Raw genomic sequence first — 119,642 nt, 5'->3', positions numbered from 1 at the left:
TCGGATACGGCGGGGGCGCAAATACATACTGTCCCGAGCTCGGCAACTGTGGATAAACGCCTCTAAAACATTCCGCCTTTTCTCCCTTATCAATCACTTCATCCTCTTTCTTCACTTCATCCTCCCTCTTTTCCTCTCTTATCGCTGCCAGCGCAGTCGCAATAGTCGCCAATTGGTGAATGCCCCGTCTATCATTCTCTACATCTTTAACTTCTTTTCCAAGTTTATGACGCTTTCGCCATCCGACTCGGCTCTGTTCCTCCTCCATATCTTGAATATTTGCCAACATTCTGCTCTCCTTTTCCTGTAACTGCCGCGCTAACTTCGACATATCCCATGTTCCAGGTTCTCCGCGAAACAATTCATCCTTCTTTAATTTCCGAAACAACTTCTGACACCGTTCTCTTTCCTTCTTAATTCTCTTACTTTCTATTCCACTAATCAACTGTGATTCCAGCTTAGCGTAATGACCATTAATCTCCGACCAGACTTCAGCGGACCCGAGACCCTTATCACACTTTCTCTTATCTGCCATCCTTAAATCCACTCGCGCGTGTCCTAATCACTTCTCTTGCAGTCCAATTTTAATTTTTACATTCACACCGCTTCCACACTGATACGTAAATCCCAGATTTTAAACCGTATCGATACGTAAATCCCAGATTTTAAACCGTATCTAACCACGAATAGTTCCAAACTATTCTAGTAGGTAAATCCCAGATTTTAAACCCTACTAACGTCCACACTGTTACACTTTTACGGCGTTCCGCTCCTCCTTCCTCTTATAATTTAGCGTTGCCAATGTGCAGAATTTGAAAAGGAATCTGCTTACCTTATTTGACTGTGGGCCCAAGAGAAAAGACGGTCGGAGGTATGGCTTCTTTATCAGGTCGTCACCTGGTGTGGACGTGGATCCCAGATCCCCGAGTCCCAGACTCTTGTGTTTTTTCTCGAAGTCCCGGACTTCTTTTTTACCTCTCTTGCATCACGTCGGGGTCACCATAAATTGTTGGAATTTATTTCTATATTAATATAAACTTAAGTTAATAATCTGACTCCAATTTGTGACCTTACCAAACTATCACCCATCCAACAATAGCATGCTCGTTCTGCAATAGAAAGGTATCAGGAAGCCGGCATTTTCACACACGAGTGGATTTATTCCTAACACTCAAATCTAATACAAAACAGCTGGGGTCCCGGGTCCCTATCAATACAATTCTATACGTCTCTGTCTCAAGCAGCCGACGTAGTCTCATCCGAGTTGCCCCAGTGAATAGTTATACTACACAGTATTTAAATGACACAGAAACAAAGGCATCCTGACATTATTCTATTGGCTACGTGTTTTCTGCAGTTTAACTTTAGCTTGCTTTTCATTTGCCGATCTTCATCCGCAGCATCACTGGATGGCTTCTCCTGTTTTGTACTTTTCCGCCCCGGTGTAAAACAAATGTGATTTACAACATACTTTGAGCTTATCGCGGCTTGCAATTAGCATCCTTTGTTCTGAAACAATCCATTCCTGCAACCCCCACTTGCACAAACTCTTAGATTCCTTTAGGACGCATGGTCGAATTTACTGGTTAAATGTAAAATTTTCCCCTCTTTCTAAACAAAAAGCAAGCAAAATTTATTTACTGTAAAACTTTATATATTAGTCTGAAAAATTCTCCAAAGCGATCTTTTTCAGATGGGGGAATTATTGGTCGGTCTGGGTATATCGTCGCGAAGGACACAAACAGTCCATGTTGAATTAAATAAATATAAAATTAAAAGTTAATCTTAATGTGATAATTATAGATAGTCTGTGAGAATGAATTTTACAGGAGGACAATTGGGGATTTCCTTGACCATGGAGAAGGAGTAAGTTTTGGCAGAGACGGCGAAAATAAGGTGAATATGTTCCATTTCTGTTTTCCCCTGGGGCCCTGGGGTTAGATGTTATTTTTGGATTTTATTTGTTGACGAAAGTTGCATTTATTTAATGGCCGGAAGCACATCCATGCTATATCTATAACAATAAATATTATAATAAAACATTCCAATAATTATTACATACTGTAAACAAAATTGGCCTCGTCAGATTTGAACTGGCTAAAGATTTTCATTTTTTGCATTTAAGAATGTGCTCAGGTCATTAAAGTCAGCCAAAGGCTGGATCCTAATTTAATGTCACAACAAACAGAATTTTTCCCACAGGACAGGCCTACAGAACTTTACTAATATTTACTAACCCCTAACTAATAACACTACCAAAATGCTCTTTCAAAAAGAAGGGATGTGAATAAATGTTTATTAGTGACTAAATGAAAATATTTTGCACCCAGATGAGGTGATGAAAAGGTCAATCTAGTCCAGTCCACGGGGCACCTGGTTCCACATCTTGCCTATTAGACCAGCCGGAGGTCCGCCTTCTACTCAACCCCCACCTTCAGGAGCCAGCCACCAGCGGGAGCCAACTGAGTGACCAGACGTGCCAGCTGAGAGGCCATTCAACTGCTTCCAGTTCCCACCAGACGACCTGAGGATTACCCAATGGAAAGAGGAGGAATGTGTCCCTTTTCCGGGGCGTTCCACAAAGAATGAGTCACACCTTGGGCCCGGTGATCATCTCTGGCAGTTGATGTGGGTTCTAAAAAAGCTGCAGGATCCATCCATACATCCATCCATTCCCTTGACCGCTTGCCCTCACAAGGATTGTGAGGGTACTGGAGCCTATCCCAACTGGCTTCGGGCAGTAGGCGGAGTGCAACCTGAACAGGTTGCCAGCCAATCGCAAAGCTGAAGGACTCGGTTTAAAAAACAAACAAACGCAAGAACGAAAACAGAACTGACAAACGTCAACAAAAACTTCCCTAGCCCAAACGACAACAAGTCTTCAATCGCGTCTCCAATTGCACGTACATAATGACACTCTTTCTCATACTGACTGTCATGCCAATTTGCTATTTCTGGGATCCCCCAACACAAATTTTGAACATAATCACAACACACTGTCTTCATATATGATATGCTTATTTTACTGAAAAAAACACAAAAAAACAAAAACAAAAAATCTTTTAATGAATCACATTGTTTTGACATATGACTGACCTCCTCTCCTGCTAAAAAGAATGTTTTTTATTTTTATTTTTTCCTTTTATTCTACTGTTGCACCTGCCATTGCGATGATGCAAATCCCGTTGGAATCTTTGTGTAAAAATGTTTAAATATTTAGTAGCAGATGGTGTTGATTTTGGTATAATATGACCTTAAACTGGGTCATATTATTTAGTCTAAAAAAAGTTCCTTCTCAGCGCTTTGTGCGAAAACACATTTCGGTCTTGAAAACAAAATTTGCTTTGAAATAACACACACACACTCTTTACTTTCTTCATCAGTCACGGACACTGTAAATTTGGTTCAACTTGTTTGTGAGATTTTGCTATGGGAAAATCCTTCAACTATATCACACATTCTGTCTCAAAAACATCCACCTGACCTTGTTTACGCCATCTGCTCACGGAAAAGTACCAGAGAGTATGTTTAGTCTATAAATGAAAAGGAGGAGGTCTTTTTAACTATAAGAAGCTATTGTACACGTAGAAGAGCACATTTGACGCTCTGAAATCCCACGTTCTTTAAGTGATGAAATCGGAAGCTGTTATCTGTCTCCAGAGATCTCTGATTGATTAAAAATCATTTTTGCAAAGGTGTATTTTTCTTGCATCAAACCTATCCTCATTTTGGAACACGCAAAGAGGACACAATTCCTTTAAATTCCTTCAGGACCGACTGTGGCCACTTTTTACAACTAAACACGTTCCTATCAGCTTCTTAACTCTTTTACTGCCAAAGACGTTAAATGACGTTCTGCAAAAACCTACGGAGGAGCACCAAAGACGTTAAAAGACGTCCTCCCATTTTTTTTTTTTTTTTGAAACGGGTGCTGGGAAGGCTTGCGGAGATCTCCTGAAAGTTTTAAGCAGGTCTCGTGAGCCTAATGACTATTTTTGGCCCCTAGAGGGCAGCGATGACTCTCTTTTGACAAGATCGGGTGGGCGTCAGTAGAGGCGGAGCTAGAGCGTTGAGCAGGAGATCAGAATGGAAAACAAAGGAAAAATGGCGGCCGGTCGCGAGGAACTAACGCCAGAGCCGTTTTTTTCAAAGACCAAAAGCATCGCTAAAAGAGCACATTGTTGATGACGATGATCATCATCGATGATGAAGATGATGGTGACTCCGTGGTTGGAAAGCATTGACGCAGCAGTAGAAGACGTTAGAGGGAGCTAGATGGAGGAGGGAACGGGCAATGGCGAGCGTTTGCAAGCAGCTCTACACTTACAAGACGAAAGGCATCGACCAACGCTAAAATAGTACATTGATGACGACGATGATCATCATCGATGATGATGAAGGTGAATCCGAGCTTGACGGCGAAATTGGAACCGCTGACGCGGCGGCTATGACGGTGTCGTAACGCGGAGCGCAACCGAGCACGCACAGGCGGACGTTCGATCGGACGACGGAGAGTGCCCCGAGTCCAATGCATATTCATCGGAGGAAGTGTGTACAGTCTGCTACTTGCTTTTTATTCCCCGGAAAAAAAGGCCGTCAAGAAAGTGTAACGTTTGCACGCAAAACGGACCAATGCGAAAGTGAAAGTAAACTGTGTGCGAGTCCTGGCATCTCCTTGTACGCAGGAGAGCGTTACAAAAAGAAAAACTGTATTTGAAACATCCACATACTGTAATTGTAAGTAGTACCACAGTTGCACACATTTGTAAATAGTTTGCGAAATTGTTTTGTCAAATTGTTACACTGTTGAATGGAAATAAACGCATTTTGCAATCAAAAAACACTTTTTCATTGTTGGTGAAAGCGTTTTACAGAAGTAAAGCACTATTTAGGTGTTTGTGGCATCAGAAGTGTACAATTCACTAGAGTGCATGAAATAACATCCGTCCGTCCGTCCGTCTTCTTCCGCTTATCCGGGGTCGGGTCGCGGGGGCAGCAGCTTTAGCAGGGAAGCCCAGACTTCCCTCTCCCCAGCCACTTCAGCCAGCTCATCCGACGGGACCCCAAGGCATTCCCAGGACAGCCGAGAGACATAGTCTTTCCAGCGTGTCCTGGGTCGTCCCCGGGGCCTCCTGCCGGTAGGACATGCCCGGAACACCTCCCCGGGGAGGCGTCCAGGAGGCATCCGAACCAGATGCCCGAGCCACCTCAACTGGTTCCTCTCAACGTGGAGGAGCAGCGACTCGACGCTGAGTCCCTCTAGGATGACCGAGCTTCTCACCCTATCTCTAAGGGAGAGCCCGGCTACCCTGCGGAGGAAACTCATTTCGGCCGCTTGTATCCGGGATCTTGTTCTTTCGGTCACGACCCACAGCTCGTGACCATAGGTGAGGGTAGGAACGTAGATCGACCGGTAAATCGAGAGCTTTGCCTTTCGGCTCAGCTCCTTCTTCACCACAACGGACCGATACAGCGTCCGCATCACTGCAGACGCTGCACCGATCCGCCTGTCGATCTCCCGCTCTAACCTACCCTCACTCGTGAACAAGACCCCAAGATACTTGAACTCCTCCACTTGGGGCAGGACCTCCTCCCCGACCCGGAGAGGGCACTCCACCCTTTTCCGACTGAGGACCATGGTCTCGGATTTGGAGGTGCTGATCCTCATCCCAACCGCTTCACACTCGGCTGCGAACCACTCCAGTGAGAGCTGGAGGTCACGGCTTGATGAAGCCAACAGCACCACATCATCTGCAAAAAGCAGAGATGCAATGCTGAGGCCACCAAACCGGACCCCCTCAACGCCTCGGCTACGCCTAGAAATTCTGTCCATAAAAGTTATGAACAGAATCGGTGACAAAGGGCAACCTTGGCGGAGTCCAACCCTCACCGGAAACAAATTTGACTTACTGCCAGCAACGCGGACCAGGCTCTGACATCGGTCGTACAGGGACCGAATAGCCCGTATCAGGGGGCTCGGTAACCCATACTCCCGAAGCACCCCCCACAGAACTCCCCGAGGGACACGGTCAAACGCCTTCTCCAATTCCACAAAGCACATGTGGACTGGTTGGGCGAATTCCCACGCACCCTCGAGGACCCTGCTGAGGGTGTAGAGCTGGTCCACTGTTCCACGGCCGGGACGAAAACCACACTGCTCCTCCTGGATCCGAGATTCGACCTCCCGACGGACCCTCCTCTCCAGCACCTCTGAATAGACCTTACCTGGGAGGCTGAGGAGTGTGATCCCTCTAAAGTTGGAACACACCCTCCGGTCCCCCTTCTTAAAAAGGGGAACCACCACCCCGGTCTGCCAATCCAGAGGCACCGTCCCCGATGTCCACGCGATGCTGCAGAGACGTGTCAACCACGACAGCCCCACAACATCCAGAGCTTTTAGGAACTCCGGGCGGATCTCATCCACCCCCGAGGCCCTGCCACCGAGAAGCTTTCCAACCACCTCGGCGACTTCGACCCCAGAGATAGGGGAGCCCACCTCAGAGTCCCCAGACCCTGCTTCCTCAAAGGAAGGCGTGTTGGTGGAATTGAGGAGGTCTTCGAAGTACTCTCCCCACCGGTTCACGACGTCCCGAGTCGAGGTCAACAGCACTCCGTCTCCACTATACACAGTGTTAACGGTGCACTGCTTTCCTCTCCTGAGACGCCGGATGGTGGACCAGAATTTCCTCGAAGCTGTCCGGAAGTCGTTTTCCATGGCCTCACCGAACTCCTCCCATGTCCGAGTTTTTGCCTCAGCGACCGCCAAAGCCGCATTCCGCTTGGCCAGCCGGTACCCGTCAGCAGCCTCCGGAGTCCCACAGGCCAAAAAGGCCCGATAGGACTCCTTCTTCAGCTTGACGGCATCCCTTACCGCTGGTGTCCACCAGCGGGTTCGAGGATTGCCGCCACGACAGGCACCAACCACCTTACGGCCACAGCTCCGATCGGCTGCCTCAACAATTGAAGCGCGGAACATGGTCCACTCAGACTCAATGTCCCCCGCCTCCCCCGGGACAATGGAGAAGCTCTGCCGGAGATGGGCGTTGAAACTCTTTCTGACAGGGGATTATGCCAGACGTTCCCAGCAGACCCTCACAGTACGTTTGGGCCTGCCTGGTCGGACCGGCATCTTACCCCGCCATCGGAGCCAACACACCACCAGGTGGTGATCAGTTGACAGCTCCGCCCCTCTCTTAACCCGAGTGTCCAACACATACGGCCGCAAGTCCGATGACACGACTACAAAGTCGATCATCGAACTACGGCCTAGGGTGTCCTGGTGCCAGGTGCACATCTGGACACTCTTGTGCTTGAACATGGTGTTCGTTATGGACAGTCCGTGGCGAGCACAGATGTCCAATAACAAAACACCACTCGGGTTTCGATCGGGGGGGCCATTCCTCCCAATCACGCCCCTCCAGGTCTCACTGTCATTACCCACGTGAGCGTTGAAGTCCCCCAGTAGAACGAGGGAGTCCCCAGGGGGTGCGCTCTCCAGCACACCCTCCAAGGACTCCAGAAAGGGTGGGTACTCTGAGCTGCTGTTCGGTGCATAAGCACAAACAACAGTCATGACCCGTCCCCCCACCCGAAAGCAGAGGGAGGCTACCCTCTCATTCACCGGGGTAAACCCCAACGTACAGGCGGCTAGCTGGGGGGCAATGAGTATGCCAACACCTGCTCTGCCCCTCTCACCGTGGGCAACTCCAGAGTGGAAGAGGGTCCAGCCCCTCTCGAGAGGATTGGTACCAGAACCCAAGCCGTGTGTGGAGGTGAGTCCGACTATATCTAGTCGGAACTTCTCAGCCTCGCACACCAGCTCGAGCTCCTTCCCTGTCAGAGAGGTGACATTCCATGTCCCCAGAGCTAGCTTCAGTAGCCGGGGGTCAGACCGCCAAGGCCCCCGCCTTTGGCTGCCACCCAACTCACTGCGCACCTGACCTCTTTGGCCCCTTCCACCGGTGGTGAGCCCATGGGAAGGGGGACCCATGTTGCCTTTTCGGGCTGTGCCCGGCCGGTCCCCATGGGTATAGGCCCGGCCACCAGACGCTCGCCTTCGAGCCCCACCTCCAGGCCTAGCTCCAGAGGGGGGCCCCGGTGACCCGCGTCCGGGCAAGGGAAACGAAGGTCCAAGGTTTGTGTTCGTCATTGGGGTCGTTTGAGCCATGCTTTGTCTGGTCCCTCACCTAGGACCTGTTTGCCTTGGGTGGCCCTACCAGGGGCATGAAGCCCCGGACAACATAGCTCCCAGGCTCATTGGGACACGTAAACCCCTCCACCACGATAAGGTGATGACTCACGGAGGGGTGAAATAACATCGTTTCACAAAAAGCTCTTTTTCTCCGTTTTTTTGTTTCAAAACAGAGAATTTCGGTGAAAGTAACCATTTTCTATTGTTGATTACTGAAGAACGGAATAAGGTAGAAACAAACTTTTTTTTCTGATGAAAGATGAGAGTCCAATCTTTCATTTGGTCGGATGTGTGTTTCCATAGTCCAAACACAACATTTTCTGTGGACCTTGAAAGATCACTCAAAATGCTTAAATCGGCTGGCACTGGCGACAACCCGTTTTTGAAAACGTCTGGCAGTCAAAGAGTTAAATGACTGCACTATGTCCCCGCCACTTAGCTACGTTACGTAAGAATGTAAATATTTTGAGTATGGGCGTTTCACACTGAAGCTTCAATAATACGTGCTTCGAAATAATGGGGTAGATGCCACGGACCCCCAACTTCCGGTTTTCAAACATCAGCGCCGTTTCCGGCCACTGCTGGCCGCGTTCCAACACTCGCACTCCCACCCCTGTGTCCCCCGAAAAGAGCGCGGCATCTCAACTCTCTGAAATGCTTTTGACAACTGAGACAGACACACTACACACTCGCACCGTTGACAGGAACGCGCAACTGAGGGGCACAAAGGCGTAAGTGCCGTGGCCAAACGTTGCAAACCGGAACCAGAAATAAAGCTGATGTGTAAAACCAGAAAGGCAGAAGTCCCGCCTCCGCCATGGCATATACTCCATAGCCGTCCTAGATTTCCATAGAATTGACGTGTCCAAGCTACGGCCCGGGGGGCATTTGCGGCCCAGCATTCATTGCTAAGCGGCCCGCGGCATATACGAAAAATGACATTTGACATGGCTCGGAGGAGGTGGACCTAGTGAGAAGGGAGGGTGTCGAAAATATAGGTGCCACTAATAAATTGATTCATATATTCATATTGTACAGCTTTTCTGTTCAGATATGCTAATATATGAACTATTTACAACTAAAATAATACTAACTTCAAAACAGTGGTGAATAAAGATTATTCAAAAAATATATATTTCACTTTTCTTCTATGTGTAAGGCTGAGTCCACCCCAAAACCTTGAAAATCCTTTATCACCTTTAACAGAAAGGTCTTATGTAGGAGGCTATGTAGTTTTAAAAAATACCAACAAAATATGAACAATATATAATTGCTTGCTTGATTATTTTCAGTATGTTTAATAAATTAAAGTCTGAATTTTCAAGCAGACCTTGCATCCTTCCATATTTCTGTATGCACGTGACATATGACGTATGAAGCAGCCACTGCTTAGTTGCCTGAATGAATCACCTGACTGGTTCGCAGTCCAATCGGATGATAATACCTGTAATTAGTAGTTAGTTACAGAGTTTGTCTTGTAGCTTGGATTTGATTTCCTTAATGTATGTTTGTTTGTTTTTGGGTTACTCATACTTATCTTTATTTATATTATAGGGTCAGTATAACCCTAAACCATCCATCCATTCTCTAAAACCACTTATCCGCACTACTCTCATAAATTCCAAAAAACAAACATTTTCATGCACACCAGCAATTACAATTTTTGTTAAGTCTGACTGTTTTTAATAAATATTTGGGTGCAGAATCCAAAATTGATCTCAGTTTTTCTCTATCACATTAAGTTTCTAAACTATAGTTCCCACATTTTCAAAAACATTTTGAAAACACTATACTTGACACTATGTGCTTTTTTTTTTTTTTATAAAAAAAAAATTGTATTGACATACAATGAAATTTGAAAGCAACAGGCATGACTGCAATGTTTATGGGGTATATGCCACAGAGTAGGCGCAACTTCCGACTTTCTGGTTTTCACACATCAGCTTTGTTTCCGTTTCCTGCGTGGGTCGCGTCCCAGTTCTTGCGCTTCCACCTTTGTGCCCCTCGGTTGCGTGTTCCTGTTGACGGGTGCGTGTTTGTAGTGTGTCTGTCTCAGTTGTCCAAAGCATTTCAGAGTTGAGACGCCCTGAGCGCTCCCGCCAATTGTCATTATCTGCCGCTTATCAAGGGTCGGGTCGCGGGTGCAGCAGCTTTTGCAGGGAAGCCAAGACTTCCCTTTCCCCAGCCACTTCAATCAGCTCCTCCGGCAGGATTCGAAGACATTCCCAGGAGAGCTGTGAGAGATCGAGAGTCGTCCCTGGGGCCTCCTGCCGGTGGGACATGCTCGGAACAACTCATGAAGGGGGTGTCCAGAAGGCATTCGAACCAGATACTCGAGCCACCTCTACTGGCTCCCTATCAACGTGGAGGAGCAGTGGCTCTCCTCTGAGGCCCCCCGGATGACCGAGCTTCGCACCTTATCTCTATGGGAGAGCCCGGAAACCCTGCGGAGGAAAATCTTTTCAGCCACTTGTATCCGGGATCTTGTTATTTCGGTTACGACCCACAGCTCGTGACCATAGGTGAGGGTAGGAACGTAGATCGACCGGTAAACCGCTTCAGTGAGAGGTGGACCCCAGACCCCACTCAATGCCTCAGCTGCCTAGAAATTCTGTCCATAAAAGTTATGAACAGAATCGGTGACAAAGAGCAACCTTGGCTGAGTCCAACCCTCACTGGAAACAAATCTGACTGCCAGCAATGCGGCCCAAACTCTGACACCGGTCATACAGGGACCGAACACTTTGGGGGCTTCGTAGCCTGTGCTCCCCAAGCACCCCCCACAGGACTCCCTGAGGGACACGGTCGAACGCCTTCTCCAAGTGCACAAAACACATGTAGACTGGTTGGGCAAACTCCCATGCACCCTCAGGGACCTTGCCGAGGGTGTAGAGCTGGTCTACTGTTTTACGGCTGGCCGGGACGAAAACCACACTGCTCTTCCTGAATCTGAGATTCGACTTCCTGATGGACCCTCCTTTCCAGCACTCTCTAGTTGGAACACACCCTCCGGTCTGCAATCCAAAAGCACTGTCCCCAATATCCATGCAATGTTGTAGAGACGTGTCAACCATCACACCCCAACAACATCTAGAGCCTTTAGGAACTCCGGGCGGATCTCTTCCGCCTTGCCACGAGGAGCTTTCCAACCACCTCAGTGACTTCGACCCCAGAGATAGGAGAGCCCACCTCAGAGTACCCAGACTTTGCTTCATCAAAGGAAAAAAGCGTGTCAGTGGAATTGAGGAGGACTTTGAAGTATTCTCCCCACCGACTTACGACGTCCCGAGTCGAAGTCAGCAGCCATGTCCATTATAGACAGTGTTAATGGTGCACTGCTTTCCTTTCCTTTCCTTTCCTGAGATGCCGGATGGTGGACCAGAATTTCCTTGAGACTGTTCGGGAGCCGTTTTTCATGGCCTCGATAAACTCCTCCCAAGCCAGACTTTTTGCCTCAGCAACCACCGAACCTGCATTCCGCTGGCGAAGCAAGCAGGCACATATTGTTATCCTACCTAGGACAGTGGTTTATTTTTTATTATGGGACTGCTTGCGAAGCAAGCAGGCACATATTAGTATTCTACCTAGGACAGTGGTTTATTTTTCTTGTCGTTATTATTATGGGACTGCTTGCGAAGCAAGCAGGCACATATTAGTATTCTACCTAGGACAGTGGTTTATTATGGGACTGCTTTGCGAAGCAAGCAGGCACATATTGTTATTCTACCTAGGACAGTGGTTTATTTTTCTTGTTGTTATTATGGGACTGCTTGCGAAGCAAGCAGGCACATATTGTAATTCTACCTAGGACAGTGGTTTATTTTTGTTGTGTTTTTCTAGTTATGGGACTGCTTGCGGAGCAGCAGCTGCGAAGCGGCTGCTTGCGAAGCAAGCAGGCACATATTGTTATTCTACCTAGGACAGTGGTTTATTTTTGTTGTTAATATTATTATTATATATTACATCGCACCGGCACAAATGAGGTATCAAACGATGCGGCTCGATCTGACTCGCTGCGCTATTATTTTTCTAAGAATTCCCAGTTACCTTGGCGACGCTATTCCCAAAAAACTCCCAAATTAACTCCCCATTGGGAATGAATGGGAAAAAATCACACTTCAAGCACCTTTTTCCAAGACACGCTGCGCGCGCATACGTTATCCGACCGATACGAATTTTAGCTCATTTTGTAGGAATTTGTCCCATCTTTAGCTCAGTGTCGAAATCTTTTTTAAGGAATGAAAGCCCCCCCCCCCTGTTCGGGTTCAAAGACAGTGGCTGAATTAGCTTTCTCACACACTCTGTTGGCTAATTAGCCATCCAGTGCCGGGAACCAAATAATGTATTAGAAAAAATTTCACTTCAACTCGTCACCACTGCCACAATCTTTTGTCACTAGACGTCAAATTCTCACATTTTGTAGTCACGAGTGTCTTCTTTCAGACAAACTAACTTTTATTTGGTTAAGGTGTCATTTAGTACCTTTATTTTCCCTTTAAGCGAGTAGAAGTTGGACTCTCTCGCCTATCTCTCCCATGTTAATTTGGGCGACTTCTTCCTCTTCATTTCGAATAAATCATAAGTTTTCAACCTGCTCTCATTTGGTCATTTTTCATCCGATTAAAAAAATGAGAACATGCTCGTGTTCCCCAAACCCTTGCCGTTCTAACGAGCCCTTTCTTGAATCTGTATCTTCAACCGTTAAGTCGCGAGAGGCTTTTGTTGAAGGGGTGCTTCTCTCATTCTATCTCAATGCAATGTGGGTGCGTGACGTCACTTCAACTCGTCACCATGGCAACGATCTTTTGTCACTAGACGTCAAATTCTCACATTTTGTAGTCACGAGTGTCTTCTTTCAGACAAACTAACTTTTATTTGACTAAGGTGTCATTTAGTACCTTTATTTTCACCTTAAGCAAGAGAAGTCGGACTAATTCGCCTGTCTTGTACATGTTAATTTCAGGCGCCTTCCTCTCTCCATTTCTGATAAATCATAAGTTTTCAACTTGCTCTCATTTGGTCATTTTTTTATCCGATTAAGAAAATGAGAACATGCTCGTGTTCCCCAAACCCTTGCCGTTCTAACGAGCCATTTCTTGAATCTGTATCTTCAACCGTTAAGTCGTGAGAGGCTTTTGTACAAGGGGTGCTTCTCTCATGCGATCTCAATGGAATGTGGGGCGCGTGACGTCTCCAAGTCAAAAATGTATGTGCTCTTAAAGTGACAGTGACATATTTTTAGATTATGGTTAACTTCCACATTTCTTGACCGATTCCAGTCATTTAAATTTTAAAATGTTCAGCTCATTTACATTTTTTAAAATACATTTTCAGGGACAGTGAGATACTTTTAGTTGATGTTGATTATGGTTAACTTCCACATTTCTTGAGCGATTCCAGTGGTTTAAATTTTAAACTGTTCAGCTCATTACCAAAGAGTCAGCAGTCCCATTCAAAATTTCCGCGGGAATTTTTCTAGTTATTATTATTATATATTATTCCAGCGATTTTTCCGCTAAAATGCGGCCCGTACCGTACATCGCACCGGCACAAATGAGGTATCAAACGATGCGGCTCGATCTGACTCGCTGCGCTATTATTTTTCTAAGAATTCCCAGTTACCTTGGCGACGCTATTCCCAAAAAACTCCCAAATTAACTCCCCATTGGGAATGAATGGGGAAAAATCACACTTCAAGCACCTTTTTCCAAGACACGCTGCGCGCGCATACGTTATCCGACCGATACGAATTTTAGCTCATTTTGTAGGAATTTTTCCCATCTTTAGCTCAGTGTCGAAATCTTTTTTAAGGAATGTAAGCTCTCCCCTCTGTGCGGGTAAAAAGACAGTGAGCAAACAGCAGACAAATAGCCTTCTCCCATTGTTGTGTATTGCAAGTGCCAGAGTGGAGCAATTAACTTTAGAGTGGCGGGAACAAATAAATGTACTTCCAAAAGTTTCACTTCAACTCATCACCATGGCCACAATCTTTGCTCACTAGACATCAAATTCTCACATTTTGTAGTCACGAGTGTCTTCTTTCAGACAAACTAACTTTTATTTGGCTAAGGTGTCATTTAGTACCTTTATTTTCACTTTATGCGAGGACAAGTCGGATGAACTCGCCTATCTCTTCCATGTTAAATTCAGGCGCCTTTCGCTCTTCATTTCTGATAAATCATAAGTTTTCAACCTGCTCTCATTTGGTCATTTTTCATCCGATTAAAAAAATGAGAACATGCTCGTGTTCCCCAAACCCTTGCCGTTCTAACGAGCCATTTCTTGAATCTGTATCTTCAACCGTTAAGTCGTGAGAGGCTCTTCTTTGAGGTGTGCGTCTCTCATTCAATCTCAATGCAATGTGGGTGCGTGACGTCACTTCAACTCGTCACCATGGCAACAATCTTTTGTCACTAGACGTCAAATTCTCACATTTTGTAGTCACGAGTGTCTTCTTTCAGACAAACTAACTTTTATTTGGCTAAGGTGTCATTTAGTACCTTTATTTTCACCTTAAGCAAGAGAAGTCGGACTAATTCGCCTGTCTTGTACATGTTAATTTCAGGCGCCTTCCTCTCTCCATTTCTGATAAATCATAAGTTTTCAACCTGCTCTCATTTGGTCATTTTTTATCCGATTAAGAAAATGAGAACATGCTCGTGTTCCCCAAACCCTTGCCGTTCTAACGAGCCATTTCTTGAATCTGTATCTTCAACCGTTAAGTCGTGAGAGGCTTTTGTTGAAGGGGTGCTTCTCTCATGCGATCTCAATGGAATGTGGGGCGCGTGACGGCTCCAAGTCAAATGTGCGTGCGTGAATGTGCATGTTTCTTAAAGAGACAGTAAGATACTTTTAGTTGATGTTGATTATAGTTAACTTCCACATTTCTTGAGCGATTCCAGTGGTTTAAATTTTAAACTGTTCAGCTCATTTACATTTTTTTATGGACAGTAAGATACTTTTAGTTGATGTTGATTATGGTTAACTTCCACATTTCTTGAGCGATTCCAGTGGTTTAAATTTTAAACTGTTCAGCTCATTACCAAAGAGTCAGCAGTCCCACTCAAAATTTCCGCGGGAATTTTTCTAGTTATGGGACTGCTTTGCGAAGCAAGCAGGCACATATTGTTATTCTACCTAGGACAGTGGTTTATTATGGGACTGCTTTGCGAAGCAAGCAGGCACATATTGTTATTCTACCTAGGACAGTGGTTTATTATGGGACTGCTTTGCGAAGCAAGCAGGCACATATTGTTATTCTACCTAGGACAGTGGTTTATTTTTCTTGTTGTTATTATTATATATTATTCCACGATTTTTCCGCTAAAATGCGGCCCGTACCGTACATCGCACCGGCACAAATGAGGTATCAAACGATGCGGCTCGATCTGACTCGCTGCGCTATTATTTTTCTAAGAATTCCCAGTTACCTTGGCGACGCTATTCCCAAAAAACTCCCAAATTAACTCCCCATTGGGAATGAATGGGAAAAAAATCACACTTCAAGCACCTTTTTCCAAGACACGCTGCGCGCGCATACGTTATCCGACCGATACGAATTTTAGCTCATTTTGTAGGAATTTGTCCCATCTTTAGCTCAGTGTCGAAATCTTTTTTAAGGAATGAAAGCCCCCCCCCCCTGTTCGGGTTCAAAGACAGTAGCTGAATTAGCTTTCTCACACACTCTGTTGGCTAATTAGCCATCCAGTGCCGGGAACCAAATAATGTATTAGAAAAAATTTCACTTCAACTCGTCACCACTGCCACAATCTTTTGTCACTAGACGTCAAATTCTCACATTTTGTAGTCACGAGTGTCTTCTTTCAGACAAACTAACTTTTATTTGGCTAAGGTGTCATTTAGTGCCTTTATTTTCCCTTTAAGCGAAGAGAAATTGGACTCTCTCGCCAATCTCTTCCATGTTAATTTGGGTGTTTTTTTCCTCTTCATTTCGGATAAATCATACATTTTCAACCTGCTCTCATTTGGTCATTTTTCATCCGATTAAAAAAATTACAACATGCTCGTGTTCCCCAAACCCTTGCCGTTCTAACAAGCCATTTCTTGAATCTGTATCTTGAAGAGTTAAGTCGTGAGAGGCTTTTGTTCCAGGGGTGCGTCTGTCATACAATCTCAATGGAATGCAACCAATCTTGATGATAGTTGGATCTAGTCTTCTCTCTTTTCCCTGATTGGTTCGTTTTCTGCTTGTCTGTGCTGTGGCCAATGAGAGACGCTTTAATGACACCAATTAGAAGTTTCTCGAGAACCTACTCCTCCCATTTCATCTCGTCTGAGGTAAGTTGCAAGGCAATTGTTTGTAGTCTGGTGAATAATGCTAAATAAGTGTGATTTTGCAAGTTTTCCCCATCCTAAACTACATCACGTTAATACTGGCGATGTATTGAAACGTATTTGATGTGTTTGAACGTTATGTTGCTGTTTTAACAAGATTGGAAAAGTTAAGTGCTAGAGATGGTAGCCTACATGCTAGCTGCACCTGCTAGCGCTAGCAAAGAGCTAGCAGATGTTACATTAAAGTTTTAATGTGCAGTAAAAAAAAACTAAGAAAAGTTTGAGTAGGCTCTAAATCTCAATTGTGTACATCTCTCGTTGCTACAATATACAGTAAGGCTTTTGTCTCGTCTGTCGTCGACGTGGGGGGGGGGGGGGGTTGAGTGGCGTGTCGACGGTGTAGCGAAGCGGCGCCAATGAGGGATTTCGGAGAACATGCTCGTGTTCCCCAAACCCTTGCCGTTCTAACGAGCCCTTTCTTGAATCTGTATCTTCAACCGTTAAGTCGTGAGAGGCTTTTGTACAAGGGGTGCTTCTCTCATGCGATCTCAATGCAATGTGGGTGCGTGACGTCACTTCAACTCGTCACCATGGCAACGATCTTTTGTCACTAGACGTCAAATTCTCACATTTTGTAGTCACGAGTGTCTTCTTTCAGACAAACTAACTTTTATTTGGCTAAGGTGTCATTTAGTACCTTTATTTTCACCTTAAGCAAGAGAAGTCGGACTAATTCGCCTGTCTTGTACATGTTAATTTCAGGCGCCTTCCTCTCTCCATTTCTGATAAATCATAAGTTTTCAACCTGCTCTCATTTGGTCATTTTTTATCCGATTAAGAAAATGAGAACATGCTCGTGTTCCCCAAACCCTTGCCGTTCTAACGAGCCATTTCTTGAATCTGTATCTTCAACCGTTAAGTCGTGAGAGGCTTTTGTACAAGGGGTGCTTCTCTCATGCGATCTCAATGCAATGTGGGGCGCGTGACGGCTCCAAGTCAAAAATGTATGTGCTCTTAAAGTGACAGTGACATATTTTTAGATTATGGTTAACTTCCACATTTCTTGACCGATTCCAGTCATTTAAATTTTAAACTGTTCAGCTCATTTACATTTTTTTAAATACATGTTCAGGGACAGTGAGATACTTTTAGTTGATGTTGATTATGGTTAACTTCCACATTTCTTGAGCGATTCCAGTGGTTTAAATTTTAAACTGTTCAGCTCATTACCAAAGAGTCAGCAGTCCCATTCAAAATTTCCGCGGGAATTTTTCTAGTTTTTCTTGTTGTTATTATTATATATTATTCCACGATTTTTCCGCTAAAATGCGGCCCGTACCGTACATCGCACCGGCACAAATGAGGTATCAAACGATGCGGCTCGATCTGACTCGCTGCGCTATTATTTTTCTAAGAATTCCCAGTTACCTTGGCGACGCTATTCCCAAAAAACTCCCAAATTAACTCCCCATTGGGAATGAATGGGAAAAAAATCACACTTCAAGCACCTTTTTCCAAGACACGCTGCGCGCGCATACGTTATCCGACCGATACGAATTTTAGCTCATTTTGTAGGAATTTGTCCCATCTTTAGCTCAGTGTCGAAATCTTTTTTAAGGAATGAAAGCCCCCCCCCCCTGTTCGGGTTCAAAGACAGTAGCTGAATTAGCTTTCTCACACACTCTGTTGGCTAATTAGCCATCCAGTGCCGGGAACCAAATAATGTATTAGAAAAAATTTCACTTCAACTCGTCACCACTGCCACAATCTTTTGTCACTAGACGTCAAATTCTCACATTTTGTAGTCACGAGTGTCTTCTTTCAGACAAACTAACTTTTATTTGGCTAAGGTGTCATTTAGTACCTTTATTTTCCCTTTAAGCGAAGAGAAATTGGACTCTCTCGCCAATCTCTTCCATGTTAATTTGGGTGTTTTTTTCCTCTTCATTTCGGATAAATCATACATTTTCAACCTGCTCTCATTTGGTCATTTTTCATCCGATTAAAAAAATTACAACATGCTCGTGTTCCCCAAACCCTTGCCGTTCTAACAAGCCATTTCTTGAATCTGTATCTTGAAGAGTTAAGTCGTGAGAGGCTTTTGTTCCAGGGGTGCGTCTGTCATACAATCTCAATGGAATGCAACCAATCTTGATGATAGTTGGATCTAGTCTTCTCTCTTTTCCCTGATTGGTTCGTTTTCTGCTTGTCTGTGCTGTGGCCAATGAGAGACGCTTTAATGACACCAATTAGAAGTTTCTCGAGAACCTACTCCTCCCATTTCATCTCGTCTGAGGTAAGTTGCAAGGCAATTGTTTGTAGTCTGGTGAATAATGCTAAATAAGTGTGATTTTGCAAGTTTTCCCCATCCTAAACTACATCACGTTAATACTGGCGATGTATTGAAACGTATTTGATGTGTTTGAACGTTATGTTGCTGTTTTAACAAGATTGGAAAAGTTAAGTGCTAGAGATGGTAGCCTACATGCTAGCTGCACCTGCTAGCGCTAGCAAAGAGCTAGCAGATGTTACATTAAAGTTTTAATGTGCAGTAAAAAAAAACTAAGAAAAGTTTGAGTAGGCTCTAAATCTCAATTGTGTACATCTCTCGTTGCTACAATATACAGTAAGGCTTTTGTCTCGTCTGTCGTCGACGTGGGGGGGGGGGGGGGTTGAGTGGCGTGTCGACGGTGTAGCGAAGCGGCGCCAATGAGGGATTTCGGAGAACATGCTCGTGTTCCCCAAACCCTTGCCGTTCTAACGAGCCCTTTCTTGAATCTGTATCTTCAACCGTTAAGTCGTGAGAGGCTTTTGTACAAGGGGTGCTTCTCTCATGCGATCTCAATGCAATGTGGGTGCGTGACGTCACTTCAACTCGTCACCATGGCAACGATCTTTTGTCACTAGACGTCAAATTCTCACATTTTGTAGTCACGAGTGTCTTCTTTCAGACAAACTAACTTTTATTTGGCTAAGGTGTCATTTAGTACCTTTATTTTCACCTTAAGCAAGAGAAGTCGGACTAATTCGCCTGTCTTGTACATGTTAATTTCAGGCGCCTTCCTCTCTCCATTTCTGATAAATCATAAGTTTTCAACCTGCTCTCATTTGGTCATTTTTTATCCGATTAAGAAAATGAGAACATGCTCGTGTTCCCCAAACCCTTGCCGTTCTAACGAGCCATTTCTTGAATCTGTATCTTCAACCGTTAAGTCGTGAGAGGCTTTTGTACAAGGGGTGCTTCTCTCATGCGATCTCAATGCAATGTGGGGCGCGTGACGGCTCCAAGTCAAAAATGTATGTGCTCTTAAAGTGACAGTGACATATTTTTAGATTATGGTTAACTTCCACATTTCTTGACCGATTCCAGTCATTTAAATTTTAAACTGTTCAGCTCATTTACATTTTTTTAAATACATGTTCAGGGACAGTGAGATACTTTTAGTTGATGTTGATTATGGTTAACTTCCACATTTCTTGAGCGATTCCAGTGGTTTAAATTTTAAACTGTTCAGCTCATTACCAAAGAGTCAGCAGTCCCATTCAAAATTTCCGCGGGAATTTTTCTAGTTTTTCTTGTTGTTATTATTATATATTATTCCACGATTTTTCCGCTAAAATGCGGCCCGTACCGTACATCGCACCGGCACAAATGAGGTATCAAACGATGCGGCTCGATCTGACTCGCTGCGCTATTATTTTTCTAAGAATTCCCAGTTACCTTGGCGACGCTATTCCCAAAAAACTCCCAAATTAACTCCCCTTTGGGAATGAATGGGAAAAAATCACACTTCAAGCACCTTTTTCCAAGACACGCTGCGCGCGCATACGTTATCCGACCGATACGAATTTTAGCTCATTTTGTAGGAATTTGTCCCATCTTTAGCTCAGTGTCGAAATCTTTTTTAAGGAATGAAAGCCCCCCCCCCCTGTTCGGGTTCAAAGACAGTAGCTGAATTAGCTTTCTCACACACTCTGTTGGCTAATTAGCCATCCAGTGCCGGGAACCAAATAATGTATTAGAAAAAATTTCACTTCAACTCGTCACCACTGCCACAATCTTTTGTCACTAGACGTCAAATTCTCACATTTTGTAGTCACGAGTGTCTTCTTTCAGACAAACTAACTTTTATTTGGCTAAGGTGTCATTTAGTACCTTTATTTTCCCTTTAAGCGAAGAGAAATTGGACTCTCTCGCCAATCTCTTCCATGTTAATTTGGGTGTTTTTTTCCTCTTCATTTCGGATAAATCATACATTTTCAACCTGCTCTCATTTGGTCATTTTTCATCCGATTAAAAAAATTACAACATGCTCGTGTTCCCCAAACCCTTGCCGTTCTAACAAGCCATTTCTTGAATCTGTATCTTGAAGAGTTAAGTCGTGAGAGGCTTTTGTTCCAGGGGTGCGTCTGTCATACAATCTCAATGGAATGCAACCAATCTTGATGATAGTTGGATCTAGTCTTCTCTCTTTTCCCTGATTGGTTCGTTTTCTGCTTGTCTGTGCTGTGGCCAATGAGAGACGCTTTAATGACACCAATTAGAAGTTTCTCGAGAACCTACTCCTCCCATTTCATCTCGTCTGAGGTAAGTTGCAAGGCAATTGTTTGTAGTCTGGTGAATAATGCTAAATAAGTGTGATTTTGCAAGTTTTCCCCATCCTAAACTACATCACGTTAATACTGGCGATGTATTGAAACGTATTTGATGTGTTTGAACGTTATGTTGCTGTTTTAACAAGATTGGAAAAGTTAAGTGCTAGAGATGGTAGCCTACATGCTAGCTGCACCTGCTAGCGCTAGCAAAGAGCTAGCAGATGTTACATTAAAGTTTTAATGTGCAGTAAAAAAAAACTAAGAAAAGTTTGAGTAGGCTCTAAATCTCAATTGTGTACATCTCTCGTTGCTACAATATACAGTAAGGCTTTTGTCTCGTCTGTCGTCGACGTGGGGGGGGGGGGGGGGTTGAGTGGCGTGTCGACGGTGTAGCGAAGCGGCGCCAATGAGGGATTTCGGAGAACATGCTCGTGTTCCCCAAACCCTTGCCGTTCTAACGAGCCCTTTCTTGAATCTGTATCTTCAACCGTTAAGTCGTGAGAGGCTTTTGTACAAGGGGTGCTTCTCTCATGCGATCTCAATGCAATGTGGGTGCGTGACGTCACTTCAACTCGTCACCATGGCAACGATCTTTTGTCACTAGACGTCAAATTCTCACATTTTGTAGTCACGAGTGTCTTCTTTCAGACAAACTAACTTTTATTTGGCTAAGGTGTCATTTAGTACCTTTATTTTCACCTTAAGCAAGAGAAGTCGGACTAATTCGCCTGTCTTGTACATGTTAATTTCAGGCGCCTTCCTCTCTCCATTTCTGATAAATCATAAGTTTTCAACCTGCTCTCATTTGGTCATTTTTTATCCGATTAAGAAAATGAGAACATGCTCGTGTTCCCCAAACCCTTGCCGTTCTAACGAGCCATTTCTTGAATCTGTATCTTCAACCGTTAAGTCGTGAGAGGCTTTTGTACAAGGGGTGCTTCTCTCATGCGATCTCAATGCAATGTGGGGCGCGTGACGGCTCCAAGTCAAAAATGTATGTGCTCTTAAAGTGACAGTGACATATTTTTAGATTATGGTTAACTTCCACATTTCTTGACCGATTCCAGTCATTTAAATTTTAAACTGTTCAGCTCATTTACATTTTTTTAAATACATGTTCAGGGACAGTGAGATACTTTTAGTTGATGTTGATTATGGTTAACTTCCACATTTCTTGAGCGATTCCAGTGGTTTAAATTTTAAACTGTTCAGCTCATTACCAAAGAGTCAGCAGTCCCATTCAAAATTTCCGCGGGAATTTTTTCTAGTTATTATATATTATTCCACGATTTTTCCGCTAAAATGCGGCCCGTACCGTACATCGCACCGGCACAAATGAGGTATCAAACGATGCGGCTCGATCTGACTCGCTGCGCTATTATTTTTCTAAGAATTCCCAGTTACCTTGGCGACGCTATTCCCAAAAAACTCCAAAATTAACTCCCCATTGGGAATGAATGGGAAAAAATCACACTTCAAGCACCTTTTTCCAAGACACGCTGCGCGCGCATACGTTATCCGACCGATACGAATTTTAGCTCATTTTGTAGGAATTTTTCCCATCTTTAGCTCAGTGTCGAAATCTTTTTTAAGGAATGAAAGCCCCCCCCCCCCTGTTCGGGTTCAAAGAAAGTGGCTGAATTAGCTTTCTCACACACTCTGTTGGCTAATTAGCCATCCAGTGCCGGGAACCAAATAATGTATTTGAAAAAATTTCACTTCAACTCGTCACCATGGCCACAATCTTTTGTCACTAGACGTCAAATTCTCACATTTTGTAGTCACGAGTGTCTTCTTTCAGACAAACTAACTTTTATTTGGCTAAGGTGTCATTTAGTACCTTTATTTTCACTTTATGCGAGGACAAGTCGAATGAACTCGCCTATCTCTTCCATGTTAAATTCAGGCGCCTTTCGCTCTTCATTTCTGATAAATCATAAGTTTTCAACCTGCTCTCATTTGGTCATTTTTCATCCGATTAAAAAAATGAGAACATGCTCGTGTTCCCCAAACCCTTGCCGTTCTAACGAGCCATTTCTTGAATCTGTATCTTCAACCGTTAAGTCGTGAGAGGCTCTTCTTTGAGGTGTGCGTCTCTCATTCAATCTCAATGCAATGTGGGTGCGTGACGTCACTTCAACTCGTCACCATGGCAACAATCTTTTGTCACTAGACGTCAAATTCTCACATTTTGTAGTCACGAGTGTCTTCTTTCAGACAAACTAACTTTTATTTGGCTAAGGTGTCATTTAGTACCTTTATTTTCCCTTTAAGCTCGGACAAGTCGGACCAACTCGCCTATCTCTGCCATGTTAATTTCAGGCGCCTTCCTCTCTCCATTTCTGATAAATCATAAGTTTTCAACCTGCTCTCATTTGGTCATTTTTTATCCGATTAAGAAAATGAGAACATGCTCGTGTTCCCCAAACCCTTGCCGTTCTAACGAGCCATTTCTTGAATCTGTATCTTCAACCGTTAAGTCGTGAGAGGCTTTTGTTGAAGGGGTGCTTCTCTCATGCAATCTCAATGGAATGTGGGGCGCGTGACGGCTCCAAGTCAAATGTGCGTGCGTGAATGTGCATGTTTCTTAAAGGGACAGTAAGATACTTTTAGTTGATGTTGATTATAGTTAACTTCCACATTTCTTGAGCGATTCCAGTGGTTTAAATTTTAAACTGTTCAGCTCATTTACATTTTTTTATGGACAGTAAGATACTTTTAGTTGATGTTGATTATGGTTAACTTCCACATTTCTTGAGCGATTCCAGTGGTTTAAATTTTAAACTGTTCAGCTCATTACCAAAGAGTCAGCAGTCCCATTCAAAATTTCCGCGGGAATTTTTCTAGTCGTTATTATTATTATATATTATTCCACGATTTTTCCGCTAAAATGCGGCCCGTACCGTACATCGCACCGGCACAAATGAGGTATCAAACGATGCGGCTCGATCTGACTCTCTGCGCTATTATTTTTCTAAGAATTCCCAGTTACCATGGCGACGCTATTCCCAAAAAACTCCCAAATGAACTCCCCATTGGGAATGAATGGGAAAAAAATCACACTTCAAGCACCTTTTTCCAAGACACGCTGCGCGCGCATACGTTATCCGACCGATACGAATTTTAGCTCATTTTGTAGGAATTTTTCCCATCTTTAGCTCAGTGTCGAATTTTTTTTTAAGGAATGAAAGCTCCCACCCCTGTGCGGGTTCAAAGACAGTGACTGAATTAGCTTTCTCACACACTCTGTTGGCTAATTAGCCATCCAGTGCCGGGAACCAAATAATGTATTTGAAAAAATTTCACTTCAACTCGTCACCATGGCCACAATCTTTTGTCACTAGACGTCAAATTCTCACATTTTGTAGTCACGAGTGTCTTCTTTCAGACAAACTAACTTTTATTTGGCTAAGGTGTCATTTAGTACCTTTATTTTCCCTTTAAGCTCGGACAAGTCGGACCAACTCGCCTATCTCTGCCATGTTAATTTCAGGCGCCTTCCTCTCTCCATTTCTGATAAATCCTAAGTTTTCAACCTGCTCTCATTTGGTCATTTTTTATCCGATTAAGAAAAGGAGAACATGCTCGTGTTCCCCAAACCCTTGCCGTTCTAACGAGCCATTTCTTGAATCTGGATCTTCAACCGTTGAGTCGTGAGAGGCTCTTCTTTGAGGTGTGCGTCTCTCATTCAATCTCAATGTAATGTGGGTGCGTGACGTCACTTCAACTCGTCACCATGGCCACAATCTTTGCTCACTAGACATCAAATTCTCATATTTTGTAGTCACGAGTGTCTTCTTTCAGACAAACTAACTTTTATTTGGCTAAGGTGTCATTTAGTACCTTTATTTTCACCTTAAGCAAGAGAAGTCGGACTAATTCGCCTGTCTTTTACATGTTAATTTCAGGCGCCTTCCTCTCTCCATTTCTGATAAATCATAAGTTTTCAACCTGCTCTCATTTGGTCATTTTTTATCCCATAGAAAATGAGAACATGCTCGTGTTCCCCAAACCCATGCCGTTCTAACGAGTCATTTCTTGAATCTGTATCTTCAACCGTTAAGTCGTGAGAGGCTTTTGTTGAAGGGGTCCTTCTCTCATGCAATCTCAATGGAATGTGGGGCGCGTGACGGCTCCAAGTCAAAAATGTATGTGCTCTTAAAGTGACAGTGACATATTTTTAGATTATGGTTAACTTACACATTTCTTGACCGATTCCAGTCATTTAAATTTTAAACTGTTCAGCTCATTTACATTTTTTTAAATACATTTTCAGGGACAGTGAGATACTTTTAGTTGATGTTGATTATAGTTAACTTCCACATTTCTTGACCGATTCCAGTCGTTTAAATTTTAAACTGTTCAGCTCATTTACATTTTTTATGGACAGCAAGATACTTTTAGTTGATGTTGATTATGGTTAACTTCCACATTTCTTGAGCGATTCCAGTCTTTTAAGTTTTAAACTGTTCAGCTCATTTACAAGAGTCAGCAGTCCCATTCAAAATTTCCGCGGGAATTTTTCTAGTTATTTATCATATTGACTCCACAAATCCTTTGGGTAATTAGTTTGTTCACAGTTTAAGCTGTTAAATAATAAAATGGTGACAATATTGAAGACAGAACTATGTTTTAAATTAAAGAAAATTTATTTACAGAATAAAAGAAAGATTTAGAGATCTAAACTGAATATCAAAAATATTTATAGCATAATTGCATTTCTCCTTGGTAATAAAATGTACCTCACCCCAGTCAAAAAAGTCTTCTAGCTTCTTAAGAAGACTGAAAAGATATTCGCTTGGAATAGAAAATACAACATTAAAGCTGACCTATACAGCAATTTGCCCAAAAATATCTTTACAATAATTTATTTGACCATTTATAACTCAAACATCTTCTAATTAGCAGATTAACACCTTAGCTGTTCACAATGGGTACATCTGCAAGCCTCTGGCCAATAGTTTTCAGACTGGATTCGGGTTTGGATTTCCCGCCCTCTATCTGGGGATGTGATATCATGCGTACATTGAGAAGGGAGTGTACAGTTTAATTTTTTACACGTGACAGTAGCGACTCAAAATAAAATTTTCTGCATTGGCAGCTTTAAACACATTTATACTGAGTATCATTGTTATTTGTATCTGTATTTTGCTCAAATTCTTTTCATATCTGATCTTTTTGTCCTTCTAAATCACAGTCATTATATTCAATAACCTTTGGGATTTCTTTAATTAAACCTAAATACCAGTAGAAATTTCAAACACCAATCAAGATTCATAATTAACGGTTTCAGCTCTTGTCTTTTTGCCTATAGACATGAAAACCATTCAGCGTTTGGAGTCTTCTATCGCCACAGTGCCAGCAGGGTTCCTAATAAAGCCATCCAGCAGGGCCACTGGCTTGTGGGCAAGTGCAGACTAGCAGAACTGTTGAGGAGATTCTCAACCTGAGACCAGGACCCATTATTTGGCAATGGTTCCACTCCCAGTGTATGACACAATACGTTATAGACGTCCACAGCTCGGATAGGAGCAGCACGGAGATTCTGCTTGAAGTCTACATGAAAAGAAGAGGACAATATTAGATTTTTATAAGCAGTTAACTCGTTTTTACACTTGTATGACATTCAAGAATGTTTCAATGATACCTTTAAAACACCCTGCAAAGTTAAGGCTGAACGGTAAATATACTCTTATTTTTATGATGTCTAGAACCGGTAATTCATTGTAAAAGGTCTTAAGTCAATATTCACATTATACTAAATGATAGGGCTGGGTATCGATTCTAATTTCCTCAATTGATTCGATTTTGATTCACAAGAGTTCAGTTCGATTCAATTTTAATTGCATTCAATTTGATTCAGTTCAGTTCAATTCAGTCCAATATTTATTAAGAATGGAACATCAATTCTTCTTAAATATCAAGGCGAAAATTAAATTTTGCGGAAGCAGTAATGGGTTAAATGATTTAGTTTATTCATAAAAGTAATGTGTTATAATCACTTATGTGTTACACAAACATTGACATCAGCAATATGAAAATATTTTCATAATTCTAATTCAATAATTGTAAATATAAATAAATAAGATTCTGAATTGTCTTAAAGTGCAATAAGTCAGGTCTTTCATAAATGTAAGAAAATACTTAAATTCATGTGAACTGTAAATTTCAAAAAAACAGATACAGAAAAAAATTGGGCCTTTAAAATTATATTTACTTATAAATTTATAGGAAAAAGCGATAGTAAAATAATCAATTCATGGTTTTATGAATTGACATCAGGCTCAAAATGGAAAATCTATTTGATATTGCTTATTCAATTTTTCTTTAACTCAGCCCTACTAAATAAAACCAGTTAACTTTAAGTTGATCACAAATGTTCTATTATTCATTGCTGCTTGCCTGACTTATACAATAGATAATTAAATTCCAAGGGAATTTTTTTCCACTATCACACACTAAACTACACGCATCAATTTATGAGTTCAGTTTAGTAGTTCACTTTTGTCAAACTTTGTTCTGACTGCAATTATACTCTTAAACTCCATTCATTTATCACCTTCTGCTTATGTGGAGGCGGATTGCACGGGCCAGCAGCCTTATCAGAGAGGCCTTGTTGCATAGTATTATAGAAAATGTACTTCTCATTTCTTGGATAAATATTTGGTTCTCTGCCCACCAACCAAGAAAATCTTTTGTCAGTTATTTCCAAAAGTGTATCGCACAGCCATTTTGATTTTTGCTTGATTGTGATGTAGCAGTGGAGCTAATTTGCATAATATCACCACCACGTCGTGTTTATCCACCCAAGACTGGGCAGTGAGACTGTGTAAAGATCCACAATGGTCAAGTTATGGCCGGAGCCTGTTAGCCTGACTGGTTGGGAGGCAACATGACAACAACATGACAACATTGTAAAGCTTAAAAGACAGTACAGTCCTAGTATTGTGATTGATAGCTAACGCTAGCTAACTTGCGTGAGCTTTAATTGTTTTGATTTTTCCTCATCAAAAAAATGTTTTTTAAAGGGATGTGTGAAACAACTTTTACTACATCCTCATTCCTGTTTAAAGTTTAAAGAGGCAGTGTTTATTATTTAGCGCCATCTAGTGGTGAACTAATAATTCATTCATTTAAAAGAACACTATCAATTCCAAAAATTTCTTCAAACATTTCTTCTTCTTTTCCTTTCGGATTTTCTCCGCAGGGGTCGCCACAGCGAATCAGTTGCCTCCATCTAACCCTGTCCCCTGCATCCTCTGCTCTCACACCAACTACCTTGATGTCCACTTTAAATACATCCATAAACCTCCTTTTTGGTCTTCCTCTAGACCGCTTGCCTGGCATTTGGAAACTCGGCAGCCTTCTGCCAATTGCTCTGGACTGTTGCACTAACTCCTCCACATTCTTGGTCTCTTCTCCCTGTAACCTCACTCTTCCACTTGGGTCCCTCCCATTCACACACAGATACTATGTCTTGCTACGGCTAACCTTCATTCCCCTCCTTTCCAGGGCAAACCTCCACGCCTCTAGCTTCTCCTCCACATGTTCACTGCACTCACTACAGATCACAATGTCGTCTGCAAACATCATAGTCCATGGAGATTCCTATCTAACCTCATCTGTCATCCTGTCCATTACCATAGCGAACAAGAAGGGGCTCAGAGCTGATCCTTGATGTAGTCCCACTTGCACTTTGAACTCCTCCGTCACACCTACAGCACACCTCACCACTGTCTTACAGTCCTCATACATGTCCTGCACCACTTGAACATACTTCTCTGCCACTCCAGACTTCCTCATACAAAACCACAGTTCCTCTCTAGGTTGTTATAAGCTTTCTCCAGATCTACAAAGACACAATGCAGCTCTTTCTGACCTTCTCTGTACTTCTCTATCAACATCCTCGAAGCAAATACTTCATCTGTTGTACTCTTTTTTGGCATGAAACCATGCTGCTTCTCTTTCTCCCTACAAACACGCCTTCCTCCTTTCTTTCTTTGACCAACAGTAGTCCAGTTTCCACCGGCACCCAGTACGTCAACAGCACAGATGGCGGGCTTCGACCGATCCGGTATGGGAGTCATACATTTGATTTGCATGTTTGATTTGGCCAAAGTTTTATGTTTATCCGGGCTTTGGACCGGCACAAGAAGACACTCACATCAACATACAGTCTTTTACATAATCATAGGTCTAGTAATCACTAACTATATTAGATATGTCGCACCACGCCTTACAGGTGGCTGCCATGTTTCACCGTAATCTTTCTGCTACGGATACCTTAACGAGAAGAACTTTGCTATAATAGTTAGCCTCTGCCGCTTTTGCATGAATACAGTATTAGGATGCTTGTCCTGGCCGGGGTCGACGGCTCCCCTCTTTGGTGGAGGTTTTCATGCATGCCAGATCCACCACACCAGCATCTATCGAAATTCAAACACAATCTCCTTCTTCCTCTGGTCGTTGAATCGGTGGAGGCTGATGTCTGTGGATCTCACTCTGCTTCATCTATCCTTTCTTTCCTTTGGTCTCTTGATGTCTCCCTAATTTGTTGGAATTTAGATGTTTCCGGGGTTGGTGAAAGACTCTGGTTGGTAACCCGGTGGGTAGTAGGTAATGTCTGGTCGGTGCTGAATTTCACTTTCCTTTTTCTTTGATCCTTCCTCGGGTCTCCTGACAACCTCACGACTCAAGCTGGATTCTGAAGTATTCGGTTTAGGTGAACGGTATGGGATTTTTAATAGGTTTTAGGTGAACTAATGAGTACACACTCACACGCACGCACACATGCACACACACACACGCACTTGCACATACTCACGCACATACAAAATTTAAAAAAATAATAATAAAAAAAAAACTGACACTAACACAAGAGTGAGGTCATAATTCCAGAAAATATTTGCATGAATTTAACATAAAACCAATGGAAAACAGTCAGTAGCTATAATAGGAGCTTTGTACCCGAGTTCAAACATTCATTGGAAAATACTAATCACAACACTTTCCTAAATTATTATCACTCTATCTATAAATACACATTTTAGACAATATAAAATTTAGAGATTTTTTTGGGGCAATAAACAGACCACTGGCCGTCTCAAGACTTAACATCATGGAAAACAGGAGAAGGGAATTTTGCCTTAAGGCTTTTAGAACATTTCCTTTCCTTATCAGTTTCATAGTCTCAGGTTGTGCTGCACTTCAACCACACCAGGGCCAGATTTGCTTTAAATTAGATCATGTTTAACTCAGATTAAATCGACTCTGTTTCTCAACTAGGTGCAGCTGTGTGTCCATCTACATTTCGCTTTTGCTTTCTGAAGTCTCTTTAATGAGGACAGTGGCGCGAATCCCGAATCTGTAATCCTTGCTATATTTCACAGACATGAGTTTCCATCGATCTTGGAAGCTTTGCCAGATTTGGAATGCGTGCCTTTTGGGTGGTGTGCATGAGAGATGCTTCAAAGAATGGTCATTCTGAAAAGATTTGAATTGAGTGTGTTTGCTTCTCGCAGTCACTCTTGCAATTGGCCTTCTGTGGTCAAGGTTAGCGCACACATGCCACTCAAGAAGCTTTAACAGATGCTGATCACCAGTGTTTGACCCATGTGTGATCGTCCCTGTACGACCGATGTCAGAGTTTGGTCCGCATTGCCGGCAGTAAGTCGAATTTGTTTCCTGTGAGGGTTGGACTCCACCAAGGTTGCCCTTTGTCACCGATTCTGTTCATAACTATTATGGACAGAGTTTCTAGGCGTAGCCGAAGCGTTGAGGGGGTCCGGTTTGGTAGCCTCAACATTGCATCTCTGCTTTTTGCAGATTATGTGGTGCTGTTGGCTTCTTCAAGCCGTGATCTCCAGCTCTCACTGGAGCGGTTCGCAGCTGAGTGTGAAGCGGCTGGGATGAGGATCAGCACCTCCAAATCCGAGACCATGGTCCTCAGTCGGAAAAGGGTGGAGTGCCCTCTCCGGGTCGGGGATGAGATCCTGCCTCAAGTGGAGGAGTTCAAGTATATTGGGGTCTTGTTCACGAGTGAGGGTAGGTTAGAGCGGGAGATCGACAGGCGGATCGGTGCAGCGTCTGCAGTGATGCGGACGCTGTATCGGTCCGTTGTAGTGAAGAAGGAGCTGAGCCGAAAGGCAAAGCTTTCGATTTACCGGTCGATCTATGTTCCTGCCCTCACCTATGGTCACGAGCTGTGGGTCGTGACCGAAAGAACAAGATCCCGGATACAAGCGGCCGAAATGAGTTTCCTCCGCAGGGTAGCCGGGCTCTCCCTTAGAGATAGGGTGAGAAGCTCGGTCATCCGGGAGGGACTCAGCGTTGAGCCGCTACTCCTCCACGTTGAGAGGAACCAGTTGAGGTGGCTCGGGCATCTGGTTCGGATGCCTCCCTGGGGAGGTGTTCCGGGCATGTCCTACCGGCGGGAGGCCCCGGGGACAACCCAGGACACGCTGGAGAGACTATGTCTCTCGGCTAGCCTGGGAACGCCTTGGGATCCCGCCGGAGGAGCTGGGTGTAGTGGCTGGGGAGAGGGAAGCCTGGGCTTCCCTGCTAAAGCTGCTGCCCCCGCGACCCGACCCCGGATAAGTGGAATTGAAGACGGACGGACATTAGAATACTTTGAAATCCTTCCTTCTATTCATGCATTTCAGTATTCTCAACACAAAACTGTGAACGTCTACTAAATTCTTCATCTGTTGTCATTTCAGAATGCATTTATTACAGCTTGTAAAATGAGATGCTCCTGGCTTTTATTTGCTATATAATTTTTTATTTATTTTTGGACCACACAACACATACATATCGCGTATTAGGGCTAATTTGCGACTTTAAAAAGAGAAAAGAAGAGAGAAAAAAGAAAAAAAAAGAAGGGAAAAAAAAGAAAAAAAAGGAGGATGCTTGTCTCACTCTGCTTTGCTCTCGCTAGCTTTTGCTAGATTCTCCTGCTAGCTGCTTTTGTTAGCCGCTCCAGATAGCTTGTGCTAGCCGCTCTTGTTAGCTTATCCAGTGAGTTCTTGCTCGCCGCTCCCGTTCACCGGGCAGTCTCTCAGAGGCACCGCAGTGCGTATGTTTCAAAATCACTGCATTCTATTAGTTCACCACTAGATGGCACTAAATATACACGCTGTCTCTTTAAAGAGTTACATTATTTTTTACATTTGCTAGGTAATCATGTTACTTATAACATTGCCCATGCAATACATTTTCCTGCAGCAAATCAATTAAATTGAAATTATTTGCTGTGCTATGCCGCGTTCCACCTTAAGGGTTCAACTGTAAATGTCAAGCCGTTACTTTTGTCAAGTTGTTCTTTGAAATTTGAAACAAAACGAGGCTTAAACGGTCAAAATAAAACATATTGTTTGTACCAGGTCCTGCTGCCAAGAAAAAGCCGCCCATGTCTGGAAAATTATTGTCGTAACCATGCCAGCCATTTTGCCATGCCAAGGGCGGCCCACTGGAGTCATTTTTCCAGTATGGGAGATCAGCCTTATTCTGGATTAAACACATTCACAAGCATATCAGAACAAAATGAAGTCATGGTTTATTTTACATATATAGTAGATAACATTTCAACGGATATACTTTATGTTTATCTAGTTTGACTATCATAAATCAGACTTAATGATGATGTACCTGAGCAATGAACCAGCCTGGCTCAGCCACCAGTGTGAGAGGGGCAACAAACTTTCCTCCTTTATAATGGAAGCGTTCAGGAATCTCCTCTTTGGCATAAGCATGCATGTTGGGGACCTTGGACAAAGAGGCATGCACCTACAAAACAAAAAAAACTCACACATTGAGCAAACATTTGTTGTGTGTCCACATCTGCTTTGTACCAAATTCTGCTCTCACCTGTTGAAAGTTCTCTGCTTTGACCCACAAACTGACAACTGGGCCTCTGTCCATCATCTTGACAATGTCTGCCATGTTGATATACTTGTCCAGCTCTATTACCTTGTCCATCCATTCAATTTTTGTCATACCATGGTCTGAAAATAGCACAATGTTGACCTGATTCAACATGTTCTTCTCCTGCAAAAAGTATTACAGAAGATGCAAATGACAACTAATTATGGGAAAAGAAAGGTAAAGCTGTATTTGCAACAAACTCCAGTTTACTAACTTGAATTTTGCTGTTCAGCATCTGCATTGCTGTGTCCAGTTGTTGCACTGCTGTTTTGATCTGAGGGGAGTCTGGACCAAAGTGGTGTCCCTCTACATCTATTTTCTCATAATATATCGCTGCCATGTTTGCATCGCCTGACCTACACATTCACACAGACACACACAAATAAGCATGTACATACAAACTAACGTTGGGTGGTATCATGGTATCCCTTGGGCCTAAAAATAGAAACAGTGTCACTTTCAACAGTGTCATAAAATAAACTGCAGCGCATAATGACATAATATTATATTAAATATATTTTTTGTTACAGTAGCACATATAAATGTCTATTTGTGTTGTGTTTCATCCTAATTTTACTCTATTTCAAACTAATCTTAGGCTATAATATTTTTGTAACTGAAAGACGTTTTGTTAGTCATGTGACAGTCCATAAGATGGAACAAAACAAGATGGCCAGTCGCTCTGCTCGCAACTCAAGCGCATTGGTCTTAAAAAAAATGAAACTGCTGCAATTTGCAATTTTAATTGAACTTCCATCTTTGCTACACGTCCCTATTTAACATTACAAACTGTTCCTAATTCCTTCATGACAATTTTATTATTGTGCGTAATTACAAATGACAGCTTTTTCCTCACGTCACCGTTTCTAAAACAAGGCGTTTTTCTAGAAGCAAAAAAAAATGTAAGTAAAATTTAGAGTATACGTACTTCTACAGGGGTCACTACAACACTGGATAAACAATACAAAAATTATTAATAATTCACCTGTAGTTTTTTACAACTGAATTATACCCACACTTTTGTGCTAAAATATTCGCTGTAAATGTACCTCATTTGTCCTAAACTGTCTGCTTTTATAGACATGATGTTCTTACCTGAGCATGTTGAGAGATCGTTCAATTGAATCAGTTAGGTTTGCTATTGATGGATTGTAGACGTACTCTTCACAAAAGGTTGGGCGAACTCCCAGAATCTCTACCTCACAGCCTACACAGACACACATGGACAAATGTGAGATGCCATTGATGTTTACAGCATTGATTGTTAAGTTAGACGATGCAGATTCTGCTGCCCCCTGGTTTGTATTTGGATTCTGAATCTGATTTTAACACAGCACTGAACTGCGTGATGTTGACAATAATCCCACCACATTATCCATCCCTCCATTCATTCACTCACTAGTCCTCATTATCTCAGAAGGTGATGGATGAAAGGCTGGGCAAAACCCTGGACTGGGCAAATACAGGTAGACAAACTACCATCCACATTCACACCTATGGAGAATTTGGAGTCTTTAATTAAAATGACATTCGCGCTTATGGAGTGTGGGAGGAATGCAGAAAAAAATCAACACAAACAGGGAGAACATGCAAACTTTACCTGCTTTAGAAATTGTCATGAGGGACGCGAGTGGATGAGGGATGGTGGTCCCAAAAGCAGGGAAGCAAGGCAGTGAGACAGGAATGAAGTGCAATATGTGGAACTTTAATGAATTGCAGGAAAAAAAGGTGACGTGGATGGGCGTGGACAAGACGTAACGGGACTGGGGCCTGACATAGCGTAGTTCGACTGGACTGGTCGCCGTGACAGGACAGGACTGGACGTCGTGACTGGACTGGTCATCGTGACAGGACGTGACTAGGCTGGTCAACGATACTGGACAGGACGTGACCATACTGGTCGTCAGGACAGGACTGGACGTTGCAACTAGACAGGATGTGACTGGACTGGTAGTGACGACTGGACAGGACGGCGTGACTTATAGTGACAGGACGTGACTAGACTGGAACAAACTTGCCTGACTTGCCTTGACTTGACTAGCTGTGGAGTGGATATGACTTGGCTGCGGCTGGGGCTATAGCTTGACTGTGGCTGTGACGGAGACTTGGCTGTAACACAGACTTGGCTGTGACGAAGGCTTGGCTGTGACGAAAACTTTGACTGTGATGAAAGCTTGGCTGTGACAGAGACTTTGCTGTGACAGAGCCATGGCTGTGATGAGACTTGGCTGTGACCAAGACTTGGCTGTGACAAAGACTTGACTGACGAAGATTTGGCTTTGACGGGACGAGACACTAACTTCCACACATAACGTCGACAATGCACCCACACTGACTGAACAGAACCCACAGAAGCATTTCAAGACTTGCGTGTGTCCAAAAGAAGACGCTGAGGATGTGTAACGGCTGTAATATATATATGCCAAGTCATGAGTGGCGCTGTACGCAGCCACAGGGAGTTAACAGAAAGCATAGAAGAAGAATCAGCGAAGAAGACGACCACTTTTTTTCTAACTTTATTGCAATCTACTTTGCATGTATCGAAACAACATGAAAAAGACGAACACAGGAGAAGTGACAATGGTGGGTGATTCAAGTACAACACCGCTTGTTGAACGTGGGAATAAATAAGCAAAATATCAAGCCAAGACTGGATTCTGAACCTCAGAACTCTGAGTTAGGCGTGCCTTTTACAACCCAGTGTGCTGCTGCATTCACATTATTTGAGTAAAAATAGAAACACCATCTTCCCTGCGTTTCCCTGGCTGGCGACCATCTCAGGCCTGTCTTTATTACTCACAAATTACAATTCATTAACGCACCAGAACTTTTTTTAAACGGGAGCGTTGCCCAAAAAAATATCCTTTTGCCATTAAGGCCACCGTACTACTCGCTTTTCTTCAGAAAAATGAGACAAACAATGTGATGTAGAAGCAGAATAAAGCGGTAAAAAAGAGCCAGTGTTTCGCTCTGCGCCCACACCAGGAAGACGCCAGATGGTTCCTTCTTTACTCCACTCCTTCCTCATTAAATGACTACCGCTACTTTACCATAGTCCTCACATTTTATCTCAAAGTTTTTGTCTTGACCATTTCTGTTACGTTTTAATGTTTTACATTTTTACAGACTCCTTACTTGTTACTGTTGCTTTTTGTTCCTGTTACAGTGAGCCCTAATTTATCGCTGAGGATATGGTCCGAAACCTGCACTATACAGACACTATATTAGATTTTTCATATATAAAAACATGGGAACTCCCTGCACTTACTGTTTTTGTTTGAACTTAAAACAAAGCTAATTAAAATATTTAAAAAATTTAACAGTTATATTCAAATTTGGGAAAACAGACATGTTTACTTTAGAAAAACTTTAGCGAACTATTTATTTGTCTAAGTTTTAATTACACTTTCTAAGACATGTTGCGGTCCCTGGGAGCTCTTTGCCTTTTTGTTAGTATTTTAAGATGTCAATTGCCTAAGATGAAAAGAAAACTAGAAAAATTCCCGCGGAAATTTTGAATGGGACTGCTGACTCTTTGGTAATGAGCTGAACAGTTTAAAATTTAAACCACTGGAATCGGTCAAGAAATGTGGAAGTTAACCATTATGAACATCAACTAAAAGTATCTCACTGTCCCTGAAAATGTATTTCAAAAAATGTAAATAAGCTGAATAGTTTAAAATTTAAATGACTGGAATCGGTCAATAAATGTGGAAGTTAACCATAATCTAAAAATATGTCACTGTCACTTTAAGCGCGCACACACATTTTTGACTTGGAGCCGTCACGCGCCCCACATTCCATTGAGATTGCATGAGAGAAGCACCCCTTCAACAAAAGCCTCTCACGACTTAACGGTTGAAGATACAGATTCAAGAAATGACTCGTTAGAACGGCAAGGGTTTGGGGAACACGAGCATGTTCTCATTTTCTTAATGGGATAAAAAATGACCAAATGAGAGCAGGTTGAAAACTTATGATTTATCAGAAATGGAGAGAGGAAGGCGCCTGAAATTAACATGTAAAAGACAGGCGAATTAGTCCGACTTCTCTTGCTTAAGGTGAAAATAAAGGTACTAAATGACACCTTAGCCAAATAAAAGTTAGTTTGTCTGAAAGAAGACACTTGTGACTACAAAATGTGAGAATTTGATGTCTAGTGAGCAAAGATTGTGGCCATGGTGACGAGTTGAAGTGACGTCACGCACCCACATTGCATTGAGATTGAATGAGAGACGCACACCTCAAAGAAGAGCCTCTCACGACTTAACGGTTGAAGATCCAGATTCAAGAAATGGCTCGTTAGAACGGCAAGGGTTTGGGGAACACGAGCATGTTCTCCTTTTCTTAATCGGATAAAAAATGACCAAATGAGAGCAGGTTGAAAACTTATGATTTATCAGAAATGGAGAGAGGAAGGCGCCTGAAATTAACATGGCAGAGATAGGCGAGTTGGTCCGACTTGTCCGAGCTTAAAGGGAAAATAAAGGTACTAAATGACACCTTAGCCAAATAAAAGTTAGTTTGTCTGAAAGAAGACACTCGTGACTACAAAATGTGAGAATTTGACGTCTAGTGACAAAAGATTGTGGCCATGGTGACGAGTTGAAGTGAAATTTTTTCAAATACATTATTTGGTTCCCGGCACTGGATGGCTAATTAGCCAACAGAGTGTGTGAGAAAGCTAATTCAGTCACTGTCTTTGAACCCGCACAGGGGTGGGAGCTTTCATTCCTTAAAAAAAATTTCGACACTGAGCTAAAGATGGGAAAAATTCCTACAAAATGAGCTAAAATTCATATCGGTCGGATAACGTATGCGCGCGCAGCGTGTCTTGGAAAAAGGTGCTTTAGGTGTGTGATGGCACTTTTTGGGGTATTGCGTCGCCATGGTAAGTGGTAATTCCTAGAAAAATAATGCCGCACCGAGTCCGATCGAGCCGCATCGTTTGATACCTCATTTGTCCCGGTGCGATCTACGGTACGGGCCGCATTCTTGCGGAAAAATCGGTGGAAGATAATATAAGAATATTTGCTATAACTAGAAAAATTCCCGCGGAAATTTTGAATGGGACTGCTGACTCTTTGGTAATGAGCTGAACAGTTTAAAATTTAAACCATTGGAATCGCTCAAGAAATGTGGAATTGCTGACTCTTGCAAGGTGGAAACACGCATGTATGTAGTACTTGTAGACATAGTAGTAGTAGTATAGTAGTAAGTAGTAAGCAAGTACAAACAGAAGTAGTAGTATTAGTAGTACTTGTAGTAATTTTAGTAGTAGTCAATTGGCTAAGATGGCCGCCGACCCGGGTGGGCGAGGGGGAGAGAGTCCTTGCCGTACCTAATTAATTGGCCAAGATGGCCGCCGCCCTGGGTGGGCAGAAAGGTGGTAATCCAGGGTGTACCTAATTAATTGGCTAAAATGGCCGCCGCCCTGGGCGAGCGGAGTGGCGAGAATCCTGGGCGTACCTAATAAATTGGCCAAGATGGCCGCCGACCCGGGTGGGCAAGGGGGAGAGAGTCCTTGCCGTACCTAATTAATTGGCCAAGATGGCCGCCGCCCTGGGTGGGCAGAAAGGCGGTAATCCAGGGCGTACCTAATTAATTGGCTAAAATGGCCACCGCCCTGGGCGAGCGGAGTGGCGAGAATCCTGGGCGTACCTAATAAATTGGCCAAGATGGCCGCCGACCCGGGTGGGCAAGGGGGAGAGAGTCCTTGCCCTACCTAATTAATTGGCCAAGATGGCCACCGCCCTGGGTGGGCAGAGTGGGGATTAATTAGGTACACACCTAATTAATTGGCTAAAATGGCCGCCGCCCTGGGCGAGCGGAGTGGCGGGAATCCTGGGCGTACCTAATAAATTGGCCAAGATGGCCGCCGCCCTGAGCGAGCGTAGTGGCAAGAATCCTGGGTGTACCTAAATAACTGGCCAAGATGGCCGCCGCCCTGGGCGAGCGTAGTGGCGAGAATCCTGGGTGTACCTAATTAATTGGCCAAGATGGCCGCTGCCCTGGGCGAGCGTAGTGGCGAGAATCCTGGGTGTACCTAATTAATTGGCCAAGATGGCCGCCGCCCAGGGCGAGCGGATTGGCAAGAATCCTGGGTGTACCTAATCAATTGGCCAAGATGGCCTCCGCCCTGGGTGGGCGGAGGGGAGCGAATCCTTGGTGTACCTAATTAATTGGCCAAGATGGCCGCCCCCCTGGGTGGGCAAAGTGGCGATAATCCAGGGTGTACCTAATCAATTGCCAATCCGTTACATTTAATAGAAAAAATAAAAATAATAATAATAATGTGTTATTTTTGAAAATGTATTTTAAAAAATGGAAATGAGCTGAACAGTTTAAAATTCAAACGATTGAAATCGGTCAAGAAATGTGGAAGTTAGGCATAATCACCATAAAGTAAAAGTATCTTACTGTCCCTTTAAGAAACATGCACATTGACGCACACGCATTGGACTAACACGTTGGAGAGACGTCACGCACCAAGCCTCTCACGATTTAACGGTTCAAGATGCTTAAGGTGAAAATAAAGGTACTAAATGACACCTTAGCCAAATAAAAGTTAGTTTGTCTGAAAGAAGACACTCGTGACTACAAAATGTGAGAATTTGACGTCTAGTGAGCAAAGATTGTGGCCATGGTGACGAGTTGAAGTGACGTCACGCACCCACATTGCATTGAGATTGAATGAGAGAAGCACCCCTTCAACAAAAGCCTCTCACGACTTAACGGTTGAAGATACAGATTCAAGAAATGGCTCGTTAGGACGGCAAGGGTTTGGGGAACACGAGCATGTTCTCATTTTCTTAATCAGATAAAAAATGACCAAATGAGAGCAGGTTGAAAATTTATGATTTATCAGAAATGGAGAGAGGAAGGCGCCTGAAATTAACATGGCAGAGATAGGCGAGTTGGTCCGACTTGTCCGAGCTTAAAGGGAAAATAAAGGTACTAAATGACACCTTAGCCAAATAAAAGTTAGTTTGTCTGAAAGAAGACACTCGTGACTACAAAATGTGAGAATTTGACGTCTAGTGACAAAAGATTGTGGCCATGGTGACGAGTTGAAGTGAATTTTTTTCAAATACATTATTTGGTTCCCGGCAGAGTGTGTGAGAAAGCTAATTCAGCCACTGTCTTTGAACCCGCACGGGGGGGGGGGGGGAGCTTTCATTCCTTAAAAAAGATTTCGACACTGAGCTAAAGATGGGAAAAATTCCTACAAAATGAGCTAAAATTCGTATCGGTCGGATAACGTATGCGCGCGCAGCGTGTCTTGGAAAAAGGTGCTTGATGTGTGATCTTCTCTTCCCTTTTCCCATTCATTCCCAATGGGGAGTTAATTTGGGAGTTTTTTGGGAATAACGTCGCCGTGGTAACTGGGAATTCTTAGAAAAATAATAGCGCAGGGAATCAGATCGAGCCGCATCGTTTGATACCTCATTTGTGCCGGTGCGATGTACGGTACGGGCCGCATTTTAGTGGAAAAATCGTGGAAGATGATATAATAACTAGAAAAATTCCCGCGGAAATTTTAAATGGGACTGCTGACTCTTGTAAATGAGCTGAACAGTTTAAAATTTAAACCACTGGAATCGCTCAAGAAATGTGGAAGTTAACCATAATCAACATCAACTAAAAATATCTCACTGTCCCTTTAAGAAAAATGCACTTTCACGCACACACATTTGACTTTGTAAATGAGCTAAACAGTTTAAAATTTAAACGACTGGAATCGCTCAAGAAATGTGGAAGTTAACCATAATCAACATCAACTAAAAGTATTTCACTGTCCCTGAAAATGTATTTAAAAAAATGTAAATGAGCTGAAGAGTTTAAAATTTAAACGACAAAAATCGGTCAAGAAATGTGGAAGTTAACCATAATCAACAGAAACTAAAAATATCTCACTGTCACTTTAAGAGCGCACACACATTTTTGACTTGGAGCCGTCACGCGCCCCACATTCCATTGAGATTGTATAAGAGACGCACCCCTTGAACAAAAGCCTCTCACGACTTAACGGTTCAAGATACACATTCAAGAAATGGCTCGTTAGAACGGCAAGGGTTTGAGGAACACGAGCATGTTCTCATTTTTTTAATCGGATGAAAAATGACCAAATGAGAGCAGGTTGAAAACTTATGATTTATCAGAAATGAAGAGCGAAAGGCGCCTGAATTTAACATGGAAGAGATAGGCGAGTTCGTCCGACTTGTCCTCGCATAAAGTGAAAATAAAGGTACTAAATGACACCTTAGCCAAATAAAAGTTAGTTTGTCTGAAAGAAGACACTCGTGACTACAAAATGTGAGAATTTGATGTCTAGTGAGCAAAGATTGTGGCCATGGTGATGAGTTGAAGTGAAACTTTTGGAAGTACATTTATTTGTTCCCGCCACTCTAAAGTTAATTGCTCCACTCTGGCACTTGCAATACACAACAATGGGAGAAGGCTATTTGTCTGCTGTTTGCTCACTGTCTTTGACCCCGCACAGAGGGGAGAGCTTACATTCCTTAAAAAAGATTTCGACACTGAGCTAGAGATGGGAAAAATTCCTACAAAATGAGCTAAAATTCGTATCGGTCGGATAACGTATGCGCGCGCAGCGTGTCTTGGAAAAAGGTGCTTGAAGTGTGATTTTTTTCCCATTCATTCCCAATGGGGAGTTAATTTGGGAGTTTTTTGGGAATAGCGTCGCCAAGGTAACTGGGAATTCTTAGAAAAATAATAGCGCAGCGAGTCAGATTGAGCCGCATCGTTTGATACCTCATTTGTGCCGGTGCGATGTACGGTACGGGCCGCATTTTAGCGGAAAAATCGCTGGAATAATATATAATAATAATAACTAGAAAAATTCCCGCGGAAATTTTGAATGGGACTGCTGACTCTTTGGTAATGAGCTGAACAGTTTAAAATTGAAACCACTGGAATCGGTCAAGAAATGTGGAATTGCTGACTCTTGCAAGGTGGAAACACGCATGTATGTAGTAGTTGTAGACATAGTAGTAGTAGTATAGTAGTAAGTAGTAAGCAAGTACAAACAGAAGTAGTAGTATTAGTAGTACTTGTAGTAATTTTAGTAGTAGTCAATTGGCTAAGATGGCCGCCGACCCGGGTGGGCGAGGGGGAGAGAGTCCACAGCGTGTCTTGGAAAAAGGTGCTTGATGTGTGATCTTCTCTTCCCTTTTCCCATTCATTCCCAATGGGGAGTTAATTTGGGAGTTTTTTGGGAATAGCGTCGCCATGGTAACTGGGAATTCTTAGAAAAATAATAGCGCAGCGAGTCAGATCGAGCCGCATCGTTTGATACCTCATTTGTGCCGGTGCGATGTACGGTACGGGCCGCATTTTAGCGGAAAAATCGCTGGAATAATAAAAAATAAAAACTAGAAAAATTCCCGCGGAAATTTTGAATGGGACTGCTGACTCTTTGGTAATGAGCTGAACAGTTTAAAATTTAAACCACTGGAATCGCTCAAGAAATGTGGAAGTTAACCATAATCAACATCAACTAAAAGTATCTCACTGTCCCTGAACATGTATTTAAAAAAATGTAAATGAGCTGAACAGTTTAAAATTTAAATGACTGGAATCGGTCAAGAAATGTGGAAGTTAACCATAATCTAAAAATATGTCACTGTCACTTTAAGAGCACATACATTTTTGACTTGGAGCCGTCACGCGCCCCACATTGCATTGAGATCGCATGAGAGAAGCACCCCTTGTACAAAAGCCTCTCACGACTTAACGGTTGAAGATACAGATTCAAGAAATGGCTCGTTAGAACGGCAAGGGTTTGGGGAACACGAGCATGTTCTCATTTTCTTAATCGGATAAAAAATGACCAAATGAGAGCAGGTTGAAAACTTATGATTTATCAGAAATGGAGAGAGGAAGGCGCCTGAAATTAACATGTACAAGACAGGCGAATTAGTCCGACTTCTCTTGCTTAAGGTGAAAATAAAGGTACTAAATGACACCTTAGCCAAATAAAAGTTAGTTTGTCTGAAAGAAGACACTCGTGACTACAAAATGTGAGAATTTGACGTCTAGTGACAAAAGATCGTTGCCATGGTGACGAGTTGAAGTGACGTCACGCACCCACATTGCATTGAGATCGCATGAGAGAAGCACCCCTTGTACAAAAGCCTCTCACGACTTAACGGTTGAAGATACAGATTCAAGAAAGGGCTCGTTAGAACGGCAAGGGTTTGGGGAACACGAGCATGTTCTCCGAAATCCCTCATTGGCGCCGCTTCGCTACACCGTCGACACGCCACTCAACCCCCCCCCCCCCCCACGTCGACGACAGACGAGACAAAAGCCTTACTGTATATTGTAGCAACGAGAGATGTACACAATTGAGATTTAGAGCCTACTCAAACTTTTCTTAGTTTTTTTTTACTGCACATTAAAACTTTAATGTAACATCTGCTAGCTCTTTGCTAGCGCTAGCAGGTGCAGCTAGCATGTAGGCTACCATCTCTAGCACTTAACTTTTCCAATCTTGTTAAAACAGCAACATAACGTTCAAACACATCAAATACGTTTCAATACATCGCCAGTATTAACGTGATGTAGTTTAGGATGGGGAAAACTTGCAAAATCACACTTATTTAGCATTATTCACCAGACTACAAACAATTGCCTTGCAACTTACCTCAGACGAGATGAAATGGGAGGAGTAGGTTCTCGAGAAACTTCTAATTGGTGTCATTAAAGCGTCTCTCATTGGCCACAGCACAGACAAGCAGAAAACGAACCAATCAGGGAAAAGAGAGAAGACTAGATCCAACTATCATCAAGATTGGTTGCATTCCATTGAGATTGTATGACAGACGCACCCCTGGAACAAAAGCCTCTCACGACTTAACTCTTCAAGATACAGATTCAAGAAATGGCTTGTTAGAACGGCAAGGGTTTGGGGAACACGAGCATGTTGTAATTTTTTTAATCGGATGAAAAATGACCAAATGAGAGCAGGTTGAAAATGTATGATTTATCCGAAATGAAGAGGAAAAAAACACCCAAATTAACATGGAAGAGATTGGCGAGAGAGTCCAATTTCTCTTCGCTTAAAGGGAAAATAAAGGCACTAAATGACACCTTAGCCAAATAAAAGTTAGTTTGTCTGAAAGAAGACACTCGTGACTACAAAATGTGAGAATTTGACGTCTAGTGACAAAAGATTGTGGCAGTGGTGACGAGTTGAAGTGAAATTTTTTCTAATACATTATTTGGTTCCCGGCACTGGATGGCTAATTAGCCAACAGAGTGTGTGAGAAAGCTAATTCAGCTACTGTCTTTGAACCCGAACAGGGGGGGGGGGCTTTCATTCCTTAAAAAAGATTTCGACACTGAGCTAAAGATGGGACAAATTCCTACAAAATGAGCTAAAATTCGTATCGGTCGGATAACGTATGCGCGCGCAGCGTGTCTTGGAAAAAGGTGCTTGAAGTGTGATTTTTTTCCCATTCATTCCCAATGGGGAGTTAATTTGGGAGTTTTTTGGGAATAGCGTCGCCAAGGTAACTGGGAATTCTTAGAAAAATAATAGCGCAGCGAGTCAGATCGAGCCGCATCGTTTGATACCTCATTTGTGCCGGTGCGATGTACGGTACGGGCCGCATTTTAGCGGAAAAATCGTGGAATAATATATAATAATAACAACAAGAAAAATAAACCACTGTCCTAGGTAGAATAACAATATGTGCCTGCTTGCTTCGCAAAGCAGTCCCATAACTAGAAAAATTCCCGCGGAAATTTTGAATGGGACTGCTGACTCTTTGGTAATGAGCTGAACAGTTTAAAATTTAAGCCACTGGAATCGCTCAAGAAATGTGGAAGTTAACCATAATCAACATCAACTAAAAGTATCTCACTGTCCCTGAAAATGTATTTTAAAAAATGTAAATGAGCTGAACATTTTAAAATTTAAATGACTGGAATCGGTCAAGAAATGTGGAAGTTAACCATAATCTAAAAATATGTCACTGTCACTTTAAGAGCACATACATTTTTGACTTGGAGACGTCACGCGCCCCACATTCCATTGAGATCGCATGAGAGAAGCACCCCTTGTACAAAAGCCTCTCACGACTTAACGGTTGAAGATACAGATTCAAGAAATGGCTCGTTAGAACGGCAAGGGTTTGGGGAACACGAGCATGTTCTCATTTTCTTAATCGGATAAAAAATGACCAAATGAGAGCAGGTTGAAAACTTATGATTTATCAGAAATGGAGAGAGGAAGGCGCCTGAAATTAACATGTACAAGACAGGCGAATTAGTCCGACTTCTCTTGCTTAAGGTGAAAATAAAGGTACTAAATGACACCTTAGCCAAATAAAAGTTAGTTTGTCTGAAAGAAGACACTCGTGACTACAAAATGTGAGAATTTGACGTCTAGTGACAAAAGATCGTTGCCATGGTGACGAGTTGAAGTGACGTCACGCACCCACATTGCATTGAGATTGAATGAGAGAAGCACCCCTTCAACAAAAGCCTCTCGCGACTTAACGGTTGAAGATACAGATTCAAGAAAGGGCTCGTTAGAACGGCAAGGGTTTGGGGAACACGAGCATGTTCTCATTTTCTTAATCGGATAAAAAATGACCAAATGAGAGCAGGTTGAAAACTTATGATTTATCAGAAATGGAGAGAGGAAGGCGCCTGAAATTAACATGTACAAGACAGGCGAATTAGTCCGACTTCTCTTGCTTAAGGTGAAAATAAAGGTACTAAATGACACCTTAGCCAAATAAAAGTTAGTTTGTCTGAAAGAAGACACTCGTGACTACAAAATGTGAGAATTTGACGTCTAGTGACAAAAGATCGTTGCCATGGTGACGAGTTGAAGTGACGTCACGCACCCACATTGCATTGAGATTGAATGAGAGAAGCACCCCTTCAACAAAAGCCTCTCGCGACTTAACGGTTGAAGATACAGATTCAAGAAAGGGCTCGTTAGAACGGCAAGGGTTTGGGGAACACGAGCATGTTCTCATTTTCTTAATCGGATAAAAAATGACCAAATGAGAGCAGGTTGAAAACTTATGATTTATCAGAAATGGAGAGAGGAAGGCGCCTGAAATTAACATGGCAGAGATAGGCGAGTTGGTCCGACTTGTCCGAGCTTAAAGGGAAAATAAAGGTACTAAATGACACCTTAACCAAATAAAAGTTAGTTTGTCTGAAAGAAGACACTCGTGACTACAAAATGTGAGAATTTGACGTCTAGTGACAAAAGATTGTGGCAGTGGTGACGAGTTGAAGTGAAATTTTTTCTAATACATTATTTGGTTCCCGGCACTGGATGGCTAATTAGCCAACAGAGTGTGTGAGAAAGCTAATTCAGCCACTGTCTTTGAACCCGAACAGGGGGGGGGCTTTCATTCCTTAAAAAAGATTTCGACACTGAGCTAAAGATGGGAAAAATTCCTACAAAATGAGCTAAAATTCGTATCGGTCGGATAACGTATGCGCGCGCAGCGTGTCTTGGAAAAAGGTGCTTAAAGTGTGTTTTTTTCCCATTCATTCCCAATGGGGAGTTAATTTGGGAGTTTTTTGGGAATAGCGTCGCCAAGGTAACTGGGAATTCTTAGAAAAATAATAGCGCAGCGAGTCAGATCGAGCCGCATCGTTTGATACCTCATTTGTGCCGGTGCGATGTACGGTACGGGCCGCATTTTAGCGGAAAAATCGTGGAATAATATATAATAACTAGAAAAATTCCCGCGGAAATTTTGAATGGGACTGCTGACTCTTTGGTAATGAGCTGAACAGTTTAAAATTTAAACCACTGGAATCGCTCAAGAAATGTGGAAGTTAACCATAATCAACATCAACTAAAAGTATCTCACTGTCCCTGAACATGTATTTAAAAAAATGTAAATGAGCTGAACAGTTTAAAATTTAAATGACTGGAATCGGTCAAGAAATGTGGAAGTTAACCATAATCTAAAAATATGTCACTGTCACTTTAAGAGCACATACATTTTTGACTTGGAGCCGTCACGCGCCCCACATTGCATTGAGATCGCATGAGAGAAGCACCCCTTGTACAAAAGCCTCTCACGACTTAACGGTTGAAGATACAGATTCAAGAAATGGCTCGTTAGAACGGCAAGGGTTTGGGGAACACGAGCATGTTCTCATTTTCTTAATCGGATAAAAAATGACCAAATGAGAGCAGGTTGAAAACTTATGATTTATCAGAAATGGAGAGAGGAAGGCGCCTGAAATTAACATGTACAAGACAGGCGAATTAGTCCGACTTCTCTTGCTTAAGGTGAAAATAAAGGTACTAAATGACACCTTAGCCAAATAAAAGTTAGTTTGTCTGAAAGAAGACACTCGTGACTACAAAATGTGAGAATTTGACGTCTAGTGACAAAAGATCGTTGCCATGGTGACGAGTTGAAGTGACGTCACGCACCCACATTGCATTGAGATCGCATGAGAGAAGCACCCCTTGTACAAAAGCCTCTCACGACTTAACGGTTGAAGATACAGATTCAAGAAAGGGCTCGTTAGAACGGCAAGGGTTTGGGGAACACGAGCATGTTCTCCGAAATCCCTCATTGGCGCCGCTTCGCTACACCGTCGACACGCCACTCAACCCCCCCCCCCCCCCACGTCGACGACAGACGAGACAAAAGCCTTACTGTATATTGTAGCAACGAGAGATGTACACAATTGAGATTTAGAGCCTACTCAAACTTTTCTTAGTTTTTTTTTACTGCACATTAAAACTTTAATGTAACATCTGCTAGCTCTTTGCTAGCGCTAGCAGGTGCAGCTAGCATGTAGGCTACCATCTCTAGCACTTAACTTTTCCAATCTTGTTAAAACAGCAACATAACGTTCAAACACATCAAATACGTTTCAATACATCGCCAGTATTAACGTGATGTAGTTTAGGATGGGGAAAACTTGCAAAATCACACTTATTTAGCATTATTCACCAGACTACAAACAATTGCCTTGCAACTTACCTCAGACGAGATGAAATGGGAGGAGTAGGTTCTCGAGAAACTTCTAATTGGTGTCATTAAAGCGTCTCTCATTGGCCACAGCACAGACAAGCAGAAAACGAACCAATCAGGGAAAAGAGAGAAGACTAGATCCAACTATCATCAAGATTGGTTGCATTCCATTGAGATTGTATGACAGACGCACCCCTGGAACAAAAGCCTCTCACGACTTAACTCTTCAAGATACAGATTCAAGAAATGGCTTGTTAGAACGGCAAGGGTTTGGGGAACACGAGCATGTTGTAATTTTTTTAATCGGATGAAAAATGACCAAATGAGAGCAGGTTGAAAATGTATGATTTATCCGAAATGAAGAGGAAAAAAACACCCAAATTAACATGGAAGAGATTGGCGAGAGAGTCCAATTTCTCTTCGCTTAAAGGGAAAATAAAGGTACTAAATGACACCTTAGCCAAATAAAAGTTAGTTTGTCTGAAAGAAGACACTCGTGACTACAAAATGTGAGAATTTGACGTCTAGTGACAAAAGATTGTGGCAGTGGTGACGAGTTGAAGTGAAATTTTTTCTAATACATTATTTGGTTCCCGGCACTGGATGGCTAATTAGCCAACAGAGTGTGTGAGAAAGCTAATTCAGCTACTGTCTTTGAACCCGAACAGGGGGGGGGGGCTTTCATTCCTTAAAAAAGATTTCGACACTGAGCTAAAGATGGGACAAATTCCTACAAAATGAGCTAAAATTCGTATCGGTCGGATAACGTATGCGCGCGCAGCGTGTCTTGGAAAAAGGTGCTTGAAGTGTGATTTTTTCCCATTCATTCCCAAAGGGGAGTTAATTTGGGAGTTTTTTGGGAATAGCGTCGCCAAGGTAACTGGGAATTCTTAGAAAAATAATAGCGCAGCGAGTCAGATCGAGCCGCATCGTTTGATACCTCATTTGTGCCGGTGCGATGTACGGTACGGGCCGCATTTTAGCGGAAAAATCGTGGAATAATATATAATAATAACAACAAGAAAAATAAACCACTGTCCTAGGTAGAATAACAATATGTGCCTGCTTGCTTCGCAAAGCAGTCCCATAATAACTAGAAAAATTCCCGCGGAAATTTTGAATGGGACTGCTGACTCTTTGGTAATGAGCTGAACAGTTTAAAATTTAAACCACTGGAATCGCTCAAGAAATGTGGAAGTTAACCATAATCAACATCAACTAAAAGTATCTTACTGTCCATAAAAAAATGTAAATGAGCTGAACAGTTTAAAATTTAAACGACTGGAATCGGTCAAGAAATGTGGAAGTTAACTATAATCAACATCAACTAAAAGTATCTTACTGTCCCTTTAAGAAACGTGCACATTCACGCACGCACATTTGACTTGGAGACGTCACGCGCCCCACATTCCATTGAGATCGCATGAGAGAAGCACCCCTTGTACAAAAGCCTCTCACGACTTAACGGTTGAAGATACAGATTCAAGAAATGGCTCGTTAGAACGGCAAGGGTTTGGGGAACACGAGCATGTTCTCATTTTCTTAATCGGATAAAAAATGACCAAATGAGAGTAGGTTGAAAACTTATGATTTATCAGAAATGGAGAGAGGAAGGCGCCTGAAATTAACATGTACAAGACAGGCGAATTAGTCCGACTTCTCTTGCTTAAGGTGAAAATAAAGGTACTAAATGACACCTTAGCCAAATAAAAGTTAGTTTGTCTGAAAGAAGACACTCGTGACTACAAAATGTGAGAATTTGACGTCTAGTGACAAAAGATCGTTGCCATGGTGACGAGTTGAAGTGACGTCACGCACCCACATTGCATTGAGATTGAATGAGAGAAGCACCCCTTCAACAAAAGCCTCTCGCGACTTAACGGTTGAAGATACAGATTCAAGAAAGGGCTCGTTAGAACGGCAAGGGTTTGGGGAACACGAGCATGTTCTCATTTTCTTAATCGGATAAAAAATGACCAAATGAGAGCAGGTTGAAAACTTATGATTTATCAGAAATGGAGAGAGGAAGGCGCCTGAAATTAACATGTACAAGACAGGCGAATTAGTCCGACTTCTCTTGCTTAAGGTGAAAATAAAGGTACTAAATGACACCTTAGCCAAATAAAAGTTAGTTTGTCTGAAAGAAGACACTCGTGACTACAAAATGTGAGAATTTGACGTCTAGTGACAAAAGATCGTTGCCATGGTGACGAGTTGAAGTGACGTCACGCACCCACATTGCATTGAGATTGAATGAGAGAAGCACCCCTTCAACAAAAGCCTCTCGCGACTTAACGGTTGAAGATACAGATTCAAGAAAGGGCTCGTTAGAACGGCAAGGGTTTGGGGAACACGAGCATGTTCTCATTTTCTTAATCGGATAAAAAATGACCAAATGAGAGCAGGTTGAAAACTTATGATTTATCAGAAATGGAGAGAGGAAGGCGCCTGAAATTAACATGTACAAGACAGGCGAATTAGTCCGACTTCTCTTGCTTAAGGTGAAAATAAAGGTACTAAATGACACCTTAGCCAAATAAAAGTTAGTTTGTCTGAAAGAAGACACTCGTGACTACAAAATGTGAGAATTTGACGTCTAGTGACAAAAGATCGTTGCCATGGTGACGAGTTGAAGTGACGTCACGCACCCACATTGCATTGAGATTGAATGAGAGAAGCACCCCTTCAACAAAAGCCTCTCGCGACTTAACGGTTGAAGATACAGATTCAAGAAAGGGCTCGTTAGAACGGCAAGGGTTTGGGGAACACGAGCATGTTCTCATTTTCTTAATCGGATAAAAAATGACCAAATGAGAGCAGGTTGAAAACTTATGATTTATCAGAAATGGAGAGAGGAAGGCGCCTGAAATTAACATGGCAGAGATAGGCGAGTTGGTCCGACTTGTCCGAGCTTAAAGGGAAAATAAAGGTACTAAATGACACCTTAACCAAATAAAAGTTAGTTTGTCTGAAAGAAGACACTCGTGACTACAAAATGTGAGAATTTGACGTCTAGTGACAAAAGATTGTGGCAGTGGTGACGAGTTGAAGTGAAATTTTTTCTAATACATTATTTGGTTCCCGGCACTGGATGGCTAATTAGCCAACAGAGTGTGTGAGAAAGCTAATTCAGCCACTGTCTTTGAACCCGAACAGGGGGGGGGGCTTTCATTCCTTAAAAAAGATTTCGACACTGAGCTAAAGATGGGAAAAATTCCTACAAAATGAGCTAAAATTCGTATCGGTCGGATAACGTATGCGCGCGCAGCGTGTCTTGGAAAAAGGTGCTTGAAGTGTGTTTTTTTCCCATTCATTCCCAATGGGGAGTTAATTTGGGAGTTTTTTGGGAATAGCGTCGCCAAGGTAACTGGGAATTCTTAGAAAAATAATAGCGCAGCGAGTCAGATCGAGCCGCATCGTTTGATACCTCATTTGTGCCGGTGCGATGTACGGTACGGGCCGCATTTTAGCGGAAAAATCGTGGAATAATATATAATAACTAGAAAAATTCCCGCGGAAATTTTGAATGGGACTGCTGACTCTTTGGTAATGAGCTGAACAGTTTAAAATTTAAACCACTGGAATCGCTCAAGAAATGTGGAAGTTAACCATAATCAACATCAACTAAAAGTATCTCACTGTCCCTGAACATGTATTTAAAAAAATGTAAATGAGCTGAACAGTTTAAAATTTAAATGACTGGAATCGGTCAAGAAATGTGGAAGTTAACCATAATCTAAAAATATGTCACTGTCACTTTAAGAGCACATACATTTTTGACTTGGAGCCGTCACGCGCCCCACATTGCATTGAGATCGCATGAGAGAAGCACCCCTTGTACAAAAGCCTCTCACGACTTAACGGTTGAAGATACAGATTCAAGAAATGGCTCGTTAGAACGGCAAGGGTTTGGGGAACACGAGCATGTTCTCATTTTCTTAATCGGATAAAAAATGACCAAATGAGAGCAGGTTGAAAACTTATGATTTATCAGAAATGGAGAGAGGAAGGCGCCTGAAATTAACATGTACAAGACAGGCGAATTAGTCCGACTTCTCTTGCTTAAGGTGAAAATAAAGGTACTAAATGACACCTTAGCCAAATAAAAGTTAGTTTGTCTGAAAGAAGACACTCGTGACTACAAAATGTGAGAATTTGACGTCTAGTGACAAAAGATCGTTGCCATGGTGACGAGTTGAAGTGACGTCACGCACCCACATTGCATTGAGATCGCATGAGAGAAGCACCCCTTGTACAAAAGCCTCTCACGACTTAACGGTTGAAGATACAGATTCAAGAAAGGGCTCGTTAGAACGGCAAGGGTTTGGGGAACACGAGCATGTTCTCCGAAATCCCTCATTGGCGCCGCTTCGCTACACCGTCGACACGCCACTCAACCCCCCCCCCCCCCCACGTCGACGACAGACGAGACAAAAGCCTTACTGTATATTGTAGCAACGAGAGATGTACACAATTGAGATTTAGAGCCTACTCAAACTTTTCTTAGTTTTTTTTTACTGCACATTAAAACTTTAATGTAACATCTGCTAGCTCTTTGCTAGCGCTAGCAGGTGCAGCTAGCATGTAGGCTACCATCTCTAGCACTTAACTTTTCCAATCTTGTTAAAACAGCAACATAACGTTCAAACACATCAAATACGTTTCAATACATCGCCAGTATTAACGTGATGTAGTTTAGGATGGGGAAAACTTGCAAAATCACACTTATTTAGCATTATTCACCAGACTACAAACAATTGCCTTGCAACTTACCTCAGACGAGATGAAATGGGAGGAGTAGGTTCTCGAGAAACTTCTAATTGGTGTCATTAAAGCGTCTCTCATTGGCCACAGCACAGACAAGCAGAAAACGAACCAATCAGGGAAAAGAGAGAAGACTAGATCCAACTATCATCAAGATTGGTTGCATTCCATTGAGATTGTATGACAGACGCACCCCTGGAACAAAAGCCTCTCACGACTTAACTCTTCAAGATACAGATTCAAGAAATGGCTTGTTAGAACGGCAAGGGTTTGGGGAACACGAGCATGTTGTAATTTTTTTAATCGGATGAAAAATGACCAAATGAGAGCAGGTTGAAAATGTATGATTTATCCGAAATGAAGAGGAAAAAAACACCCAAATTAACATGGAAGAGATTGGCGAGAGAGTCCAATTTCTCTTCGCTTAAAGGGAAAATAAAGGTACTAAATGACACCTTAGCCAAATAAAAGTTAGTTTGTCTGAAAGAAGACACTCGTGACTACAAAATGTGAGAATTTGACGTCTAGTGACAAAAGATTGTGGCAGTGGTGACGAGTTGAAGTGAAATTTTTTCTAATACATTATTTGGTTCCCGGCACTGGATGGCTAATTAGCCAACAGAGTGTGTGAGAAAGCTAATTCAGCTACTGTCTTTGAACCCGAACAGGGGGGGGGGGCTTTCATTCCTTAAAAAAGATTTCGACACTGAGCTAAAGATGGGACAAATTCCTACAAAATGAGCTAAAATTCGTATCGGTCGGATAACGTATGCGCGCGCAGCGTGTCTTGGAAAAAGGTGCTTGAAGTGTGATTTTTTTCCCATTCATTCCCAATGGGGAGTTAATTTGGGAGTTTTTTGGGAATAGCGTCGCCAAGGTAACTGGGAATTCTTAGAAAAATAATAGCGCAGCGAGTCAGATCGAGCCGCATCGTTTGATACCTCATTTGTGCCGGTGCGATGTACGGTACGGGCCGCATTTTAGCGGAAAAATCGTGGAATAATATATAATAATAACAACTAGAAAAATTCCCGCGGAAATTTTGAATGGGACTGCTGACTCTTTGGTAATGAGCTGAACAGTTTAAAATTTAAACCACTGGAATCGCTCAAGAAATGTGGAAGTTAACCATAATCAACATCAACTAAAAGTATCTCACTGTCCCTGAACATGTATTTAAAAAAATGTAAATGAGCTGAACAGTTTAAAATTTAAATGACTGGAATCGGTCAAGAAATGTGGAAGTTAACCATAATCTAAAAATATGTCACTGTCACTTTAAGAGCACATACATTTTTGACTTGGAGCCGTCACGCGCCCCACATTGCATTGAGATCGCATGAGAGAAGCACCCCTTGTACAAAAGCCTCTCACGACTTAACGGTTGAAGATACAGATTCAAGAAATGGCTCGTTAGAACGGCAAGGGTTTGGGGAACACGAGCATGTTCTCATTTTCTTAATCGGATAAAAAATGACCAAATGAGAGCAGGTTGAAAACTTATGATTTATCAGAAATGGAGAGAGGAAGGCGCCTGAAATTAACATGTACAAGACAGGCGAATTAGTCCGACTTCTCTTGCTTAAGGTGAAAATAAAGGTACTAAATGACACCTTAGCCAAATAAAAGTTAGTTTGTCTGAAAGAAGACACTCGTGACTACAAAATGTGAGAATTTGACGTCTAGTGACAAAAGATCGTTGCCATGGTGACGAGTTGAAGTGACGTCACGCACCCACATTGCATTGAGATCGCATGAGAGAAGCACCCCTTGTACAAAAGCCTCTCACGACTTAACGGTTGAAGATACAGATTCAAGAAAGGGCTCGTTAGAACGGCAAGGGTTTGGGGAACACGAGCATGTTCTCCGAAATCCCTCATTGGCGCCGCTTCGCTACACCGTCGACACGCCACTCAACCCCCCCCCCCCCCCACGTCGACGACAGACGAGACAAAAGCCTTACTGTATATTGTAGCAACGAGAGATGTACACAATTGAGATTTAGAGCCTACTCAAACTTTTCTTAGTTTTTTTTTACTGCACATTAAAACTTTAATGTAACATCTGCTAGCTCTTTGCTAGCGCTAGCAGGTGCAGCTAGCATGTAGGCTACCATCTCTAGCACTTAACTTTTCCAATCTTGTTAAAACAGCAACATAACGTTCAAACACATCAAATACGTTTCAATACATCGCCAGTATTAACGTGATGTAGTTTAGGATGGGGAAAACTTGCAAAATCACACTTATTTAGCATTATTCACCAGACTACAAACAATTGCCTTGCAACTTACCTCAGACGAGATGAAATGGGAGGAGTAGGTTCTCGAGAAACTTCTAATTGGTGTCATTAAAGCGTCTCTCATTGGCCACAGCACAGACAAGCAGAAAACGAACCAATCAGGGAAAAGAGAGAAGACTAGATCCAACTATCATCAAGATTGGTTGCATTCCATTGAGATTGTATGACAGACGCACCCCTGGAACAAAAGCCTCTCACGACTTAACTCTTCAAGATACAGATTCAAGAAATGGCTTGTTAGAACGGCAAGGGTTTGGGGAACACGAGCATGTTGTAATTTTTTTAATCGGATGAAAAATGACCAAATGAGAGCAGGTTGAAAATGTATGATTTATCCGAAATGAAGAGGAAAAAAACACCCAAATTAACATGGAAGAGATTGGCGAGAGAGTCCAATTTCTCTTCGCTTAAAGGGAAAATAAAGGTACTAAATGACACCTTAGCCAAATAAAAGTTAGTTTGTCTGAAAGAAGACACTCGTGACTACAAAATGTGAGAATTTGACGTCTAGTGACAAAAGATTGTGGCAGTGGTGACGAGTTGAAGTGAAATTTTTTCTAATACATTATTTGGTTCCCGGCACTGGATGGCTAATTAGCCAACAGAGTGTGTGAGAAAGCTAATTCAGCTACTGTCTTTGAACCCGAACAGGGGGGGGGGGCTTTCATTCCTTAAAAAAGATTTCGACACTGAGCTAAAGATGGGACAAATTCCTACAAAATGAGCTAAAATTCGTATCGGTCGGATAACGTATGCGCGCGCAGCGTGTCTTGGAAAAAGGTGCTTGAAGTGTGATTTTTTTCCCATTCATTCCCAATGGGGAGTTAATTTGGGAGTTTTTTGGGAATAGCGTCGCCAAGGTAACTGGGAATTCTTAGAAAAATAATAGCGCAGCGAGTCAGATCGAGCCGCATCGTTTGATACCTCATTTGTGCCGGTGCGATGTACGGTACGGGCCGCATTTTAGCGGAAAAATCGTGGAATAATATATAATAATAACAACAAGAAAAATAAACCACTGTCCTAGGTAGAATAACAATATGTGCCTGCTTGCTTCGCAAAGCAGTCCCATAACTAGAAAAATTCCCGCGGAAATTTTGAATGGGACTGCTGACTCTTTGGTAATGAGCTGAACAGTTTAAAATTTAAACCACTGGAATCGCTCAAGAAATGTGGAAGTTAACCATAATCAACATCAACTAAAAGTATCTCACTGTCCCTGAACATGTATTTAAAAAAATGTAAATGAGCTGAACAGTTTAAAATTTAAATGACTGGAATCGGTCAAGAAATGTGGAAGTTAACCATAATCTAAAAATATGTCACTGTCACTTTAAGAGCACATACATTTTTGACTTGGAGCCGTCACGCGCCCCACATTGCATTGAGATCGCATGAGAGAAGCACCCCTTGTACAAAAGCCTCTCACGACTTAACGGTTGAAGATACAGATTCAAGAAATGGCTCGTTAGAACGGCAAGGGTTTGGGGAACACGAGCATGTTCTCATTTTCTTAATCGGATAAAAAATGACCAAATGAGAGCAGGTTGAAAACTTATGATTTATCAGAAATGGAGAGAGGAAGGCGCCTGAAATTAACATGTACAAGACAGGCGAATTAGTCCGACTTCTCTTGCTTAAGGTGAAAATAAAGGTACTAAATGACACCTTAGCCAAATAAAAGTTAGTTTGTCTGAAAGAAGACACTCGTGACTACAAAATGTGAGAATTTGACGTCTAGTGACAAAAGATCGTTGCCATGGTGACGAGTTGAAGTGACGTCACGCACCCACATTGCATTGAGATCGCATGAGAGAAGCACCCCTTGTACAAAAGCCTCTCACGACTTAACGGTTGAAGATACAGATTCAAGAAAGGGCTCGTTAGAACGGCAAGGGTTTGGGGAACACGAGCATGTTCTCCGAAATCCCTCATTGGCGCCGCTTCGCTACACCGTCGACACGCCACTCAACCCCCCCCCCCCCCCACGTCGACGACAGACGAGACAAAAGCCTTACTGTATATTGTAGCAACGAGAGATGTACACAATTGAGATTTAGAGCCTACTCAAACTTTTCTTAGTTTTTTTTTACTGCACATTAAAACTTTAATGTAACATCTGCTAGCTCTTTGCTAGCGCTAGCAGGTGCAGCTAGCATGTAGGCTACCATCTCTAGCACTTAACTTTTCCAATCTTGTTAAAACAGCAACATAACGTTCAAACACATCAAATACGTTTCAATACATCGCCAGTATTAACGTGATGTAGTTTAGGATGGGGAAAACTTGCAAAATCACACTTATTTAGCATTATTCACCAGACTACAAACAATTGCCTTGCAACTTACCTCAGACGAGATGAAATGGGAGGAGTAGGTTCTCGAGAAACTTCTAATTGGTGTCATTAAAGCGTCTCTCATTGGCCACAGCACAGACAAGCAGAAAACGAACCAATCAGGGAAAAGAGAGAAGACTAGATCCAACTATCATCAAGATTGGTTGCATTCCATTGAGATTGTATGACAGACGCACCCCTGGAACAAAAGCCTCTCACGACTTAACTCTTCAAGATACAGATTCAAGAAATGGCTTGTTAGAACGGCAAGGGTTTGGGGAACACGAGCATGTTGTAATTTTTTTAATCGGATGAAAAATGACCAAATGAGAGCAGGTTGAAAATGTATGATTTATCCGAAATGAAGAGGAAAAAAACACCCAAATTAACATGGAAGAGATTGGCGAGAGAGTCCAATTTCTCTTCGCTTAAAGGGAAAATAAAGGTACTAAATGACACCTTAGCCAAATAAAAGTTAGTTTGTCTGAAAGAAGACACTCGTGACTACAAAATGTGAGAATTTGACGTCTAGTGACAAAAGATTGTGGCAGTGGTGACGAGTTGAAGTGAAATTTTTTCTAATACATTATTTGGTTCCCGGCACTGGATGGCTAATTAGCCAACAGAGTGTGTGAGAAAGCTAATTCAGCTACTGTCTTTGAACCCGAACAGGGGGGGGGGGGCTTTCATTCCTTAAAAAAGATTTCGACACTGAGCTAAAGATGGGACAAATTCCTACAAAATGAGCTAAAATTCGTATCGGTCGGATAACGTATGCGCGCGCAGCGTGTCTTGGAAAAAGGTGCTTGAAGTGTGATTTTTTCCCATTCATTCCCAAAGGGGAGTTAATTTGGGAGTTTTTTGGGAATAGCGTCGCCAAGGTAACTGGGAATTCTTAGAAAAATAATAGCGCAGCGAGTCAGATCGAGCCGCATCGTTTGATACCTCATTTGTGCCGGTGCGATGTACGGTACGGGCCGCATTTTAGCGGAAAAATCGTGGAATAATATATAATAATAACAACAAGAAAAACTAGAAAAATTCCCGCGGAAATTTTGAATGGGACTGCTGACTCTTTGGTAATGAGCTGAACAGTTTAAAATTTAAACCACTGGAATCGCTCAAGAAATGTGGAAGTTAACCATAATCAACATCAACTAAAAGTATCTCACTGTCCCTGAACATGTATTTAAAAAAATGTAAATGAGCTGAACAGTTTAAAATTTAAATGACTGGAATCGGTCAAGAAATGTGGAAGTTAACCATAATCTAAAAATATGTCACTGTCACTTTAAGAGCACATACATTTTTGACTTGGAGCCGTCACGCGCCCCACATTGCATTGAGATCGCATGAGAGAAGCACCCCTTGTACAAAAGCCTCTCACGACTTAACGGTTGAAGATACAGATTCAAGAAATGGCTCGTTAGAACGGCAAGGGTTTGGGGAACACGAGCATGTTCTCATTTTCTTAATCGGATAAAAAATGACCAAATGAGAGCAGGTTGAAAACTTATGATTTATCAGAAATGGAGAGAGGAAGGCGCCTGAAATTAACATGTACAAGACAGGCGAATTAGTCCGACTTCTCTTGCTTAAGGTGAAAATAAAGGTACTAAATGACACCTTAGCCAAATAAAAGTTAGTTTGTCTGAAAGAAGACACTCGTGACTACAAAATGTGAGAATTTGACGTCTAGTGACAAAAGATCGTTGCCATGGTGACGAGTTGAAGTGACGTCACGCACCCACATTGCATTGAGATCGCATGAGAGAAGCACCCCTTGTACAAAAGCCTCTCACGACTTAACGGTTGAAGATACAGATTCAAGAAAGGGCTCGTTAGAACGGCAAGGGTTTGGGGAACACGAGCATGTTCTCCGAAATCCCTCATTGGCGCCGCTTCGCTACACCGTCGACACGCCACTCAACCCCCCCCCCCCCCACGTCGACGACAGACGAGACAAAAGCCTTACTGTATATTGTAGCAACGAGAGATGTACACAATTGAGATTTAGAGCCTACTCAAACTTTTCTTAGTTTTTTTTTACTGCACATTAAAACTTTAATGTAACATCTGCTAGCTCTTTGCTAGCGCTAGCAGGTGCAGCTAGCATGTAGGCTACCATCTCTAGCACTTAACTTTTCCAATCTTGTTAAAACAGCAACATAACGTTCAAACACATCAAATACGTTTCAATACATCGCCAGTATTAACGTGATGTAGTTTAGGATGGGGAAAACTTGCAAAATCACACTTATTTAGCATTATTCACCAGACTACAAACAATTGCCTTGCAACTTACCTCAGACGAGATGAAATGGGAGGAGTAGGTTCTCGAGAAACTTCTAATTGGTGTCATTAAAGCGTCTCTCATTGGCCACAGCACAGACAAGCAGAAAACGAACCAATCAGGGAAAAGAGAGAAGACTAGATCCAACTATCATCAAGATTGGTTGCATTCCATTGAGATTGTATGACAGACGCACCCCTGGAACAAAAGCCTCTCACGACTTAACTCTTCAAGATACAGATTCAAGAAATGGCTTGTTAGAACGGCAAGGGTTTGGGGAACACGAGCATGTTGTAATTTTTTTAATCGGATGAAAAATGACCAAATGAGAGCAGGTTGAAAATGTATGATTTATCCGAAATGAAGAGGAAAAAAACACCCAAATTAACATGGAAGAGATTGGCGAGAGAGTCCAATTTCTCTTCGCTTAAAGGGAAAATAAAGGTACTAAATGACACCTTAGCCAAATAAAAGTTAGTTTGTCTGAAAGAAGACACTCGTGACTACAAAATGTGAGAATTTGACGTCTAGTGACAAAAGATTGTGGCAGTGGTGACGAGTTGAAGTGAAATTTTTTCTAATACATTATTTGGTTCCCGGCACTGGATGGCTAATTAGCCAACAGAGTGTGTGAGAAAGCTAATTCAGCTACTGTCTTTGAACCCGAACAGGGGGGGGGGGCTTTCATTCCTTAAAAAAGATTTCGACACTGAGCTAAAGATGGGACAAATTCCTACAAAATGAGCTAAAATTCGTATCGGTCGGATAACGTATGCGCGCGCAGCGTGTCTTGGAAAAAGGTGCTTGAAGTGTGATTTTTTTCCCATTCATTCCCAATGGGGAGTTAATTTGGGAGTTTTTTGGGAATAGCGTCGCCAAGGTAACTGGGAATTCTTAGAAAAATAATAGCGCAGCGAGTCAGATCGAGCCGCATCGTTTGATACCTCATTTGTGCCGGTGCGATGTACGGTACGGGCCGCATTTTAGCGGAAAAATCGTGGAATAATATATAATAATAACAACAAGAAAAACTAGAAAAATTCCCGCGGAAATTTTGAATGGGACTGCTGACTCTTTGGTAATGAGCTGAACAGTTTAAAATTTAAACCACTGGAATCGCTCAAGAAATGTGGAAGTTAACCATAATCAACATCAACTAAAAGTATCTCACTGTCCCTGAACATGTATTTAAAAAAATGTAAATGAGCTGAACAGTTTAAAATTTAAATGACTGGAATCGGTCAAGAAATGTGGAAGTTAACCATAATCTAAAAATATGTCACTGTCACTTTAAGAGCACATACATTTTTGACTTGGAGCCGTCACGCGCCCCACATTGCATTGAGATCGCATGAGAGAAGCACCCCTTGTACAAAAGCCTCTCACGACTTAACGGTTGAAGATACAGATTCAAGAAATGGCTCGTTAGAACGGCAAGGGTTTGGGGAACACGAGCATGTTCTCATTTTCTTAATCGGATAAAAAATGACCAAATGAGAGCAGGTTGAAAACTTATGATTTATCAGAAATGGAGAGAGGAAGGCGCCTGAAATTAACATGTACAAGACAGGCGAATTAGTCCGACTTCTCTTGCTTAAGGTGAAAATAAAGGTACTAAATGACACCTTAGCCAAATAAAAGTTAGTTTGTCTGAAAGAAGACACTCGTGACTACAAAATGTGAGAATTTGACGTCTAGTGACAAAAGATCGTTGCCATGGTGACGAGTTGAAGTGACGTCACGCACCCACATTGCATTGAGATCGCATGAGAGAAGCACCCCTTGTACAAAAGCCTCTCACGACTTAACGGTTGAAGATACAGATTCAAGAAAGGGCTCGTTAGAACGGCAAGGGTTTGGGGAACACGAGCATGTTCTCCGAAATCCCTCATTGGCGCCGCTTCGCTACACCGTCGACACGCCACTCAACCCCCCCCCCCCCCCACGTCGACGACAGACGAGACAAAAGCCTTACTGTATATTGTAGCAACGAGAGATGTACACAATTGAGATTTAGAGCCTACTCAAACTTTTCTTAGTTTTTTTTTACTGCACATTAAAACTTTAATGTAACATCTGCTAGCTCTTTGCTAGCGCTAGCAGGTGCAGCTAGCATGTAGGCTACCATCTCTAGCACTTAACTTTTCCAATCTTGTTAAAACAGCAACATAACGTTCAAACACATCAAATACGTTTCAATACATCGCCAGTATTAACGTGATGTAGTTTAGGATGGGGAAAACTTGCAAAATCACACTTATTTAGCATTATTCACCAGACTACAAACAATTGCCTTGCAACTTACCTCAGACGAGATGAAATGGGAGGAGTAGGTTCTCGAGAAACTTCTAATTGGTGTCATTAAAGCGTCTCTCATTGGCCACAGCACAGACAAGCAGAAAACGAACCAATCAGGGAAAAGAGAGAAGACTAGATCCAACTATCATCAAGATTGGTTGCATTCCATTGAGATTGTATGACAGACGCACCCCTGGAACAAAAGCCTCTCACGACTTAACTCTTCAAGATACAGATTCAAGAAATGGCTTGTTAGAACGGCAAGGGTTTGGGGAACACGAGCATGTTGTAATTTTTTTAATCGGATGAAAAATGACCAAATGAGAGCAGGTTGAAAATGTATGATTTATCCGAAATGAAGAGGAAAAAAACACCCAAATTAACATGGAAGAGATTGGCGAGAGAGTCCAATTTCTCTTCGCTTAAAGGGAAAATAAAGGCACTAAATGACACCTTAGCCAAATAAAAGTTAGTTTGTCTGAAAGAAGACACTCGTGACTACAAAATGTGAGAATTTGACGTCTAGTGACAAAAGATTGTGGCAGTGGTGACGAGTTGAAGTGAAATTTTTTCTAATACATTATTTGGTTCCCGGCACTGGATGGCTAATTAGCCAACAGAGTGTGTGAGAAAGCTAATTCAGCTACTGTCTTTGAACCCGAACAGGGGGGGGGGGCTTTCATTCCTTAAAAAAGATTTCGACACTGAGCTAAAGATGGGACAAATTCCTACAAAATGAGCTAAAATTCGTATCGGTCGGATAACGTATGCGCGCGCAGCGTGTCTTGGAAAAAGGTGCTTGAAGTGTGATTTTTTTCCCATTCATTCCCAATGGGGAGTTAATTTGGGAGTTTTTTGGGAATAGCGTCGCCAAGGTAACTGGGAATTCTTAGAAAAATAATAGCGCAGCGAGTCAGATCGAGCCGCATCGTTTGATACCTCATTTGTGCCGGTGCGATGTACGGTACGGGCCGCATTTTAGCGGAAAAATCGTGGAATAATATATAATAATAACAACTAGAAAAATTCCCGCGGAAATTTTGAATGGGACTGCTGACTCTTTGGTAATGAGCTGAACAGTTTAAAATTTAAACCACTGGAATCGCTCAAGAAATGTGGAAGTTAACCATAATCAACATCAACTAAAAGTATCTCACTGTCCCTGAACATGTATTTAAAAAAATGTAAATGAGCTGAACAGTTTAAAATTTAAATGACTGGAATCGGTCAAGAAATGTGGAAGTTAACCATAATCTAAAAATATGTCACTGTCACTTTAAGAGCACATACATTTTTGACTTGGAGCCGTCACGCGCCCCACATTGCATTGAGATCGCATGAGAGAAGCACCCCTTGTACAAAAGCCTCTCACGACTTAACGGTTGAAGATACAGATTCAAGAAATGGCTCGTTAGAACGGCAAGGGTTTGGGGAACACGAGCATGTTCTCATTTTCTTAATCGGATAAAAAATGACCAAATGAGAGCAGGTTGAAAACTTATGATTTATCAGAAATGGAGAGAGGAAGGCGCCTGAAATTAACATGTACAAGACAGGCGAATTAGTCCGACTTCTCTTGCTTAAGGTGAAAATAAAGGTACTAAATGACACCTTAGCCAAATAAAAGTTAGTTTGTCTGAAAGAAGACACTCGTGACTACAAAATGTGAGAATTTGACGTCTAGTGACAAAAGATCGTTGCCATGGTGACGAGTTGAAGTGACGTCACGCACCCACATTGCATTGAGATCGCATGAGAGAAGCACCCCTTGTACAAAAGCCTCTCACGACTTAACGGTTGAAGATACAGATTCAAGAAAGGGCTCGTTAGAACGGCAAGGGTTTGGGGAACACGAGCATGTTCTCCGAAATCCCTCATTGGCGCCGCTTCGCTACACCGTCGACACGCCACTCAACCCCCCCCCCCCCCCACGTCGACGACAGACGAGACAAAAGCCTTACTGTATATTGTAGCAACGAGAGATGTACACAATTGAGATTTAGAGCCTACTCAAACTTTTCTTAGTTTTTTTTTACTGCACATTAAAACTTTAATGTAACATCTGCTAGCTCTTTGCTAGCGCTAGCAGGTGCAGCTAGCATGTAGGCTACCATCTCTAGCACTTAACTTTTCCAATCTTGTTAAAACAGCAACATAACGTTCAAACACATCAAATACGTTTCAATACATCGCCAGTATTAACGTGATGTAGTTTAGGATGGGGAAAACTTGCAAAATCACACTTATTTAGCATTATTCACCAGACTACAAACAATTGCCTTGCAACTTACCTCAGACGAGATGAAATGGGAGGAGTAGGTTCTCGAGAAACTTCTAATTGGTGTCATTAAAGCGTCTCTCATTGGCCACAGCACAGACAAGCAGAAAACGAACCAATCAGGGAAAAGAGAGAAGACTAGATCCAACTATCATCAAGATTGGTTGCATTCCATTGAGATTGTATGACAGACGCACCCCTGGAACAAAAGCCTCTCACGACTTAACTCTTCAAGATACAGATTCAAGAAATGGCTTGTTAGAACGGCAAGGGTTTGGGGAACACGAGCATGTTGTAATTTTTTTAATCGGATGAAAAATGACCAAATGAGAGCAGGTTGAAAATGTATGATTTATCCGAAATGAAGAGGAAAAAAACACCCAAATTAACATGGAAGAGATTGGCGAGAGAGTCCAATTTCTCTTCGCTTAAAGGGAAAATAAAGGTACTAAATGACACCTTAGCCAAATAAAAGTTAGTTTGTCTGAAAGAAGACACTCGTGACTACAAAATGTGAGAATTTGACGTCTAGTGACAAAAGATTGTGGCAGTGGTGACGAGTTGAAGTGAAATTTTTTCTAATACATTATTTGGTTCCCGGCACTGGATGGCTAATTAGCCAACAGAGTGTGTGAGAAAGCTAATTCAGCTACTGTCTTTGAACCCGAACAGGGGGGGGGGGCTTTCATTCCTTAAAAAAGATTTCGACACTGAGCTAAAGATGGGACAAATTCCTACAAAATGAGCTAAAATTCGTATCGGTCGGATAACGTATGCGCGCGCAGCGTGTCTTGGAAAAAGGTGCTTGAAGTGTGATTTTTTCCCATTCATTCCCAAAGGGGAGTTAATTTGGGAGTTTTTTGGGAATAGCGTCGCCAAGGTAACTGGGAATTCTTAGAAAAATAATAGCGCAGCGAGTCAGATCGAGCCGCATCGTTTGATACCTCATTTGTGCCGGTGCGATGTACGGTACGGGCCGCATTTTAGCGGAAAAATCGTGGAATAATATATAATAATAACAACAAGAAAAATAAACCACTGTCCTAGGTAGAATAACAATATGTGCCTGCTTGCTTCGCAAAGCAGTCCCATAACAAGAAAAATAAACCACTGTCCTAGGTAGAATAACAATATGTGCCTGCTTGCTTCGCAAAGCAGTCCCATAACAAGAAAAATAAACCACTGTCCTAGGTAGAATAACAATATGTGCCTGCTTGCTTCGCAAAGCAGTCCCATAATAACTAGAAAAATTCCCGCGGAAATTTTGAATGGGACTGCTGACTCTTTGGTAATGAGCTGAACAGTTTAAAATTTAAACCACTGGAATCGCTCAAGAAATGTGGAAGTTAACCATAATCAACATCAACTAAAAGTATCTTACTGTCCATAAAAAAATGTAAATGAGCTGAACAGTTTAAAATTTAAACGACTGGAATCGGTCAAGAAATGTGGAAGTTAACTATAATCAACATCAACTAAAAGTATCTTACTGTCCCTTTAAGAAACGTGCACATTCACGCACGCACATTTGACTTGGAGACGTCACGCGCCCCACATTCCATTGAGATCGCATGAGAGAAGCACCCCTTGTACAAAAGCCTCTCACGACTTAACGGTTGAAGATACAGATTCAAGAAATGGCTCGTTAGAACGGCAAGGGTTTGGGGAACACGAGCATGTTCTCATTTTCTTAATCGGATAAAAAATGACCAAATGAGAGCAGGTTGAAAACTTATGATTTATCAGAAATGGAGAGAGGAAGGCGCCTGAAATTAACATGTACAAGACAGGCGAATTAGTCCGACTTCTCTTGCTTAAGGTGAAAATAAAGGTACTAAATGACACCTTAGCCAAATAAAAGTTAGTTTGTCTGAAAGAAGACACTCGTGACTACAAAATGTGAGAATTTGACGTCTAGTGACAAAAGATCGTTGCCATGGTGACGAGTTGAAGTGACGTCACGCACCCACATTGCATTGAGATTGAATGAGAGAAGCACCCCTTCAACAAAAGCCTCTCGCGACTTAACGGTTGAAGATACAGATTCAAGAAAGGGCTCGTTAGAACGGCAAGGGTTTGGGGAACACGAGCATGTTCTCATTTTCTTAATCGGATAAAAAATGACCAAATGAGAGCAGGTTGAAAACTTATGACTTATCAGAAATGGAGAGAGGAAGGCGCCTGAAATTAACATGTACAAGACAGGCGAATTAGTCCGACTTCTCTTGCTTAAGGTGAAAATAAAGGTACTAAATGACACCTTAGCCAAATAAAAGTTAGTTTGTCTGAAAGAAGACACTCGTGACTACAAAATGTGAGAATTTGACGTCTAGTGACAAAAGATCGTTGCCATGGTGACGAGTTGAAGTGACGTCACGCACCCACATTGCATTGAGATTGAATGAGAGAAGCACCCCTTCAACAAAAGCCTCTCGCGACTTAACGGTTGAAGATACAGATTCAAGAAAGGGCTCGTTAGAACGACAAGGGTTTGGGGAACACGAGCATGTTCTCATTTTCTTAATCGGATAAAAAATGACCAAATGAGAGCAGGTTGAAAACTTATGATTTATCAGAAATGGAGAGAGGAAGGCGCCTGAAATTAACATGTACAAGACAGGCGAATTAGTCCGACTTCTCTTGCTTAAGGTGAAAATAAAGGTACTAAATGACACCTTAACCAAAAAAAAGTTAGTTTGTCTGAAAGAAGACACTCGTGACTACAAAATGTGAGAATTTGACGTCTAGTGACAAAAGATTGTGGCAGTGGTGACGAGTTGAAGTGAATTTTTTTCTAATACATTATTTGGTTCCCGGCACTGGATGGCTAATTAGCCAACAGAGTGTGTGAGAAAGCTAATTCAGCCACTGTCTTTGAACCCGAACAGGGGGGGGGGCTTTCATTCCTTAAAAAAGATTTCGACACTGAGCTAAAGATGGGAAAAATTCCTACAAAATGAGCTAAAATTCGTATCGGTCGGATAACGTATGCGCGCGCAGCGTGTCTTGGAAAAAGGTGCTTGAAGTGTGATTTTTTTCCCATTCATTCCCAATGGAAAGTTAATTTGGGAGTTTTTTGGGAATAGCGTCGCCATGGTAACTGGGAATTCTTAGAAAAATAATAGCGCAGCGAGTCAGATCGAGCCGCATCGTTTGATACCTCATTTGTGCCGGTGCGATGTACGGTACGGGCCGCATTTTAGCGGAAAAATCGTGGAATAATATATAATAACTAGAAAAATTCCCGCGGAAATTTTGAATGGGACTGCTGACTCTTTGGTAATGAGCTGAACAGTTTAAAATTTAAGCCACTGGAATCGCTCAAGAAATGTGGAAGTTAACCATAATCAACATCAACTAAAAGTATCTCACTGTCCCTGAAAATGTATTTTAAAAAATGTAAATGAGCTGAACATTTTAAAATTTAAATGACTGGAATCGGTCAAGAAATGTGGAAGTTAACCATAATCTAAAAATATGTCACTGTCACTTTAAGAGCACATACATTTTTGACTTGGAGACGTCACGCGCCCCACATTCCATTGAGATCGCATGAGAGAAGCACCCCTTGTACAAAAGCCTCTCACGACTTAACGGTTGAAGATACAGATTCAAGAAATGGCTCGTTAGAACGGCAAGGGTTTGGGGAACACGAGCATGTTCTCATTTTCTTAATCGGATAAAAAATGACCAAATGAGAGCAGGTTGAAAACTTATGATTTATCAGAAATGGAGAGAGGAAGGCGCCTGAAATTAACATGTACAAGACAGGCGAATTAGTCCGACTTCTCTTGCTTAAGGTGAAAATAAAGGTACTAAATGACACCTTAGCCAAATAAAAGTTAGTTTGTCTGAAAGAAGACACTCGTGACTACAAAATGTGAGAATTTGACGTCTAGTGACAAAAGATCGTTGCCATGGTGACGAGTTGAAGTGACGTCACGCACCCACATTGCATTGAGATTGAATGAGAGAAGCACCCCTTCAACAAAAGCCTCTCGCGACTTAACGGTTGAAGATACAGATTCAAGAAAGGGCTCGTTAGAACGGCAAGGGTTTGGGGAACACGAGCATGTTCTCATTTTCTTAATCGGATAAAAAATGACCAAATGAGAGCAGGTTGAAAACTTATGATTTATCAGAAATGGAGAGAGGAAGGCGCCTGAAATTAACATGTACAAGACAGGCGAATTAGTCCGACTTCTCTTGCTTAAGGTGAAAATAAAGGTACTAAATGACACCTTAGCCAAATAAAAGTTAGTTTGTCTGAAAGAAGACACTCGTGACTACAAAATGTGAGAATTTGACGTCTAGTGACAAAAGATCGTTGCCATGGTGACGAGTTGAAGTGACGTCACGCACCCACATTGCATTGAGATTGAATGAGAGAAGCACCCCTTCAACAAAAGCCTCTCGCGACTTAACGGTTGAAGATACAGATTCAAGAAAGGGCTCGTTAGAACGGCAAGGGTTTGGGGAACACGAGCATGTTCTCATTTTCTTAATCGGATAAAAAATGACCAAATGAGAGCAGGTTGAAAACTTATGATTTATCAGAAATGGAGAGAGGAAGGCGCCTGAAATTAACATGGCAGAGATAGGCGAGTTGGTCCGACTTGTCCGAGCTTAAAGGGAAAATAAAGGTACTAAATGACACCTTAACCAAATAAAAGTTAGTTTGTCTGAAAGAAGACACTCGTGACTACAAAATGTGAGAATTTGACGTCTAGTGACAAAAGATTGTGGCAGTGGTGACGAGTTGAAGTGAAATTTTTTCTAATACATTATTTGGTTCCCGGCACTGGATGGCTAATTAGCCAACAGAGTGTGTGAGAAAGCTAATTCAGCCACTGTCTTTGAACCCGAACAGGGGGGGGGCTTTCATTCCTTAAAAAAGATTTCGACACTGAGCTAAAGATGGGAAAAATTCCTACAAAATGAGCTAAAATTCGTATCGGTCGGATAACGTATGCGCGCGCAGCGTGTCTTGGAAAAAGGTGCTTAAAGTGTGTTTTTTTCCCATTCATTCCCAATGGGGAGTTAATTTGGGAGTTTTTTGGGAATAGCGTCGCCAAGGTAACTGGGAATTCTTAGAAAAATAATAGCGCAGCGAGTCAGATCGAGCCGCATCGTTTGATACCTCATTTGTGCCGGTGCGATGTACGGTACGGGCCGCATTTTAGCGGAAAAATCGTGGAATAATATATAATAATAACAACAAGAAAAATAAACCACTGTCCTAGGTAGAACTAGAAAAATTCCCGCGGAAATTTTGAATGGGACTGCTGACTCTTTGGTAATGAGCTGAACAGTTTAAAATTTAAACCACTGGAATCGCTCAAGAAATGTGGAAGTTAACCATAATCAACATCAACTAAAAGTATCTCACTGTCCCTGAACATGTATTTAAAAAAATGTAAATGAGCTGAACAGTTTAAAATTTAAATGACTGGAATCGGTCAAGAAATGTGGAAGTTAACCATAATCTAAAAATATGTCACTGTCACTTTAAGAGCACATACATTTTTGACTTGGAGCCGTCACGCGCCCCACATTGCATTGAGATCGCATGAGAGAAGCACCCCTTGTACAAAAGCCTCTCACGACTTAACGGTTGAAGATACAGATTCAAGAAATGGCTCGTTAGAACGGCAAGGGTTTGGGGAACACGAGCATGTTCTCATTTTCTTAATCGGATAAAAAATGACCAAATGAGAGCAGGTTGAAAACTTATGATTTATCAGAAATGGAGAGAGGAAGGCGCCTGAAATTAACATGTACAAGACAGGCGAATTAGTCCGACTTCTCTTGCTTAAGGTGAAAATAAAGGTACTAAATGACACCTTAGCCAAATAAAAGTTAGTTTGTCTGAAAGAAGACACTCGTGACTACAAAATGTGAGAATTTGACGTCTAGTGACAAAAGATCGTTGCCATGGTGACGAGTTGAAGTGACGTCACGCACCCACATTGCATTGAGATCGCATGAGAGAAGCACCCCTTGTACAAAAGCCTCTCACGACTTAACGGTTGAAGATACAGATTCAAGAAAGGGCTCGTTAGAACGGCAAGGGTTTGGGGAACACGAGCATGTTCTCCGAAATCCCTCATTGGCGCCGCTTCGCTACACCGTCGACACGCCACTCAACCCCCCCCCCCCCCCACGTCGACGACAGACGAGACAAAAGCCTTACTGTATATTGTAGCAACGAGAGATGTACACAATTGAGATTTAGAGCCTACTCAAACTTTTCTTAGTTTTTTTTTACTGCACATTAAAACTTTAATGTAACATCTGCTAGCTCTTTGCTAGCGCTAGCAGGTGCAGCTAGCATGTAGGCTACCATCTCTAGCACTTAACTTTTCCAATCTTGTTAAAACAGCAACATAACGTTCAAACACATCAAATACGTTTCAATACATCGCCAGTATTAACGTGATGTAGTTTAGGATGGGGAAAACTTGCAAAATCACACTTATTTAGCATTATTCACCAGACTACAAACAATTGCCTTGCAACTTACCTCAGACGAGATGAAATGGGAGGAGTAGGTTCTCGAGAAACTTCTAATTGGTGTCATTAAAGCGTCTCTCATTGGCCACAGCACAGACAAGCAGAAAACGAACCAATCAGGGAAAAGAGAGAAGACTAGATCCAACTATCATCAAGATTGGTTGCATTCCATTGAGATTGTATGACAGACGCACCCCTGGAACAAAAGCCTCTCACGACTTAACTCTTCAAGATACAGATTCAAGAAATGGCTTGTTAGAACGGCAAGGGTTTGGGGAACACGAGCATGTTGTAATTTTTTTAATCGGATGAAAAATGACCAAATGAGAGCAGGTTGAAAATGTATGATTTATCCGAAATGAAGAGGAAAAAAAACACCCAAATTAACATGGAAGAGATTGGCGAGAGAGTCCAATTTCTCTTCGCTTAAAGGGAAAATAAAGGTACTAAATGACACCTTAGCCAAATAAAAGTTAGTTTGTCTGAAAGAAGACACTCGTGACTACAAAATGTGAGAATTTGACGTCTAGTGACAAAAGATTGTGGCAGTGGTGACGAGTTGAAGTGAAATTTTTTCTAATACATTATTTGGTTCCCGGCACTGGATGGCTAATTAGCCAACAGAGTGTGTGAGAAAGCTAATTCAGCTACTGTCTTTGAACCCGAACAGGGGGGGGGGGCTTTCATTCCTTAAAAAAGATTTCGACACTGAGCTAAAGATGGGACAAATTCCTACAAAATGAGCTAAAATTCGTATCGGTCGGATAACGTATGCGCGCGCAGCGTGTCTTGGAAAAAGGTGCTTGAAGTGTGATTTTTTCCCATTCATTCCCAAAGGGGAGTTAATTTGGGAGTTTTTTGGGAATAGCGTCGCCAAGGTAACTGGGAATTCTTAGAAAAATAATAGCGCAGCGAGTCAGATCGAGCCGCATCGTTTGATACCTCATTTGTGCCGGTGCGATGTACGGTACGGGCCGCATTTTAGCGGAAAAATCGTGGAATAATATATAATAATAACAACAAGAAAAACTAGAAAAATTCCCGCGGAAATTTTGAATGGGACTGCTGACTCTTTGGTAATGAGCTGAACAGTTTAAAATTTAAACCACTGGAATCGCTCAAGAAATGTGGAAGTTAACCATAATCAACATCAACTAAAAGTATCTCACTGTCCCTGAACATGTATTTAAAAAAATGTAAATGAGCTGAACAGTTTAAAATTTAAATGACTGGAATCGGTCAAGAAATGTGGAAGTTAACCATAATCTAAAAATATGTCACTGTCACTTTAAGAGCACATACATTTTTGACTTGGAGCCGTCACGCGCCCCACATTGCATTGAGATCGCATGAGAGAAGCACCCCTTGTACAAAAGCCTCTCACGACTTAACGGTTGAAGATACAGATTCAAGAAATGGCTCGTTAGAACGGCAAGGGTTTGGGGAACACGAGCATGTTCTCATTTTCTTAATCGGATAAAAAATGACCAAATGAGAGCAGGTTGAAAACTTATGATTTATCAGAAATGGAGAGAGGAAGGCGCCTGAAATTAACATGTACAAGACAGGCGAATTAGTCCGACTTCTCTTGCTTAAGGTGAAAATAAAGGTACTAAATGACACCTTAGCCAAATAAAAGTTAGTTTGTCTGAAAGAAGACACTCGTGACTACAAAATGTGAGAATTTGACGTCTAGTGACAAAAGATCGTTGCCATGGTGACGAGTTGAAGTGACGTCACGCACCCACATTGCATTGAGATCGCATGAGAGAAGCACCCCTTGTACAAAAGCCTCTCACGACTTAACGGTTGAAGATACAGATTCAAGAAAGGGCTCGTTAGAACGGCAAGGGTTTGGGGAACACGAGCATGTTCTCCGAAATCCCTCATTGGCGCCGCTTCGCTACACCGTCGACACGCCACTCAACCCCCCCCCCCCCCCCACGTCGACGACAGACGAGACAAAAGCCTTACTGTATATTGTAGCAACGAGAGATGTACACAATTGAGATTTAGAGCCTACTCAAACTTTTCTTAGTTTTTTTTTACTGCACATTAAAACTTTAATGTAACATCTGCTAGCTCTTTGCTAGCGCTAGCAGGTGCAGCTAGCATGTAGGCTACCATCTCTAGCACTTAACTTTTCCAATCTTGTTAAAACAGCAACATAACGTTCAAACACATCAAATACGTTTCAATACATCGCCAGTATTAACGTGATGTAGTTTAGGATGGGGAAAACTTGCAAAATCACACTTATTTAGCATTATTCACCAGACTACAAACAATTGCCTTGCAACTTACCTCAGACGAGATGAAATGGGAGGAGTAGGTTCTCGAGAAACTTCTAATTGGTGTCATTAAAGCGTCTCTCATTGGCCACAGCACAGACAAGCAGAAAACGAACCAATCAGGGAAAAGAGAGAAGACTAGATCCAACTATCATCAAGATTGGTTGCATTCCATTGAGATTGTATGACAGACGCACCCCTGGAACAAAAGCCTCTCACGACTTAACTCTTCAAGATACAGATTCAAGAAATGGCTTGTTAGAACGGCAAGGGTTTGGGGAACACGAGCATGTTGTAATTTTTTTAATCGGATGAAAAATGACCAAATGAGAGCAGGTTGAAAATGTATGATTTATCCGAAATGAAGAGGAAAAAAACACCCAAATTAACATGGAAGAGATTGGCGAGAGAGTCCAATTTCTCTTCGCTTAAAGGGAAAATAAAGGTACTAAATGACACCTTAGCCAAATAAAAGTTAGTTTGTCTGAAAGAAGACACTCGTGACTACAAAATGTGAGAATTTGACGTCTAGTGACAAAAGATTGTGGCAGTGGTGACGAGTTGAAGTGAAATTTTTTCTAATACATTATTTGGTTCCCGGCACTGGATGGCTAATTAGCCAACAGAGTGTGTGAGAAAGCTAATTCAGCTACTGTCTTTGAACCCGAACAGGGGGGGGGGGCTTTCATTCCTTAAAAAAGATTTCGACACTGAGCTAAAGATGGGACAAATTCCTACAAAATGAGCTAAAATTCGTATCGGTCGGATAACGTATGCGCGCGCAGCGTGTCTTGGAAAAAGGTGCTTGAAGTGTGATTTTTTTCCCATTCATTCCCAATGGGGAGTTAATTTGGGAGTTTTTTGGGAATAGCGTCGCCAAGGTAACTGGGAATTCTTAGAAAAATAATAGCGCAGCGAGTCAGATCGAGCCGCATCGTTTGATACCTCATTTGTGCCGGTGCGATGTACGGTACGGGCCGCATTTTAGCGGAAAAATCGTGGAATAATATATAATAATAACAACAAGAAAAACTAGAAAAATTCCCGCGGAAATTTTGAATGGGACTGCTGACTCTTTGGTAATGAGCTGAACAGTTTAAAATTTAAACCACTGGAATCGCTCAAGAAATGTGGAAGTTAACCATAATCAACATCAACTAAAAGTATCTCACTGTCCCTGAACATGTATTTAAAAAAATGTAAATGAGCTGAACAGTTTAAAATTTAAATGACTGGAATCGGTCAAGAAATGTGGAAGTTAACCATAATCTAAAAATATGTCACTGTCACTTTAAGAGCACATACATTTTTGACTTGGAGCCGTCACGCGCCCCACATTGCATTGAGATCGCATGAGAGAAGCACCCCTTGTACAAAAGCCTCTCACGACTTAACGGTTGAAGATACAGATTCAAGAAATGGCTCGTTAGAACGGCAAGGGTTTGGGGAACACGAGCATGTTCTCATTTTCTTAATCGGATAAAAAATGACCAAATGAGAGCAGGTTGAAAACTTATGATTTATCAGAAATGGAGAGAGGAAGGCGCCTGAAATTAACATGTACAAGACAGGCGAATTAGTCCGACTTCTCTTGCTTAAGGTGAAAATAAAGGTACTAAATGACACCTTAGCCAAATAAAAGTTAGTTTGTCTGAAAGAAGACACTCGTGACTACAAAATGTGAGAATTTGACGTCTAGTGACAAAAGATCGTTGCCATGGTGACGAGTTGAAGTGACGTCACGCACCCACATTGCATTGAGATCGCATGAGAGAAGCACCCCTTGTACAAAAGCCTCTCACGACTTAACGGTTGAAGATACAGATTCAAGAAAGGGCTCGTTAGAACGGCAAGGGTTTGGGGAACACGAGCATGTTCTCCGAAATCCCTCATTGGCGCCGCTTCGCTACACCGTCGACACGCCACTCAACCCCCCCCCCCCCCCACGTCGACGACAGACGAGACAAAAGCCTTACTGTATATTGTAGCAACGAGAGATGTACACAATTGAGATTTAGAGCCTACTCAAACTTTTCTTAGTTTTTTTTTACTGCACATTAAAACTTTAATGTAACATCTGCTAGCTCTTTGCTAGCGCTAGCAGGTGCAGCTAGCATGTAGGCTACCATCTCTAGCACTTAACTTTTCCAATCTTGTTAAAACAGCAACATAACGTTCAAACACATCAAATACGTTTCAATACATCGCCAGTATTAACGTGATGTAGTTTAGGATGGGGAAAACTTGCAAAATCACACTTATTTAGCATTATTCACCAGACTACAAACAATTGCCTTGCAACTTACCTCAGACGAGATGAAATGGGAGGAGTAGGTTCTCGAGAAACTTCTAATTGGTGTCATTAAAGCGTCTCTCATTGGCCACAGCACAGACAAGCAGAAAACGAACCAATCAGGGAAAAGAGAGAAGACTAGATCCAACTATCATCAAGATTGGTTGCATTCCATTGAGATTGTATGACAGACGCACCCCTGGAACAAAAGCCTCTCACGACTTAACTCTTCAAGATACAGATTCAAGAAATGGCTTGTTAGAACGGCAAGGGTTTGGGGAACACGAGCATGTTGTAATTTTTTTAATCGGATGAAAAATGACCAAATGAGAGCAGGTTGAAAATGTATGATTTATCCGAAATGAAGAGGAAAAAAACACCCAAATTAACATGGAAGAGATTGGCGAGAGAGTCCAATTTCTCTTCGCTTAAAGGGAAAATAAAGGTACTAAATGACACCTTAGCCAAATAAAAGTTAGTTTGTCTGAAAGAAGACACTCGTGACTACAAAATGTGAGAATTTGACGTCTAGTGACAAAAGATTGTGGCAGTGGTGACGAGTTGAAGTGAAATTTTTTCTAATACATTATTTGGTTCCCGGCACTGGATGGCTAATTAGCCAACAGAGTGTGTGAGAAAGCTAATTCAGCTACTGTCTTTGAACCCGAACAGGGGGGGGGGGGCTTTCATTCCTTAAAAAAGATTTCGACACTGAGCTAAAGATGGGACAAATTCCTACAAAATGAGCTAAAATTCGTATCGGTCGGATAACGTATGCGCGCGCAGCGTGTCTTGGAAAAAGGTGCTTGAAGTGTGATTTTTTCCCATTCATTCCCAAAGGGGAGTTAATTTGGGAGTTTTTTGGGAATAGCGTCGCCAAGGTAACTGGGAATTCTTAGAAAAATAATAGCGCAGCGAGTCAGATCGAGCCGCATCGTTTGATACCTCATTTGTGCCGGTGCGATGTACGGTACGGGCCGCATTTTAGCGGAAAAATCGTGGAATAATATATAATAATAACAACAAGAAAAATAAACCACTGTCCTAGGTAGAATAACAATATGTGCCTGCTTGCTTCGCAAAGCAGTCCCATAATAACTAGAAAAATTCCCGCGGAAATTTTGAATGGGACTGCTGACTCTTTGGTAATGAGCTGAACAGTTTAAAATTTAAACCACTGGAATCGCTCAAGAAATGTGGAAGTTAACCATAATCAACATCAACTAAAAGTATCTTACTGTCCATAAAAAAATGTAAATGAGCTGAACAGTTTAAAATTTAAACGACTGGAATCGGTCAAGAAATGTGGAAGTTAACTATAATCAACATCAACTAAAAGTATCTTACTGTCCCTTTAAGAAACGTGCACATTCACGCACGCACATTTGACTTGGAGACGTCACGCGCCCCACATTCCATTGAGATCGCATGAGAGAAGCACCCCTTGTACAAAAGCCTCTCACGACTTAACGGTTGAAGATACAGATTCAAGAAATGGCTCGTTAGAACGGCAAGGGTTTGGGGAACACGAGCATGTTCTCATTTTCTTAATCGGATAAAAAATGACCAAATGAGAGTAGGTTGAAAACTTATGATTTATCAGAAATGGAGAGAGGAAGGCGCCTGAAATTAACATGTACAAGACAGGCGAATTAGTCCGACTTCTCTTGCTTAAGGTGAAAATAAAGGTACTAAATGACACCTTAGCCAAATAAAAGTTAGTTTGTCTGAAAGAAGACACTCGTGACTACAAAATGTGAGAATTTGACGTCTAGTGACAAAAGATCGTTGCCATGGTGACGAGTTGAAGTGACGTCACGCACCCACATTGCATTGAGATTGAATGAGAGAAGCACCCCTTCAACAAAAGCCTCTCGCGACTTAACGGTTGAAGATACAGATTCAAGAAAGGGCTCGTTAGAACGGCAAGGGTTTGGGGAACACGAGCATGTTCTCATTTTCTTAATCGGATAAAAAATGACCAAATGAGAGCAGGTTGAAAACTTATGATTTATCAGAAATGGAGAGAGGAAGGCGCCTGAAATTAACATGTACAAGACAGGCGAATTAGTCCGACTTCTCTTGCTTAAGGTGAAAATAAAGGTACTAAATGACACCTTAGCCAAATAAAAGTTAGTTTGTCTGAAAGAAGACACTCGTGACTACAAAATGTGAGAATTTGACGTCTAGTGACAAAAGATCGTTGCCATGGTGACGAGTTGAAGTGACGTCACGCACCCACATTGCATTGAGATTGAATGAGAGAAGCACCCCTTCAACAAAAGCCTCTCGCGACTTAACGGTTGAAGATACAGATTCAAGAAAGGGCTCGTTAGAACGGCAAGGGTTTGGGGAACACGAGCATGTTCTCATTTTCTTAATCGGATAAAAAATGACCAAATGAGAGCAGGTTGAAAACTTATGATTTATCAGAAATGGAGAGAGGAAGGCGCCTGAAATTAACATGTACAAGACAGGCGAATTAGTCCGACTTCTCTTGCTTAAGGTGAAAATAAAGGTACTAAATGACACCTTAGCCAAATAAAAGTTAGTTTGTCTGAAAGAAGACACTCGTGACTACAAAATGTGAGAATTTGACGTCTAGTGACAAAAGATCGTTGCCATGGTGACGAGTTGAAGTGACGTCACGCACCCACATTGCATTGAGATTGAATGAGAGAAGCACCCCTTCAACAAAAGCCTCTCGCGACTTAACGGTTGAAGATACAGATTCAAGAAAGGGCTCGTTAGAACGGCAAGGGTTTGGGGAACACGAGCATGTTCTCATTTTCTTAATCGGATAAAAAATGACCAAATGAGAGCAGGTTGAAAACTTATGATTTATCAGAAATGGAGAGAGGAAGGCGCCTGAAATTAACATGGCAGAGATAGGCGAGTTGGTCCGACTTGTCCGAGCTTAAAGGGAAAATAAAGGTACTAAATGACACCTTAACCAAATAAAAGTTAGTTTGTCTGAAAGAAGACACTCGTGACTACAAAATGTGAGAATTTGACGTCTAGTGACAAAAGATTGTGGCAGTGGTGACGAGTTGAAGTGAAATTTTTTCTAATACATTATTTGGTTCCCGGCACTGGATGGCTAATTAGCCAACAGAGTGTGTGAGAAAGCTAATTCAGCCACTGTCTTTGAACCCGAACAGGGGGGGGGGCTTTCATTCCTTAAAAAAGATTTCGACACTGAGCTAAAGATGGGAAAAATTCCTACAAAATGAGCTAAAATTCGTATCGGTCGGATAACGTATGCGCGCGCAGCGTGTCTTGGAAAAAGGTGCTTGAAGTGTGTTTTTTTCCCATTCATTCCCAATGGGGAGTTAATTTGGGAGTTTTTTGGGAATAGCGTCGCCAAGGTAACTGGGAATTCTTAGAAAAATAATAGCGCAGCGAGTCAGATCGAGCCGCATCGTTTGATACCTCATTTGTGCCGGTGCGATGTACGGTACGGGCCGCATTTTAGCGGAAAAATCGTGGAATAATATATAATAACTAGAAAAATTCCCGCGGAAATTTTGAATGGGACTGCTGACTCTTTGGTAATGAGCTGAACAGTTTAAAATTTAAACCACTGGAATCGCTCAAGAAATGTGGAAGTTAACCATAATCAACATCAACTAAAAGTATCTCACTGTCCCTGAACATGTATTTAAAAAAATGTAAATGAGCTGAACAGTTTAAAATTTAAATGACTGGAATCGGTCAAGAAATGTGGAAGTTAACCATAATCTAAAAATATGTCACTGTCACTTTAAGAGCACATACATTTTTGACTTGGAGCCGTCACGCGCCCCACATTGCATTGAGATCGCATGAGAGAAGCACCCCTTGTACAAAAGCCTCTCACGACTTAACGGTTGAAGATACAGATTCAAGAAATGGCTCGTTAGAACGGCAAGGGTTTGGGGAACACGAGCATGTTCTCATTTTCTTAATCGGATAAAAAATGACCAAATGAGAGCAGGTTGAAAACTTATGATTTATCAGAAATGGAGAGAGGAAGGCGCCTGAAATTAACATGTACAAGACAGGCGAATTAGTCCGACTTCTCTTGCTTAAGGTGAAAATAAAGGTACTAAATGACACCTTAGCCAAATAAAAGTTAGTTTGTCTGAAAGAAGACACTCGTGACTACAAAATGTGAGAATTTGACGTCTAGTGACAAAAGATCGTTGCCATGGTGACGAGTTGAAGTGACGTCACGCACCCACATTGCATTGAGATCGCATGAGAGAAGCACCCCTTGTACAAAAGCCTCTCACGACTTAACGGTTGAAGATACAGATTCAAGAAAGGGCTCGTTAGAACGGCAAGGGTTTGGGGAACACGAGCATGTTCTCCGAAATCCCTCATTGGCGCCGCTTCGCTACACCGTCGACACGCCACTCAACCCCCCCCCCCCCCCACGTCGACGACAGACGAGACAAAAGCCTTACTGTATATTGTAGCAACGAGAGATGTACACAATTGAGATTTAGAGCCTACTCAAACTTTTCTTAGTTTTTTTTTACTGCACATTAAAACTTTAATGTAACATCTGCTAGCTCTTTGCTAGCGCTAGCAGGTGCAGCTAGCATGTAGGCTACCATCTCTAGCACTTAACTTTTCCAATCTTGTTAAAACAGCAACATAACGTTCAAACACATCAAATACGTTTCAATACATCGCCAGTATTAACGTGATGTAGTTTAGGATGGGGAAAACTTGCAAAATCACACTTATTTAGCATTATTCACCAGACTACAAACAATTGCCTTGCAACTTACCTCAGACGAGATGAAATGGGAGGAGTAGGTTCTCGAGAAACTTCTAATTGGTGTCATTAAAGCGTCTCTCATTGGCCACAGCACAGACAAGCAGAAAACGAACCAATCAGGGAAAAGAGAGAAGACTAGATCCAACTATCATCAAGATTGGTTGCATTCCATTGAGATTGTATGACAGACGCACCCCTGGAACAAAAGCCTCTCACGACTTAACTCTTCAAGATACAGATTCAAGAAATGGCTTGTTAGAACGGCAAGGGTTTGGGGAACACGAGCATGTTGTAATTTTTTTAATCGGATGAAAAATGACCAAATGAGAGCAGGTTGAAAATGTATGATTTATCCGAAATGAAGAGGAAAAAAACACCCAAATTAACATGGAAGAGATTGGCGAGAGAGTCCAATTTCTCTTCGCTTAAAGGGAAAATAAAGGCACTAAATGACACCTTAGCCAAATAAAAGTTAGTTTGTCTGAAAGAAGACACTCGTGACTACAAAATGTGAGAATTTGACGTCTAGTGACAAAAGATTGTGGCAGTGGTGACGAGTTGAAGTGAAATTTTTTCTAATACATTATTTGGTTCCCGGCACTGGATGGCTAATTAGCCAACAGAGTGTGTGAGAAAGCTAATTCAGCTACTGTCTTTGAACCCGAACAGGGGGGGGGGGCTTTCATTCCTTAAAAAAGATTTCGACACTGAGCTAAAGATGGGACAAATTCCTACAAAATGAGCTAAAATTCGTATCGGTCGGATAACGTATGCGCGCGCAGCGTGTCTTGGAAAAAGGTGCTTGAAGTGTGATTTTTTTCCCATTCATTCCCAATGGGGAGTTAATTTGGGAGTTTTTTGGGAATAGCGTCGCCAAGGTAACTGGGAATTCTTAGAAAAATAATAGCGCAGCGAGTCAGATCGAGCCGCATCGTTTGATACCTCATTTGTGCCGGTGCGATGTACGGTACGGGCCGCATTTTAGCGGAAAAATCGTGGAATAATATATAATAATAACAACAAGAAAAATAAACCACTGTCCTAGGTAGAATAACAATATGTGCCTGCTTGCTTCGCAAAGCAGTCCCATAATAACAACAAGAAAAATAAACCACTGTCCTAGGTAGAATAACAATATGTGCCTGCTTGCTTCGCAAAGCAGTCCCATAATAACTAGAAAAATTCCCGCGGAAATTTTGAATGGGACTGCTGACTCTTTGGTAATGAGCTGAACAGTTTAAAATTTAAACCACTGGAATCGCTCAAGAAATGTGGAAGTTAACCATAATCAACATCAACTAAAAGTATCTTACTGTCCATAAAAAAATGTAAATGAGCTGAACAGTTTAAAATTTAAACGACTGGAATCGGTCAAGAAATGTGGAAGTTAACTATAATCAACATCAACTAAAAGTATCTTACTGTCCCTTTAAGAAACGTGCACATTCACGCACGCACATTTGACTTGGAGACGTCACGCGCCCCACATTCCATTGAGATCGCATGAGAGAAGCACCCCTTGTACAAAAGCCTCTCACGACTTAACGGTTGAAGATACAGATTCAAGAAATGGCTCGTTAGAACGGCAAGGGTTTGGGGAACACGAGCATGTTCTCATTTTCTTAATCGGATAAAAAATGACCAAATGAGAGCAGGTTGAAAACTTATGATTTATCAGAAATGGAGAGAGGAAGGCGCCTGAAATTAACATGTACAAGACAGGCGAATTAGTCCGACTTCTCTTGCTTAAGGTGAAAATAAAGGTACTAAATGACACCTTAGCCAAATAAAAGTTAGTTTGTCTGAAAGAAGACACTCGTGACTACAAAATGTGAGAATTTGACGTCTAGTGACAAAAGATCGTTGCCATGGTGACGAGTTGAAGTGACGTCACGCACCCACATTGCATTGAGATTGAATGAGAGAAGCACCCCTTCAACAAAAGCCTCTCGCGACTTAACGGTTGAAGATACAGATTCAAGAAAGGGCTCGTTAGAACGGCAAGGGTTTGGGGAACACGAGCATGTTCTCATTTTCTTAATCGGATAAAAAATGACCAAATGAGAGCAGGTTGAAAACTTATGATTTATCAGAAATGGAGAGAGGAAGGCGCCTGAAATTAACATGTACAAGACAGGCGAATTAGTCCGACTTCTCTTGCTTAAGGTGAAAATAAAGGTACTAAATGACACCTTAGCCAAATAAAAGTTAGTTTGTCTGAAAGAAGACACTCGTGACTACAAAATGTGAGAATTTGACGTCTAGTGACAAAAGATCGTTGCCATGGTGACGAGTTGAAGTGACGTCACGCACCCACATTGCATTGAGATTGAATGAGAGAAGCACCCCTTCAACAAAAGCCTCTCGCGACTTAACGGTTGAAGATACAGATTCAAGAAAGGGCTCGTTAGAACGGCAAGGGTTTGGGGAACACGAGCATGTTCTCATTTTCTTAATCGGATAAAAAATGACCAAATGAGAGCAGGTTGAAAACTTATGATTTATCAGAAATGGAGAGAGGAAGGCGCCTGAAATTAACATGTACAAGACAGGCGAATTAGTCCGACTTCTCTTGCTTAAGGTGAAAATAAAGGTACTAAATGACACCTTAGCCAAATAAAAGTTAGTTTGTCTGAAAGAAGACACTCGTGACTACAAAATGTGAGAATTTGACGTCTAGTGACAAAAGATCGTTGCCATGGTGACGAGTTGAAGTGACGTCACGCACCCACATTGCATTGAGATTGAATGAGAGAAGCACCCCTTCAACAAAAGCCTCTCGCGACTTAACGGTTGAAGATACAGATTCAAGAAAGGGCTCGTTAGAACGGCAAGGGTTTGGGGAACACGAGCATGTTCTCATTTTCTTAATCGGATAAAAAATGACCAAATGAGAGCAGGTTGAAAACTTATGATTTATCAGAAATGGAGAGAGGAAGGCGCCTGAAATTAACATGGCAGAGATAGGCGAGTTGGTCCGACTTGTCCGAGCTTAAAGGGAAAATAAAGGTACTAAATGACACCTTAACCAAATAAAAGTTAGTTTGTCTGAAAGAAGACACTCGTGACTACAAAATGTGAGAATTTGACGTCTAGTGACAAAAGATTGTGGCAGTGGTGACGAGTTGAAGTGAAATTTTTTCTAATACATTATTTGGTTCCCGGCACTGGATGGCTAATTAGCCAACAGAGTGTGTGAGAAAGCTAATTCAGCCACTGTCTTTGAACCCGAACAGGGGGGGGGGCTTTCATTCCTTAAAAAAGATTTCGACACTGAGCTAAAGATGGGAAAAATTCCTACAAAATGAGCTAAAATTCGTATCGGTCGGATAACGTATGCGCGCGCAGCGTGTCTTGGAAAAAGGTGCTTGAAGTGTGTTTTTTTCCCATTCATTCCCAATGGGGAGTTAATTTGGGAGTTTTTTGGGAATAGCGTCGCCAAGGTAACTGGGAATTCTTAGAAAAATAATAGCGCAGCGAGTCAGATCGAGCCGCATCGTTTGATACCTCATTTGTGCCGGTGCGATGTACGGTACGGGCCGCATTTTAGCGGAAAAATCGTGGAATAATATATAATAACTAGAAAAATTCCCGCGGAAATTTTGAATGGGACTGCTGACTCTTTGGTAATGAGCTGAACAGTTTAAAATTTAAACCACTGGAATCGCTCAAGAAATGTGGAAGTTAACCATAATCAACATCAACTAAAAGTATCTCACTGTCCCTGAACATGTATTTAAAAAAATGTAAATGAGCTGAACAGTTTAAAATTTAAATGACTGGAATCGGTCAAGAAATGTGGAAGTTAACCATAATCTAAAAATATGTCACTGTCACTTTAAGAGCACATACATTTTTGACTTGGAGCCGTCACGCGCCCCACATTGCATTGAGATCGCATGAGAGAAGCACCCCTTGTACAAAAGCCTCTCACGACTTAACGGTTGAAGATACAGATTCAAGAAATGGCTCGTTAGAACGGCAAGGGTTTGGGGAACACGAGCATGTTCTCATTTTCTTAATCGGATAAAAAATGACCAAATGAGAGCAGGTTGAAAACTTATGATTTATCAGAAATGGAGAGAGGAAGGCGCCTGAAATTAACATGTACAAGACAGGCGAATTAGTCCGACTTCTCTTGCTTAAGGTGAAAATAAAGGTACTAAATGACACCTTAGCCAAATAAAAGTTAGTTTGTCTGAAAGAAGACACTCGTGACTACAAAATGTGAGAATTTGACGTCTAGTGACAAAAGATCGTTGCCATGGTGACGAGTTGAAGTGACGTCACGCACCCACATTGCATTGAGATCGCATGAGAGAAGCACCCCTTGTACAAAAGCCTCTCACGACTTAACGGTTGAAGATACAGATTCAAGAAAGGGCTCGTTAGAACGGCAAGGGTTTGGGGAACACGAGCATGTTCTCCGAAATCCCTCATTGGCGCCGCTTCGCTACACCGTCGACACGCCACTCAACCCCCCCCCCCCCCCCACGTCGACGACAGACGAGACAAAAGCCTTACTGTATATTGTAGCAACGAGAGATGTACACAATTGAGATTTAGAGCCTACTCAAACTTTTCTTAGTTTTTTTTTACTGCACATTAAAACTTTAATGTAACATCTGCTAGCTCTTTGCTAGCGCTAGCAGGTGCAGCTAGCATGTAGGCTACCATCTCTAGCACTTAACTTTTCCAATCTTGTTAAAACAGCAACATAACGTTCAAACACATCAAATACGTTTCAATACATCGCCAGTATTAACGTGATGTAGTTTAGGATGGGGAAAACTTGCAAAATCACACTTATTTAGCATTATTCACCAGACTACAAACAATTGCCTTGCAACTTACCTCAGACGAGATGAAATGGGAGGAGTAGGTTCTCGAGAAACTTCTAATTGGTGTCATTAAAGCGTCTCTCATTGGCCACAGCACAGACAAGCAGAAAACGAACCAATCAGGGAAAAGAGAGAAGACTAGATCCAACTATCATCAAGATTGGTTGCATTCCATTGAGATTGTATGACAGACGCACCCCTGGAACAAAAGCCTCTCACGACTTAACTCTTCAAGATACAGATTCAAGAAATGGCTTGTTAGAACGGCAAGGGTTTGGGGAACACGAGCATGTTGTAATTTTTTTAATCGGATGAAAAATGACCAAATGAGAGCAGGTTGAAAATGTATGATTTATCCGAAATGAAGAGGAAAAAAACACCCAAATTAACATGGAAGAGATTGGCGAGAGAGTCCAATTTCTCTTCGCTTAAAGGGAAAATAAAGGTACTAAATGACACCTTAGCCAAATAAAAGTTAGTTTGTCTGAAAGAAGACACTCGTGACTACAAAATGTGAGAATTTGACGTCTAGTGACAAAAGATTGTGGCAGTGGTGACGAGTTGAAGTGAAATTTTTTCTAATACATTATTTGGTTCCCGGCACTGGATGGCTAATTAGCCAACAGAGTGTGTGAGAAAGCTAATTCAGCTACTGTCTTTGAACCCGAACAGGGGGGGGGGGCTTTCATTCCTTAAAAAAGATTTCGACACTGAGCTAAAGATGGGACAAATTCCTACAAAATGAGCTAAAATTCGTATCGGTCGGATAACGTATGCGCGCGCAGCGTGTCTTGGAAAAAGGTGCTTGAAGTGTGATTTTTTTCCCATTCATTCCCAATGGGGAGTTAATTTGGGAGTTTTTTGGGAATAGCGTCGCCAAGGTAACTGGGAATTCTTAGAAAAATAATAGCGCAGCGAGTCAGATCGAGCCGCATCGTTTGATACCTCATTTGTGCCGGTGCGATGTACGGTACGGGCCGCATTTTAGCGGAAAAATCGTGGAATAATATATAATAATAACAACAAGAAAAATAAACCACTGTCCTAGGTAGAATAACAATATGTGCCTGCTTGCTTCGCAAAGCAGTCCCATAATAATAACGACAAGAAAAATAAACCACTGTCCTAGGTAGAATAACAATATGTGCCTGCTTGCTTCGCAAAGCAGTCCCATAATAACGACAAGAAAAATAAACCACTGTCCTAGGTAGAATAACAATATGTGCCTGCTTGCTTCGCAAAGCAGTCCCATAACTAGAAAAATTCCCGCGGAAATTTTGAATGGGACTGCTGACTCTTTGGTAATGAGCTGAACAGTTTAAAATTTAAACCACTGGAATCGCTCAAGAAATGTGGAAGTTAACCATAATCAACATCAACTAAAAGTATCTCACTGTCCCTGAAAATGTATTTTAAAAAATGTAAATGAGCTGAACATTTTAAAATTTAAATGACTGGAATCGGTCAAGAAATGTGGAAGTTAACCATAATCTAAAAATATGTCACTGTCACTTTAAGAGCACATACATTTTTGACTTGGAGACGTCACGCGCCCCACATTCCATTGAGATCGCATGAGAGAAGCACCCCTTGTACAAAAGCCTCTCACGACTTAACGGTTGAAGATACAGATTCAAGAAATGGCTCGTTAGAACGGCAAGGGTTTGGGGAACACGAGCATGTTCTCATTTTCTTAATCGGATAAAAAATGACCAAATGAGAGCAGGTTGAAAACTTATGATTTATCAGAAATGGAGAGAGGAAGGCGCCTGAAATTAACATGTACAAGACAGGCGAATTAGTCCGACTTCTCTTGCTTAAGGTGAAAATAAAGGTACTAAATGACACCTTAGCCAAATAAAAGTTAGTTTGTCTGAAAGAAGACACTCGTGACTACAAAATGTGAGAATTTGACGTCTAGTGACAAAAGATCGTTGCCATGGTGACGAGTTGAAGTGACGTCACGCACCCACATTGCATTGAGATTGAATGAGAGAAGCACCCCTTCAACAAAAGCCTCTCGCGACTTAACGGTTGAAGATACAGATTCAAGAAAGGGCTCGTTAGAACGGCAAGGGTTTGGGGAACACGAGCATGTTCTCATTTTCTTAATCGGATAAAAAATGACCAAATGAGAGCAGGTTGAAAACTTATGATTTATCAGAAATGGAGAGAGGAAGGCGCCTGAAATTAACATGTACAAGACAGGCGAATTAGTCCGACTTCTCTTGATTAAGGTGAAAATAAAGGTACTAAATGACACCTTAGCCAAATAAAAGTTAGTTTGTCTGAAAGAAGACACTCGTGACTACAAAATGTGAGAATTTGACGTCTAGTGACAAAAGATCGTTGCCATGGTGACGAGTTGAAGTGACGTCACGCACCCACATTGCATTGAGATTGAATGAGAGAAGCACCCCTTCAACAAAAGCCTCTCGCGACTTAACGGTTGAAGATACAGATTCAAGAAAGGGCTCGTTAGAACGGCAAGGGTTTGGGGAACACGAGCATGTTCTCATTTTCTTAATCGGATAAAAAATGACCAAATGAGAGCAGGTTGAAAACTTATGATTTATCAGAAATGGAGAGAGGAAGGCGCCTGAAATTAACATGTAAAAGACAGGCGAATTAGTCCGACTTCTCTTGCTTAAGGTGAAAATAAAGGTACTAAATGACACCTTAGCCAAATAAAAGTTAGTTTGTCTGAAAGAAGACACTCGTGACTACAAAATGTGAGAATTTGACGTCTAGTGACAAAAGATCGTTGCCATGGTGACGAGTTGAAGTGAAATTTTTTCAAATACATTATTTGGTTCCCGGCACTGGATGGCTAATTAGCCAACAGAGTGTGTGAGAAAGCTAATTCAGCCACTGTCTTTGAACCCGCACAGGGGGGGGAGCTTTCATTCCTTAAAAAAGATTTCGACACTGAGCTAAAGATGGGAAAAATTCCTACAAAATGAGCTAAAATTCGTATCGGTCGGATAACGTATGCGCGCGCAGCGTGTCTTGGAAAAAGGTGCTTGAAGTGTGATTTTTTTCCCATTCATTCCCAATGGGGAGTTAATTTGGGAGTTTTTTGTGAATAGCGTCGCCATGGTAACTGGGAATTCTTAGAAAAATAATAGCGCAGCGAGTCAGATCGAGCCGCATCGTTTGATACCTCATTTGTGCCGGTGCGATGTACGGTACGGGCCGCATTTTAGCGGAAAAATCGTGGAATAATATATAATAACTAGAAAAATTCCCGCGGAAATTTTGAATGGGACTGCTGACTCTTTGGTAATGAGCTGAACAGTTTAAAATTTAAACCACTGGAATCGCTCAAGAAATGTGGAAGTTAACCATAATCAACATCAACTAAAAGTATCTCACTGTCCCTGAACATGTATTTAAAAAAATGTAAATGAGCTGAACAGTTTAAAATTTAAATGACTGGAATCGGTCAAGAAATGTGGAAGTTAACCATAATCTAAAAATATGTCACTGTCACTTTAAGAGCACATACATTTTTGACTTGGAGCCGTCACGCGCCCCACATTGCATTGAGATCGCATGAGAGAAGCACCCCTTGTACAAAAGCCTCTCACGACTTAACGGTTGAAGATACAGATTCAAGAAATGGCTCGTTAGAACGGCAAGGGTTTGGGGAACACGAGCATGTTCTCATTTTCTTAATCGGATAAAAAATGACCAAATGAGAGCAGGTTGAAAACTTATGATTTATCAGAAATGGAGAGAGGAAGGCGCCTGAAATTAACATGTACAAGACAGGCGAATTAGTCCGACTTCTCTTGCTTAAGGTGAAAATAAAGGTACTAAATGACACCTTAGCCAAATAAAAGTTAGTTTGTCTGAAAGAAGACACTCGTGACTACAAAATGTGAGAATTTGACGTCTAGTGACAAAAGATCGTTGCCATGGTGACGAGTTGAAGTGACGTCACGCACCCACATTGCATTGAGATCGCATGAGAGAAGCACCCCTTCAACAAAAGCCTCTCGCGACTTAACGGTTGAAGATACAGATTCAAGAAAGGGCTCGTTAGAACGGCAAGGGTTTGGGGAACACGAGCATGTTCTCATTTTTTTAATCGGATGAAAAATGACCAAATGAGAGCAGGTTGAAAACTTATGATTTATTCGAAATGAAGAGGAAGAAGTCGCCCAAATTAACATGGGAGAGATAGGCGAGAGAGTCCAACTTCTACTCGCTTAAAGGGAAAATAAAGGTACTAAATGACACCTTAACCAAATAAAAGTTAGTTTGTCTGAAAGAAGACACTCGTGACTACAAAATGTGAGAATTTGACGTCTAGTGACAAAAGATTGTGGCAGTGGTGACGAGTTGAAGTGAAATTTTTTCTAATACATTATTTGGTTCCCGGCACTGGATGGCTAATTAGCCAACAGAGTGTGTGAGAAAGCTAATTCAGCTACTGTCTTTGAACCCGAACAGGGGGGGGGGGCTTTCATTCCTTAAAAAAGATTTCGACACTGAGCTAAAGATGGGACAAATTCCTACAAAATGAGCTAAAATTCGTATCGGTCGGATAACGTATGCGCGCGCAGCGTGTCTTGGAAAAAGGTGCTTGAAGTGTGATTTTTTTCCCATTCATTCCCAATGGGGAGTTAATTTGGGAGTTTTTGGGGAATAGCGTCGCCAAGGTAACTGGGAATTCTTAGAAAAATAATAGCGCAGCGAGTCAGATCGAGCCGCATCGTTTGATACCTCATTTGTGCCGGTGCGATGTACGGTACGGGCCGCATTTTAGCGGAAAAATCGTGGAATAATATATAATAATAACAACAAAAATAAACCACTGTCCTAGGTAGAATAACAATATGTGCCTGCTTGCTTCGCAAAGCAGTCCCATAACTAGAAAAATTCCCGCGGAAATTTTGAATGGGACTGCTGACTCTTTGGTAATGAGCTGAACAGTTTAAAATTTAAACCACTGGAATCGCTCAAGAAATGTGGAAGTTAACCATAATCAACATCAACTAAAAGTATCTCACTGTCCCTGAAAATGTATTTTAAAAAATGTAAATGAGCTGAACATTTTAAAATTTAAATGACTGGAATCGGTCAAGAAATGTGGAAGTTAACCATAATCTAAAAATATGTCACTGTCACTTTAAGAGCACATACATTTTTGACTTGGAGACGTCACGCGCCCCACATTCCATTGAGATCGCATGAGAGAAGCACCCCTTGTACAAAAGCCTCTCACGACTTAACGGTTGAAGATACAGATTCAAGAAATGGCTCGTTAGAACGGCAAGGGTTTGGGGAACACGAGCATGTTCTCATTTTCTTAATCGGATAAAAAATGACCAAATGAGAGCAGGTTGAAAACTTATGATTTATCAGAAATGGAGAGAGGAAGGCGCCTGAAATTAACATGTACAAGACAGGCGAATTAGTCCGACTTCTCTTGCTTAAGGTGAAAATAAAGGTACTAAATGACACCTTAGCCAAATAAAAGTTAGTTTGTCTGAAAGAAGACACTCGTGACTACAAAATGTGAGAATTTGACGTCTAGTGACAAAAGATCGTTGCCATGGTGACGAGTTGAAGTGACGTCACGCACCCACATTGCATTGAGATTGAATGAGAGAAGCACCCCTTCAACAAAAGCCTCTCGCGACTTAACGGTTGAAGATACAGATTCAAGAAAGGGCTCGTTAGAACGGCAAGGGTTTGGGGAACACGAGCATGTTCTCATTTTCTTAATCGGATAAAAAATGACCAAATGAGAGCAGGTTGAAAACTTATGATTTATCAGAAATGGAGAGAGGAAGGCGCCTGAAATTAACATGTACAAGACAGGCGAATTAGTCCGACTTCTCTTGCTTAAGGTGAAAATAAAGGTACTAAATGACACCTTAGCCAAATAAAAGTTAGTTTGTCTGAAAGAAGACACTCGTGACTACAAAATGTGAGAATTTGACGTCTAGTGACAAAAGATTGTGGCAGTGGTGACGAGTTGAAGTGAAATTTTTTGTAATACATTATTTGGTTCCCGGCACTGGATGGCTAATTAGCCAACAGAGTGTGTGAGAAAGCTAATTCAGCCACTGTCTTTGAACCCGAACAGGGGGGGGGGGCTTTCATTCCTTAAAAAAGATTTCGACACTGAGCTAAAGATGGGAAAAATTCCTACAAAATGAGCTAAAATTCGTATCGGTCGGATAACGTATGCGCGCGCAGCGTGTCTTGGAAAAAGGTGCTTGAAGTGTGATTTTTTTCCCATTCATTCCCAATGGGGAGTTAATTTGGGAGTTTTTTGGGAATAGCGTCGCCAAGGTAACTGGGAATTCTTAGAAAAATAATAGCGCAGCGAGTCAGATCGAGCCGCATCGTTTGATACCTCATTTGTGCCGGTGCGATGTACGGTACGGGCCGCATTTTAGCGGAAAAATCGCTGGAATAATATATAATAACTAGAAAAATTCCCGCGGAAATTTTGAATGGGACTGCTGACTCTTTGGTAATGAGCTGAACAGTTTAAAATTTAAACCACTGGAATCGCTCAAGAAATGTGGAAGTTAACCATAATCAACATCAACTAAAAGTATCTCACTGTCCCTGAACATGTATTTAAAAAAATGTAAATGAGCTGAACAGTTTAAAATTTAAATGACTGGAATCGGTCAAGAAATGTGGAAGTTAACCATAATCTAAAAATATGTCACTGTCACTTTAAGAGCACATACATTTTTGACTTGGAGCCGTCACGCGCCCCACATTGCATTGAGATCGCATGAGAGAAGCACCCCTTGTACAAAAGCCTCTCACGACTTAACGGTTGAAGATACAGATTCAAGAAATGGCTCGTTAGAACGGCAAGGGTTTGGGGAACACGAGCATGTTCTCATTTTCTTAATCGGATAAAAAATGACCAAATGAGAGCAGGTTGAAAACTTATGATTTATCAGAAATGGAGAGAGGAAGGCGCCTGAAATTAACATGTACAAGACAGGCGAATTAGTCCGACTTCTCTTGCTTAAGGTGAAAATAAAGGTACTAAATGACACCTTAGCCAAATAAAAGTTAGTTTGTCTGAAAGAAGACACTCGTGACTACAAAATGTGAGAATTTGACGTCTAGTGACAAAAGATCGTTGCCATGGTGACGAGTTGAAGTGACGTCACGCACCCACATTGCATTGAGATCGCATGAGAGAAGCACCCCTTGTACAAAAGCCTCTCACGACTTAACGGTTGAAGATACAGATTCAAGAAAGGGCTCGTTAGAACGGCAAGGGTTTGGGGAACACGAGCATGTTCTCCGAAATCCCTCATTGGCGCCGCTTCGCTACACCGTCGACACGCCACTCAACCCCCCCCCCCCCCACGTCGACGACAGACGAGACAAAAGCCTTACTGTATATTGTAGCAACGAGAGATGTACACAATTGAGATTTAGAGCCTACTCAAACTTTTCTTAGTTTTTTTTTACTGCACATTAAAACTTTAATGTAACATCTGCTAGCTCTTTGCTAGCGCTAGCAGGTGCAGCTAGCATGTAGGCTACCATCTCTAGCACTTAACTTTTCCAATCTTGTTAAAACAGCAACATAACGTTCAAACACATCAAATACGTTTCAATACATCGCCAGTATTAACGTGATGTAGTTTAGGATGGGGAAAACTTGCAAAATCACACTTATTTAGCATTATTCACCAGACTACAAACAATTGCCTTGCAACTTACCTCAGACGAGATGAAATGGGAGGAGTAGGTTCTCGAGAAACTTCTAATTGGTGTCATTAAAGCGTCTCTCATTGGCCACAGCACAGACAAGCAGAAAACGAACCAATCAGGGAAAAGAGAGAAGACTAGATCCAACTATCATCAAGATTGGTTGCATTCCATTGAGATTGTATGACAGACGCACCCCTGGAACAAAAGCCTCTCACGACTTAACTCTTCAAGATACAGATTCAAGAAATGGCTTGTTAGAACGGCAAGGGTTTGGGGAACACGAGCATGTTGTAATTTTTTTAATCGGATGAAAAATGACCAAATGAGAGCAGGTTGAAAATGTATGATTTATCCGAAATGAAGAGGAAAAAAACACCCAAATTAACATGGAAGAGATTGGCGAGAGAGTCCAATTTCTCTTCGCTTAAAGGGAAAATAAAGGCACTAAATGACACCTTAGCCAAATAAAAGTTAGTTTGTCTGAAAGAAGACACTCGTGACTACAAAATGTGAGAATTTGACGTCTAGTGACAAAAGATTGTGGCAGTGGTGACGAGTTGAAGTGAAATTTTTTCTAATACATTATTTGGTTCCCGGCACTGGATGGCTAATTAGCCAACAGAGTGTGTGAGAAAGCTAATTCAGCTACTGTCTTTGAACCCGAACAGGGGGGGGGGGCTTTCATTCCTTAAAAAAGATTTCGACACTGAGCTAAAGATGGGACAAATTCCTACAAAATGAGCTAAAATTCGTATCGGTCGGATAACGTATGCGCGCGCAGCGTGTCTTGGAAAAAGGTGCTTGAAGTGTGATTTTTTTCCCATTCATTCCCAATGGGGAGTTAATTTGGGAGTTTTTTGGGAATAGCGTCGCCAAGGTAACTGGGAATTCTTAGAAAAATAATAGCGCAGCGAGTCAGATCGAGCCGCATCGTTTGATACCTCATTTGTGCCGGTGCGATGTACGGTACGGGCCGCATTTTAGCGGAAAAATCGTGGAATAATATATAATAATAACAACAAGAAAAATAAACCACTGTCCTAGGTAGAACTAGAAAAATTCCCGCGGAAATTTTGAATGGGACTGCTGACTCTTTGGTAATGAGCTGAACAGTTTAAAATTTAAACCACTGGAATCGCTCAAGAAATGTGGAAGTTAACCATAATCAACATCAACTAAAAGTATCTCACTGTCCCTGAACATGTATTTAAAAAAATGTAAATGAGCTGAACAGTTTAAAATTTAAATGACTGGAATCGGTCAAGAAATGTGGAAGTTAACCATAATCTAAAAATATGTCACTGTCACTTTAAGAGCACATACATTTTTGACTTGGAGCCGTCACGCGCCCCACATTGCATTGAGATCGCATGAGAGAAGCACCCCTTGTACAAAAGCCTCTCACGACTTAACGGTTGAAGATACAGATTCAAGAAATGGCTCGTTAGAACGGCAAGGGTTTGGGGAACACGAGCATGTTCTCATTTTCTTAATCGGATAAAAAATGACCAAATGAGAGCAGGTTGAAAACTTATGATTTATCAGAAATGGAGAGAGGAAGGCGCCTGAAATTAACATGTACAAGACAGGCGAATTAGTCCGACTTCTCTTGCTTAAGGTGAAAATAAAGGTACTAAATGACACCTTAGCCAAATAAAAGTTAGTTTGTCTGAAAGAAGACACTCGTGACTACAAAATGTGAGAATTTGACGTCTAGTGACAAAAGATCGTTGCCATGGTGACGAGTTGAAGTGACGTCACGCACCCACATTGCATTGAGATCGCATGAGAGAAGCACCCCTTGTACAAAAGCCTCTCACGACTTAACGGTTGAAGATACAGATTCAAGAAAGGGCTCGTTAGAACGGCAAGGGTTTGGGGAACACGAGCATGTTCTCCGAAATCCCTCATTGGCGCCGCTTCGCTACACCGTCGACACGCCACTCAACCCCCCCCCCCCCCCACGTCGACGACAGACGAGACAAAAGCCTTACTGTATATTGTAGCAACGAGAGATGTACACAATTGAGATTTAGAGCCTACTCAAACTTTTCTTAGTTTTTTTTTACTGCACATTAAAACTTTAATGTAACATCTGCTAGCTCTTTGCTAGCGCTAGCAGGTGCAGCTAGCATGTAGGCTACCATCTCTAGCACTTAACTTTTCCAATCTTGTTAAAACAGCAACATAACGTTCAAACACATCAAATACGTTTCAATACATCGCCAGTATTAACGTGATGTAGTTTAGGATGGGGAAAACTTGCAAAATCACACTTATTTAGCATTATTCACCAGACTACAAACAATTGCCTTGCAACTTACCTCAGACGAGATGAAATGGGAGGAGTAGGTTCTCGAGAAACTTCTAATTGGTGTCATTAAAGCGTCTCTCATTGGCCACAGCACAGACAAGCAGAAAACGAACCAATCAGGGAAAAGAGAGAAGACTAGATCCAACTATCATCAAGATTGGTTGCATTCCATTGAGATTGTATGACAGACGCACCCCTGGAACAAAAGCCTCTCACGACTTAACTCTTCAAGATACAGATTCAAGAAATGGCTTGTTAGAACGGCAAGGGTTTGGGGAACACGAGCATGTTGTAATTTTTTTAATCGGATGAAAAATGACCAAATGAGAGCAGGTTGAAAATGTATGATTTATCCGAAATGAAGAGGAAAAAAACACCCAAATTAACATGGAAGAGATTGGCGAGAGAGTCCAATTTCTCTTCGCTTAAAGGGAAAATAAAGGTACTAAATGACACCTTAGCCAAATAAAAGTTAGTTTGTCTGAAAGAAGACACTCGTGACTACAAAATGTGAGAATTTGACGTCTAGTGACAAAAGATTGTGGCAGTGGTGACGAGTTGAAGTGAAATTTTTTCTAATACATTATTTGGTTCCCGGCACTGGATGGCTAATTAGCCAACAGAGTGTGTGAGAAAGCTAATTCAGCTACTGTCTTTGAACCCGAACAGGGGGGGGGGGCTTTCATTCCTTAAAAAAGATTTCGACACTGAGCTAAAGATGGGACAAATTCCTACAAAATGAGCTAAAATTCGTATCGGTCGGATAACGTATGCGCGCGCAGCGTGTCTTGGAAAAAGGTGCTTGAAGTGTGATTTTTTCCCATTCATTCCCAAAGGGGAGTTAATTTGGGAGTTTTTTGGGAATAGCGTCGCCAAGGTAACTGGGAATTCTTAGAAAAATAATAGCGCAGCGAGTCAGATCGAGCCGCATCGTTTGATACCTCATTTGTGCCGGTGCGATGTACGGTACGGGCCGCATTTTAGCGGAAAAATCGTGGAATAATATATAATAATAACAACAAGAAAAACTAGAAAAATTCCCGCGGAAATTTTGAATGGGACTGCTGACTCTTTGGTAATGAGCTGAACAGTTTAAAATTTAAACCACTGGAATCGCTCAAGAAATGTGGAAGTTAACCATAATCAACATCAACTAAAAGTATCTCACTGTCCCTGAACATGTATTTAAAAAAATGTAAATGAGCTGAACAGTTTAAAATTTAAATGACTGGAATCGGTCAAGAAATGTGGAAGTTAACCATAATCTAAAAATATGTCACTGTCACTTTAAGAGCACATACATTTTTGACTTGGAGCCGTCACGCGCCCCACATTGCATTGAGATCGCATGAGAGAAGCACCCCTTGTACAAAAGCCTCTCACGACTTAACGGTTGAAGATACAGATTCAAGAAATGGCTCGTTAGAACGGCAAGGGTTTGGGGAACACGAGCATGTTCTCATTTTCTTAATCGGATAAAAAATGACCAAATGAGAGCAGGTTGAAAACTTATGATTTATCAGAAATGGAGAGAGGAAGGCGCCTGAAATTAACATGTACAAGACAGGCGAATTAGTCCGACTTCTCTTGCTTAAGGTGAAAATAAAGGTACTAAATGACACCTTAGCCAAATAAAAGTTAGTTTGTCTGAAAGAAGACACTCGTGACTACAAAATGTGAGAATTTGACGTCTAGTGACAAAAGATCGTTGCCATGGTGACGAGTTGAAGTGACGTCACGCACCCACATTGCATTGAGATCGCATGAGAGAAGCACCCCTTGTACAAAAGCCTCTCACGACTTAACGGTTGAAGATACAGATTCAAGAAAGGGCTCGTTAGAACGGCAAGGGTTTGGGGAACACGAGCATGTTCTCCGAAATCCCTCATTGGCGCCGCTTCGCTACACCGTCGACACGCCACTCAACCCCCCCCCCCCCCCACGTCGACGACAGACGAGACAAAAGCCTTACTGTATATTGTAGCAACGAGAGATGTACACAATTGAGATTTAGAGCCTACTCAAACTTTTCTTAGTTTTTTTTTACTGCACATTAAAACTTTAATGTAACATCTGCTAGCTCTTTGCTAGCGCTAGCAGGTGCAGCTAGCATGTAGGCTACCATCTCTAGCACTTAACTTTTCCAATCTTGTTAAAACAGCAACATAACGTTCAAACACATCAAATACGTTTCAATACATCGCCAGTATTAACGTGATGTAGTTTAGGATGGGGAAAACTTGCAAAATCACACTTATTTAGCATTATTCACCAGACTACAAACAATTGCCTTGCAACTTACCTCAGACGAGATGAAATGGGAGGAGTAGGTTCTCGAGAAACTTCTAATTGGTGTCATTAAAGCGTCTCTCATTGGCCACAGCACAGACAAGCAGAAAACGAACCAATCAGGGAAAAGAGAGAAGACTAGATCCAACTATCATCAAGATTGGTTGCATTCCATTGAGATTGTATGACAGACGCACCCCTGGAACAAAAGCCTCTCACGACTTAACTCTTCAAGATACAGATTCAAGAAATGGCTTGTTAGAACGGCAAGGGTTTGGGGAACACGAGCATGTTGTAATTTTTTTAATCGGATGAAAAATGACCAAATGAGAGCAGGTTGAAAATGTATGATTTATCCGAAATGAAGAGGAAAAAAACACCCAAATTAACATGGAAGAGATTGGCGAGAGAGTCCAATTTCTCTTCGCTTAAAGGGAAAATAAAGGTACTAAATGACACCTTAGCCAAATAAAAGTTAGTTTGTCTGAAAGAAGACACTCGTGACTACAAAATGTGAGAATTTGACGTCTAGTGACAAAAGATTGTGGCAGTGGTGACGAGTTGAAGTGAAATTTTTTCTAATACATTATTTGGTTCCCGGCACTGGATGGCTAATTAGCCAACAGAGTGTGTGAGAAAGCTAATTCAGCTACTGTCTTTGAACCCGAACAGGGGGGGGGGGCTTTCATTCCTTAAAAAAGATTTCGACACTGAGCTAAAGATGGGACAAATTCCTACAAAATGAGCTAAAATTCGTATCGGTCGGATAACGTATGCGCGCGCAGCGTGTCTTGGAAAAAGGTGCTTGAAGTGTGATTTTTTTCCCATTCATTCCCAATGGGGAGTTAATTTGGGAGTTTTTTGGGAATAGCGTCGCCAAGGTAACTGGGAATTCTTAGAAAAATAATAGCGCAGCGAGTCAGATCGAGCCGCATCGTTTGATACCTCATTTGTGCCGGTGCGATGTACGGTACGGGCCGCATTTTAGCGGAAAAATCGTGGAATAATATATAATAATAACAACTAGAAAAATTCCCGCGGAAATTTTGAATGGGACTGCTGACTCTTTGGTAATGAGCTGAACAGTTTAAAATTTAAACCACTGGAATCGCTCAAGAAATGTGGAAGTTAACCATAATCAACATCAACTAAAAGTATCTCACTGTCCCTGAACATGTATTTAAAAAAATGTAAATGAGCTGAACAGTTTAAAATTTAAATGACTGGAATCGGTCAAGAAATGTGGAAGTTAACCATAATCTAAAAATATGTCACTGTCACTTTAAGAGCACATACATTTTTGACTTGGAGCCGTCACGCGCCCCACATTGCATTGAGATCGCATGAGAGAAGCACCCCTTGTACAAAAGCCTCTCACGACTTAACGGTTGAAGATACAGATTCAAGAAATGGCTCGTTAGAACGGCAAGGGTTTGGGGAACACGAGCATGTTCTCATTTTCTTAATCGGATAAAAAATGACCAAATGAGAGCAGGTTGAAAACTTATGATTTATCAGAAATGGAGAGAGGAAGGCGCCTGAAATTAACATGTACAAGACAGGCGAATTAGTCCGACTTCTCTTGCTTAAGGTGAAAATAAAGGTACTAAATGACACCTTAGCCAAATAAAAGTTAGTTTGTCTGAAAGAAGACACTCGTGACTACAAAATGTGAGAATTTGACGTCTAGTGACAAAAGATCGTTGCCATGGTGACGAGTTGAAGTGACGTCACGCACCCACATTGCATTGAGATCGCATGAGAGAAGCACCCCTTCAACAAAAGCCTCTCGCGACTTAACGGTTGAAGATACAGATTCAAGAAAGGGCTCGTTAGAACGGCAAGGGTTTGGGGAACACGAGCATGTTCTCATTTTTTTAATCGGATGAAAAATGACCAAATGAGAGCAGGTTGAAAACTTATGATTTATTCGAAATGAAGAGGAAGAAGTCGCCCAAATTAACATGGGAGAGATAGGCGAGAGAGTCCAACTTCTACTCGCTTAAAGGGAAAATAAAGGTACTAAATGACACCTTAACCAAATAAAAGTTAGTTTGTCTGAAAGAAGACACTCGTGACTACAAAATGTGAGAATTTGACGTCTAGTGACAAAAGATTGTGGCAGTGGTGACGAGTTGAAGTGAAATTTTTTCTAATACATTATTTGGTTCCCGGCACTGGATGGCTAATTAGCCAACAGAGTGTGTGAGAAAGCTAATTCAGCTACTGTCTTTGAACCCGAACAGGGGGGGGGGGCTTTCATTCCTTAAAAAAGATTTCGACACTGAGCTAAAGATGGGACAAATTCCTACAAAATGAGCTAAAATTCGTATCGGTCGGATAACGTATGCGCGCGCAGCGTGTCTTGGAAAAAGGTGCTTGAAGTGTGATTTTTTTCCCATTCATTCCCAATGGGGAGTTAATTTGGGAGTTTTTGGGGAATAGCGTCGCCAAGGTAACTGGGAATTCTTAGAAAAATAATAGCGCAGCGAGTCAGATCGAGCCGCATCGTTTGATACCTCATTTGTGCCGGTGCGATGTACGGTACGGGCCGCATTTTAGCGGAAAAATCGTGGAATAATATATAATAATAACAACAAAAATAAACCACTGTCCTAGGTAGAATAACAATATGTGCCTGCTTGCTTCGCAAAGCAGTCCCATAACAAGAAAAACTAGAAAAATTCCCGCGGAAATTTTGAATGGGACTGCTGACTCTTTGGTAATGAGCTGAACAGTTTAAAATTTAAACCACTGGAATCGCTCAAGAAATGTGGAAGTTAACCATAATCAACATCAACTAAAAGTATCTCACTGTCCCTGAACATGTATTTAAAAAAATGTAAATGAGCTGAACAGTTTAAAATTTAAATGACTGGAATCGGTCAAGAAATGTGGAAGTTAACCATAATCTAAAAATATGTCACTGTCACTTTAAGAGCACATACATTTTTGACTTGGAGCCGTCACGCGCCCCACATTGCATTGAGATCGCATGAGAGAAGCACCCCTTGTACAAAAGCCTCTCACGACTTAACGGTTGAAGATACAGATTCAAGAAATGGCTCGTTAGAACGGCAAGGGTTTGGGGAACACGAGCATGTTCTCATTTTCTTAATCGGATAAAAAATGACCAAATGAGAGCAGGTTGAAAACTTATGATTTATCAGAAATGGAGAGAGGAAGGCGCCTGAAATTAACATGTACAAGACAGGCGAATTAGTCCGACTTCTCTTGCTTAAGGTGAAAATAAAGGTACTAAATGACACCTTAGCCAAATAAAAGTTAGTTTGTCTGAAAGAAGACACTCGTGACTACAAAATGTGAGAATTTGACGTCTAGTGACAAAAGATCGTTGCCATGGTGACGAGTTGAAGTGACGTCACGCACCCACATTGCATTGAGATCGCATGAGAGAAGCACCCCTTGTACAAAAGCCTCTCACGACTTAACGGTTGAAGATACAGATTCAAGAAAGGGCTCGTTAGAACGGCAAGGGTTTGGGGAACACGAGCATGTTCTCCGAAATCCCTCATTGGCGCCGCTTCGCTACACCGTCGACACGCCACTCAACCCCCCCCCCCCCCCACGTCGACGACAGACGAGACAAAAGCCTTACTGTATATTGTAGCAACGAGAGATGTACACAATTGAGATTTAGAGCCTACTCAAACTTTTCTTAGTTTTTTTTTACTGCACATTAAAACTTTAATGTAACATCTGCTAGCTCTTTGCTAGCGCTAGCAGGTGCAGCTAGCATGTAGGCTACCATCTCTAGCACTTAACTTTTCCAATCTTGTTAAAACAGCAACATAACGTTCAAACACATCAAATACGTTTCAATACATCGCCAGTATTAACGTGATGTAGTTTAGGATGGGGAAAACTTGCAAAATCACACTTATTTAGCATTATTCACCAGACTACAAACAATTGCCTTGCAACTTACCTCAGACGAGATGAAATGGGAGGAGTAGGTTCTCGAGAAACTTCTAATTGGTGTCATTAAAGCGTCTCTCATTGGCCACAGCACAGACAAGCAGAAAACGAACCAATCAGGGAAAAGAGAGAAGACTAGATCCAACTATCATCAAGATTGGTTGCATTCCATTGAGATTGTATGACAGACGCACCCCTGGAACAAAAGCCTCTCACGACTTAACTCTTCAAGATACAGATTCAAGAAATGGCTTGTTAGAACGGCAAGGGTTTGGGGAACACGAGCATGTTGTAATTTTTTTAATCGGATGAAAAATGACCAAATGAGAGCAGGTTGAAAATGTATGATTTATCCGAAATGAAGAGGAAAAAAACACCCAAATTAACATGGAAGAGATTGGCGAGAGAGTCCAATTTCTCTTCGCTTAAAGGGAAAATAAAGGCACTAAATGACACCTTAGCCAAATAAAAGTTAGTTTGTCTGAAAGAAGACACTCGTGACTACAAAATGTGAGAATTTGACGTCTAGTGACAAAAGATTGTGGCAGTGGTGACGAGTTGAAGTGAAATTTTTTCTAATACATTATTTGGTTCCCGGCACTGGATGGCTAATTAGCCAACAGAGTGTGTGAGAAAGCTAATTCAGCTACTGTCTTTGAACCCGAACAGGGGGGGGGGGCTTTCATTCCTTAAAAAAGATTTCGACACTGAGCTAAAGATGGGACAAATTCCTACAAAATGAGCTAAAATTCGTATCGGTCGGATAACGTATGCGCGCGCAGCGTGTCTTGGAAAAAGGTGCTTGAAGTGTGATTTTTTTCCCATTCATTCCCAATGGGGAGTTAATTTGGGAGTTTTTTGGGAATAGCGTCGCCAAGGTAACTGGGAATTCTTAGAAAAATAATAGCGCAGCGAGTCAGATCGAGCCGCATCGTTTGATACCTCATTTGTGCCGGTGCGATGTACGGTACGGGCCGCATTTTAGCGGAAAAATCGTGGAATAATATATAATAATAACAACAAGAAAAATAAACCACTGTCCTAGGTAGAATAACAATATGTGCCTGCTTGCTTCGCAAAGCAGTCCCATAATAATAACAACAAGAAAAATAAACCACTGTCCTAGGTAGAATAACAATATGTGCCTGCTTGCTTCGCAAAGCAGTCCCATAATAATAACAACAAGAAAAATAAACCACTGTCCTAGGTAGAATAACAATATGTGCCTGCTTGCTTCGCAAAGCAGTCCCATAACTAGAAAAATTCCCGCGGAAATTTTGAGTGGGACTGCTGACTCTTTGGTAATGAGCTGAACAGTTTAAAATTTAAACCACTGGAATCGCTCAAGAAATGTGGAAGTTAACCATAATCAACATCAACTAAAAGTATCTTACTGTCCATAAAAAAATGTAAATGAGCTGAACAGTTTAAAATTTAAACCACTGGAATCGCTCAAGAAATGTGGAAGTTAACTATAATCAACATCAACTAAAAGTATCTTACTGTCTCTTTAAGAAACATGCACATTCACGCACGCACATTTGACTTGGAGCCGTCACGCGCCCCACATTCCATTGAGATCGCATGAGAGAAGCACCCCTTCAACAAAAGCCTCTCACGACTTAACGGTTGAAGATACAGATTCAAGAAATGGCTCGTTAGAACGGCAAGGGTTTGGGGAACACGAGCATGTTCTCATTTTCTTAATCGGATAAAAAATGACCAAATGAGAGCAGGTTGAAAACTTATGATTTATCAGAAATGGAGAGAGGAAGGCGCCTGAAATTAACATGTACAAGACAGGCGAATTAGTCCGACTTCTCTTGCTTAAGGTGAAAATAAAGGTACTAAATGACACCTTAGCCAAATAAAAGTTAGTTTGTCTGAAAGAAGACACTCGTGACTACAAAATGTGAGAATTTGACGTCTAGTGACAAAAGATTGTTGCCATGGTGACGAGTTGAAGTGACGTCACGCACCCACATTGCATTGAGATTGAATGAGAGACGCACACCTCAAAGAAGAGCCTCTCACGACTTAACGGTTGAAGATACAGATTCAAGAAATGGCTCGTTAGAACGGCAAGGGTTTGGGGAACACGAGCATGTTCTCATTTTTTTAATCGGATGAAAAATGACCAAATGAGAGCAGGTTGAAAACTTATGATTTATCAGAAATGAAGAGCGAAAGGCGCCTGAATTTAACATGGAAGAGATAGGCGAGTTCATCCGACTTGTCCTCGCATAAAGTGAAAATAAAGGTACTAAATGACACCTTAGCCAAATAAAAGTTAGTTTGTCTGAAAGAAGACACTCGTGACTACAAAATGTGAGAATTTGATGTCTAGTGAGCAAAGATTGTGGCCATGGTGATGAGTTGAAGTGAAACTTTTGGAAGTACATTTATTTGTTCCCGCCACTCTAAAGTTAATTGCTCCACTCTGGCACTTGCAATACACAACAATGGGAGAAGGCTATTTGTCTGCTGTTTGCTCACTGTCTTTGAACCCGCACAGAGGGGAGAGCTTACATTCCTTAAAAAAGATTTCGACACTGAGCTAAAGATGGGAAAAATTCCTACAAAATGAGCTAAAATTCGTATCGGTCGGATAACGTATGCGCGCGCAGCGTGTCTTGGAAAAAGGTGCTTGAAGTGTGATTTTTCCCCATTCATTCCCAATGGGGAGTTAATTTGGGAGTTTTTTGGGAATAGCGTCGCCAAGGTAACTGGGAATTCTTAGAAAAATAATAGCGCAGCGAGTCAGATCGAGCCGCATCGTTTGATACCTCATTTGTGCCGGTGCGATGTACGGTACGGGCCGCATTTTAGCGGAAAAATCGCTGGAATAATATATAATAATAATAATAACAACAAGAAAAATAAACCACTGTCCTAGGTAGAATAACAATATGTGCCTGCTTGCTTCGCAAAGCAGTCCCATAATAAACCACTGTCCTAGGTAGAATAACAATATGTGCCTGCTTGCTCTCGCACCTTGGGGTCGCCGGTCTGTTCTATCAGCGGGAGTCCCGTTGGGGGTGGTACCCACATGTCACGAAGTGTTCACCACTGTTGCCAGCCTGAGTGAATTGGGGTACAGTTTGGCAACACAGGACGGCTCAAGGCCTGTGGCCTGCAGGGACAGATCACTGCACATCAATGTGCTGGAGCTGCGGGCTGTGCATCTGGCCCTCATTCATTTTCTGCCCTTCATGACAGGGCACCATGTATGATCGGTATGGTATGATCGGACAACACTTCCACTGTGTATCACATCAATCATCAGGACGGGACAAGGTCCGCCCAGCTGCTACGGGCCTCACGGAGGCTTCTCAGATGGGCCGCCCACCGTCTTGCCAGCCTGCGGGCCATGCTTCTCTCGGGCATTGTCAACCAGTCGGCGGATTCCCTCTCCCGCCGTCGTCCACCTCAGAGGGATTGGTCCCGGAGGTGGTAAGCGCCATTTGGAGTCGCTTCGGAAATGCTCGTCTTCTGTTCAGCATACAATCCTGCAACTTGCACACCACTCCGTAAATAGCTTCCACCAGCGAACGAGTGGATGGAGCCCTGGCATTAAGACAGTTTCCCAGGTCTTCGTGACATTGCTGGTATTTGGCGTTCCGTGCTGTTTTAGCACCTCCACCTGGCGGTCGGGGGGGACGAAATAGAACGACAATTATGTATGTAAATACGGTTCTAGGAGTCCCGAATGACTGCCAGCATTGCTTGTCACTCAGAGGTTCTGAGAGACTCGGTTCCGGCTACAATCCCCTTTTATACAGGAGGACCACGTCAGCCGGAACCCTGGAAATGTCTTTTTATGAATTCTTTCTCGAGTAACGCATGCACGTGGGGGATTTCTGTGCTGTTTCATTCGGGACTCATAGAACCGTTGTTACATACGTAACTGTTGTTTTGAAGTGCTTTATAAATAAAATTGAGTTGAGTTGCTGCTGAGTATTCCCTCCCCATTAGAACAGCAATCATTATGTAACTAGTGAATATCCAATAAAAAGAGAGGGAACGGCGAAGTGTGTCCAGAACGGGTAGGAGCCTGTATTTTGTGCAAACTCTTTGTCCGTTCTCCTCGCGAGCAAAAATTATTTAAATCTCTTGTCTTACTTCTTATATTTGTTGTTTATTAAATGTTCTAGGTTGACTGAACCTAACATTCACACAAATACTTAGTGCTTATTTTAAAATTATATTTTAAGATGCATATGAATATGTTGTTCAAGATGAAATTGTGTGTGAGCACCTGGCCAGTAGTACATAAAAACTTTCTTTCCAAGCTTCTGCAAAGTGACCCATAATGGCTCGGATCCATTCCACCAAAGAGGCAATCTGCTGTCAGGATTGGTCCCAATCAGGAACTCCTTTCCAGAGGATTCATCCAACATGTGGTTTCCGGTCATCTGATGGACATCACAGTGACGACCTGTAAAAAAAACACACAACAAAAACAGTATTACTAACCCTAACCCTATCATCCACTTTCTAGAGCATTAGTCCTCATTGAGGACTTACTGATTCGTTTTGCAGGCGATCTGAATGACGGACCGGCAAAATTTACTAAAGTTTAAAGTTCAAAGGGTATGCATACTTTTTCCTAGGCACTGTGAGTAAAGCAATGCATGGAAATGGCACATGCTAGGTCAATTGTTCATTTTGGGTATGCACTGTGGACAAACTACAAAAACGGATGGTGGCTTGCAAATGGACAATGGGCTGTAGTTTTGCCACCACTACCCAGGACTGATAAAACAGTACTACACTGAGAGATAACCTATTGCAGTTACTTAAGACTTTAACAGTCGTTAATAACCCAGCATACACATTTTTTGACTAGCTGCATTTGTAAACGGCATTCAAATGTCAATAGTCAGTAAGCCAAAAGACGCCAAGAGAAACTGCTTCTCTAAATGTGCCTGTAATGTGAGTTCAGCCAGTTGTTTGTTTGAACAGGAAAAAAACACATACATCAGCAGATCAACAATGGAATACGCTTCACAGCTTGTATGCTACTGGCCTGGACATATTGTTGTTTTAGAGCTCACTATCGTGGGGAACTGCCATATACACACATTTTAAACTGGGGGGCTCCAACATTTTGACCAGCCATAGAATGCCATAGTTTAGAGGAAAAAAATACATTTTGTATACCAATCTTCACAAGGGATGTGCATGAGTCCCAGCTGACTAGAGGCGAGAGTTGGAGTACACCCTGGACTGGTCGCCATGCAATTATAGTATTCAGAAGCCATGAGACTATTTCAGAAGGTGATACAACATTCACCATCAACTTAGCTCATACCAAGCTTACAACTTTCCAACAATGCATCTTAGAGCATTTCTGATCCGCCTTGATTCATAAAAAAAAAAAAAAGAATCACTTGATTGAATATATAAATGCAAGTTAAAACATGTAATTAATTAATTAATTTAGATACACTTTCTAACTACATTGCTACTAGCTATAACTTTATCTTATGAGTGGAGTTCAAATAATAACGTTGTTAATTATATCAACTTAATTTAGCCTGTCATGTACACAAAAAATTCACTGTTGGTCAACCGAAATTGAAACAACATTCAAGTTGGCATAACCTAATAAACTTAGCTTGATAACAAGAGGTGGGAAATCCAGGTTCAAAAAGTAAAAACCCTGCCACAGTTTGGCTTTGGCCATTGATGCTAGTGTTGTAAATGGCAGGATTCTTACCATTTGCGTGTTCATGCCGTTGATTAATAAACATACATGAGATCAGTGAATTCAGGCATTTTCTTTACATTTTTTTTTCATTTTTTTTTTTTTCAGGAGAGCTCAGTATCGTTCATTCGATTTGACATCATCATTGCTCAACTTGTCAGAGTTGAGCAGAATACAAGCTGCTTTTCATAGAGCAGCAGGTTTAATCATTGGTGTTGATCAGAAACTACACTGAATTGACCATTTATTTTCAATTGACTCTGTCCCAAGGGAACCCCAGTTTTAAATTTGTATATATGTCCTTTAAAGGGGAAGTCAACCCAAAAACGTTTTCTTTTTTTTGACAATAATATGTTCTATGCGGCCCTATGGTTTCATTCTGGTTCATATTGTGTTAGTAGAATATGAGTTAAGCAGCAAAATCCAGCCATTTTTATCCATCTCAGGGGGCGGCCATTTTCTCACTTGCTGTCGACTAAACATGACATCCCACTTGCTCACGTCTCAGGTAACAACCAATCACAGCTCAGCTTTAGAAAACAGGTGAGCTGTGATTGGTCGTTGCCTGAGCCCTGAGCAACTGTGATGTTAGCAAGTGGCAAAATGGCTGCCCCCTGAGATGGAAAAAATGGCTGGATTTTGCTGCATAATTTATATTCCACAAATGTAAAATTTATCCGAATGCCATATTTAGACTAGTGAGGTCACATATAACATATTATTGTCAAGAAATGTTTAAGGTTGACTTATCTTTTAAAAGGCAGCAAAACCTAAACAACAAATGCTATTTAGGCCAAATAAACTTATCAGAACTACTTTTCATTGAATTTGAGATTATTTAATCTTTGACATAAAACCAGTGACCTTACTCTAGCAGATTGTAGCATTTAAACGAAGCTAAACTGGCATTGTGGCCAATAAATTAGTCAAAACATTCTGCTCTATTTTCAAGAAGGAATTTCCCCACTGTTGATTATTTTCTCTTTTCCTGACCATTCTGTGTTCATGTCTGTGTGTGTATAACATTACATACAACTAGAAAAATTCCCGTGGAAATTTTGAATGGGACTGCTGACTCTTTGGTAATGAGCTGAACAGTTTAAAATTTAAACGACTGGAATCGGTCAAGAAATGTGGAAGTTAACCATAATCTAAAAATATGTCACTGTCACTTTAAGAACTCATACCCATTTTTGACTTGGAGCAGTCACGCGCCCCACATTCCATTGAGATTGCATGAGAGAAGCACCCCTTCAACAAAAGCCTCTCGCGACTTAACGGTTGAAGACACAGATTCAAGAAATGACTCGTTAGAACGGCAAGGGTTTGGGGAACACGAGCATGTTCTCATTTTCTTAATCGGATAAAAAATGACCAAATGAGAGCAGGTTGAAAACTTATGATTTATCAGAAATGGAGAGAGGAAGGCGCCTGAAATTAACATGGCAGAGATAGGCGAGTTGGTCTGACTTGTCCGAGCTTAAAGGGAAAATAAAGGTACTAAATGACACCTTAGCCAAATGAAAGTTAGTTTGTCTGAAAGAAGACACTCGTGACTACAAAATGTGAGAATTTGACGTCTAGTGAGCAAAGATTGTGGCCATGGTGACGAGTTGAAGTGACGTCACGCACCCACATTGCATTGAGATTGAATGAGAGACGCACACCTCAAAGAAGAGCCTCCCACGACTTAACTCTTCAAGATACAGATTCAAGAAATGGCTCGTTAGAACGGCAAGGGTTTGGGGAACACGAGCATGTTCTCATTTTTTTTAATCGGATGAAAAATGACCAAATGAGAGCAGGTTGAAAACTTATGATTTATCAGAAATGAAGAGGAAAAAGTCGCCCAAATTAACATGGGAGAGATAGGCGAGAGAGTCCAACTTCTACTCGCTTAAAGGGAATACACATATACATATATATATATATATATATATATATATACATATATATATATATATATATATATATATATATATATATATATATATATATATATATATATATATAAAGATAAGCTTTTGATACAATGAATCACAATATATTATGATACTGGAATGATATGGAATCATGGAAAGGGTACTGGATTGGATGAGGAGTTAATTGACTGACAGGAGAAAGTTTGTAAAGCGAGGTGATTTGTACTCAACATTTATTGTGGTGTCCCCCAGGGGTCATTGCTGGGCCACAAATTATTTATTCTTTACATCAATCATTTATGTAAGGCATCACATTTGTTAAAATGTATTTTGTTTGCAGACAATGCCAATATTCTTTGTTCTGGCAGTAATTTACAACTCCTAATACTGTACGTGACATAAATATGGAATTGATGAAAGTAAAACAATGGTTTAATATGAATAAACTGACATTAAATTTAAGTAAAACTTAAATGATCGTATTTGGGAACGGTAACAAGGATATAAAATTACAGATCCATTTGGATGGGGTGACCATTGACAGAGTTAATGAAATCAAATTGTTGGGAGTGACAATTGATGAGAAAAAAAAACACAAGTCAAATATTTACATTCCAAAGCATAGCAGTATTAAATCAAGCAAAATAGGTTCCGGATCATGAGTTACTATTCTTACAGTTCAATAGTTTTTTCTGCATACAGTATAATTTATTGTGCTGAGGTTTAATAATTAATAATTACATCACGTCAATACACCACCAGATGTCGGTGATGTTTATGTTATGAATATATTTATATGTGCATGCGTGTGTAAATAAGAAAATAGTACCATAATATTAAATGAAGAGATACATAATAATTTAGCGTGTACCCAAAGCGGATTTCTAACTTCATATAGGCTGGCTGAGCTTTCTCCTGCTTGGCATTTAGCAATAAATAAAATAACCCTTAGTGAGGTCATAAAAATCCTCCAGGAGGTAGCTCCTCCTCCCTTCTCTTCGTTTCTAAATACAGTACTGGAGTTGCACTTTATAGAACATTTTAGATGCTTATTATACACTGGCCAGCTAATTTTTTACTATTTTTCCTTTAATAAGACATGCAAGGTAACATTTCAAGATTCATTCTTTGGCACTGATTCCTGATCTGCCCTTGTTGTTTCTCTAGCATAACGGGTTATGAATGAAGAATTAAGGGTTATGTTCAGCAAAAAAAAAAAACTGGTAAATTCCTTATGGGGCAAACTTTTACAAATCACATTTAAAAATGAAATAAGAATATCTCAAAAACATGATGTATTAGAAAAAAAAGTACAGGGAGTCGGAAAACATCAAGCCACCTGGGATTGAAATTTGCCGTTAACAAGTGTTTTGAGTTATTTTTATGATTTGTTTTGCCTGTTCTTTACAAAGTATCCAACTTCATATTTGAGTGAGTGAATAAATGTATGTCCCAACATTTCCGGGGAAAAAAATCTAAATAATTTTGGCTCAGGGTGCCCTTTTTGGTTTGGGCATCTGTCCAAAAAGACGATTCGTATGAGTAGCGCATACGTTCTGAATCTGAATCAGCATTTCTTTGGACGATCCGAAAATTGAGACGAATTACCTGTCATTAATGAGTAGTAGTTCGGGTATGATAAAGTTGGAAAGTCCGGCGTCATGTAGTCCACTTTCACCCCCCTGGACACAAGCTCCTTAAAGCCTGCCAGTGAGTTCAGGTCGTCCATGTAGTCATAGCGAAAACCATCGATCAGGAAAACGAGTAACGGATTGACCGCGACACACAGCTGCCCCGCTGCCACCAGTAGCAACACACACACCGACACGCAGGTGGAGGAGCCCATGATCAGGAGTTGAGTGGAGTGCTTGTTTCTCTCTCCTCGTCCTCAGATCAAATACCGTGTGGCAAGTGGCAACACAACACTTAAGTGTGGACAGCAAGCGGAAAGAACAGCGGGACCCATCCCACACGGTGGGCGCGGGGAGGGGACCACACCGGAAGTTAGGGTTTCAACCGTGGCCCAAAATAAGAGTGAGAAAGAAGATCCTACAGAGCCACGAGTCAGCGGCAATGTTTCATTTGTTTTTGTTTTTTTGGGGAGAGCTCAGTATTGATCATTTGACATGTCATCATCATTGTTCTCCCTTTTTCTTTTTGTACGTGTGTTTGTGCGTGTGTGTGTGTGTGTGTGTGCGTGCGTGCGTGCGTGTAAAAAAAAAAAAAGAATTCCCATACCGTTCACCTAAACCGAACACTTCAAAATCCAGCCAGAGTCGTGGGGCCGCCAGGAGACCCGAAGAGGGACCAAAGAAAAGAAAGAAAAGCGAAGCCCAGCACCGACCTGACACCACCCACCGGGCCACTAACCAGAGTCCTTCACCAACCCCAGAGACATCTAAATTCCAACAAATCAGGGAGACCTCAAGGGCCCAAAGGAGAAACTGAGGAAAGGTATAAAGGGCAGACGAAGCAGAGTGAGATCCACAGACACCAGCCTCCACCGAATCAATGACCTGAGGGAGAAACAAATTGTGTCTGAGTTTCGATAGATGCTGGTGTGGTGGATCTGGCATGCATGAAAATCTCCACCAAAGAGGGGAGCCGTCCGTTTGTTATTTTGTATTTTTGGAGCAAGGATGTATATGATATAAACATATTATCTGAGAAGAGATGGTGGAGATGTGTAATTCCTTTCTGCTCCCACACACCTAAATAAAACGATTGGTTGTTAATTCGAAAGTCGGGGTTATGCCATAGGGGAGAAAGCCCACAGGGCTCCACTTGGGCTTTTGTAATTTCTAATGCCTTCCACCAAGCAGTCAGGGTGGCGGAAATCATTGGGTTTTTAAAACAATTATGTCGCTTAATTGATGTTGTAATAAAGAGTAAATCTAGAAGTCTGAGGTTATTGCAATCCTTCTGTTCTAGTTCCAACCAACAGTTAGTATCTCTGTTGGGTTGCGCCCATAGAACGATATATTGTAGCTGGTTAGCTATATAGTAGTACATAAAATTTGGTGCCTCTAGACCACCTTTGGATTTACTTTTGGCAATGTTTCATTTGTGATACATTCACAAGCTAACTTGGCATAAAGAATAAAAAGCCTTCTTTGCACACAAAACCTGCTCTTTCACTTTGTTTCACTGCTCCCTGTCTAATGTTATTTCTATTTATCTTACAGTGTAGTTACATAAAACATGGATGTTAGTTAACCAAGTGTGATTTTTTTTTTTTAAACCATCATCATTTCCGTCAGTAAAAGGCTAATAGCGTCATCTTGATCGATCAGATGTCTTTTCTTAGATAAATATTTCAACCAGTGCAGTCAGCCGTTACATAATGGCTAGTTAACGTTCTCAATTAAGTTGCTCATATTTGCAACACTGAGTTGGCACCAGGCCAAATTAACTTAACTACTGATAATTTACGTTACGTTAGCTAGTCTGATTGATTGATTTATTGAACATAACCATTACAAGATATGAAAATAAAAAAAATCAAAGAAAGAAAAGGACAATAGATGTCGTTGTTCAACACAAAAAGAGTAGGAAGAAGTGTAAGAACTATTTTAGTCTTACCCCATATTATCATTTTACGTGAGACACTCCAACACAATACAACCTTTTGTTTTAGGTTAATACAGTACATGAGTAGGTTATTCATTTTCAATAAAATATCAAAAAATACAAACAAAACAAACACAAACAAGTTACACAACTATTTCTCTTACTTGTCAGTATTATACACGAGGTAATACAACTGATTTTGTCCCTTGGAAATTCAAAAACCAAATGGGTAAAAACTGTTTTTTTTGTACAGTGCAGTAGTACAATGGAATCAACTGCCAAGGGAACTAAAAATGAGTGGATCCTTACATATTTATAAAATAGCTCTCAAACTGTGACAACAAAATCACACTGAAATACTCAAATTAAGTTATTTATTCTTATTAAATAATCAATTTTGTGTGTTTTGAGCTATTAAGTACCTTTATTATGCTGCTGTTGCCATTACCCTGTTTTATACGAAAAATACGAGGTTTTGATTTTAAAAAAAAAAGTTTTTAATATTTGTCCTTATAGCTTTTACTCGAATGATTGAATACTTGAATTCAACTTATTAACTTTGTTGATGAAATTATGTTGCCCTTTTATGTCTTTGTTTTTGTCCTGTGTTTCCTTTGTTTTTGTTTTCATTTATTTATTGTGTTTCTATCCTCGGTGATGCCAGACTGATTGTTTGGAAGTTTGATTGTGTTCTCTGTCATCACCAAATAAAACTCAATCAATCAATCAATCAATCAATCAACATGTTTATGCTCATGTTTATACCTATATTGTATATTTTTCTAACACTATAAACCTCTTTTTGAACACAGTGAGTAATTCATACTTTTTCAATTTTTTTAATAATTGCTCCTTAAATTAGTACTTTTTGATTTGCAGGTCTCAGGACAAGTAAATTTATTCAGAAACTGTACGATAGTATTTTGTATGTGGATTATTAAAAATTAGATTGGTGGGACATCAAATGTCCTCTAATTCTGGAATAACCCCCCCAAAAGTTATATTTGCATTCCTATTTGTGGAGTGCCCAATAGTTTTAATACTGTAAAATGTATATTATTTGACATCATTTTCAAATAAAGAAATTTCCGATGTACCAACATTTTGTGTAAATGCCATTCAGGCAATATTATAATTACCCACAATTGTTTTGCGGCAGCAAGATTTAAAACAACAGGCCAAGGCACCAGCGTAGTTGACAGACTAAGCAAAGAGGCTCAAGATTCATGCTCAAGACTTTAAAGATATTGTAAAGAAAAAAACAAAACACTAATTTAATAAAAAATAGTAATAAACCTTATTTGTCACAAATGGATAGTCAATGAAACCAAGAAATATAGGCTACACCCAGAGCAAAAAGGACAGAAAAATCCTTCCTGTTATATATATATATGCGAATGTGCAATTCCAAAATCAACGAAAAACACCATCTTAGATTCTTCACAAAAACAACAATTAGTATCTGTGAGTTTTGTTTTTTTCAATTTCATAAATATTTTTCAGGTGAAGTCTGTAAAATGAGGGATTAATTTCTCCTTGACCCGATGACGTAATTCAACAAAGGTTAAGTAAGGAACAAAGGAAATGTGGCATGAAGGTTAGGAGAGTTGACATTCAGAAGAGGCCCATGGACACAGAAAGCAAATGTTTTAATAATCTATGGTCCCGTCCACACGAAAGCCAGTATCAATGTATCCTCACAAGTTTCTTATCGTTTAGGCCGTTTGTCCACACAATGGCACGGTTTCGGAGCTTGAAAGCAATCACTTTTGAAACCGGGTTCCAGAGTGGAATGATTTCAAAACGTGCCCTGTACGTGTCCGTCTGGACACCATATGCGGGATACTCCCCCAGTGATGATGTAATGGTCGGAGCTCGATGACGACGCATTTTCGTAGTTTGGTGATGTTTGCGCCAATTATCGCATGACTGCGCGCGAACCAACAGTCTGTCAACAACAATGGCAGATAGCCGTGTCGTAGTTGTTTTGCGCAACTTCCTGAGCTTGCTTATGGCTTTGAAACAAAATATTTTGTTTCTTTATTCCCACGTTCAACAAGCGGTGTTGTACTTGAATCACCCGCAATTGTCACTTCTCCTGTATTCGTCTTCTTCATGTTGTTTCGATACATGCAAAGCCATGTTTGTTCTGTAGATTGCAATAAAGTAAGTTTAAAAAAAAAGTTTTCATCTTCTTTGCGGATTCTTCTTCTATGCTTTCCGTTAACTCCCTGTGGCTGCGCAACAGCGCCACTCCAGACTTGGCATATACATTACAGCTCTCCTCAGCGTCTTCTTTTGGACACACGCAAGTCTTGAAATGCTTCTGTGTGTATGAGATTTGTTTGAGGAACGAAGCTGGCTTTGCTTCCGTCTGGACAGGGCCTAAGTGAAGTTCAACCAAGGTCATATAGCATTCAGACAGAAGATGGCGATAAGAGATAAAATAAGAGATAAAATTGTTGAGATCTTGTCACGAAACCTGCAAGTGGAGAACAGAGGCTGCTGAACAACCTCATCACACACTCAAGACTCATCACATCACATGAATCACCTACCCTAGGGATAGGCAAGTTCGGTCCTAGAGAGCCATAGTCCTGCATGTTTTTGGTGTCTCCTGCCTCCAACCCAGGTGTTTCAAATCATCAGCTCATAATTACGTTCTGTAGGAGCCTCTAAGCCAGAGGTGGGCAATCTCGGTCCTCGAGGGCCGGAGTCCTGCAGGTTTTAGAGGTTTCTCACTTCCAACACAAGCTGATTCCAATCAGCAGGATCGTTATCAGGCTTATGCAGAGCTTGCTGATGAGCTGATCATATATTAGCTGTGTTGAAGAAGGGCAACATGCAAAACCTGCAGGACTCCGGCCCTCGATGCCCACCTCTGCTCTAAGCTGTGTTCGAGGAGGGAAACATCAAAAACATGCAGGACTGCGGCTCTCTAGGACCGAACTTGCCAACCCCTGACCTACCCATATGCACCAACACTCAGAACATCTTCAAGAAATGTGAGTCATGAACAATCTTAGATGTGTTTATATGTTGGTTGTGAGGTTAAAATGATGGCACAATATACTTGTGTAGTACAGCCTGAGTTTGGGATAAATTGATTTTGTTGATAACTAGGAATTAACAAGTTAAAAGAGAGTTATCATTTTTCTTCAATTATATATGCCAGTGTTTCTTAACCCTGGTCGTCACCCTGTTTTCCATATCTCTCTATTCCACACGCAGGTGAAGCTCGTTATCAGGCTTCTCCAGAGCTTGCTGATTAGCTGTAATTGGAATCACCTGCGTGTGGAATAGGGAGACATGGAAAACAGGCTGGATGGTGTGCCTGGAGGACCAGAGTTGAGAAACACAATAGGCTACATAAGGGAAGACAATGTTCATTTTGTCAAGAAAGAGCAAGGTTTAATTGTTAAATAGTTTTCATTGCATAAATAAATAATTATGTAATGATAAGAGCAAATGCATATTTGCCTGACATCAATGGTTCATGTGAATGCTGCATATTGACAATTCCGAGCTTATGTCATGGCGGTCTTTTTGGTGCATTCGAGGAAAGTTTGAAGTCGGATTTATCCCACTCGGGAGTGTCCCAGTTCCGCCCTCAAAGCGTTTGAGGCAAATGTAAACAACAAAGATGGCTGATTCCGATAAAATGTTTGTTTTCTGATAAATGCAGTCATTTCAAATCACGTTGTGTCACGTGAACATATGTCTTGTATTTACATTTGCCTCCAATGCTTTGAGGTCAGAACTGACAATCTGAGTGGGATATATCTAACTTCCCACTTTCATCGAATGAAGCATTTATCCTCAGTGAAATGACGCTCTGCGGTCATTGAAAAGCATTGGACTTTGGATCATTGTAATTTGATTTGTGAGGATTGTTTTTAATTTGAAATTGCGATAAAATGTTGTTTGACTTCTATAACAATATGCCTGGTTTGTATGCCATTCACAGGCAAAAGCAATACAATACGCCGTGGAAATGAAGCGTTGCATTGCAGATATATAAAAAATGCCCGGATGTACGGAATTGTCAATAGTACATTTGGACAACAGAGGGCGTTTGTGTGTATTAATATGTTCCTGTCTGTCTGTACAAATGAAGCCGACCAAGTGATACATAAAGTATACTTTGTGTCTTCCTTAAAGTAACAGTTTGGCTATTGAGAACCCACAACAAAAAGAATAGTGTGCACCTGGCCTGGACTGCTTGCAATACACTGTAAAATCTGACCAGACGTGACTTGTACTGCTTAAATGGTGGCGTTGTGTTGTTTTTTAAACTGCTGTGTCTCCTTGAAATCCACTGGATTGAAACGGCACACCAATGTAACCAAACATCATTATTTTATTATCTTAAAAAGTAACACAATCCCCATAGGGTATCACATACACTACAACAATGGTAACACCAGTACTAACATCAAAGGGACTTCCAGATATTATAGACATTTTTTCTTTTAAAAAAAATCCCTCTTTTTATTGTTTAAATTAGTTGACTAGGCATGACAGATAAACATCATTTACAGGTATGTCACCATTTGAAGCAATGTTATTGTTGAACCTCAAGTTTAAGAACCCACTGCCGATGTTAAGGGAAGACATTTCATGGACTGTCAGTGTAAAAAAAAGAAAGAAGGGATGGACGGTTAAATTTGACCTGTGGCTGGATGATGGAGGGAGGGCCTGTGGGCCAGTCAGTAGTAGGGAGGATTGGGGCAGGGGCAGTGCAAATATCAGATATGAGGTACCGAACCTCTTGACCCCCACCAGACAAGAGACTACAGCCCTATTTTAAAGGTGTAACTCGAGGTCGGTCGGACTCCTGAACTCAGTGGTTAATCCAAGATTAGTGGTACGATAGAGGCTGACTGTCATTTTACAGAACAGGTGAGCCCAATAAATTGTAATGCTCAAATAGAAACTAGACAATGACTGTCCAATTGAAAGAACGTGGAACCAAGCAATAGTAGGTACAGATGATACACATTCCATCTGGAGAGGTAGACTTAGCACTAGAGTCCAACTGCAATTATGTTATTAAGGACTAAAGGCCTAGTGGTCTGGGTTTAGAGGAGTCTGCTTTAAGGGATTTCAGATCCCTTGCACTATTGAAAACACTGGTTTAGAACCATATTGCATTGCAGAGCTCCAATAAACTACCTCAAAGCAGTGGTGGGAAAATGAAGCCTCATGAACCACTTGGGATATTTTTCCTCTCCTCTAGATGGCGCTTATGGTTTAAAAATACGATGGTCTATTTGGGCCACTCATATAGATTTTTATTTCCTGAGGGAGGGAAATATACCAAGAAAAAAAACTCTAGAAAACTTTATAAAGTGGCAAATTTGCAAGAAAAAAACTCAGAAACTTACGACAAATACACGTTGCGTAGCTATAGTCTAATGTGAGGATTCGTTGGTGGTTAATGGGACACGGTTTATAAAATAAAAAGGCAGAATGGAGACGGATTCATTCTTAATTTAAACTTTACTTGTCGTACACGGCAGCTAGAGCGACAACACTTCCTAATCCCCTGTCAGCTGACTAACACTAACCAATCAGAAGTTGCATACTTGTGAATGACGGAGAGCAGCAGATTCGACACATCAACCTAACCACTTGTACAAAAAAATACCAAAATGTATGAATGTGTGAATGATAATTCTGGAAACATAAATGTACATTTAAATAAATTAACTTAAATGTTTGATCCTCATGGTGTGAAAGAGTGAATGCTTAACATCATATTGTTAATCTCTGCTAAAGCAATTACTAAATTCTTATTTGAAAACCCGACCGAAAAGTACTGGCACAAACATTTCTGAGTTTTTTTCTCGCAAATCTGCCACTTTATAACCTCGCAAATGTACGAGTTTTTTTCTCAGAATATTGCCCCCACCCTCTAAAAAATACATATTTATACGTGGCCTTAATACGCAGTCATATAAAGATAAAGGCTAGTGCAATAGAGATTGATTCAATTTCCATTGCACCAATCAAGCACCATCTAGAGGAGTAAAAAATAATAATAGTATATCGCAAGTGGTTCATGAAGCTTCATGTTGGTATCATACCAAATTGAACTGTATTGTTGAGTGGAGGCTTTATTACTAGCTTGTAAAGGTGGGACCAACAGAATTTAAACCTCTTCCGGTGGAGTATGTCATTGAAAGCAAAGCACATTAGTAGAACAAAAACATCAGGACTCTGGTACAGAGAAGATAATAAAGCTGTAGTACACCATAAGGTCATTTAAGATATATATTATTGTTTGGCGTTCTAGAGAGCTGTAAGTGGAACTTTACAATGTGCGTATCCCAAATCTGCGATGACATTTTGTTTCCTGTGCGTTTTTGCACTTGGCTCACTCGCTTATTAGCAGCTACGCTATGACAGTTGGTGAACAAAAAGCAAATCAAAGGTCAAGGAGTCCAGCACTTGGATGTGTAATGTGTACTGTATGTATGTGCAGACATTCACAGGCCAGAGGCTGATGACAGTGTGATCATGGAAAAGACGACTCCGCTGTGTTTTTGCTGTTGTGGAGGTAGTTGAAGAAGAGCTTGTAGGAGGACAACATCAGGGTGGTTGACAAACTTCCTAAGCCTGCAGTAGGATGCATCTCATATCAGGATGACTGGACCGATAGCATGATTGGCCAGCCCGACTCGTTTCAGCTTAGGCTTAAAAAATAAATAAAAATCTATCTAGCACACTATGACACAAATGAGTCACGGTGTCCCCCTGCTCAGTGTTATGTGAAACCAATATACTTCTCCGATGGGATATAGAACCACTGCCATTAACATGTAGGTGAAATTATCACTAGTAAGCAGCCGTTTAATACTATATACCCACTAGATCATCAGTCCTTACTGTGATTACCATTATGACCATCACCGTCCATAATGCATTTTTAGCACCATGAGTGAGCATGGCTCAGGAATTTCAGAATTAAACTCAAGTCATGAAGTGGATTTTTATCAATTTTTCATTTTTGTATGAATAAATACGGAAATATAACAAAATCACAACCCTGCTTTTGGTGAACAACACTTAGATGGATTCAAGTTGATTTTCAAAACCATACCATCCCAAAATCCAAATGGACATTCAAATACCAGCACAGATGCCCATTTTGAATTCAAATCTCACGCTCTGCATGTGTTCATATTCTCATGCCATGGAATCAACTTTA

At 41.5% G+C, this 119,642-nt stretch overlaps 2 protein-coding genes across 4 annotated transcripts in view; both read right to left on the bottom strand.

The window, feature by feature from the left end:
* Nucleotides 1-25,818: 25,818 nt before the first annotated feature.
* enpp6 (ectonucleotide pyrophosphatase/phosphodiesterase 6) lies at nucleotides 25,819-110,772 on the bottom strand. Its single transcript, XM_077577066.1, has 8 exons — nucleotides 110,468-110,772; nucleotides 105,486-105,665; nucleotides 34,100-34,211; nucleotides 33,219-33,360; nucleotides 32,948-33,127; nucleotides 32,729-32,866; nucleotides 32,461-32,587; nucleotides 25,819-26,638 (listed from the first exon to the last, which is right to left on the bottom strand). The coding sequence occupies exons 1-8, from the start codon at nucleotides 110,703-110,705 to the stop codon at nucleotides 26,427-26,429; spliced, it is 1,329 nt and encodes a 442-aa protein (XP_077433192.1). The 5' UTR covers nucleotides 110,706-110,772; the 3' UTR covers nucleotides 25,819-26,426.
* A 5,999-nt stretch (nucleotides 110,773-116,771) lies between these two features.
* LOC144059079 (storkhead-box protein 2-like) overlaps nucleotides 116,772-119,642 on the bottom strand; it is a 62,255-nt gene continuing 59,384 nt past the window's right edge. For all 3 annotated transcript variants that reach the window (XM_077577915.1, XM_077577916.1, XM_077577917.1), the window contains exon 4: nucleotides 116,772-119,642. This exon is cut by the window's right edge and continues 3,979 nt beyond it. The gene's annotated coding sequence lies outside the window, so the exon portion shown is untranslated.

Source organism: Vanacampus margaritifer, chromosome 10 (assembly GCF_051991255.1).
Source record: "Vanacampus margaritifer isolate UIUO_Vmar chromosome 10, RoL_Vmar_1.0, whole genome shotgun sequence".
NCBI classification, from domain to species: Eukaryota; Metazoa; Chordata; class Actinopteri; order Syngnathiformes; family Syngnathidae; genus Vanacampus; species Vanacampus margaritifer.
Note: the sequence above shows the minus strand (reverse complement) of the source record. Positions and strands in the feature narration are given on the sequence as shown.

What these genes read in the sequence shown, in the direction of transcription:
- enpp6 (XM_077577066.1), bottom strand. Translation starts at nt 110,705, where the DNA reads ATGGGCTCCTCCACCTGCGTGTCGGTGTGTGTGTTGCTACTGGTGGCA. An exon ending in CGATCTCTCAACATGCTCAG is followed by an intron (nt 33,361 to 34,099) that starts GTAAGAACATCA and finishes GTGAATGTGTAG; the next exon opens with GTCAGGCGATGCAAACATGG. An exon ending in TGCTGAACAGCAAAATTCAA is followed by an intron (nt 33,128 to 33,218) that starts GTTAGTAAACTG and finishes TACTTTTTGCAG; the next exon opens with GAGAAGAACATGTTGAATCA.